The sequence below is a fragment of the Phyllostomus discolor genome, chromosome 6 (genome assembly GCF_004126475.2).
Source record: "Phyllostomus discolor isolate MPI-MPIP mPhyDis1 chromosome 6, mPhyDis1.pri.v3, whole genome shotgun sequence".
NCBI classification, from domain to species: domain Eukaryota; kingdom Metazoa; phylum Chordata; class Mammalia; order Chiroptera; family Phyllostomidae; genus Phyllostomus; species Phyllostomus discolor.
In genome coordinates this window covers 39,950,471-40,094,649 of record NC_040908.2, presented here as the reverse complement: position 1 = coordinate 40,094,649, position 144,179 = coordinate 39,950,471, and the positions used below count along the sequence as shown (strand labels likewise).

Genomic DNA, 144,179 nt, shown 5'->3' with positions numbered 1-144,179 from the left:
GTGGACCCTTTCCTGCCTTTCAGGCCTTGGGATGAATACATAGAGGCTTTCTTTCCCAGGTAGTGGAAACGATATGCAGAATTTCCAGGACTGCCCTCCTCCTGTGTTAGCATGATGTTTCTTGTGATTTTGGAACACCTGGCAATATTATTGGACCAGGCTCAGGACTGCTGAATTAGTGGGTGAGATATGTCTCCCTCCTCCTTCCTGCCTTGGTTTACTATCCATCCTACCTAACTGCTAAAAGGTGTTTCCTGACAACCAGGATACTAGACGCTGGCCAGCAACAGCAGTGCAGTCTCAGAGTTCTTCCTATGCTGTCTCCTGCCTCATTAGCACCAATGAAACAGTCTAGAATGGAAGAGAGGAAGGTCAGGACTGAATCTGGAGGAAGGCTCACACCTAAATGTGGTTTCAAGGATGAAGCCCCAGCTAAAGAAATGGAGAGGAGAGGCCAAAGAAAGGACAAGAAAGACCAGGAGAAGACCATGTGGTGCCACAGAGGCCAGTGGAAGAGCATTTTAAGTGGAGAATGATCAGCAGGGTAAAAGCTTCCTGAGGTAACAGAAAAACAAATAAAAACTGTTCCTTAGATTTAGCCACTTGGAAACTGATGGTGACCTTAATGAAGCGTGGGAAGGGGAACCAAGTTTTGGGGTAGTCACAGGAAGGTGTCTGGGGGAGGGTTTTTTAAGGGTGACAAAGCTTGTTTGAAAACTGATGGGGAAGGACAGCTGCATGCACTTGTAGAGGTTATGGTGGGTGCAAGCAGCCTGTACCCTACTCTCCTGGCCAGAGGCCTTGGTGCAGGGCCCTGTCTGTCTGCCCCACCTTTTACTAATTTGAACTTCCCTTAGATCTAGGCAAAAGGGACCCATGTGCTGAGTCCTACACTTTGGAAATCTGTTCCTGGCATGCTGCACTTCATGAGGTGAGGAGTCCTTAGGTTAGGGCCAAGGGGATATGAGCAGAGCTTGGAAGTGCAGAATGAGGTGATCACCTGCATCAGCTGGAGGCCCTGTGGTGTGGCATGGAGCCAGGCGAGAAGGGAGGCTGGCATGGGCTGGGGACCATGGGTGGGCCCTCCATGGGTGACCACTCTGGCAGAGAAGCCCAAAGAATCTGAGAATTCTGAATGTGAATCCAGCCTTCCAGGTTGTTTTCCGGGTAGGAGGGTGGGACATATTTGTCCATTGGCTTGACTGATAACTTTTAGGTATTTAGACATGTATTTTGTAGGTCTCTCTTTGTACTCTCACCCAGGCAAGCATAAGAGACTGGCTTGGATTGGATTATCTGCCTTCCACAGGACATCTGGCGCTTTGATAGGCAACCCGTAGAAACACAGTCCCTCAACCTGAAGAAGAACTGTCCTAGTCAGAGCAGAGCAAGTACTGTGGCAGGTTCAGTGGTGCAACAGTCTTTGGTGCCCCTCACATCATGCCAGTAGAGTGGCTGTCCCATCTGCCTTTGCCAGCTGCTCCTGTGGTTGGCCATTCTGATGTCATTGAGGTATGCCATTAAGGAAAGCAACCCCACCCCTCCCTATCAGGCACTGGGGCAGTCAGCAGCTCTCCCTGCCCCCCAGCCCCCACCTATAGTGGGAGAAGTGATATTTACACTGGCCGTAAATAGTTCTGTCTTCTGTCTTCACACATGCCATTGTAGGATACAAATTTTAAATGGGGAGGCTGTGATACAATCTAAAAGAAGCTTCATTAGTGATGCAAACAGCCAGAAGGATTCTTTGTTTAGGAAGAGTGATAAATCTAGAGAGGAGAGACACAGGCAGGAAGCCACTCTAGGACCAAGTTGAGGAAGAGAAGACCAAGGGCAAGTCCAGTTCCTGTGGGTCATGCATTCCAGGGAGCCCTCTACCCTTCATTTGTCTTCCTCTACTCTCTTCTCCCTTTCCTCACCCTTCCCTCAGGCTCCCACTCTCTATTCTTTTCTGTGTTCTCATTTTCATTAAGGTATATTAAAGCTTAGATAGGGACAGGCAATGGCTAGTTTTTGTTAAATAGAACTTTTTGAAATGAGGGAAAACCATAACTATTTTCCCCTTCAAATAACTTGTATTTCTTTCATGCCAACCAAATCGTGGGGATTTCTGCCAGGATCTCTTTCACCAAGGCTGTTTGTTTTGTTTTCCACTTGTGAGTAGGGACTAATTTCTTCATTAAGCCAATATTTACTGAGCTTGTATCATAAGCAAGTACCACTCCAGGTGCTGGAGAAATTGGAGTGAACTGAAATGACAAAAACTCTGCCCTTGAACCCTTTACACTCTACTGGGGAAACCAAGAATTAAACAAGACAAACAACAATAGTAATGTGTGTGTGTTGTGTTTGGTGGTGAGAAGTGCAAGGAAGAAAATAAAGAGGGGTACTACATAAAGTAGGGTGATCAGGGAAGTACTCACCCAATAGGTGACTCTTAAATTAAGACCTGTAGGAGGTGGAGAAGAGTCCCAAGCTATCTGAAGTAGGAGCATTCTTGGCATAAAGAGAAAATACAAAAGCCAGAGGCAGAAGCATGCCTGGCAAGTTTAGGGATCAACAAGCAGGCCAGTGTGATTGAATCAAGGACAGGATGAGCACACAAAGGAGTAGAATAAGGTGAGGTCAGAAAGGTGTGTGTGTGGGGGGGGGGGGGGTCGGGGGATCACAGACGGGGAGGGCCTTTAGAAGCACTTTGGTTCCTAACAAGATGGGAACCACTGTATGGTTTAAGCCTGGGAGTGACATGACCTGATTTTGCTGTGTTGAGAATAAGCTGTGAAGGACAGGGTGATGCCAGTTAGGAGGCTACTGAAATAGTGTAAGAAAAAGAAAAAAGTACCATAGACCATGATAGTAATAATAGAAATGGTGAGGAGTGGTGAGATTCTGGATATGTTTTGAAAATAGAGTAAAAATAATTGCTAATGGTTTGGTTGTGGAATATGAGAAAGAAAGCAGTCAAATAGAACAACAAGGTTTTGAGTTGGTTTTTTTTTTACTTTATTTGTATTGTTGACACTGTTACAGATGTCCCCATTTCCCCCCTTTGTCCACCTATACCCAGCTTCTAGCCCCCCCACCCCTCCCAGCCAGCATCATACTATTATGTGCCCATGTGTTATGCATATATGTTCATTGGCTAATCCCTTCACCTTCTTTCATCTAGTTCCCCCTCCCTTACATGAAGGTTTTTATACTTCACAACTAGGGAACTAGGAAAAGGGAGATTCTATGAACTGAGAGGGAAACCATCAGGGCTGTAGGCTGGGGAGAAGATCAGGAATTCCAGGAATTCAGTTGTGGGAATTCGCACTCCAGATTCCTGTTGGATGTCCAGGTAGGTAGTCAGATAAACAAGTCTGGAATCTAGAGCAAAGGTCAGGGCTGAAGATAAACTTTTGGGAAATCATCAATGAATACATGGCATTTAAAGCCAAGATATGATGAGATTTTTGAGGCGCTGACAGTAGAAGGAAAAGTGAAGTCCCCAACATGAGTCCTGGGACAGCCTAGTGTTTATAACTGGACAAAATGGGAAAACAGCAAAAAAAGACAAAGGGGCCAACCAAGGAGATGAAGGGAGATGGGAGGAGGGTAGTTCCTCTTCTAGGAGACAAGGAGATGTGTGAAGGCCATGGGAGAAATCGACTGTGCCCATAGTTGCTGATAGATCAAGTAAAGTGAGGTTGAGAATTTCTAAAATTAAAGTCATCAGTAACCTTTAAAAGAGTTGTGTCAGTGGAATGGCGGGGGTGAAAGTCTTGTTGGGAAGGTTCAAGGACAAATGAAGAGGGGGAATTGCAGTCAGTGAGTAAAAACAATGCTCTGAAGGCCATTTGTTTTTGTTGTTGTTTGCTAATCTTGTTTTTTTATCTTCTCAAATACAGTTTACATTCAATATTATTTTATTAATTAATATCATTATTTTGTCAATAGTATTATTAATTTCAGGTATACAGCATGGTGGTTACAATCATATACTTTACAAAGGGTTCCCCTTGATATTTTAATTACCTGCCTGGTACCATACATAGTTATTAAAATATTATCCACTGTTTTCACTATGCTATACTTTACATCCCCATGACTATATTATAACTACGATTTTGTACTTCTTAGTCTCTTCACCTTTTTCACCCAGCTCCCTCAGCCCCCCTCCCCTCTGGCAACCATCAGTCTGTCCTCTGTATCTATGAGTCTATTTCAATTTTACCTGTTCATTAATTTTGTTCATTATATTCCACATGTAAGTGAAATCATATGGTATATGTCTTTCTCTGACTAACTTATTTCACTGAGCATAATACCCTCTAGGTCCATCCATGTTGTCATAAATGGTAACACGATAAAAAAGAATGAAATCTTGTTTTTGGCCAAGTAATATTCTATTATGTATATGTACCACAGCTTTTTTATTCACTCATTTATAGATGGAAACTTGACTGTGAAGGCCATTAGTTTTAAATGGAAGCAAGAAATGGGGCTCAAGCAAGAGGAGGAAGTAAGGCTGAGAGAGTTTTTTAAAGAAAGGAGAAATAACCATCTTTGCATATTGGTGGAAAAGATCCAGTAGAGAGAGAAAAGTTGTAGATTCAGGGGCAATGGACTCTATCTGGTAATATTAAAAGTATCTACATCAGCCCAGGCTGATGTAGCTCAGTGGGTTGAGTTCTGGCCTGCAAACAAAGGGGTTGCTGGTTTGATTCCCAGTCAGGTCCCTATTTGCGTGTGTGTGAGAGTCAACCACATATTGATGTTTCTCTCCTTCCTTTCCCCTCTCTCTTAAAATAAATAAATAAAATCTAAAAAAAAAAAGGGTATCTACATCAGATTGAATGCTTATATGTATTAGGTTTTCATATATGTTATTCATTCTTTAAAACATGACTGTATACTATAGGTGTCTCTCACATTTGCAAAGTTTGCATCCTGCCATTTCACTTTTACAAAAGACCTACATCAGTACAGTAGCTGTTTTTGCTAACCAAAAGAAATTTGAAGAGGATTTTTGCTTTTACAAAAAGAAAGGTGTGTCTCAAGCAGGGACAGTGGCCCAATTAACCTCCATCTTCAGGAACTGCACTCTACATGTCAGCATCCAGTAGCTGTAGCTTCAGCCTGTGTCTGTGAGTGTCTGAGCTTTATCTTGATTTATTTTGTGCAGATATTTGCAAGATGTGTCCTATGGTATTGGAAAAGCCTAGCAGAGCTCAAATGGGTGTTATGCTCAGTGTAAAACTGGACATAGTTAAGCATTTTGATTGTGGTGAAGGAAATAAAGACACTGGGTGTGCATTGAATTTTGGGTCTGGGAATGCTCAAAAAGTTTCTATATAAGTTAATGGTAAATGTTTCTTCACTTTACACCATTTTGGTTTGTAAAATTTTTCATGGAAACACTGTATTTTAGAAATGCAAGGGGTAAAATGGGAACATTTTACCCCTGAGGAGATTGAAATTCAAAGACATTGAGTTCTGTTCAAGGTCATCCAGTGAGGATCAAGAAGAGCTGAGAGTCAGAGCCCAGTGTGTCTGAGGGATGCTCAGGCCATACTGCTCCAGGGGACACTGACCACTCTTCTAGTTGCAGAGCTTCCTGAAGGGGCACACTGCTATTTTACATCCATCTCTGCATGCAGGAAGAGTGTGTGTTCTTTACAACCATGACCATAGACCTCAGTGGTGGGCAAAGTCTGAGTCATTCTGCTGTTCTTTCTTCCTTAGATTCTGGGACAGGAGCAATAGAGAAAGGGCCTTGGCATCTGGTTTTCCCCAAACCTCTATACATTGGACATGTAATGTGTGTTGTATGTTGGGACACACAAAGGGGTAGATTTTAGTCCTGATTGTCACAATATGGTTCTGTTACTTCCACAAGTCAACATACTTTGAGTCCTAGTGTCCTAATTAGCAAAATGGGAATAAAAATATCTCTCCTGTCTGCTTCTTCAGTGGTTGTGAAAACATCACACTATATCCCCCAGACCCCCAGTGGTCTGAAACATCAATATGCTGCAACAATATGTGAGACCATATGCCATTTCCAAAGTCTATGGCATATGATGGCACCAGCGGTTTTCAACCATATGCTCAGCAGAGTTCCTACCCTGCAGTGAGCCTTTCAAATACTTCTTTCTTGCTAGGATGTCAAGCAACTAAAATTCACAAACATTGCTCGTGGTGCAACCACTTTGGAAAGCAGTTTGGCAGCATCTATTGAAGTTGAACCAACACCTCCCTGTGATCAAGCAATTTCACTCCTAGGTTTATATCTAAGAGAAATGTGTGCACATGTGCACCAAGAACCATGTAAAAGAATGTTTGCATTAGTATTATTTACAGTGGCTCAAACTACCAACAATTCAAATGCCCATCAGAAGTAGAATAGATTAAGAGGTCATGGTATTTTCATATAGCAAAGTGTCAAACAGCACTGAAAGTTTGCAAATTGTGGCTCCACCCACATGAATGAATTTCACAAATACAATGTCCAGTAAAAGGAAGCTGACATAGAAGATTTTCTTCCATGATATATCATAAAATTGGGAAAATCTTACATTTCTATGGTGTTAGAAGCCAGGACAAGACTGAACTTTGGATTGGAGGAAATGAGTAGATATAGCGAAGGCACAAGAAGATTTCTGGGTTGTTGGTAACATTTGTGTCTGGGTGTGTACATTTACTTCAATGATGGTAACACAAATAAAAAATACATATATATTTTTGATAGTTCACTGAGCTGCACACTTTTTTTTTTCATGCATTTTACTTCAGCTAAAAAAAACTGCTGAGGGTTATAGTAAAGATGGCAGCATAGATAACAGGGCATGTGGAACCTCCCACACCCATATCAAAATTACACATAAACTTCAGAACCGCCGTCTTTGACAACTGCCTGAAATGTAGTTGAACAGAAGTTTTATAATTAAGGATATAAAGAAGAAGCCAGAGGTAGATTCCTGGTCCCATACCTGTGTGTGTGGGTTAAAACTCCGGAGGGATATTTCAGCTGCAGAGGTATTTCCTGAGGAGCAAGGGGTCCCAGCCCCATACCATGCTCCTCAGCACAAGATTCCAGTGCCAGAAAAAGAAGTCCCCATAATTTCTGGGTGTAAAAACCAGCAGAGATTGTGGCTGAGTGAGGCAGAGGGCTTCTGGAGTCCCAGATGTTCCTCTTAAAGGGCCTGCTCACGGAGTAACTCAGACTCACTTACTGTAATCTCTAGTGCTGGGGCAGCAACTCAAAAGGCACTAAGGACATACAGGGAGGAAATGAATGGTCTAGCATCAGGGAAAGGACTGGAGAGGTAGCTTTCTCCTAGGCAGAAGTAGTGGCAGAGGCCATTGTTCCTTTTCTGGGCCCTTCCTTGACAGAACTCAAAGGTAGGAGGCATATCTGCGTCTCCATCAACCTGGCTAACACTACTGGCCCTGCCCTGGTGATTCCTTGAGACCCTGCTCCACCCACTGTGTGGATCCACTCAAGCCATTTCCAGTGGCTTTTCCATACAAAGAGCCTATCTTGGCTCATGCTGCAGACTTCCCTAAAATCTCTCAAAGCAGAATCTAGCCTCAGTGTGCCCTGTACCTCTTGCTAAGTATTCCCAGGCCCAGCACTAGTGGTAGCGAACCACGTTTTGCAGCTTGACCTCTCCTGGGAACCTCAAAGCCCAGTATAATTAGCAGCCATCTGTAGGTCACTTTGTAGCTCATGCCAGGTAGCCCTAGAAAAGGCACAGACAGCAGCTGATCTTGGTCTGTGCCTCCTTGGAGGCCCCAGAGCCAGTGTACTTGGTGGCCAGCTACAGACTACACTGGAGGGCCACTCAACCACCTCTACCAGTAATGCACTCAAGGGGTAGACGTATAGGTCACCAGAGCCCCACTGAAGCGCTCTGTGGGGTTGGCTATTGCACAGAAGCTCCTCCACTGTGGTCATAGCCAGTCCTCAAATCAGACAGCCTAGGGGGTAAATCCCTCCCATTGATGTGCCAACAGCAATCCAGGCTCAACTATAACAGGAAGGTGCACAGAGCCCACACAGGGTCATACCTAGAGCACCCGTATTGGGTGACCTGTGAGGCTGTGACACTGGGTCCTATAAGACACCTATTATATGAGAGCACTCTACCAAGACCAGAAGACATAGGAGGTCTATCAAATTCATTGAAACAAATGCAGAGACATGTCTCAAATGAAAGAACATAACAAACTCCAAAAAAAGAACTAAATAAAATGGAGACAAGCAATCTACCAAATTCAGAGTTCAAAACATGGGTTATAAATATGCTCAATGTTCTCACTGACAACTTCAACAAAGAAACAGGAAACATGAAAATGAATATAGACATCATAAAAAAGAACCAGTCAGAAATGAAGATACACTAATTGAAATGAGGACTACATTACTGGGAATCAACAGTAGAGTAGATGAAGCAGAGAATCAGATCAGAGATTTGGAACATAAGAAAGCAGAAAACATCTAATCAGAACAGTAAAAGAAAAAAGAATCCAAAAAAAATGAGGATAGTTGAAAGGGCCTCTGAGAGAACATCAAGCATAACAACATTCACATTATGGGGTGTCAGAAGGAGATGAGAGGGAGCAAGGAGTTGAAACCCATTTGAAAAAGAAATGACAAAATCTTCTCTAACCTGGTGAAGGAAATAGATGTATAAGTTCAGTAAGTGCAGAGAGTCCTAAACAAGATGAACCCAAAGAGGCCTACACCAAGACATATTATAATTAAAATGTCAAAGGTTAAAGACAAAGAATTGTAAAGCAGCAAGACAAAAGCAGTTAGTTAGTTACAAGGGAGCTCCCATAAGACTGTCAGCTGATTTCTCAGCAGAAATTTTACAGGTCAGAAGGGATTAGCAAGAAATATTCAAAGTGGTAAAAAGTAAGGACCTACGACCAAGATCACTCTATCCAGCAAAGCTATCATTTAGAATTGAAAGTCAAATAAAGAGATTCCCAGAAAAGGGAAAACTTAAAAAGTTTATCATCACCAAACCAGCGTTACAAAAGATGTTAAAGGTCTTCTTTAAGAAGAAGAAAAAAGATATGAATAATAAAATATGAATATGAATATGGCAATAAATACATACCAAGAATTACTTTAAATGCAATTGACTTAAATGCTCCAATCAAAAGATAATTTGGTATCTAAATGGGTAACAGAACAAGAACCCTATATATACTGTCTACAAGAGATTCACTTCATATCAAAAGATACACACAGACTGAAATTAAAGGAAAGAAAAAATGGTTCGTAAAAATGGAAACAAACAAACAAACAAACAAAAGATGGGGCAGTAATACTTATACCAGACAGAATAGACTTTAAAACAGAGGCCATAAAAAGAGATGAAGAAGGACCCAGAAATTTCACTTTGGGGTATTTATCTGAAGAAACCCTAAACACTAAATTAAAAAGACATATGTACCAGTATGTTAATTGCAGCATTATTTACAATAGCCCAGATATGGAAGCAACCTAAATGTCCATCAAGAGATGAATGGATAATGAAGTGGTTCACATTACAATGGAATATGACTCAGCATTCATTTTTATCAAAAAGAATGAAATCTTGCCATCAGCAACAACATGGATAGATGTAGAGGGCAGTATGCTAAGTGAAATAAATCAGACAGAGAAAAAAAAATACTAGATTATTTTACTTATATGCAGAATCTATAAAATAAATGAACAAGCAGAACAGAAACAGACTTATAGATACATAGCATTTTGACAGTTGCCAGATTGGTAGGCGGTGTGGAGGAATGGGTGAAGAGGTGAGGGGATTAAGAAGTACAAGTTGGTAGTTATAGAATAGCATAGGTATGTAAAGTACAGTACAGGAAATGGAGTAGCCAAAGAATTTACACACATGACCCATGGGCATGAACAATGGGGGGGGGGGTTGCCTGAGGGAGTGGGGGATGCTGAGTAGAGGGGGGCAAAGGGGAAAAATTAGGACAACTGTAATAGCATATTCAGTAAAATATAAATTAAAAAAGAAAAAGAAAAGCCAAAAACAAACAACCAAAACTTCTGCCTAGTTTCCATCTCAGACCAAGAACATGAGAATCCCTCGACTGAAGCTCTGACAGCAGCATTTTCAGGAGACAGCCAGGGCTGAGAACATTGCCATCTGCCTTTTCGTGTGTTCCTGCCTAGAGGAGAGACCTGTGGCTGTTAATCTGGGTGCTGACCGGGTGTGCCTCGTAATGGTGGGGAGGACAGGGCTGTCTGGTGAAGAGAAGGCTGGAGGACCTGTGCAGAGATGGCCAACAGCAAAAATGGCCCCTGAGGACACACCTCTGAGGATGAGGACGAGGCTCATCACCTGGGTCAGTGACTGAGGACCTTCCGCTGAAAACACCAGCCTTTAGGGACTGCCTGCAGCCACCCTCACTTAAGAACTGATTCCTGAATTTAATTTCATGTCTACTATTCAGAGCAGTTCCATCAGCTTTTCATTATTTTTATTTGCCTGTCCTATTGTGGAGATTTTTAAAAAAGATTTTATGAATTTATTTTTAGAGACAAGGGAAGGGAGGGAGAAAGAGAGGGAGAGAAACATCGATCAGTTGCCTCTTGCACACCCCAACCAGGGACCTGGGCCAAAACCCAGGCGTGTGCCCTGACTGGGAATGGAACTGGCAATCTTTCGCTTTGCGGGACATGCCCAACCCGGTGAGCCACACCAGTCAGGGCCCATTGTGGAGATTTTGCCTCTTCATTTGTATTTTTTATGTTTTACTGTAGTGACCTAAGTTGTTATTTTCATTATTTTCACTAAATAATCTCTTAGTCCACAAATGATACCACTACATCCAATGGCTGTGCCATCACCTGCCAGGAGGTCTGGGCTCATTTCTAACTCCTGTCCCACGTGTGGGGGACGAGCAAATTCTAAGTGTGCTCCACTCTTAGTGTTTGCTTTCCTCAACTTTACTCAATCAACTGAGAAAAGGCTTATAAACAGCGAAAGCCTTTGGTATCTCTTGATCATTAGTCTGAGGTTATAAACAGAAAACATTTATGGATCAAGCTCTGTAGCTTGATACAGATCCTACTTTTAATATTTCTTCAGAAGCTTTACCAAAATAATACCTCTAGAATTCAACCTAAACAGCATTTTAGCTGGGCTATAGCTTCTTTAATTTTCATTTCAACAGCTGGATATAGCTTTTCTAAAACTACTTTTATTAAAAAATCTTAAGGTATTATTAAAAGAAATAAACTTTGGCGTAGCTCTAAGCTGAAAGCAAAAAGGACATTAAAACACAACGCATAAATATCTTTTCTAGATGCAAAATGCTCTTTGTGTGACAGTCATAAGGTCTGAAGAAAGCCTGTACATGTACATATCTATTGTGTAGGAAAAAATAGCTGCTGTTTATTGTGGTTTATCATTAGATCATGAGTGATTTAAATGTTTTCATTTTTGTTTGCATGTTTGTGCATCAGTTAAAAAAAAGCCAAGACAAAATAGAAATATGAAATACAAGTATCCTTCTTTACGTGTAGTTAAGGTCTGAGTAGCAAAGCAGCCAAATTCTGGAACTGGTAGAATCAGCACAACTTGGGAATGAATTACAAATGCAAATTCTTGGGCTGACCCCAGACTTGCTGAATTAGAAACTGGGGTTGGGGACCAAAATCAGCTCTAACAAGCCCTCTAGGTGATTCTGAAGCATCCTGAAATTGGGAAACCACTGCTCAAAAGAAGAGCACAGAGACAATCTGGCCAATTTGGCAAACCCTCAAAAAATTCATTCTGAGAATAGGTGTTTTGTTTGATAAGTTTGGTTTTTGCTCCTCCTCACCCCTCTTCATCTTGCCCCAAATGAAAACTATACTAGTAGTCCTCAACCTTGTCTGGGAGTTTTTAAAAATATCTCCCTCCAGATGGGTCCCAGGCATCCAGGTGTTTCTGTTGTGCACCAGGGCTGATAAACGCAGTTCTATATTCAGGTACTTTTGTGGTTGAGACATGATTGTTAACACCTGCCCCCAAATTCTTTTGGTTGTTTCCTTCACAAGTCTTGTGAAGCAGAACTCAGTAGTTACTGCTTGTCCAGATCTAAAGGTGTTTCCTGAGGACCGACTTGGCCTTTCTTGCAGGTACTTCTGCAGACTACAGCAATGCACAGAGATGGGCCACTACCTCCCGGCATGCAAGCAGCCTGAGGGTCAGCTCCTCGGCCACACATCAAACACCGACTCTACTGCCCATGCCGGATGCCAAGTGAGAAAACGTGAGTTCAGCCCTTAGTTTGGTACACAGAGAGAATGTCAACAAATGCTTAACTATCCTTATCTTCATTATCTAAAGTATATAGACCTCTTTTCATTTAAGCTCACAAAATACCTGCTTGGAAGGCCCATCTCAGTAGTTTCATCCTAAATTCTCTACCCCTGTGCCCCAACTTTACCACAAAGTCCAGGAGAGACCCCTCACATTCATTAGAAATGTTCTAAGTGAATGGCTCTTAAAATATATGATGGTGGTGGTGATAGCAGGTGACCTCAGTGTATCGCCTGAAAACTTTTTAGAAATGCCAATGCCTATTAGCAAAATAAATTATAATAAATAAAGAGGGCACGAGGAAACTTTTAGAGGTGATGGCTATGTTTATGGCATAGATGGTTGTCATGAGTCCACAAATAATTACTTATCTCCAACTCATCAGGTTGTACATTTTAAATATCTACAGCTTTTTGTATGTCAATCATACCTCCATAAAGTGGTTTTAAAAAGCAAGAAATACCAAGTGTTGGAGCCCACCCCTTAGCTTCTATATCAGAACTCAGAAGGTGGGGCCTAGCCATCCGTGTGTGATGCTGATGACTGCTCACAGCTGAAAACTACTGCGGTGAGTTCCTGTCTCTCCACTGTTAGAAATGCTGAACGTCAGGCCCCAGTCCAGGCCAACTGAATGAGAATCCCCAGGCCGCTGGATGCACGGGAGAGTTTGAAAAGCATTGCTCTAGCCTCCCTCCCCACACTTAGAACACCAGAAAGGTGCTTCCTTAGATCTCAGCTTTTCAGCTCTCCACAGAAGTGCCTTCACAAGACAATCATTTCAGGTGCTTCTGTATCTGTGGAAAATAATTTCTACTGCCATTCACCACACCCTCAGTTAAAAATTCATCCTGTCAATTTCCTTAGAGTTTAGAGCAAGCACATGTGTTTTTGAAAAAGAAGTTGAAGATATGAAACTCATTATACCGAAGTTACCAGGACACTTAGATTTTTACTTCAATTCTAAGAAATACTCTTAGTCTAGATTCTCTCACACAGCTTTCCCTTCTCATCCTTCAAGTGATCTTTGTGTTTTAATTCTTGTTTTAACAATTTTTTGTGGCTGCATTTTTTAAAAAATTTAAGTGGCCTCGAATATTGTATGAGAAGATAAGGGGTGATAAGAAATAGGGGTCTGTGTGATGCTTCAGAACATCTCTGCCTGCATAAAGCAGAGTGATTTCAAGGGCTCGGCTGAAATCTCTCCTGCTCCTTGAAGCTTTCCTGACAGGGCTCCACCACAGCTGTAATTAATATGGCCTCAGGTAACATTCGTTATTTGTCATTCTAACATGTATCACGGATTGCCCAGTATTTTATGAGTTAATGTTTGTAAAGGTTTAAACAGTAAGGAACATAGTACACACTCAGATTATTATCCTTACCATTACCATTACTATTGTCATTTTTTATATATACCTATGTGTCATTCCTACTAGTCTGTAAGCTTCTTTGGGGTGAGGGGAGGCACTTATTTATTGTTGGATTCTCAAGTAAGACTGGTTTATATTGCACTTTCAAGAGGTTCTTTTTTAAAAATATATTTATTTATTTATTTTTAGAGAGAGGGGAATGGAGGGAGAAAGAGGGAGAGAAACCCCATCAGTTGCCTCTCACATGCACCCCAACAGGGGACCAAACCTGCACCCCAGGCATGTGCCCTGACTGGGATTTCGAACCATCGACTTTTCACTTTGTGGAACATAGCCCAACCCACTGAGCCAACACCAGTCAGGGCAAGAGCTTCTTCCATAAAACATTAATGAGAGTAAACATGAGAATGCTTTGAAAAGGAAAATATGGCTTATTGACATTATTGGAGCATCAGGTCTCAGCCCATCCTAACCAAAGAGAGAGGCTGCTGTGCCAGCAAGAGTAGCACATCCCTCAGCCTCAGTGCCAGAAGGCATCAGAAAGAAAAAAAAAGGAAGTGAAGGATAAATGTCACCAAAGTTGTGAGTGAAACTCAGTTCAGAAGAAACTCTGACCAAAACCAAAATGGAACCAACTGGAAATGTTAATGGTCATTTTTAGTAAGTCACAAGAATTTGAAAAAAGGCTATTTTAATAAGTAGACAATTTCATTTTCCATATAGCCTAGGAAATTAATATTTAGAAGGTTTCTTTTACATAGTCTCAGGGCAATTTTGCACCTTCTGTGGGGAGAAAGCAGTATGGTTTCACCTTCAATCACTTCTGGGAAAAAAAAAACAGAAGCAAATAGGATAGTTTCTTAAGTATATGTTTACAAGAGAAAAACATTGGATGTCATCTGTGGAGTCATCTGACATAGTATTCTGAAAAACAACTAGTTCACACAAGAGAAGAAAATTGAGCAAAGAATCAGGTTTGCATGGTATGTAGAAGCAGGTTCATGGTGAAACTAATGAAGCCTGAGATTCAAGCTCCCCGCCCCCACCCCTTAGCTCCAGCCTCTTCCAAAGCTCCAAGAGGGACCCTAGCAATTTTGTGTTTATACTTTTGTATCAGCATTCCTAAATGAGCTTCCCAAATTGTAGAAATTCTCAGGCTCTATAAAACAGGACCTGCTCATTATGAAATGCCTCTTTCTTTCTGTAGCTCTTGCTTTTCAGATTTACTTTTTGGTAATCCTTTAGCTCTGCTTTGCTACATAAGGTGATGCAACAGCTAGGGGATTTGATGGTGAGGAAGAAGGTCCCTGCAGAACTGTTAGGAGGGGAGAGAGATCATTGCAGCTCAGTTCAAAGTGATGAAATGTAGGTACTAGGATGCTTTATTTCAAGGATTGTTACTGTCCTACAGTAGTGATTTTCAGCCATAGGTAATCTCTTCCCACCCCTTCCCAGACATCAGGCAATGTCTGGAGATATTTTTGGTGTTGTAAGTGGGTGGGGAGAGCTGCTATTAGCATCTAATAGGCAGAGGCCAGGAATGTTGCTAAATATCCTGTAATATACTGGACAGGCCCCTCTCCGCTGGTAAAGAATGACCTGGTCTCAAATATCAAAAGTGCTAATGTTGAGAAATCCTGTTCTCGGCTTGTCAAAATGAGATGATGAGCAAACAGGATAAGGTAATTTCTCAAAGGCACATTGCAGTTTGGTCTCCCTCTCAAGCCTCTGTTCGGCACATTATTTGGCTCTTTCTTCCTCAGTTACTTCCACTCCCACCTCTCCACACATGCAAAGACAGTGGCTCTAATCAAAACAATGGTGAAAACCTGATTCTAGGGCTGATGTTTGAGAAACAGGGAGTCCCTCCTATAGTGGCAGAGAAGGATCTGGAAATGACCTCAATGCTTGTTGAGCAAAATCCTAGACAAAAGGCCAGCTTCTTTAAAACTAAATCAGCCACTTTTTCCAACAATTGGAATATCAATGCAATGTTGATTGAACTGTCCACAGCTTGAAAAAGTGGATCCTACTGTCAGGCTGCTGAGCCCCACTAGTACAAGTCCCAGAGTTACCAACAGACTGCCCCAATTCTGCCCTCTGACCTCAGCTTGTCCTTCACTGCCTCTTGGCCCTCCTTCTGGTCACCTTCTTATTGTGTATCTGTCTTATTCCTATGGTGGCTCACTTCCCCCAAGACCCCAAACCACTGTCTCCCTGTTTCCCTTCTGCAGATGCCCTTGCCTCCTGCTTTCCTGAGGCGAGTAACAAAACATCATAGCTCCTCTCAGTTATGCAGCAGCCACGAGCACTGAGCCAGTGCGACACACACACTCCATCTGCAAGGCAGGTATAAACAATCCTGTTCTGTAGATGATGAACCCAGAGTTTAGAGAGGCTTTTAACTTCTTCCAAGTCACAATGCAGGCATTTGGTCCCAGGACTGCCTGCCTCCAGTATGAACTCCCTATGATTCTCTCTTCCCTGAAAATCTGTGTCTGTCTTGATCCCCAGGTCTAGGGGGAAGAAAAATTCTTTCAAGTCAATTTCTCCTCCGTCCTGATCTTGTTTCTTCCAGCCTCCCACTGCACTTCACTCCATTAGCTATCCCTTCCCTCTCGCCCATAGCTCAGCTGCCCCTCCTTCACTGCCTCCTTCCCCTACAAATGCACTCCATCCTTTCTGCTTCACCAGCACACTCCTGATTCAGCTGCCTCCTTCGCCTCACTGTCAACTTGTCAAAAGGAAGAGTGTCTCAGTTTAGCCACCTCTTTGGCTGCCTCATGCATTCCTGACTCTCCAGCCACCTACTCCATGAGCAAAGCCTTGCTCCCTTCCTTGGCCACTATCCTTGAGTCTCCTCTGCTCCCTCCTGGATGGACACAATGTCTGCCTCCTACCCTTTTGTTTCTTGGTGCCTGGGACAGTGGCCTAAATAGCAAGGGATATGATAATGACTTCACATTCAGAACTGGGCAGAAACCAGACAGGCAGTTCCCAGGGACCAGAGAGACAGCTGAAGCAGGGCTCCCAGGGAAATTCCTTTGGGCTGGAGTTCTGTTCAGCAGAGTGACGACACACTATTGCCATTTTTAGAGCAGTGATTACCAAATGGAAATACCCTATTTCACCAGAGACTGAGAGGCGAAGTCACTAGCTTCATATCTAAATGTCACTCACATCTTCACTGTAACCAAGGCTCTGAGAAACAGAAACACATGACTACATGCTAGGGGATTCAATTCCTGTTTTTCCTTCCTGTTTGTCCTCTGTTAAAATAAAATAAAAAAACCTAAAAGAACTTCCTTGGCTTTGTTACCCTGATGGTATTTTACTATTACATATGTGAAGATAAAATTAAATGAAACAATAAATACTTGTTGAGCTGTTGGCATCGAATGTCATCAATTTTTAAAAGGCAAGTAAATAACAGGTGAGCACTAAATCTATCTTTATCTGTCTATCTATCTGTCTATCTATCTATCTATCACCTACCTATCTGTCTATCAGTTCATTCCTTAATTCCGCTGAGGAGGAAGAAATTTTCCTCTACCCTTTTAGGTTCTTCTGGCTGGTCTAGAAATTGCTGCTCTCACTTCCAACAGACCTGGTAGGCAGAGATCCAGGAGACTCACACGGTAAGAAGTTGACTGTCTGCTGGGGGTGGCCAGGAGTCCCAGGACACTGCCCCAGAGTGAGCAGTATCCCGCCTGTTAAGCTGGCCTCACATTGGGGCCACCTATTGGGTAGGAAGAAATTTTCTTCTCTCCTTCTAGGTTCCTGTGGCTGATCAAGAATTAAATTGATGTGGGACAAATTAACAGGAGAAAATAACCACATTTAATTATGTACATACATACGGGGAGGGGTTTCATGAGAATATGGGATCCTAGGCCAACATAGGCAATTGAGGCTTATATGCCATCTTGAGCTAAGGAGAAGGGGATAGTGGTTTGGGGTTTCCAAGGGGAGGAAGGCAATTCATATGAGAATGGAAATGCAGAGACAATGGGACACAAAACAGACACTGATCTACAGGCTCTGCTGGGTCTCCCCCACAACACCTACTTCATATTATACTATGGGTATCTATGCTGATAGCTCCCTTGCTGAAGCAGACCCTCTAAATTCTTTTAGTCAGTAAGGGGAAGGTCAAAGTTTCTTCCTGAGCCTTTTGTTTCTTAAAAGTAAAATAATCCTCATGCCAGACAGACACATTTTAGAGTGGCATATTTTGCTTCCCTACCATTCAACAAATATTTATCAAAACTGTGCTAAGTCCTTGGACAAGAGAGATGCAGTACCAGTCCTCAGGGAGTGTAGTCTAATCTGGCCCTTGAAATTCAGTGTGACAGGTGCCAGATAACAGAGATGTAGGGTGTGGTTGGTATATTTATGCAGACACTCACCCCAGACCTGGTCAAAGGCAGTTTCCAGGGGAAAGTAACGTCTAAGGTAAAACCTGGCTATGTTTGGTGAAGGTGGATGAGTGAAGTTGGGGGAAAGGGCTGTCCTGACTATAGAGAATAGCATTCTAGAAGGCTCATGTCAAGGCACAGAAATAGAGAGAAGAGAGTTTTAGAAAACTGAGAAATTCATTCTCACTGGATCAGAGGAGAGGGGAGGAACAGAGACCAATCATCATCATTGTCATAATTAATACCTTATGTACATAAAGTGGGTGCTATTTTTACCCCTATCTTGTAGATTTGGGAACTGAGGCACAGTGAGGTTAAAGTAACTTGCCCAGGGTTACCTAGCTAATATCTGGGCCCTTAACTGACACAGTACTGCCTCCCATCTGGCCTTTGAGATAGTTTTCCATGCTCCCTGCAAGCAAAGGTTTGGAGGCCCCAGGAGAAGAGAGTACATTAAGAGGCACTGATTTATATTAGTGGGAAGTTTGAGTGGAAATATTAACCAAAGAAAGCCTACCCTTCCCTTCCTGCTCCCCTCCATAAATCAGATTAAGGTAAAAGTACTGCTCTTATGAAGGGGGGAAGATAACAAGTTTTGAGCACACAAACCAGAATGGAGGGAGATGTTTTAGGGTAGAGGCCCAGCTGGGCCCCACTGCCCCAGGGGAATAAGTAGTCAGTATATAAGGGACTACCTAGTCATTTAATCAGAAACATCTTCTTGGACTAAAGAAGTCGCTATGAATCACTAAACTCTTTATTTTCTATCAGAGAGTGATTGAATCTCTTGAAAGTTACACATTAGAAGGTTTTCCCCCCTCCAGTTACTAATGACATAAATGAAAATCACACATGTAGACTCAAGGAATAAGCTGGCTTGTTCAGAGGTAGATGAGTTTTGTTTAATTCAGTGACTGATCTAGAACAAGGAACAGCTTTAGGTCTCCTAAGGGGGAAATCAAAAAGGGTTGAATGCCAAAACTTTGCAATCAAAGACTTTAAAGTAGTAAAGTGTATGGAAATTTCACCCAAGCATGGTGCATGATGATAACACTTTTCAAGACCAGATAAGCTCTCATGGACAATTACCTATGAGTTACATTAAACCTTGAACCAATGAGAAATCTAACATTTGTTCATGACTAATTCTTTCCAGATAAAAGTATTTCAGTTTGAAAAGCACTTTATATTGTCCTTCCTGAATTACATACTCACATTCCCTGTTTCATCCCAGTTGCCTACTTCCTTCTTAAGGTAGCAGATAGGGATAAGTGGTATTTTAGCTGCTGAGACTGGCTTTGATGAAATGCTTACCTCTACGACCTCCTGTAGTGAAATGAATAAGGACTGAGTTATTTTCTATGTTTATTTCCAACACTGGTGAAGTTGATGGTTTCTGTGTATATAATTGAATTTGTTTGGAGAAAGACCTTTGGAGAATCTTATAGCCAGCGATGGCCAATGTGAATGTAGAAAGAATGTGTGTGTTGCAAATCCTTGTTTATAAAGTAACTAGGGAACTCTGAGGCATATGGGAATTGGATATGGTTTATCAATTTGTCCTCTCTACTCAAACCGTTCCCCATCCCCCTCACCAAAAAAAAAAAAAAAAAAAAGGACAATAGATTTATTTGGCCTTCCCCTATTACTTAAAAATCCTTCTTCCAGTTGGCCAGATCTGATTTTGCTGTTCATCTCAGGTACAGGGATAGAGAGCTTGGTTAACAACTTCTGTTTGTTGAATTATTGCATAGGCAATTAGTTGATTCATCATCTTGAAAATTCAGAAATGTCATTTATATAATGACTAACACTTCTTTCTTTGGGACATAGCTTCCTTTGTTCTTAGGTACATATTGTGGTCAGAACACAGCCATTAGCTATGAGCCTTTATCTTTGTTTGCCTCGTTGTTGCCTTTGGGTCTACTTGTCACAGTTACTAGAACATGTATGATGAGGTGCTTCTGCCTTGGGGCCATTAAAGGGATGGTTGAGGGGAGGAGGAGAAGGGAAGTAGGTGACTAAACAAACTCAGCTCTAACCAAGCGAATGACTGAACGAACCCTACTCTGACCAAGCCCATGGCTTCCAGAGTGCTGAAAGAATGAGCATGCCATGGTGGTTCTCGTTCCACAAATATTTATTCATTCAAACAAATAGAGCTTTTCATGAGCCACACATTAAGGAGACACAGATCTGACTTTGAGAGCTCACATTTAGGACTCACCCCAAACTGGACCCAGCAAAGATGCCAAAAAGACCTGAGCCTCATTTACAATCAGCACCTGCTTCCTCTTTTTACATGACCCAGTGGATGGAGTTATCTTTCACACTTCTTAGGCCTCAATTTGCCTATATTGATAACTATAAAGGGATAGAATTAAAATAACATAGACAAAAGGCAGGGCTCATTGGAAGTCTCATATAACAGAAAGAAGGTTCAACAACTCAATCACAGGAAGGGCAGGGCATCAAATTTGAGGGAACCAGTGAATCTCTTTCTCCCTCTTCCTTCTCCCCATCCCACAATTCTTCTTTTGCTAATCTCTGCTTCCTTCTTTCCCAGCAGATTGGGGTCTGCCCCACAATGGTGGTGTCATAGCCTCACATTTCCCTTTCCATCCCTCCCTGTCTTTCTCTATCTCTCTGGTGGGCTCAGCCCCCCTAGTGACCATCAACTGCTGGCATTTCTTAAGGCTCTATCCTAGCATCTCTTACTCCCTTCCTCAGAGATCTCATTCATGCCCACAGCTTCAATCACCAGAGCATTCACAAATTTATTCTCCAACATGGGACTTTCTCCAAGCTCCAGGCCTGTGTATCCAAATGCCTCCTCAGTGTCTACTCTTGGGAAATCTCAAAAGCATCCCTCTGAGAAACATGTCCCTTCTTTCTGGCTAACTGAATCCCCATATTGGAAGTAGCAATGTACCCAGCTGAAAAGATGACATTTTCCAGCTTTCCTTGCAGCCAGGGGTGACAATGAGATGTTCAGAGAAGAACTCCTAGGGAAAGTCCTTTACAAAAGACTGAGCTGGAAGTTCTGCCATTTTTGCCATATGCCTTTCTTCTGCTGCTGCCTGGAATATGGATGTGATTGTGCTGCAGGGTTCACCTTGAGAGTATGAGGACAACTTGAAGATGGGGACCAGCACTGAAAATGGCAGAGGAATGGTGGAAAGAGCTTGGGATAAAGATGCCTACTTTCTACCTATGGACAACTTCTGGCTAAGAAATGATAAATTTCTATCTTGATGAAGCCACTCCTACTTCAGGTCTCTATAACTGCAACCAAACACAGGTCCTAACAGATATAATGGCTCCCTATGTCCCCATCCTCATCTGGCACCAGGCCCCAATCCACTCCTGTCTCTCCCTCTAGTCACACCAACCTCTCTCCCTTTACTCATCGTGCTTCTCCTGCCACTTATTTGTGTCACATGGCATTTCCAATGTCTGGATCTCAGCACAGCCATTACTTCTCAGGAAAGCAATGCTTGACTTGCTTCACCTGGGCAATTTCCCATCACAGGCTCTCAAAGTACCACCAGTTTCTCCTTTGTAGTAACTGTCCTTATTGGCATTTTATAGTCCAGTGTCCCTCCTACCAGGTTGTAAGCTCCATGGAAGCAGGGACTGTGTCCTTTCCTTTTATTATCATTGTATCTTTTATACCTAAGTACTCACCTGTAAGAAGAAAAGTGTTGACTAAATGAAGGAACCAGCCTTTCAGGGTCCAAGCAGAGCATGACTAGCTGGTGTGTCGGAGTAGGCTCCTTTCCACTTGCAAGAGTTGACCGTGCACATCTCTTCCCAGCTCCACATTCAGTGACATCACATTGGCAGCTTGAAATTAGTCATAGTGGGAGTGTTTAAACCAGAGAAATTGGCAAACAAATTACGGCTCTTTTTTTCTTTTTTCTTGGAGCATCACACAAACTCACAGCAGGAGGAGATAGTGTCAGAGTCCAGATATTCCCTGCCTTCCACTACACAGTGATTTAGGCTGTGGTGAAACCATTTTAAACATTTAGTAGCATGCCACTGAGCATAAACCAAACTCTCATTGCCCTAGAAAAGTTACTCAATTTCACAAAGAATCACAAGTTTTTTTGAAAATGTAAGTGACGTGGCGACCTTTGGATCCTGCCTGAGGTAGCTGGGAAAAGATACTGCTGATCTCCCTGAGATGCAGTGTGATTTGTGGTACTCATGAATGTTTCCTGGCAATTGACTTCCATGAAGCAGAATCTCATCAGTGATGTAATTTGAGGGTGATAGAGATGGTTGGATGCAGCCAGTCAGCACTTCTCACTGAGCCTGCCATGGTCAGAGACTATTACCAGGTGCTAGTGACAAATGGTAAAGATGCCCAAGACCTCCTCCCTCCCCTCTGAAAACTGAGCACCATAGGACAAATATAAATTATGTAGGTTAGCACCATAGGTCAAATACAAATTATGTATGTAATTCTGATCTCCTGCTTTCTACCACTCTAGTGGTGAGGGAGGGCTTAATTCAGATGACGAGTCTCCGAGGACATGGACCATCTTAGTCATCCTCTTATTTCTCACAGTCTCTGACCTGGTGCCTAACACACAGGCAATCTCTCACTTGATGCAGGCTTTTGAAGTAATGTGCCTCATGAAAGGGAACCTAGAAAGTTTACACAGTTAGAGCCCCTCCTCACCCCAGGCGTTTGTCAGTAATGACTTATTTTGCTGGCACTTTCTGTTTATTCTGCTAAACTCAGTTTGGGGGAACTCTGAAAAGCTGTCCCTAATCTCTGAATACTGGGGAAATGCCTGCATTGTGCAGCGGATCCAGCATCTGTCCTTCAGGTCATTTTACCCACCCTGTCTCTTGTGAGCATCTATATCTCATTTATCCCTCCAGCACCAGCCCCTGACACAATGTTTGGCCCCTAAAAGGTGCCCAATACATAGTCAATGTGTGAATGAGGGGCTGAAGCTAGTGCAAACAGAAATTTACATTTCAGGAAAGATTGGAGAAAGCCACACAGAAGCTCCTTCTGCATGCCAGACATATGAATGAAGCATAGCAAAATATGCCATCCCAAAATATGCCACATTGGTAAAAGGATTATTTTGAGCTGATAGCAGTTGAGAAGAAGCAGATAAAAGAAAAGCTCTCTGTCTCCCCCTATTTGCCTGAAAGCAGGGAAGAAATTCTTAAAGGTTTCCCTCTCCTCTCTCTACCAGGAAGGATGGACGTTAATTACTAGAGATAGTTCTAGACCCTTATCAACCTAGAGATGGTACCGTAGGAAACTACGTAAGGAACTTTACTAACAAGCCTTTGTCTTCCATTAGTTCCCTCATATATTTGCCTTCCCACAATTTGCTGCCCTAGAAACTCAAAGTCCTTTTCTTGTCACTTCTCTAAAAGCGTACTGTTCATTTGTTAAAGTGCTATATAAGTCCAAGTTTTAACCACCCCTTTGAGTTACTCATCACTGGGTGCTTCCATGTGTATGCCCAATGTTCTTCTCAATAAAATTTTGTTTTTCTCTTATTAATCTTCTTTTGTTAATCTAATTTATAGGGCCCCAGTTAATGAACCTAAGAGGGTAGAAGGAAAAATACTTTTTTCTTCACCTACCTATGGTACAATGTCTATACATGCTCTCTTTCCTTTGACCCTTAAGATAACCCCATGTAGTAAATTCTATTATTTCCATTTTACAAAGAAGGATCTGAAGATCAGACCTGTTAAGAAATTTACCCAAAGTCACGCAGCTCACAACAGGAGGGGATAGTATCAGGGTCCAAATAGGACTCTCCGCCTTCCACCACACAGTGATGTAGCCTGTGCTGGAAGCAGAGCACTCAGTTGCCACAATTAAAAGCTGCTACCAAAGTGTCCCAGGTTCGATTCCCAGCCAGGGTACATTCCTGGGTTGCAGGCCATAACCCCCAGCAACTGCACATTGATGTTTCTCTCTCTCTCTCTCTCTCTCTTTCTCTCCCCCCTCCCTTCCCTCTCTAAAAATAAATAAATAAAAAGCTGCTTAGTCTAAAGGTTCCTTGGTTTGCCTCTTTTCCTTGCCGCCAATATCACAGCCTTTATCCTGGGGCCAATTTTTCTGTGCATTGATTCAATTTAAGCTAATGGGACACCAGGGTTTTTATTTCTGTTGCATTTTTCACAGTTTTTCAGAAACATTTTGCTGGATGTTCCATCCAGTGCAAGATCCTCAGGTTTATGAAAGGGGAACGTGGACCTAGAAGCTAATGGAGCCAGTAAATACCTTCTGCTGAAACTCTTGACCAGTGTGTATTAGAGTGTAGTTCCAGGACAAACTGTGTCAGCATTACCTGACCAGAAGATTGTTTCTCAGCCCCACCCCATGGAGTAGGTCTCTGGGTAGGACCCTAAAATCTGTATCTTTACAGACAGCCATGGTTAAATGTTTTTTTATGAGCTTTCAAAGACCTTTTTAAAATTTAATATATAATTTACATAGAGTTAAGTGTATATATCTTAAGCATATAGCATATTTTGCTGTGTTTAATGTGCATTAACATTTTTGTGCATATTTTATGTGGGATTATTACACCCACCATTATACCCATGATATGTAATCATTATACCTGCTTATAATGAACATCTTTATTTTTCCCTCAAAAATTTGGGCAAAAATGTGCACATTATACATGGGAAAATACATTAGTTAGAATTTTTATATAATCACACACACTTTAACCTGCTGCATAACTATCACTCAGATCAGGATAGAGAAGAAAATTTCCCATAAGTCTTCCCAGAGGTAACTGCTACTCTGACCATCACCATGGACTAATTTTGCCTATTCTTGAAGTTCATAGACATGGAATCATACAGTAAATTCTCCTTCATGTCTGTTCCCTTTTACTCACATTATGTTTTTACAATTTATGTGTGTTGTTATGCGTAGCAGTGGTTTGTTCCTCTTTGCCATTGGTGATATTCCATTGTATGAATACAGCTGGATTTATTGATCTATTCCCTTTTGAAGATCACCCAAATTGTTTTCAGTTTGGGGCTATTATGAATGAAGCAGCCATGGACACTCTCGTCCCGGCCTTTTAGTAGGCATAAGCACTCCTTCCTCTTGGGTAATTACCTAGGGTATGAAATTGCTTCAGGCTTAAGGTTTAATTGCAAGAGGATGGGAGTTTATATACAACCACAAGCAAGAGTTGCAGTGTTGGGGGCAGGGTGTCAGCGACCACCACACAAAAGGGAGAAAGTACCAGGCTGGGGAACCCAGTCCCTGCTTCTAACTTATGTGTTCTCAACAGGTGATATTGGGCCCTGGCTGGTGTGGCTCAGTGGATTGAGTGCTGGCCTGTGAACTAAAGGGTCACAGGTTCAATTCTCAGTCAGGGCACATGCCTGAGTTATAGGCCAGCTCCCTAGTAGGGGGTGCATGAGAGGCAAATGCACATTGATGTTTATCTCCCTCTCTTTCTTTCTCCCTTCTCCTCTATCTAAACATAAATAAATAAAATCTTTTAAAAAAAAGAAATAATTAAGAAAAAACAGGTAATATTGGGTGTGTGAAAAATATCTTAGCTATTACAATGGTTTGTGGCCCTGAGACATGCTGCTACATAGTAATTTCAGGAGAAGGGTGATTGGGAAGAGCATCTGAGAAGTCTCCTTAGGGAGGGGTGATAATGAAAACAGCTTGAGAAACATTGGTCTAGCTAAACCTAGATGTTCTCATATCTCTAAAATTGGGAACCTGAGGTGATCAAGGAAGGCATCTTTGGAATAAGCAATATTACCCAGAGATGCCCACGGGAGAACACAGCTAAGTTCCTGGGTGTGTGTTGGAGGAACTGGGGCTTGTAGGTACAAGGACACAGTCATACTCTGAAAGGACAAGTAAATTACCAGTCTGTAGAGGTCTTGTTTTAATCAACCAGTAGCCAACTGGCCCATGAAAGGAAAAGTTTCTTTTATTAGCACCTTTTGTTGAGGGAGGAAGTGATGACGTCTCCATCGGCGGCAATCAGATCTTGCGTGGAGGAAGCTCAGGAACCACAATACAGCTACCACACTCAAGGCTTCCTCGGCACCCAGCACCCATTGTTCTCCTTTAACTCATGCGTGATGTTTCCGCCCCAGCAGGCCTTCCCTTGTGAGCAAATGGAAAGAAAGTAAAAATCTGGAAAGAATGAATGCATCAAAGCAGAAGCAGACACCATGAATCAAGCCAGGGGGAGATTCATGTGTCCCTTGGACACCAGACAGGAAGAAGAGGGGCTTTCAGAAAAGACCCTGTGATTCTTCTTAATCCGTGTTCTTTGTAACCCCGGTTTCTAGTGGGCAGTTCACCTCTGCTTACTCTTAAGAAGTTGGTATGCAGTCGGTGTATCCCAGTAAGCCCCAGACTCTGATTTCAGCCTTGAAACCTACATACCAACAGTGTAATACAGCAGCTAAAACCACTTATAACCTGTGTGGTCTTCATAAGTTTTATACTTTTTCTTAAGCTTTCTGTGCCTCAGTCTCTTCACCTGCAAAATGGGGGTGATATTAATGGTACCTATCTCATTCACTACTCAATATAAGTAAAAGTGCTCAGAACAGAGCTTGGCACGCAGTCTCCTATGAGCATTGGCCTTTACTATTACTTATAACTGATACCTGCCCTCTATTTTCCTATTCAACTAAAGGTTGACAGGCAAGCATACCTTGAATAATTTTTTCCTGCTCCTCTCTGGACTGTAGGTAGGGATATTGCTGCCCCCTTGGGGTTGTCATTTTTTGATTGGCTTGCTTTCCCCTTTCCTCTCTCTTTCCACTCAGCAGCCATGCTCCAGAAGGGGGAGGTGTTGATAACCACTGTGCTGGGGTGGAGGTGGGACACATAGCTAAGAGGAAACTTTAGTTGAGACAATGACTTCTGAGTCACAGTACATTTTGCTCAGCAGTGTGAGGTCACAGCACAGACTGGGAGCCCAAGCCCAAGTCTGCTTGGCCAAGAAATGGAGCTGCTTTTACATGAGGGATGCTCCAGAGCTGTGGAGGTGATCATGGGCCATGTATACCACCACATTCTTGTCCTTTCCATTCTGTTCAAAGGGATATGATGAGTCAGACTCATTCCAATTCCTGTTGGGTTGGTTCACCATGTTGTTGGTGTGGTTTTCAGAGGCCCAGCTTGTTCTGTGTCTAGTACCCAAAGATCCTTCGACCTTTCCAAAAAAACACTGGATAATTTATTCTGAATATCAGGTTGAATGCCCCAGGCAGCGGGCTCTGCAATAGAGATTTGTGTATACAAGTTGTTTGGGGAGTGCTCTCAAGGATCAACACCTGAAGAGGATGGAGAAGGAAGCAGGATAGACAGAGGGAAAAGTTGAATTTCAATACTGTCACAAAGGCTGCAGCCAGTGCTGCAAGGGGCTCTAGAACTAGAATGGCCCTTTAAAACTGGAGCCTGGACAGGCTTTATACCCGCAATGGACCTCTGGTTGCAGGCTACTCTGGAAGGGGCCATGGCCCTGAGTGAGGTGGCTCTCTTCAGGGCAGGGCAAGTCCTGCTGATGCAGCTGTCAGCCACTGGCCGCCAACATTCCCAGCAGTGGGTAGTGACTGCCCCATCCTTAGGGAGAGCTGGACAATGTACTTTAGCATCCACCACATTGAGCATGGCTCTAATGCCCATGCTTTCTACCTTTTCCACCTGTTCAAATCCTTCCTGTTCTCTAAGATCTGCAGAACATAATGATTAAGGGTATAGGTTCCAGAGTCTTAGAGACTCATATTCAAATCCCATTTCTGCCATCTGTTTAACAATATTCATAGAGTATACTTCAGGTGCCGTTCAATGCACTAAGGGCACAAAAGTGGTAACATCCCAGTTTCTGGTGTCTATACTCTATAGGGAGCAGAGGGACACTGACAATGATATTATATAATATCATATATAAGTTATATATATGCTATTATGATATATTTATATAAAATGATTAATGACATGGAAAAATTAAGTAGGGTGTGGGAGTAAGGGGGCGGTGGGAGTGTGGCTTTGAGTGGAGGTCAGGGAAGGCTTCTTGGAAAGATGGCATTTGACTAGAGACATGAAGAGGGATGGTGTGGCTTTGCAGAGATCTGGGGAGAGCAGGTTTCAGGTGGAGGGAACTGTAGTGCAAAGGCCCTGAGAAGAGAGTGTGCTGGGAGTGTCGGGAGCACCAGGAGGCCAAGGTGTGGGGTGGGGGCTGGGAGTCAGGGAGGAAGATGGAGGAGGGATTTTGAAGCATAGGAGATAAAATTGGAGAGGTTTATAGAAAATATCCACACCAAGCAAATCGATGGTGACGGGAAAGTCTATGGAGAACAGGTTGCCTAGGGCTGGGATGGGGGAAGATTGGGGAGTGGTGGTAGTACATGTAGGATTTCTTTCTGAGATGATGAAAGTGTTCTCGAATTTACTGAGATGATGGCAGCACAGTGCTGTGGATATGCTAAAAAGCCACACCATTGCACATTTTAGGTAAACTCTATAGTATGTGAATTTCATCTGAAAAAGCTCTTTTAAAAATCAGAGCAGTGACCAACAGGAGACTGAGTCTTGCAGGGCCTGGTTGGTCATTATTATCAGGATTTGTGTTTTTACTCTGAGGGGGGCACTTCTAGGAGGTTCTAGGCTGTAGAGTGAAATGATGGGGTTTACATTTGAGAAGACTCTCTCTAGTGCTCTGAGAATGGGCTGGAGAGGGCAGGGACAGATGTGGAAGCAGGAAGATGGTATCCAGGTAACAGGTGCTGGCGGCTGCCAGCAGGTGCTGGAAGCAGGAGAACAGGTGGTTGAATTTAGATACCCTCTGATGGTAGAGTTGTCAGGAGATGACAATAGGATTGTTGGGTTGGACGTATGAAATAGGGCAGTCAATGGTTTTTAGACCTACATGTAGAGTGGACTTGCCATTTACTCGGATAAATAAAGATAACTGTGGGAGCAACACATCTGGAGGAGGATTCAGGAGTTTGGTTTTGACTGTGTGAAGTTTGAGAGGTCTATTAGAGATGCTGCATAGGCAGGTGAGAGTTGTCTAGAGTTCAGCACGGGAAGAGTCTGGGCTGGAGATGAAATCTGGGAGTGATCTTCATATTCATAGAATTTAGTCTTGAGACCATAGGGAGGAGTAAAAACAAAAATCATGGCCAAGTGTCTGAACCCTTAGTTTTCTAAATGATGCAAGATCCACTTTGTACAGTGGTGAGTGTTGGCTCATGCATAATGGATGAAGTGCTCATCATAGCTCTTTCCCACTGCCTTTCATCTACGAGTTCCTCAGGAAACACACTTTTAGCTCAGCATCTTCAGTCTTCTTAGTTACCTACTTTATCCAGTTCTATGTAAAGCACTAACTAGCTACAAATCAGCCGTTCTGCTGGGAACACCAGGAACCTAAAGATCCTGGCTCATACTTTCTATTCTCTGAGGATGTATCTTCCAATGGAGAAAACCTAATGATAACATACAGCAAATGGCAGGGCTGTGACAAGTACACTCCTGGGCTGGGGGTGGGGAGACATTAATTCAGAATGGAGACATTTGTGAGGACCTCACTGAGGAAGTAGAACATCTGCTGGAGCTTGAGAGTTGAAAGGAATGTGTTGGAGAAAGATGGGGGTAGAAGGGAGGGCAACCCAGCAAGATGTGACAAGTACAGAACCATTGGAGTCTTTTGTGGCTGAAGCATGGTGTTATGGAGATGGGACAGAGGGAGCTCAGACTGGCTTGAGGCAGACTGCAGGAGCTAGCAGTGGGCACTCCATTTTAGAAAACCGCACCCTTGGGAATACCCTGAGTTGTCTGGTTACCCAGAACTGCTCCCCTCTGAACACAGGCCTGGGGCCTCTTGGTTCTTCTCACTCTTAAACCCAACGCATCAGCTCATTAGTTTCATGGAGAGTGTTGTGTTCTGCCCATCCAAACACGACTTTTTAATCACCTCTTCTTCCCTTCCTGTAGCCTCTCTCTTACTAGCATCTTCAACTGATTGGACTCTTTGGCTTTCTACTTCATTTTATAATATCCCAATCCTGGTCATTTCAATAACCTCTTTCTCTTCTATTTGAGGATGTTGAGGTGGTGGACAGCAGTTTCTGAAATGTGTATCTCAGTAGCTTCGACTTCGTTGTCACCAGTTACAGCTGGGCCCTTAAGAGTACTGGTCCATTTTTTTTTATACTTACCTGAAGGTATGATAATTGACCTTAAAGAGAGGTGAAGGGAGGGAGAGAGATGGGGAGAGAAACTTCTATTGGCTGCCTCCCTTACACACACCAACCAGGGATCTGTCATATGTGCCCCAACAGGGAATGAACCCACAACCCAGGCATGTGCCCTGAGCAGGAATCGAATCTGTGACCTTTTCATCTAGTGGTTGACACTCTAACCAAGTGAGCCACATTGGCCAGGTCTGGTTCATTCTTTCATGCATCCCTTAGCCAGCTAAATTTCCCATCTTCCACTTTGGCCATGTCAAACCTTTGTTCCTCTTTTCAACTTGTTTTCAACACAGAAAATGAAAGGCTTACAGACACATGCTTCCTCAAATGTTTGTTTTCCATGCGTGAAAACTTATTTACTTCTTATTACTTATCTATTGCTGCATTCAAGTTTTAATGGCTGTTTTAATTAATAAACATTTATTATGTTACAGTTTATGGACTCTGGCTGTGGTTTAGTTGAGTGCCTTTCCTTCAAGGTCTCTCATGAAATTGCAGTCAAGCTATCGGCTGGGGCAGCAGTGGTCTCAAGGCTTGACTGAGGCTGACGGATATTCTTCTAAGGTCATTCACGTGGCCTCTACAGAGGGCTATCTTACAACATGGCAGCTGATTTCCCCCTGGGGGAGTGAGCCAAGGGAGAGCAAAGAGGAGAGTGCCCAAGACGGAAGCCAGTCTTTTTATAACCAAGTATCAGAAGCATCCCATCACTTCTAGCACACTCTGTCAGAAGTCAGTCATTAAGCCCAGACCCTGTTGAAGGGGAGGGCACTGCACAAGGGTGTGAATAGCAGGAGGCAGAGATCGTTGGGGGCATCTTCAAAGCTGTTTTCCACTTCTCCCCTCCTTCCCACATTTCTACTCAGCCTGGGCTAGTTCCTCAACATGTACAAATGTTCCTGTCCTCTGGATCTAGGGCTGTGAAGTATCTATCATTGTTCCATTGGCTTCTTCCCTTCAACCTTCAGGCATGTTCAGAAATCACCTAAGTTAAAAATAAACCTTCCCAAAGTAAAATAAAATAAAATAAAATAAAATAAACCTTCCCTCCACTTTGATCTATGACCTCTGATCTTTCCCTCCTTCCCCTGCTACTCTTCTTGAGAATGTGACCTTTATTCCTTGCATTCACTTCCACCTCCACTGCTCTGCTAAGGTCATCCTAAATGTCAGCTCATATGGCTACCTTTTAATCCTTCTTAGTTGACCTCTGCAGTATGTAATACTGTTAACTCTCCTCTAGCATCTCTTGCCTTGCTGACTTCACTTTTTCAGCCCGCCCTTTCTTCATGTTCCCCTAAATCTTTGATTGTCTAGGCTTTGCTCACACTCCTCAGCTTCACTCCCTCTGAATTTCTATAGTCAGTACTCCTAACACATTTCTTGATTTTGTTGTTTATATCAACTTTAATCTAACAAAGAGGCCCTATTCTACAGAGTTGGCAGGAAATTAATCTCAGGAATTGTTGAATGTTCCCTCTTCCACCCAGGAATGTGCTAATGTTGGCTCCTCCTGAGAGGCCCCGCCACCCCCCCTGCCCCAGGCAAAGCCATTGGTCTTTGATTCTGGCTCATAATTGCTGAGATGTTCCCTGGTCTGGCCACACAATCCCTTCAGGTCCAATGGCCTTGCTGCTTGGAGCAAAGGACTCTTTGGCAAAGTTAGTGCTCCTGTGCCTGGGGTCCAGCCTTCCTAACTATCCTGATCAATTGCCCTCTTTGAGAACATGTCACCTCCCCAACAAGTTGACACAAAGCAGTATCCAGACCACAGTCCTTGGGGACCTGCTGATCTTTTCCTTCTTCTTATTCCCGGGGCCGTATCTCTTTCCTCTCCACTTGTAGCTCTCAAAGCTCCTGCCCCATGGACACCATGCACAGAAAACAGGTGACTGCTGTTTTCACTTTGCAAAATCATCTCAGGAAAGGCGCTACTAGAGGCCTGACCACCTGCTTGGAATGCAGAGGATGGAAAATTACAACAAACAAAATATACATTAGTATTTTGGAATTTTGACAGTGGTTTCAATAATTAACACTTTCTCCCTTCTGAGTTTGGAGGGCACAGACGGAGGTCAAAGCCCTTGCTTTATTACTGACAAAGCTGATTGGAGAACATAGCTTTGGATCTGCTCCAAGGGTTCACTCTACAGATCAACCCACTGCAGTCCTGGGAGCCACTCTGCCTCTGGAAGGACAGATCAAGATGGGGTAATTCCCCGCCTCCTGGGCTGTGCATGCTCAGTTCATTGCTCAAGCTGACCAATCAGATAATCTGCTCCCTCCCTCTTTCTCTAGCAGAACCCCTCTCATGAGGCTAGTTCCCCCTACCATAGATCTAAAAAAACAACCCAGCCAAAGCTTCTCTCGTGCTGAAGACCCATATTTCCCACTGTCTGCAGCACATCTCTACACAGGTGAATTTAAGGCAGCCCAAATAGGATACCACCAAATCTGAATCCTTGTCCTTTCACCCCAACCCTCCCCTGTATTTTCAGGATTAATGACAATACAATGCTTCACAGCCCTTAGGGAACTAGCCTCTACTCTTTCCCTAGCCCAGTTTGTCAGCAGATCCCACCCGTTCTACCTCAGAAAACTCTCAGCACATGACCCCTCCCTGCTTCCTTGGTTCCTCTCTCCCCATTTCTTAGCTGGACCATAGCAGGAGCCTCACTCTTCCTGCCTCTTCCTCTCCCATCTACAGGTAGTATGACTCTGCCTACCTTTCTAGCCTCTTCCTGTGTTTTCCCCAAATGCATCCATACTCCTTGCACATGCCCTTGCACCATGTAATTTCCAGACCCTTCATCCTTTGCACATGTGTTTTCCCCTGCATTGCTTTCCACCCTCCCACTTAGCCCAACTGTTTGCCTGGAAAATTCCTTATTGCCCTACAACATTTGACCCTGAGGTTATTCTTCCCTAACCCCATCCCTGACCAATGCAGACATAGCCAAGCTGTCAGCCCACTTCCCACTAGTCTGAGGGGTCCATCAGTACAGAGACAAGTTTGATTTGTGTTTGTGTCCTGGGTGCCTACCTTAATGCCTGGTGACTATTAGGGGCTTGACCACCATTTATGAGATGGATAGTTTGATGGCTACTATTTCACACTAGCCCTATTAACTTAGCCTTGTCAAATAGATCTCATCCTTTCTTCCATCCTTCCCTTCTTCCCCATCCCCTTCACCTGGTGACCTTGGTGCAGCTAACTGCCTCAGAGCTCACAGGGAATTTAATGGTGCTTTCCCTCTGGTGTGCTCAGCTGGAGGCAGGCAAAACAGGCGTCTCTGCGAGGCAGTGAGTGGGCCTTGCTGGAGGAGTGGCTGCTTTGTGCAACCTCAGGGCCTCCTGTGCAAATCAGGCTCAGTCGCCATTTCCTGTGCTTGGGGAGATTAGATACTGCCTAATCAACGCCGATTTCTTTTTCTTTTCTTAATATTTGAAACTATCAAGTACCAGTTGCCATCCTAGTGGGTGGCTTTCAGAAATCCCCTCTTTTCTGGTGTTTGGCGTCTTGTGAGTTTCAAGAAACCAATCTATTTGGAAAGAACCTGTACTTAGAAGTTCTTTGAATTGCTGTGAAACCCTGACAGGAAGTGACTTGGGATCTGGGTTAGACAGTCTTGTCTCACTCGCAGGAAAGGTGGGAGTAATGAGGTACAGGTACATCTGGGAATGGGTGTGGCTTTAGGTCATTCCTGTGGCCATTTCTCCACGTGTGGAGTTTTACAGATGTAGTCTGATTTGAAATCAGAGGATGTACCTATTGCATGTTGGTGGTGTACCTGCTCTACTAGATGCTCCAGGCGTCCCAGGCTGGTAGGGGCAGCCTTGATAGGCTTCTCATGTCAGTCTAACCTGTTTTAACCTTTAAAAAAAAAATCCTCACCTGAGGATATGTTTATTCACGAGAGAGAGAGAGAGAGAAAGAGAGAAAGAGAGAAAAAGAAACATTGAATGGTTTCGTACATGCCCCGATTGGGGATCAAACCTGTAAACTAGCATGTGCCCTGACTAGGATTCGAACCCACAACATTTTGGTGTTACAGGACAACACTCCAGTGAACTGAGTTTCTTGGCCAGGGCACCTTTAAGTAGATTGAAGAACAGGCCAGTGAAACCCTGTAAGAATTAAACAAGTCTCACACACTTTCTTCAACTAGAACAACTGTTCTGAGAAGTATGGAGAGGGTCTGATGGCAGGGCAAGAAACTGTCTCCACATCATTGTATTGAAGGTAGGGATCTATTACTTCAGTCTCACTGGGGAGGCAGACGCTGGTATTCTTCCTTGATTTTTCCTGTCCCCGCCCTGTGTTTTTAGAAGGGGGCGCCCATCATGGGTCAAATGCCATGCATAGTGCATGACGTGCTTTTGTGGAAACTATAATGCCTCCAAGTTACTTATTGAACTCCACTAAACATCAGGAGCTTCTGGATTCCTTTAATCCAGTTAGCAACTCTTTGAGGGAGGTTCTGTTATTATAAGCACTACTTTTTGGCAGAGAAAAATTGAGGCACAGAGAAATTAAGTACTTCCCAGTTTCTCACAGTCTGTCAGTAAGAGCTGGAATCTGAGCCTACAAGTGGTATGAGATGTACCGGAGGGCTATCTGCTCCACAGTCTACCATGTTCTCTAACTGTATACTGGTTCCTGGATACACTAGTTTGAAAGTCAAAATGTCTTACAAGTCTTTTAAAAAAGAAGTCATCGCCTCCTTTCCTTCCCCATTCCCAATTTCTGCTCCCTAAAGGCAATTATTTTTGTTTTAAGACTTTCTTCCTATTAGTTACTCCTAGTTTTCTATTAACTTTCCTCCTATTATTTCTAAATCATTCATACACTCTTCTAGACTTTACAGTCTCAGATATTTTCTACCTACTACCACTGAAGATGAAGATTTCACTTTTACCGTCTCCCTCTCTCCACTCCCACAATCACAATACAGTTAGAATTTGGGGCTGGTTCAATATTCTCTACTTACATTATTAGAACTATATGAATATTGACAGCTGAGGCATGTGACACTCTATATAGTTCCTTTTTATTTAGCTTTTTGATTTCCCTAAAATTAATGTGTTGCTTTAAAACATTTACTTGGTTATTCTCAAATCCTGACAAAAATGTTAATTTCCTTTCACTATGATTGAACTTATCAGATAAACTTTCATTTTCACTTTTCTCTTGGCATCATTTCTCTTGAATCCCTTTTCTTGCTACTCCAACTTAGACTGATGGCCAAAGAATGTTACATAGCTGTTATTCTGGGAGATTAACTGTCCATCTTGTATGTAGAACTCTGCTAATCTTTTGGGATATTTTCATGTCACAGCTTCTCTGTGAGATGTGAAGGGCAAGTGTTTCAGACAGGAGAAAACAAAGCTCAGTGGGGGCTGAATGTCAGTCACCCAGATTTTGGTGGCAGTGCTTGGCTAGAACTGGGCTTCCCTGACTCAGCCTGGGGCTCTCTGCAGGAAGCCACAGTGCCCCCTGCAGCCCAGCACAAATGACCACTGATGCTGCTGAGCAGGTTTACGAGTCAAGCTCCAGATTCCATGGAAAAATACAGGGTGGCAGGGTTGTGATCCACACATCTGACTTCTTTCATAAATGGGAGATATGGCTGAGCACTAGGCTTTGAATCATACTTCCCGAGTCTGCCAATTAATAGTTGTGCAGTTTTGAGCTGGTCACATAATCTCTAAGCCTCAATTTTCTCATTTGTATAGTAACTGCTGCTTCATAGGACCATTTCAGGGATTAAGTACCATAATGTTCTAAAAGGCACATCTAAATGCTTAGTAAATGTTAAACACTTTTATAATTATGGTCTTGAATTTCTCAGGAGATAAGTTATACTTTTACTCTCGGACCTCAGTCTTCTTGTGTCCTTGAATTCTCAGACCAGGCTGAGATATTTTATGAGACCTTTTCTAATAATCTGTGCATCTCATGTGAGTGACTCTTGGTTAGTAAGATAAGTCTGCCCTTCTTCAGTTTGCCTCCAGTCCACCCTCCAGGGATTGATGACATCTCTCGGCCAGCCAAGGTCAACTGACCAATACCAAAGTAAATACCATCCAAATGTCCCATTTCTTGCTCTGAATTTTGGCTTTTATATTTAAAAAAAAATTATCAATTGATGCATAGATGTCAAGTTTCCTGGGTAACATTTTTCCTTGGGAGAAAGGAGTATCTCTATATACTCCATCAACTTCTTTCACATGCTTCACTGTACTTTCTGGTACTATTTCCTGTACCAGTTCGCATTCTAAGACAGACTCAATAAGGAAAGATGGTCCAAGTTTGAGATGAACCTTAGGGAAAGTTCAAATTCAATGTATTTCAACTGTAGGTTCATGACTCAGGACAGGTTGTGAAATCACCTTAGTTAAATAACAACTAGCACTTAGAGAAATAAAGTACCAACCTGTATTACACATATTACAAATATAAAATACATATACACGTTCATTTGTATGTGTATACATGTGCTGACTTGCAATGTAAATATATTTCTTACTGAGCTTTAGAGTTGAAGTTTGAAAAACATGTCTTAAATGATTTCCACTAAGTTCTGTTTGTCTCTGCACTGTAGGTCCTTCATCAGGCCTCTCTGCTAGATAATCCTATTCAAATTATTAAAAAAAAAAATTAAAACCACCAACCAAACAGGACCATGTATTTTCTTCTTCCGCATCTTCTGGCATATACTACGTAGATTCTAGGATAAAGGCTACTACTCTCAAACCTACAGCCTCATCAGAGCAAATAAGTAGGTAAACTGAACATTACACAAGTTAAGAATAATTAAAATGTTGAAAGGTACAAGTACCAATTTAGGGAATGTATGATGATTCTCTATGGCCAAGTTATCAGGGAAGGCTTTATGCAACCTTTAGGACCCAAATGTCAACAATCAGATTGTTAAGGAAGGATTCAGAAGTATGTCTTTTTAAGGACTAATAGGTTAAGTTTGGCTGGATCATATGGTTTGAATGAGTTTTAGAACATGTACTTTAAAATAAGTTCTATTTTGCCCTTAATACTTTAATGTATTTAGATGCACAAAGAACCTGTTATGATGTTCACTCACTTTAAAACATTTCAGCACAGTGGGACAACTGTTATATCCTTGGAGCAGTAAGCTGCCCTAATCAAAGTCACACTCCACGGATGGTGAGCTGGTAATCCAACCAGGAAGACCGTGCTTCACAAGTGAGGACCAGGGGCCCTTCTGTTATCCATTGCTTAATTAGTACAGGAGGCCCTGCTAATGAGCTTAGTAAATATCAAATGTGTTTTTATTGGTGCTATGAGTGGCTTACAACTAATCTTATATGAGGAAGACACAGGTTCTCATTTGTGAATTCAGTAGTAGTATTCAAGACATGTGGAGTGGCTAAAAATAAGTCACTCTTCATTGCAAGAATATAGCAAGCTGGTAAGGTGTACTTCTGTAGACAGTACCAAAAGCATGACTGCTAAATGTACCTCTGCCCAGCCATTAGTAGAGGACTCTGGTCACCCAATATTCACAAGACTGACAGAATTCTGCCCTTAATACATGAGGCAGATGTTATTGTGTAATTGCTTGCTAACAAATGTTTAATAAGCGGCTCTTGTGAGACAAACTGAGCATGAGTTTCACTTTCAGATTAACCTGTCCAAAACACACTGAGTGGTAAAAACTAGATTAGCTGTAAGTTTGAAAAATAAGATGTCTTACTTGAAAATTAAGATGTACCCTTAAGTTACTTCCAAATAATATCAATCATCAACACCTAGTTATCAAAGCAAGTTTATTTGATTACTTATTCCAGACAAATAATGAGGCTCATGTGTACAACTAAGAAATAACACAATCCAAATAAAAGGCAGGGAAAATTGGTAAGAACTACACAAATAGCTACCTAGAAAGATAAAGCAGCTGCATTCATTTGACATAACACTGTGGAGTGAGGGACGTAGCACCATTTACCTCAAAGATATCCTAAGTACTTTATAAGGTAATTATGTGGGTCTTTGCTAAAATGTAGCAATAGCTTAAGAATTATACTAATTTAAATATAAAATTGTATCAGAAAAATTATTTCAGAAAAAATAGGGAATTTGGGAAGGATCTGACCTTGTACAATTCTTTTGAAAAAATCCTAAGGAAATACGTAGTTACCAGTATTGAAGCTGGTTTTCTTCCATCCTTTGCACTATTTATCATTATCATTATGACCTAAATTCTAAGCTTTGGAAGATTTAATAGGTAGTTATTTATTTAAATGCACGCACTTTTATTTATAAAAAATATTTTTTAAACTAAAGTTCTATTTACTGGTCTGTTCAATATGTTCTAGTCTGAACCACAAATGTGGAGGAACAAGAAAACTTGAATGATATGGAAATCAAACATTTAGGATTTTTAATGATTAACTGTACTTTTTACCATTTCTAATGTTTATTCTAAGCTATTCCACTCTGATCAATCTTAGGTTGAAATTTGCTGCACTGAAGTCTGACCTTGTAGATGAATCTAAATTAACATGAGGACATTTATAAATCCAATAGGAACCATTCTTCTAAATACTGAAGACACTTCACCTGAAATATATAAAGAAACTCGGGAGAGAAATTTGGTGTTCCAGCATCCTCTGTCAGCCCACTTTACTAGTTAAGAGCAACAGGACATTTTCGGAACTATACCACAGAAAAATGTTATGGAAAACAATTCCCAAGGGTCTGGGATTATTCAATTCTGTACAGCTGTGGTTCCTAACCATCAGCCCCAGCCCCCCTTTTTAGGTCAGGAACCACTTTGAGAAGGTGATGAAAGTGATGAATTTCTCCCCCCACCTAGAAAAATGAATATAAATAAAAACTCTTCATTTGCAAAGGACTCCCCAGGGTCCATGACACCAAAGTTAGGAATTCTGAGTTCAAAGCTGTGAGACAGTGGAAAACAAGATTAGCCCATTTCAACATTGCCCATCTTCACCTATAACTACTTCCATAGTAAGGATTTTAATGTTACTAAAATTGCTGCCTTAAGACAAAGTTATTCTTATTCTAAGCACCAACTAGGCTTTTAAAATTCATTCTCTTGCCCTGATTTTATAAAGTTTAAGCCACAAACTCTCTCTCAAATTGTCCCTAAAGGTACTAGCAGATAATTGTTTTCCTTTGACATAAACTATTTTTCAAAGCCAGTCTCTGAAAAATAAGCAGATTAAAATTTAATACCCTTGTGAAAATGAACATGTGTCTACATAATGAAGAACAGATTATTTGACTTTAAAAAATGTATTTCTAGGTAGAGTTTCACACTTGATATCAAACACATCTACTTAGTCCCTCATAACGTAACACCCCCTACCAACCTCCTATCATACTCTCCTTTACTTACTTGGAATTAGTACAATGGAGGTCTCCTACAATAGTAGCAAATCTAGTGAACATTCTACCTGCTGTTTAGAATTTAAAAAAACTTCATTTCTGACCAAATGCACCATCTTAAAAACATCTCATCAACTCCCCAGTTACCAAACAGGCTGAAGAATGCTATCTTTGGGAGGTCCAACTTGAACCGCTGACTATGTCTTAACCCCATGTTGAATGGACTCTTAAAAAACAAGAGAAATGACTATATTATGGTACAAAGGTTAGGCCTGTTGCTTTCTTACTGAAGAAAAGCTCCACTATTCACTCCAAAGAATCTGTTTATATAATACAGGTAAGCATGGATATATAGGGGAGTCTTAAAGAGACTCTGAAGACTGATAATAGAGGGGGTAATGGGTAGACGTTAAATACAGAAATGCAAACACCTTGCATAAAAATTAATCAAATCCCTTACTACAGAATTTTCAAAGTTTGAAGTCAATTGACAATTATTTTGTCCTTTCAAAATGATTCACTTTTGCTCAAATAGAGTATTTGTGGAACAAATCTCAAAATGTTTGAATAAAGGAAAAGGTTCAGCTATGAGAACAGATTTGCCAAGGAAGCTACAACTTGGTTGTGGGATTTCATTCTTGTCTTTTGCTATATAAAAAGTGAATAATGGGACCATCATTACTTTTTCCTTGCTCTTCTGTACTTCTAAGAAATTTTTCTTTGTACAAGTTAAATACTCTAATTTTCATTTGAGACCTACAGATCAGGGGAACAGGAGTAGGAGGAGAAGGATACTGTTTTCTCACAGTCAGAATTCAAGTATTTCAATCAATGGTAAAGGGCTCACAAGAGAAAATGGACTGCTATTACTTCACTGGCTAAAAGGTATCCCATAAGTCCTATAAAATACACAACCAAGTGTTTTCCCTGCACTATTCAAATGTACCATTTTGTGTTTTTCCTACCAGATCTACTAAATGCTGAGTGAAAGCTGAAGAAGATAATATACACCAGCATTCCTGACTGTGTAATCTATACATTTTCATTTTAAGAATAATTCAAGCATAATCCATATTTAAAAAATTAGACTAAAGAGAGACATAAAGGTTTTAAAGTTTTCTCTTTGAAAAGATGGTATCTTACAGTACATACAAAAATACTCTGAAAATACATAAGACTTCATTTACAAAACACTGAATCAACATATTACAAGAATTACATGGTTATGATCTTAATAAACTGAGCATGCATTCATGAAACTTAAAAAATATTACGAAATGCATTGAAAAAAGCAGTGTAAAAAAAGACAACTCATATAGTTAAATAAAAATTACAAAGGTCCTGAGCCAATTACTGGTTGGTAACAATGTCATTCAAAAATGCCTTTAGGTTTCAACAAATTCCACTGCTTATTTCTGCATGCCTAGTCCATGAAGAAAATGTCTGAAGTTGTGGGGTAAAGTAATGGTCAGGAATTACCATGCCAATTTAATTTTACACCTCAAAAATACAAGTTTGCCATTGTTAAAGGTATCTTATTGTTGAGGCTGGAATGAGTTGCTTCTTGGTAAAAAATACCTGTCAGCTAACAAGAATGGCATGAGATAGGATATGTAACAATTTCACCACTCATATACTGACTTGTAGTATCCTGATTCTATTTTGATTCTTAATCAAGATGTATTTTGAAGGCCTCCATGGGAGGCAAAAGATAAAGAGAATTTATGGTGCCCAACTCTGATGTAATCACTAGACTAATCCTCCCTGGTAACTATGGAACATTTGGACAGAAAGGCACAAAAAAGATTTAAATATTCCATGTGCCAATCTGGAAAAAATAATTTAAATCAACAGAACAGACAATAAGTACATCTACACAAATGAGGAAAGCAGAAAAGATACCTCACATTCATTTATCTCAGGTTTCACAAAGTGGCTTCAATGCTAAAGTAATGTGTTAACATTTGTAAAATTACAAGACAATTTTTTTTTTGTTTTCAACCTTTTCAATTCTATACAATGATTACAACATAAGACCAAAAAAAAAAAAAAAAAAAAAGAAAAAAAAAAAAGGGAGTTCAGGACTTGTTTTATCAATGTCCAAAGAGCCAAGAACTGGTTCCCATTATTGAGAAACAAGCATCAAAAGTTAAGGCAGTGAAACCTCCAACACAAAGCCATAATATTGTAGATGACAATTTGACAGCAGGTGATCCTCAGAGAAGTGTATGTAGCAATCAATGAGAGGATGCTACAGCATCTGCAGGTCAAAGTGTGAGAGTTCAAAAACCACTTCAAGGTTGCTAGGCCGATGACTGTAACTTTCACCTTATTTTATGTATGACAGCCACTTCTATTTTTAAAACAGTGGCTGCATCTTGTCACTAATGATTGCATATTCACCTAAGTAAGGAGGCACTGCTTTTACCGATTAAGGGTCAGTCGAATGGAATTTTTGATGACACGAATGTTATTTGCTGGAACTGGAGATGATGAATCTGGTAGTTCTTTACTGGGCAGTCTCTATTAGAAAGAAATAAAAACAAAGGAAAAGCAAAAATAAGGCCCAAATAGTAAGTCATAAAACTGAGTTTTTCATTTTTCCAAATCCCTTAAGCTCCTAATACTCAAGTTGTGTGAATATTTTCTCCCAATGTTCATAGGTATTTTTCGATTTGGAGGACTTTACAATCAGAGGTGAAAAGCAGTGGGATAGGAAAAGGGTGGAAATGTGAGGAGTGTGATGTATAGGAAAGAGGACTTTGTTAAATCAATCACTACTTCTGGACTGAGAAATACACACAGACCACAGTCCTCCTCAAAGTCAGGCAATGGTGAACATAAATAGGAAGAGCTTGGTCACTAAACAGGAAACTACTGGAGTGTGAGGTGTAAAATGAGCGTGTTACAGAGGAAACTTTGATATGTAATTACATCCCTCAATTAGTTTTCTGTAATATCTTCATGAAGGACACTGTGAGATGCTTAAGTTTTCAGGAAAACTGACTTTGTGGTCAGGAAAGGTAATTTCAGTGATGGTGAAATTCAGGGGCATCTATATGAGAGCTTTACAATAATATTCTCAAGATTATTGTATCATGAAGGCAAAGTCTAAAAAACTGAGAAACAAAGACACCTAAAACATAGACACTTGTGTGATGGAAAGAGTGGGTTAGCTTCTTGTCAAGAGATGAATGCAAGAGTTAATTCTTCTTGTATGTTATCTTGGCTAAACAAGTATCTATATGATATCCACATCCACTCAAAATTACATAAAAAAATGTCAGCCCTGGCTGGTGTGGCTCACTGCACTGAGTGCCAGCCTATGAACCAAAGGGTCGCCCCGTTTGATTCCCAGTCAGGGGACATGCCTGGGTTGTGGGCCAGGGCCCCAGTTGAGGGTATGCTAGAGGCAACCACACACTGATGTTTCTCTCCCTCTCTTCCCCCCTCTCTAAAAATAAATAAATGAAATCTTTTAAAAAATAACATAAAAAATTTCAAACATATAAAAATAGAAAATAGTAAAATGAAGACATCACAATCAAGACTCAGACATTTAGATTTTGCCACATTTGTGTGGTTTATACTACCCTTACTCTTTACACATGTAATATTTTAAGCAAAACCCAGACATCCCATTTCATGCTTTCATCCTTTAATATCCATTTTAAAGCTTTTTTGTCCATTACCATGCCCATATTTTAATTATATATAATCCTATTTTTTATGTCTTATGTTAAAAGAAATTTTACATATTTAACAACTAATAGAAAATATGAGGACACTTTCTATTTTGCTTTAGAATGAACAATATATTCTGGGGAATCTGCCAGGGTGACAGTTGATGGTGATGAGAAGCACTTTATTCTTTAAGGGGGGAGGGCCTAAAATAAGCCATTTTGTTCTTTGTTCACTATAAACTCTCAGAGAAGGGCTTTCTCTGATTTATACAAAACTGACTTTTGAGGACCTGCTTATCAGTTTACTGTGCTTAATAATACATTATTAGATTCAATGGTAATTCTTTGAAAAATAAATTTTTAAATTGAAGTTTAGAGGCTCTTTAGTTTACGTTTTAAGGTACTTAGTATGTACACTGGTACATTTGGTTCCTTCAAAAATATTAATGAATATGGTTCCTAACTATCGAACCTAAATTTTGATAGTAAGCAGGAGTACACAACAAAAGATATATTATCGAGTGTTGGCAAGAAATTACACTAATGGGCACCAAACTGCTTCTTTAAAGATGAATATAAAACAAAAGTTGAACACAATCTGAATAAAACATGAAGTCTTAAACTATTCCGTCTTTTCTAGACTTTTGAGGCACACAGTATCATACTCTTTGTACCTTGTTTGCTATTTCCATTTCTAATTCTCAACTACACTGCTGGTCTTTGGGGACAGATACAAAATCTTACTACCCTGTTCCTTCACCCAATGATAGGCTCTTAATAAGCTTTTTGTCTCTGTACATTAGTTATGCATTTTAACCTATGTGTATTACCTATGGATAAGACCGTTACCTTTTTGCGTGATGTATCAATAGTTGGAATAGGCATACATTCTCCCCCAATGGCATCCTGAAAACAGAAGAGTTATATATAAGGGTAAAAAGTTTCTCTCCTATATGCAAATGCTTATTTCTAAAGGAAATAAAACTTGACAGATCTGATCTGATCCACTTTCAAACATATTACTTTTCCTGATACATGATTCATTAAAATTAGTATTTTGAAGCACACTATTAATATATTTACCACTGATTTTCTTTTTCTGTTTTCAGCAGCACGCGATTCCTTAAACTTTGATTCAAGTCGAATAAACTAAAATATAAACATTAAAATGATTGCTATTATTACCTACAAAAAAACCACGAAATCTATATAAACTGAGAAACTAGTTAGTGATTAGGCTATCATCAAATCTACTTACAGAGGGAGGGGGTGGGGGGTACTAGAAGAGATTAGCCAAAGAATATACAGGCATATATACATAGCCTATGGACACAGACAACAATGTAGTAAAGGCAGGGGTGGGGACATGGGGGGGAATGAGGGACACCTGTAATGGTATAAAAAAAAATAGAAAAAGAAAAAACTATTTACAAACATGGGTTGATTACAGAAGAGAATTTATATTAGATTGATTAGATATTAGATTTATATTAGTCAAATGACTACCCTTAATTTCTACAGTTTGAGTGTCTTTTGGTTAAGACAACTCAGTTTATAATAAAATAGTTTTACCACCCTCTACTGGAGGAAGAGGAGATAAACATAACACAATAAATATGATTGTTTGGTTACCAATAATGACTTCTGTGTAAGTGAAGGAGAAACTTGTATTTCATTCACGTTTTCAGACACATTAATAATTTGAATTTAGGATGAACAATTAGAATTGTTCCTTTAGGGTGAGGGTAAATATTCTTTTTAAACAATCAAATCCTAATTGAACACTAAGATAGCTATGGAGAATTGTGAGTTTCGTTAGTACTTTTTAAAAGTTAACTTTTAAAAACTCAACTACTGAATCACAACAAAAGTTGTAACTTTACCTTTTCTATATCTTTCAACCTCTTTGAAGACCCATCTATAGGTGGGGAATGGGATCTCTTGGGTGCAACACTCTTAGCTATATTTGACATTCCATTTAAATGTGGTTGTCCCTGGACAGGGTTGTGGGGTGTTGTGATCCTAGGAATAACATTTCGTCCTACTACGGTAGGAATGGTGCACACAGTGGGTGGTGATACAGCTTTTACTACAGAGTCAACTTCTGAAAAGGAAAAAGGAAAGACTTTAGTAATTAAATGTATATGTAGTAGAATCAGTACTAACAAAAAAGGGGATACCTACTTGCACCAATGACTGGAATAGATAGTCCTTGAGCTGGCGGAACACTCAGTGGCTTTTCCACAGTTACAGCAGCAGGCTCGGCGTTATTCCTACTAAAAGTGTTAATTTATAATTATTACATGACTATAATTTTACTTATTTAAAACACTTTTAACAGTTAGGATTGCTTCTTTCAAGCATTCCTACTTTACTATTTCATTGAAAAAAGAGAAAAGGGGAGAAAAGGGCAGAGGACCCAGTGAGATTTAAGAGAAAAAATTAAATAGAAAACGTGCATTTCTGTGCACTAATCTAATTCTACATATTCATAAACCTATACCATGTCCTGAAGGATTACCAAAAATAGTTCAGTATTTCTAAACTGACTAGCAACTGGTAAAATAAAATAATTTAACAATTACAAAAGGTATTTAGCAAGGTACAGAAAAGTGTATAGTATCCTTAAATAAAGAAGACTGAAAGGAGAATTTTGAATCACAGACCTTTCTGTTTCTCCTGAAGGAGAAATATCAGGCTTAGAAGGTTTGTTTGTAGATACTGGGGAATTGAAAGGTGTTCCATTATCAGTGTCTCTAGAGCTATCCAAACAGTTGCCATCCAGAGATGATCTTTTGGACTGAGGTCCACTTGAACTTCGACTGACATCAGAAAGACTCTGATGAAAAGGGGAAAGCTTTTAGGATTTCAAAAAGCAAATGAGAACAATGACTTTTCAATTCTGAAGTACATATAAAGTAAATTATCTTTTGTGATTAATGAAGGTGAGCTTATGGTCTTAAATTGTCTGCACTGCCCCTCTTTCTTCTCAATAAGTTTGGGAGCTGGAAGAATGTAAATTTGGTCACAAGAACCATATTGGAAAGTTAAGATTATATACTCACCTTTTTCTTTTTTTGAAGAATCTCTGCTGGAAGATAGTGATGAAGTTGTTTTTTTTTAACATGAGTTGCTTCAATTTTCATTCCCTCCTTTAGCATGTTTATATTGTTTGCCTGTCTGTACACTGTAACAATGTCAATATGTTAAATGGAAACTTCTTTCTGAATCAAGGGCTCCATTTTCTTTTTCTGAAATGCATACTCCCCATCACTACACAAACACATACATCCCTCTTACAGAACAAATTATTTCTAAAACATTTTCACCAGGTCACAGTACTATGTTCAATTTCCAATTTGCATGCATCATGTCACAGTACTATTTTCAATTTCTCATGTCCAATTTCTAACACTTTCCTATAATATCATGAACGATATAAATGTGTAAAAAAAAGTTTTATCCAAATCTTGTTTTCTGCTATTTCCCAAAAGAAAATCTCTTCTCATAATGATCTGCCCACATCTAAGCTTATCTTTATACCAAATATCCCAAGATGCAATTCAAATTCTCTCCCTCCATGAACTTCTTTTACTGCACCAGTCACAGAATGTCAGATATTGGAAACCATCTAGAAGGACAACCTTATTGTACAAGAGGGGAAAGGAGGCTCAACAGCCCTGGACACCTTTGCCAGGACTGGAATATACATATACAGCTCTGGATTTCCACCCTAGTCCTTTTCATACCTTGTAAGAAAATCAGTTATATTAACTACCATACATATTATTTATTGTATGTTAATTGTGAATATCCAATTAAATTATAAGCTTACTGAAGACTGGGGTGGAAGGTTTAGTAACTACTGTGAAATGTAAATTACTTAATCTCTTGGGGTCTCAATATCTTTACCTGGAGAACATTTAATAAATTTATAATAAACAATTTCCCAACCTCCTCTTTTTTGAAAATTGAGGTCAAATTATAATGGAAAAACTTCATGTTTTCATTCCAGATTGCTGATAAAAGAATCAGCAGGAGTGCTTATTCAACTTAAGATTCTCTGGCTCCACTCCTAGAGTGTGATTCAGTAGTACTAAGGTGATACACAGGAATCTGCACTTTCATGAGAAACGTGAGGGCTAGTTCAAAAGAATCTAGAAATCTCAGATGAGTCAAACCAAAAATATTAAGAGTATGAATGCACACTATTCTAGATTAAGTCAACTCCAGATTAAGATAAATATATTAAGATACCCCAAAAAGGTGTTTTTAGGGAGCTAAATATGAAAGACATTCTTTTCACTGATTTTAAACATTCAGCAAGCCTGTATTGACTGATATTTATTTCATGTTAAAAAGAAAAGTAAAAATCAGCCCTGGCTGGTGTAGCTCAGTGGACTAAGCACAGGCCTGTGAACCAGGGGGTCACTGGTTCCCAGTCAAGGCACATGCCTGGGTTGCAGGCCAGGTCCCCAGCCAGGGACACATGAGAGGCAACCACCCACTGATGTTTCTTTCCTTCTTTTTCTCCCTCCCTTCCCTTTCTCTCTAAAAATAAATAAATAAAATCTTAAAAACAAACAAAAAAAAAAGTAAAAATCAAGTCATTTTTATGACTGTGATTACACCTGGCTGTACACACTAAGAATTACCTGTACAGTTTCTCTAGTCTTTCTGTTTTAGCACAGACAATACACTCACACAGTGCAAAACTCAAAGGGTTCAAAAGTATTCAGCAGTCTCTTTGAATACACCTGGTTTCTTGATCCAGAAGCAACCAATTCTGCCAGTTTCTTTTTTTTTTAAACTATTCATCCTTTCAGAAACACATGAGGTATGTCTGGAAAAAGTCCAGCCATTGTTAATATAACAAGAACAGTTTGTGTGACAAGGATATAACCTGGCAGTCAACAAGAGTGGACTGGAATGTGCATGCATGAACAATGAATGATGACTTCACTGTACCAGTCAGTGGGGGTGGTAGACACCATTGAGTAAAGATATGTACTGTGTGGCTGTTGCATTCAAAATGAGAAATAGCCCAATGAATCTGCATCACATTTTTCATTAACCTTAAACATTCCTCAGTGGAAACTATTCAAATGATTCAGAAGGGTGCAGCTATGGGTAACTGGTGATTGGCAGCTTCATCACAACTCATGCATCATGTCTTGTGCAGAGTTTTTGGTGAAACATAAAATCACTCAACTGAACTCAACTGATTCAGTTCCCCTACAGCCCAGATTTGGTACCCTATAACTTGTTTTTTCCAAAAACTAAAATCACCTTTGAAAGGGATGGGATTTCAGACCATCAATAAGATTTGGGAAAATATTATGGGACAGCTAATGGCGACCAGGAGAACTGTGTGATAGCCTATGGTTCATACTTTAAAGGGGATTGAGGTATCACTGTCCTATGTACAATGTTTCCTGTATCTTGTGTCTTCTTTAATAATGTCTCTATTTTTCATCTTACATGGCTGGATACCTTCTGTACAGACCTCGTATTCTATTTATAAGCAAACATGCATATATTTTTTATTTATGTAAATAGGAGAGCACTATATGCACTGCTCTGCAATTTTTCCCCTAAATATGTTATAGAAATTGTTTCATCATGCTTTTAATAGCAGCATAGATTTTCATAATATGGATGTACCATATTCACTTAACCAATTGTAGAACTTTAAAAATACAGCCAGACAGATCGTAGGCAGATAATACTGCATTACAGCCAAGGTTGGGGACCATAGCTCTATGATGACAAGGTCTTACCTGTATCAGTAAATGACTGTATGTCATATGTCAAGTCTATGTTAACACTTTCTGCATTTTCTACTCTTCGAAAAATTATTCCGAGGAACCACATCGATACGTAATTATTGCTATAAAATAAAATTTAAGAATTTCCATTAATTTTTTACAATTTTACAGATGTTATTTGGTAATTAAAATTTGGTCTTTATGGAAGCATAAATACAAATTTCAATGGTTTGGCCAAATTCTTAAAACTGACACCAAGAACACTGGTAAGTTATACTGTGTTGTTATAAAGAGAATTAAATGGTTTTGAAAATGACTTACTGAATATATACTTAAAGATGCTCCAAATACCCTAATGGAGTTTTTGCTGGGGTCTGTGGGCTACCAACATAGCATGTACTTTGTTTTAATGCGTGACTACTCAAATACATAATGTATCACTCCCCATCAATGCCTGTTAAACAAGTCTCACAACTGATCTTGAACAATGCATATGTCAAATAACATTATTTAAAAAATATAATATTAGAAAGTAATTAACTCACTCTTTATAATGTTCCTTATTTCCTGGGAATGACTGGGGATTTACATGGGCAAGAGTAATAAATTCATTTCGTTCCAAGTTTCCAACAAGTACACGGATTTTAGATTCTACCAATCCAACCCTAAAATAAAATAGACAAGACTTTTCTATATTAAATTTGGAAGCTATATCCAAGTAAAACAAACAGCATATCAGGTATGATGCTTTACATATTCATTAAAAAAATCCAGTCCAATATATTTAGTAACTCTTTAAAATACCATTCCAGTAAATAACTAGTTAGTGAATCTCCCCTTTTTGAAAAAGAACTGGCCTATTTAATGCATCCCTGATCTAAAATAGTTGCATGTAAAGACCATAAAATAGTCATAATTTGAACATGGTTCATCTGTCTCTAAATCTTCCACCTTCAAATTTTATGTTTAAACCTTAAGGCTAAGATATGTTTAAATAATGTGACTCCAAAACCTAATAACTGGCATTCAATTTATGAAATACACATGCTCTTATTTTCACAAAATGATAAAAGATACTGCATTTAAAAAGTCACTAAAATCAGATCATATACTACTAAAATATCAAAAATTTCATCAGACTTCTGCAACTTTTCCATCTGACTTAAGAAATGTGACTGTCAGCTATCATACTAATGATTTTATGAATTAGAATAACTACAAGAACATTTTTACATTTTTTAAACACTAGTAAAAGCTTATACATTTTAACTGTGTGTGCTTCAACAGCAGATATACAAAACACTGAATTATTCCTCAGAGGAATCTAAATGAGAGACTGGCAAACTTGCTGGTTAAGGGCCAGATAATAAATGTTTTAGGCTCTGTGGGCCATTGTTTCTGTTGCAACTGTATGATCCTGCCTTGGAGCAGGAAAGCAGCCATAGACAATATATAAATCAGTGGGTGTGACTATGTTTCAATAAAACTGTATTTATAAAAAGAGATAGCAGGCTGGATTTGGCCCAGACTATAGTTTCCTGACCCCTGATCCAGACAAATAAAAAACTCTGTTTTAATGAAAGGTTTCTTTTCAGGGTCCCTTTAATTATCAATGAAATAAGCATTAAACCCTTGAAACAAAAGACAATATTGTTCTGTTCTCCTTTTCCAGCAGTCAGACTTGAGGAAAGCACAATCTTCTCTGGTGGCCTAACAGCCTCTGCCTGATGGAGCTATGGATGTCAATACACTAGAGGGAACAGAAATATATTTACATGCACTAGAAAGAATGCACTGCTCCTTGACCAAAATATCTCCTCTGTTGACAGAAACTTAAAATTCTGAAAACTTTCATGCCATTATGTCCTAAATTAAAAGAATACATAAGCCCTGGCTGGTATGGCTCTGTGATTAAGCATCAGCCTGAGAACCAAAAAGTTGCCTGTTCAATTATCTGCCAGGGCACATGCCTGAGTTGTGGGTCAGGTCCCCAATTGGGGGAGTGTGCAAAAGGCAACCAATCAACTGATGATTCTCCATCACAGTGATGTATCTTCTCTCCCCTCTAAAAATGAATAAATAGGATGACAAAAAGGCATCATTAAGAAAATAGATTGCTGGAAAAAACAACTGACTTTGAGAAGTGACAAAAGGCTAAGATCTGTTCACATATTATCTTGTGTCACTTTTGATTCTGAAACATTGATGGCATTTCTTGATGCTCCATGGTCATGTACAACAGTCATCAATAAGACATATTAACTTTGAAAATAGAGAAAATGTTTTATAAATGAAAGGTAAAGCACCATATAAATGTTATTACCATATAGTAGGTCGAGAACTTGAAATATAAGTCTTACCACTCCAGATGGTTTTCTTCTGTTGATGCACTGGCAGTCAATACTATATAATGTCTATGAAGAATTTTCGGAAACAATCAGGGAAAAAAAGCCATCAATATTGTTTGTATCTGCTTTTCTATCATTAATTTTTCCTTTTCTCTCTCAATGAACAAAAGCACTAATGAAGCCACATAGTTTATAAAAATCAAAACATTCTCTGATTTTTACAAAATTAATTCCAGATCCCACAATTAAAAAATTATTCACTAAAAAACCCCCCAAAAACCATTACTAACAGTGGGGCATTTACTACTATAATATAGACACTATCTCATCACATAGGATTTCTGTTAACCTATTCTCTACCTTATTAGAAATATAAGTGACAACTCTCACCTATCATATAGTAACTTTCTAAGTTTAATATTCTTTACACACACACACACACACACACACACACACACAAAATGAAAAATTTGAAATACCTGTACTTTTGAAAAAAATTTGGTGGCTCAAGTAGTTTGGACCAATCTGATTTCCCTTGAAGAATTTCACCTGTGACTGCGAGACCTAAGTTTAAAATGGGAGACAGACAGACAGACTGATTTTGAACACTGATCATATTATTAGCTCCTGTATTACTGTATTATCCTACCCCCAAACCTTTTACCCCACCAAATTCTTGGGTAAAAGAAATATACATTTATTATGTTCTTTTTAAGAACACAAATACCAATTTCAACCAGCTTGGGCTGGCTCCATTTTTGGCCTTAATATTATCATATATTCTGGAAAACCAACTACTGAAAAAATACACACACATTTGAAAGAATTTTAAGAAATAACAGGCATAACTGCAATATAGAATTACACTGCTGTCAACCAAAAAGAGGGGAATATGTAAAGGGCAACAGAACCAACAGGTTTACCTTGTTTAAATTCTTCTACCATTACTGTTCGAGTTGATGTGGACACATTATATGTAGAATTCTGTTGTGGGTAGGCAGGGGTGATTATGGGCATGAGATGATACCTATCTGATGGATTTACCTGTGAAATTAGAAACAAAATAACTGATCTATTCTCCTGCTTCATTTCCCCAAAAGTCCGAAGAATATGACATATAAATTTGATACTACCTTTCCCCATTTCTAAGAAGTATATTTCCATTCCCCAACTACATTTATTTCTGAAGTCAGATGTGACTGACAGTCAAAGAAAACTGCAGAAGTTAATTTTTCCCCTGAAAAGCTGTTGAACTGATGGTACATCTTATAAACAATGGTCTTTTAGAACAAGGATATAGTATCATAGCTGCAAAAAGGTCCAATGGTTCTCAATACTCTTTCTGCATCTACTGAATGGACAACTTCCCCTATGTTACTCAGAGAAATGAGCACTTACTCTAAAAGCAAATTAAAATGCAAGGCAAGTGAGAGTTATGCTAGCTAGGAATAATGAAATCTGCTTTAAATTGCAATGCAAAGTAAATCTTTTATAAACTTTAGTACTTTATTATTAGAAACTATTTGTAAGACAGTTTTGAACAATGGATTATGACATTTTGGTTGCGACACCCACTCATCTAGTTTTATATGGGTGATTTTTAATGACATAACATTTGGATTATCATTGGAGAAACACATCATCTGCACCAAAAAAAAACAAAGCACAGGCAGGAAAGGACTACAGTTAGATAGAAGATGAGCACACAAGAGGAATTATCATTAGACTATAATTTAGAGAATCATCCTTTTCATAAAAGATTTAATGAAACTTTATAATGCGTCACATACCCGAGGATCCCAAACAGGCAAATTCAAATTGCTTTCTTCTGGTTGCTTTAGCAGCACAGGATTTGGCCATTCCCTAACATGAATAAGAAAATTAACTCACATAGGACCTCACTTCAGCAACTACACAAAATGTTAAAATCATTAGGCTTTGTTCCAAATTTCAAACAGCAAATGTCTGAGGTATTTGCTATTTAAAAAAATGGGAAAGGGAAGAAAGTAACAAAGATAAAGGCTGCTTATTTTAAAGCAGTATTCTTTCTCTCAAAGGGCAAATATTGCTTTGCCAATTAGCTGCATCTAATTCAAGTCTGAATTTTTCCCATCCTTTTCATTTACTTTCATGGATTTACTCTGATAATAACAGCAACAACTAAGATTTACTGAAAATACTCCTAAAAAATCCATGCAGTAGATATGATTATCATCTCCATTTTACGTATGAGATCTTAAACCACCTCAGCATAGCTACTAATTGGCTAGTATTGTGACCATTTATAGACTGCCAGAAAGTGCCATCTGGTGTCATCATTGCCTCAAATTTGATACTTAGAATTTTTTTAAAGATTGATTATTTATTTATTTATTTATTTATTTTATTTTTAGAGAGAAGGGAAGGGAGGGAGAGAGAGCAGGCAACATCTATCAGTTGCCTCTTGCATGCCTCCAAATGGGGACCTGGCCCTCAACCCAGGCATGTGCTCTGACTGGGAATTGAATTTGTGACCTTTTGGTTTGCAGGTTAACACTCAATCCACTGAACTACACCAACCAGGGCTTAAACTTCTAATTTAAAAAAAGAGTAAGACAACAGAAAAAGTCTATGCATAGCTTTTAAATTTCCAAACAAATTTACATGTAGGCAGAGGTTAGTAAATAGTGAAAGTATGCATATGAATACTTACCACTTAGAAAAAACTAAAAAGAACTTATGAACTAAAGTAGAAGCTGCTGCATTTGGATATAATTGGCAAGTTCTTGCAACCAGCATTGCCCAAGAGACACCACCAAGGAATCCAAGCATGTTGGAATAAATACCACGTCCTAAAAAATTAATATATGTGTTAACTATTGTTAAGATCCACTCTCCATGCCATTCAATCATAAAGAACAAGATTACTTCCTTCTTAAGACTACTGATTAGATATCCTTTCTCCTATACAAACAATACAGTCAACAAGCAGACCTTCAGGCTAGGCCCACAGTCTTATTAGAAAACCAGAAGCTGCTCACCTTACCACCCCCTCCCCTGCCACCACTCTTTTCTCCAATACAACTCCCGGTTCCCTGCCTCAGTTCTGACTGCCCAACTGGGCTCCTCCAACATAACATTGGAATCTCCCACACTTCAGTATTTATGGTTGAGAAAGAAATGAAAAGGAGGAGGCAAGATAACTGGAGGGTATAAGCAGGGAAGAATAAACATTTCATTAGTAGTCATATTCATGGGCATTTTAAAATCAAATATAAAGTTGGGGGCTATAGTATTTTGTATAATTTGGATCTTCTCCATAAAGTACAGCACACTATTGATACTACTCATTTCTTGTATAATTGTTTCTTACACCAGTCTATAAAAATGCATTACCATGTTTTATAAAATCTAAGATCCTTTCAATTACAAAATATAGCATGATTTTATATCCCATTAACCAAAAGAAAAATACAAACTATCAATTTCAGATGTTAAATGTGAAAAATACGCATCCAAGAATGAACAAAACGTGGTATTTAATTTAATCTGTAGCAAAAGACAAATTGTGATATCTTTTCAATGCAAATAACTTTACCCCGACTATACAACTGAGCCAAAGGACAAATTCTGCTCACTTAAGGTCTTCTTAGATGTGCACTATCTAGTGCAATGGTAGGCACGAGTTACATATGGCTATTTTTTTTTCTTTTTTGTAACAGCTTTTACTGAGAAATCATTTACACACCATAAGATTCATCTATTTGAAGTATAAAATTCAATGGCTTTTAATTGTGCAACCATCACTACAATCAATTCTGGAACATTTTCATCATCCCTAAAAGAAACCTTTAACAGTCAGAGCCCTCTTATAACTCCCCCCAACCCCCCAAATCCTCGGCAACCTGTAATCTACTTTCTGTCTCTATAGATTTGCCTATTTTGGACATTTCATGTAACTGAAATTGTACAAATTGTGTTTTTTATGAATGGCTTCTTTCATTCGACATAATGGTTTCAATGTTCATGTATGGTGTAACATATATCAATACTTCATTCCTTTTTTATTGCCTAATAATACTTCATATTATGAATATACCACTTTTGGTTCATCTGTTTATCCATTTATGAACATAGGGTTATTCCTTTTTGACTATTATGAATAATGCTGCTATGAACACTTGTGTTTAAGTTTTTGTGTGAACATATCTTTTCGTTTCTCTTAGTGTTACTTAATTCTGAATTTAAATTAATTAAAATTAAATAAAATTTAAAAATTTCATTCCTCACTTGTATGTTTCAAGGGTAGCCATATGGTTACTGCACTGGACAGCACAGATAGGAAACATTTCCATCATCACAGGAAGTTTTATTAGAGAGCACCATTTAAGAGTATATAAAACCTGGTGCCAGAAGTACAGTACTACTGAAATAATACAAATAAGTAGTTACAAATAATACAAGTGTGCTGTGCCAGCTCAGAACTGGGCTATCAACTATGTCCTATACATACAAACTAGTGTAGTTCCTTCCAGATTTTATTAGAAGAGTATTATAATGTAAAAACAAGTTGAAACTATCACTGTGCACTCTTCATTTAATAAATTTACTAAATACCTACTATAAACTTTGCTGGTGATGGGGAGACAAAGATAAGTAAGATGGTCCTGCCCATAGACAGCTCAGACCAGAGAGGGTTGCACTCTTCAAGTCCTACCTCACTCTGACTGCCTCGCTGAAATCTAAGATGAAAGTCAGGGGCTTTTCAGTTTTTACCCAAAGGACAAGGAGGTAAAGCCACACATTATAGCACCATAACCACTGCACCTGAAAAAGAAACAGCTTCTCCAAATCTTATTGGATCTCAATCCCTCAGTATCAATATACTCTGGGGTTTTCATGTATGCTTCTATCATTAGCAACTGAAAATTATGATTTTATCATTCAAACATAAAAGAGTGGGGATACTTACGTTTTGCCCATAATTTGACTGCTCGTAGGGTGAGTCTAAAAGTTTCTTTATTTGGCACTAAATGCAAAATTTCATCAGTAACTCTACAGCCTGAAAAAGATAAAGCATTTATTTTTTATTATGCAACAAAAACAGTTAGTTAAATGTCTTTCTAACCTCCAGACCCTCAAGTGCTAAAAATATCAAAGATAATAAAATGTCAGGATTTGTTTTCTGTCTTCAAAATTTAGCAATTATATATGAAAAATCGCTTTGCTTTTAAAGAATTCAAAAGCACATCCAACACTAAAATAAGAGATGGGTCTATCTTTCAGCTTTCTTCCATAAGTTTTCACTGTTAATCAAATGACCCCAAGTTATAAAAGTGTTATTGCTTTAATGAAAATCTTATCCACAAACACTGTGGCTTACTGTTGCACTCTGGAAGTACAGCAAAACACAATGATTCACTTAAACAATAGGTACTAGAAACCACTAATTCTCAAAGTACAGTCAGTGGACCCCTGGGAATCTGTTATGTCAAACCTACTGGGTTGGCCAAAAGGTTCATTCAGTTTTTTTTTCCATAAAATAAAAGACACATTTTTCATTTTCACCAATAACTTTTTTGCTTTGGACATCTTGAGTATGTCAGCTATCTCCCTCATGGTAGAATGTTGACTGTTCTCAATTAATGTTGAGATTTGATCGCCATCAACTTCAACTTATCTACCCAACCATGGAGCATCATCCAGCAAGAAATGTCCAGCACAAAACTTTGTAAACCACTTCTGACATGTTCAATTAGTCACAGCACCTTCTCCATACAGCGCACAAATCTTTATTTGCATTCTAGCTGTGTTTTAACCTTTCTTGAAATAAAGCATAATGCCAAAAATGTTGAATATATTTTCTTCCATCTTCAATACTAAAATGAATATCCACCAATTTTGATAATTTTTTTCCTTAAATGCACACTGATATGACAGTTGTCACAATACAATTTAACAAAATTGTTTCAAATAAAGTTAAAGACAACTAAATGCTACAAGAGCAATCTTACAGAAAAAAACAACAAATGAACTTTTTGGCCAGCACAATATTTTTATAATTACACTAAGGCTTTCTTTGCTTGTTTCACTGTGTTAACATTTGCACTGATAGTGCAAACGCAGTGGTGAGTAAAACTGCTGGTACCAGAACAGTGGTACCAAAGCTGTGGCAACATTGTACTAAGCAGACAATAATATTTGCAGTTAGAAGATAGGAAAAGAAACTTGTGCAGATATACGAACATGTCTGAGGTAACTTCAACTACCCGCTTTCTTCAAGAAATACTAGTTTTACTTGAAATGATGATTGACAGACAAACTATGGTTATTCATACTTACATATTTAGCAGATATTTTCTAAAAACAAAACAAAGTCAGTCTTGCACTGAGGAAAACAAATGACAAAGCTTTGCTGACTATAATAAATTTGAGCTTCCAAGTAAATTTTGGACAATTAGTATCTGCTCCTGTAATCTTGTCATTCTAATACTTAAAGACTTTTCTAAATTCATCAATACAGGAATAAAAAAACTTTTCTAATAAAAATCGGTGATGATATTAATGAATGTGATTTTTTTGATATTTTATAATGAAATGTGAATTAATATTTAGAAGAGCCAAATAACTTTGCAAACCAGTATTTGCTAAATGATCAAGGCATGACAGTACAAAATCATGCATGGCTGTAATAGATTCAGTCAAAAAATCAGACAGACCAATGGATTTTTAGTGTAATAGAATATAAAAAGTTAACTGATATGATAGGATATGAATTTAGGTTCAATATTCTAACTAACCATTAAAAAAAGATCACTTTTACTCAGCAATAAAAAGGAACAAGCTACTGATATATGCTACAAACATAGATGAACTTCACAAACATTATGCTAAGTGAAAAAGGCCAGACACGAAAGACCACATATTGTATGATATCATTTATATGAAATGTCCAGAAAAGACAAATCTATAGAAATAGAAAGTATTTTAGTGGTTGTCTGGGACTGGGGTTTGAAAAGGGGAGTGACTGCAAATAGGTATGAAGGATCTTTTGAGAATGATGAAAATGTTCTAAAATTGAACTGTCGTGCAAAATTCTGAATATACTAAAGACTACTAAATCACAGGTGGAAAATGCAAGGCCTGTGGGCCAAATCTGGCCCTCCACCTTGTTTTATCCAGCCTGGCACCTTGTTTCTACCCAGTGGCAGCGCCAAGCTCCTTGCCCCTAGTTAAGGAGTAGTTACATTTACACAGTCCTAAAATTATATTCAGCCCTTTGAAGGCAACTACGAGGCTGATGTGGCCCCTGGTGAAAATGAGTTTAACACCCCTGTTAAGTTGTACATCTAATAATGATAAATTTTACAGTACACAATTAGACCACAATAAAGCTATGGAAAAGAAAAAAAAAACTGTCACTGGTCAAGTTTTAGTGTAATATCAAAGAATATTCACAGTTATCTGAAAAGTCTATTAAAATACTCCTCCCTATTCCAATTATATATCTTTGAGAGGCCAGGTTCTCTTCCTGTGCTTCAATCAAAACAAAATACCTTAAGAGACTGACTGTAAAGGCAGATATGAAAATCTAGCTGTCTTCTATTAAGTCAAATATCAAAAAATTTGCAAAAATGCAAAAAAAGCCAATGCTCCTACAAAAACATATTTATATTCATTTATAATAGATTTACTACTGTTATTTTAAAATGAACTAATACTAATAAACATTTTTAAATTTTCTCAGTTGCTTCTGATACAGTAAATACTGAGCATGTTAAATGGTCAATATTAGATATAACCCATGTAAAAAGATCTTTGGGGATCCTCAATAAAATTTTAGAGTATAAAAAGGTCCTGAGACCAACACATTTGAGAATCACTACTACAAACACAAACAATATTCAAACAAATTTCTTTTAAAGATGCTTAAATGTGATCAGATTACTTGTATAAAGAAAATGACAATTTTTAAACTGAGTTAGTTCAATCTCTTAAAAAGTTCATTAAAACTCTGCTAAAAGATCTCTATTTGTTAAACTTCTTCAGGGAGGTAGCTCAGATGTCTTTAGAAGCTTACCATTTAGGCTGCGAATACACCTTATATCAAGGCTTCTCAGTCGAGAGTCGTCTCTTAGATCTAAATTATCTGATATGGTTTGTATTGCCAGTCTTGCAAAGACTAGATCGATCTTTGGAAAGATGCAAAAAGAAGAGAAAAATATTATTTTTTTCTCCTTCTAGTCCATTTTCCCTCCCCACTTCAAAAATGTAAAAAGCTGTAATTACTAGTTTCAGAGTTTCTACCAAAACTCCAAAAGGCTATGTAGGAATCTCACATGGGAAATCAAAAAGTTTTGTGAAGGCAATTAAATCTCCAAATTAAGAGAAAACATTTTAATTTGAACATATATGCTAAGCATTAACAAAAAAATTTAAAAACCTAATGAGTGAATTTCATCAGGGGTGTCAAACTCATTTTGACCGGGGGCCACATTAGCCTCATGGTTGCCTTCAAAGGGCCAAAATAATTTTAGACTGTATAAAGGTAACTACTACTCTTTAACTGCTGAAGAGCTGAAATTACATTTGGCCCTTTGAAGGCAACCTCGAGGCTAATGTGGCCCCCCAGTGAACATGAGTTTGATATCCCTGTTCTAGATAAAGATGGCAGATCCAACACACATTTACATTCACCCCCTCTTGGCCCCTCTAAAATACCAGCAAAATTTTTTTGTTTTTGTTTAGTTTTATTTTGTTTCTAAAGACATAATCCACTAGGACAAAGAAAAATACAAGACAAAAGCAAATATTATGAAAGCTGGAAAGTAGATGGGCAAGCGGTAACAGACTCAGTAGATCTAAAAAAGCAAAGGTAAAAAAATATTGTAACCAGGAAATAAGGACAGAAAGCTGTAAATAAATACATATATAAATAAAAATATTTAGAGAATAAAAAAATATTCTTAGAAATGAAAAACATGATAGCAGAAATGGAAAACAAAATAGAAAGTTTAGAAGATGAGAAAATCACAAAAAGCAGATGTGGCCAGTAAATGGAAGAGAAAAGATGAATAAAAAGGGGGGGGGGGGGTGGCCATTCTGGAGGTCCAACATACAAATATTAGCTCCAGAAAGGAAAGAGGAACAAAGGCAGGAAATCCAAAAGAAGTCAATACAATTTCCAAGAACGGAAGAAAAGGAGTTCCTAGGTTGAAAGAGGACTACTGAATACCTAGCATATTTGACTGAAAAGACACAGACTAATATATATTACCATGAACTTTACAACTGTGAAGACTAGAAAAAAAATCATATTAGTGTCCAAAAAGACAAAACAGATCACGTACAAAGGAGGAGGAATCAAAATGGCATCACACTTCTCAACACAGCATGGGAGCTAGAAGACAACAAAGCAAGACCTTCAAAATTCCAAGAACTATCATTTTCCATGTGGGACACCATACTCAGCCAAACTACCAGTTTGGCTTGAGGAAGGGATGAAGACATTTTTAAACAAACATGCAAGATCTCAAAAACATGTGCTCTTTCTCAGGAAGCTAGTGGATGAGTGCCACTAAAATGAGAGTCAATAAAGTAAACCCTAGAAAGAGGCTAAAGGAACTCCCAGGATGATAGTAAAAAAAGTAAATAAAAATAAAAAGATGTCAGGATGACAGCTGTATAATAGCATGTTAGTCATGGAGAATATTAAGTGTGGATTGAAGTAGGTAAGAAGACAAGTATTTTTTCAGGATGATTACAGAATACCTGAAAAATCTAAATCTCTCTAAAGGAGATTTAGATAACTAAGGACAAGGTGGTTTTGAATTAGTCTTAAGTTTAAAGCCCAAGCAAACAAATCACAGAGCAATTACCTCCCCCCCCACCCCAAAAAATGCCACACAGAAAAAAATGGTAAACTAGACACTTGGTGCTCAGTTTCAAACATTATTTATAAGATCATAATAATGTAAACACTAAATACTGTTCCAAGCAAAATTTTAGCTACGTTAGGAAATTATGGGAATGAGAAGAATGGGGTAGGAATGGAAGTCGGTTCATTTTCCATGAGAAGTCAGCAGATACAGGGGAAAGGAAGGTAAGGGATTATTTAAAAGCTATTTGATTCTTTAAAATAATTAACTCTGATTAAAAAAAACAAACTAAAAAAATCACTTATGGGTTAAGTAGTTCAACTGTAAAGCCAGAAAAAATATTAAGAACACTTACTTCAATTCCATCAAATTCAAATTTTATAACAGGTACAAAGGCATCTTCTACAGCCTAAAAAAGAAGAAAACAATTATCTATACATAAGGTATAATTCCTTCTACATTCTTCCTAATTGCCAATAATATGAATACCTTTGCACCCAAACTGTATTTTAACAGAAAAAGTGAAAATGTTCTTAGTCTCACATTCTACCTAAGTACTTCTACGTTTGTGACTGTTGTTTAAGATACACAAAATGTCTGACAGTTGTTATCTAACTTATTCTCCTAAAAATATACATTGTAAACTGGCAAGCAGAACTGCTATCACCTGAATACTTACTATTTGTTGAGATTAAATTGAAAACTGACAATTTACAAAGAGCACTACTGTCAGAAATTAAAATACAATAAGAACTCATAATGACCTATAAAAAAATAAGTCAATATAGTTTGGATTTAGTAGAAATGTCTGTGTTTTCCTTAATCCCTCAACCTAGCAAATTTTTAATCTCTTTCTCCATTCCCAGACACCCAAATAAGGAAGATCCTTTGAACTTCATCTGATTCTAGCACCTCAGATTGTATCAAAAGTATTCATTCAGTTAGTTCTCCAGTCTCTCCCTCCCATAAACTGTCCTGGTCACCATTGTATCTGTGGGACTAAGGCCAATATATGATGAATCACTGGTACTGAAATTTTATTTGCTGAATGAATGGCTAGATATATGCATAAAAAGAGTTACTATTCAATACTAACTGAACTTTATTTATGTGTAAATTATCTCATCAATCATCAAAAGACCTTATAAAAATGTTATTATCTCATCTCCATTTTGCAAATAAGCAAATAGGCTCAGATATAATAGGTAACTTGACCAAAAATCTAAAGGCTAATATGCGGTAGATTTCTAGTTCAAATCCAGATATGTAATACTATAAAGCCCCTGTTCTCAATCATTCTACATTATTTTGAAATACCTCAACAATCTTAAGCCCTAGCTTTTAGAGCTATTTGTTAACAAGCTCAAAATATTAACTACCAGAGGATACTTACTCTTAAATTTCTAATGCCATCTTGATGCTTCAATTTTTCAAAAAAAGACTGAAAAAAATCAGATCTCTCCACATGTCTTGGAGCTACACAAAGTGCATCAATGTCAGCTCCTGCAAATGAAAGTATTTCTTATCAAGAAGAGTATATTATATTTTTGTTAAGTACATACAAACATATGTACAATAAAGTATATAATGAATGCAGAAAAATGTTAACAATAATTAGCTCTCAGTAGTGGAATAAGGGGAATTTTTCTTCTGTAATTTTAAATTATGAACAAATAAAAGTTTGTTATTGAAAGTTCTAATCAGTAGAACACAGAAAAGCAATTACCTTTGGTGTGTACTCCAAGCCTGTAGGAACCAAATGTGAAAATTTTACCACCAACAGTAGCCACAACAGAAGGCGGGAGATTCTAAAATAAAATTAAACAAAAGCCATTCAATTGTTCAAATTACTTAGCAAAAAACTGGCTAAGTGCTACAGATATATGTTATATTTGTCAACTTTGTTGAGATTTGTAAAAATTCAGAGCTCTTTTGGTTACAGCCTAAAGTACTGAAGATATCCATAGAGGGAAGACAAAACAAATTCATGTCCATTACACATTCACTCATCTCTATCTTAAGAAAATGCTTTTTATCACTAGACCCTAGTTGTCCCCTCTAGTAGCCTGTCTTTGGCTCCAGCACTATCAAGAGTCACAAGACCTTTCCCAAACACAAGTGCTTTTGGCTCTCTACATCATCATACTCTTGACTAATCCCACCTGCCCTTTTGGTTTTTGTGACAGATATGCTTAATTTCTCAATTCTAGCTCAGCAACCTTTCTGCAAAAAAAAGGTCATCTTGACATATTTCCTTATGAGAGCTAATATAACAACTTTAACATACTTTTGATTGTACTGGAATATAATGCTACTTTTCACCTCTCTCTAGAGCCCATTCTAACTGTCCATCAGGTATTTTCACTTGAATATTCTTGATCCAATTCAATATCCATGCCTAAAACAAGCAAAAAATTCTATGATAAACCAGGTATCCCTCCTGATTTCTTTCTGTTCCTCATTTCCCTTTCTGCCCATACCTATAGTCATTCTTCTTCTTGGCTTACAATTCTTAGTTTGTATCTTTGTCATCTCCTTTCTATTCAACTATCGAACCAATTCTAGGCTATCTAATAGTATCATAAAACTATCCTCCTAAGGGCACTTAGTCTTTACTTTCTCTTACTCTATTTTGTATAAAATTCACTGACTGATGTTCTTAAATTACTCTGTAATAACACTTCTACTCAAAACTTGCCAATGCCAATGCAGTCTTCCCTGACTACTGAGGTAAGCATCCTTGTATCCTAAGGATTTCCACACTGTACTCCTAAGAATCTTTCTTGCCTTGTCTCCAATTCTTCCCTTCTGAAGCTCCAACCATTAACACATCACATAATCTGGTCATCTTCCCATTGCATTTGCTATTTTCCCTGTCTTGAATGCTTGCCCATCCTTTCTGGGTCTCTCAATACCATTTATTTTTCAAAGTTCTCTTTAAGTTCCACCTCTTTCATGAAGCCTTCTCTATCTCCCTCTCCATAATGAGCTCTTTATTTCCTCTCAGTGCTCCTCTACTGTTATCTTTAACCTATTTTATACCATACTTAGTGACCTTTCTTTTCCTGTGTGTAAGTACTATCTCCTCAACTATATTTAAATTCCTTGGAAGATGAAGACTATGATTCCAACTTCTTTTATTCCTCACAATGGCCTATGCAAGTTGTGAAGAATAATATTTGTCAATTAACTTGAATAAAAAAAAATATATAATAGGATAGTGTTTGTTATTTCCTCTTCTTAATGAATATTAATGTTTCAAGAGTATCACAAATAATTTTCTAGCCAGAAAAGAGGTGGTAAGTTCATTGATGATTAAGGTGAATCAAAAGGATAGAGAAGCCAGGACCTTTTAGTTTACCTACTTCCTTCATATCTTCCTACTTTGAATATGATTCTTATATGATTTATGAGAAAGTAACACACCGAATTAGAGAATAAAATATTTTTGCCACAAACATATTAACCAAAATGATTTGTGAAACATGGAACAGACTGACAGCTGTCAGGGAAGAAGGGGGGAGGACCAGATAATGAAAGATGAAGGCATTAGCCAAAAAACACAGATGCATAACTCACAGACATAGACAAGTGTGGTGATAGCCAGAGGAAAAGGGAGGATAGCGGGTGGGTGAAGGTGGGCAAAGGAGCAGGGGAAATGAGGACATCTGTAATAATGTCAACAACAACAACAAAATACTACTCAGTCATAGAAAAGAAAATTTTACTCTTTGTGGCAGCATGGATGGACCTGAAGAACATTATGCTAAGTGAAATAAGCCAGTCAAAGACAAATACCATATGATTCTACTCATGTATGGAATCTAATGAACAAACTAAAAAAGCAAAACAGAGACAGACCCACAGATATAGAGCAGGATGACAGCTCTGGGTGGGGAGAGGAGCAAGGGGTGGAGGGATCGAGCTAAAAACAAAAAGAACTCATAGACATGGACAACAGTCTGGTCATTGCAGGGGGTGGGAGAAGAGGGATATAAAGGGGATAAATGGTAATAGAAAAAAATACAAAAAAAAAGGTAAAAAAAGCAAGCAAGCAAGCTTGTAGATGGTTGAATACACCTGCATGAGTTCTGGGAAGCGATCAGGTTTAAAGATACTGTTTTGGGCCCTGGCTGCTGTTGGCTCAGTGGACTGAGTGCTGGCCTGTGAACCAAAGGGTCATTGGTTGATTCCCAGTAAAGGCACATGCTTGGGTTGCAGGCCAGGTCCTCAGTTGGGGGCACACAAGAAGCAACCACACACTGATGTTTCTTTCCCTCCCTTTCCCTCTCTTTGGAAATAAATAAAATTAAAAAAAAAAAAAAAGATACTGTTTTCGAAACCATCAACACTGAAATAGTAAGAGGTGATATACACAAGAAAGAAGACAGCCAAGGATAAAAGCCATGGGAGTAGGGTCGCTTAAAATATGGGAAAAGGGAGAACAGCTCATGAAGGAGATCGAGTAGAAACATCAAGGAATAAGACGGAAAACCAGGAGAATGCAATATGCAATAGAAGCCAATGGGAGAGAAGGCAGCATCGTTAGAATCAAATACAGAGCTAGTCAGAAAAAGATGAACAAGCGACATTACACAAACAAAAGACTACAGGTCATTGGAAATCTCTTCTGTGGACTTGTTACAATCATTAAATGAAATGAAATGTAATGGTTAAGCATATTGTTTAAAATACAGGTTTACTCCTCATTTCCCTACATATTTCCTTCCTTTTTAAAGTGATTTAACCTCTTTGAGCTTCAGTTTCTTTATTAAACTGGGATGAGTATTGGCACCAAATTTAGCTCTTAATTATACTATATTATGTAGGATCAACCTTAAAAATATTGTGAGACAGGAAAAGTAGGAAGTAGGTCTTTACAACTTCAGTCTTCTCAAAGGGTTCTTGTTTCAAATGAGACAATGTAAATAAATATACTTTACACACACAAAAAATAAAAACATTTAAAAAACAGATTAAAAAGAAAATGATTTGATTTGTAGTCCTGTTTAAAGTTTAAATATCTCAATTGTGTGTAGAATATTCAAATGATCTTTCATCTAACTCAAGTCCTTCAGATTACAAACTAAAACATGCCTAACTGAAAGGGAATTATAACTGATACAGAAAATGACCAATCACCTTATCCATGCAATGGAAGATGTTAATACCAATTTAAGCCCTGGCTGGCGTAGCTCAGTGGATTGAGCTCGGGCTGCGAACCAAAGCATTGCAGGTTTGATTCCCAGCCAGGGCACATGCCAGGGTTGCAAGCCACGGCCCCCAGCAACCACACAGTCATGTTTCTCTCTCTCTCTCTCTCTTTCTCCTTCCTTTCCCTCTCTAAAAATAAATAAATAAATCTTTTAAAAAATTTGAACTTTTTTAAAAATTAGATATTTTATTTACTTTGCTTTAGAAAAAAGCTAAAAAAAAAAGAGAAAAAAGCCATATTGTGGCAAAGTTTCAAGTTTTTAACAATGGTTTTATGTCTAGAAATGAAATAAAAACCAGCTACTGGTTCTTGCAGATTAAAGCACTAGAGTAATTAAAATGTAATAAAAAGCAATTTTTAAATTTTATTTATTAAAAAAAAAACAACCTTTGACTTTGGAACAGAATTCTACTGGATATTTCCTTAAAGTGCAAAGAAACCCTACAGTAAGAAAATCAGGTCACCTCTCAACATATTAATCTAATTCTTTGCAAACAATCACATTACTTATCTTGAACATATCCTTGAATGGGGATGGGAGCAAAGACTGCTGCATAGTCACAAAAATTGACATAAAAACCATATGCAAGAAGTTAGAAACCTTGTTACTCTGACTTAACAAAATTATTCTAGCAAGTTGGGTATTTGGTTTGCACATCCATTGTAATTATGACTGATTAGAGGGGGACAACAGGTTTCCCTAATATTTTATTTATTCAATACCTAAGCCCTGTCCTGGGATTCTGCAGGTGAATGAGACATGTCTTTTTTTTAAGGAGGTGATCACCTAGTAGCAGAGAAACTAACATGAGTTTAATTACTCGTAACTAGCACTTAACCTGATCAGAATTAACTTATCTGAAAACTTCAACTATTGCTAACTCTGCTGAGAGCTCAGAAATAAGCCAATATTTATATGGTAGCAAAAGTAAACAGTATAAAGACCATTTATTTAAACTCAGTGACTAGAGACTTAAGCAGTCTTCACAACCTTATTCATGGTGTTGTTTAAAAGAACCAATTTTAAATATGTATCATAGGTTTAGAAAGAATAAAAGTTGTAAAGAAAAGAAGACTAACAGGTATTTATGTAATTTCTAAACCTGTGCAGATTAAAGACTAGAAAGGGAGTTTGCAGAGAGATGCACTGACTGCTATGAGACATTAACTCACAGCTGATGTCTGTTAAGGGCAAGATGGGAAAACTATAAAAAACAAACAAAAAATTAAAATACAACCGTTTGGGCCTCTTAGGGGGTAAATAGTATCACCCAGTTGAACATGTCCTACCTCATTTTAGTGCAGCAAGTAAAATAATCATAGTGATGATTCTCAAATAAAAATTCAATTACATTAAAAATACTCTAAGAAAGCAAGAAAAATGTAATCAATTTCAGAAGAAAAATAGCTAAGCTACCAAAGGAGAAAAAGATGTACAATTATAAATAAGGGTTTGTAAACTCCTGTCTCAGGGACCAGGCAGGTATGCAAATTAGTAGCCATAACAAACATAGAATCTGATATATAAATGACAGTTGCTGCTTCAGAGAAGGCAGGGAATGCTAGAAATTGCCAGGCATTCCTGGAGGGCAGGAGCCCAATTCCATTTAAGCCTCTTCCTGCCTTCTACAAAGGCAGGCCTAGTATTGCCAAACCTGGAATTTCACAAGAAGTCTGAAATCTGGCTTTTTAAGTAAAATCTCTTGATATTTAAGTCATGACCCACTACTATGAGTCTTGCAAAACATTGGTGTGAAATTTTAGCTATACGATGGCTACCTCTGGGGTAAATTCTCATTTTTTAAAGAGACTTAACTGTCTAGACTCTAGACCAATTTATTAACAAGTATAACAAAGAGCCAGTTTATTATTCTCAACTCCTGCATCTTATTACAGAGACTAAAGACCAGGATGTAATGAAACTAGGAATTCATTGTAGTTTGAAGTCTTACCTTACTCTCACTAACATCGGAAATCCATTCTTTTACTAAATTGTTCAATTTACCAAGAACAACCAGCCTATAATAAAAAATACCATGCTTTAGATTAAAACAAACAAACAGACAGACAGACAGACAGACAGACAATACTTTAAAAAGTAATTAAACATATAGGCAGTACCTTTGTGTTGTTGTTAGGGTAAAAGCATATTATACACATGTTAATGCGATCACATCTGTTGATACATGGCACATCTCTTTGGCATTCTTAGGTCCCTAAGAGTTCCAAAGAGACGATAAATGTGATAATAGTATTTTGGTCTTTGAGCTATTTTCAAAATTCAAAAAGCCTAGTAAAATCAAAGCTACCTTCAATAAGGTGGCAAAAGCCAACTTTTTGGGCCTTACTATGGAATAAAATCAATTCAATGTGGTAATAAAAAATTTGCGCTCTCTCACTGAAAGCCATACATCTTTGGATAATTAAAATGAGTAAATTAATTACTGACTGATTTTTATGAAATAATGTTCTTAATAAAAGCAATTTGATATTAAAATAAATTTGCACTCAATGGCATATCCAAATCCACATTAAAAAAGTAGAATTAGGTATCTCAAAGATAACACAAAAATCTGAATTCCTGGCTCTGTCTAAACTTGCTTTTCCCTCAGCTTTCCCCAGGTAATGAAATTCCATCCCTTGAAGTGCTGAGACCAAAAACCTTGGCATCATCCTTGATCATCATGCCCCCCCACCCCTCCCTCTTGCTCACGCGTGCATATTTCACAATCATCACACAACCCTATCTTTAAAACATATCCAAAATTCTACTACTTCTTCTCATCACGGCCACTGCCATCCCCCTAGTTCCGACCACCATCATCTCCTCCCTGGATTATTAGAATATCCTTCTACCTAGTTTCCTCAGTTAAGACTTGATCCCTCTTCAGACTATTCTCAATATAGGAGCCAGAGAGACTGTTAAAGCATGAGTAAATCATGTCAATTTTCTCGTCAAAACCCTAACAGCTTTCCATTTCATTCAGAGTAAAAGCCAAAACTTCTTCAATGGCTTACAATGTCCTAAGTTACCTTCCCCTCCAAACACCTTTCCACCTCACTTTCTTTAAGTCCATATTCCCCTGCTTACTTATTTACTCTGCTTCAGACACCCAAGCTGCCTTGCTACATATTCCTTAAACAAAACAGGTATACTCCCCTCAAGCCTTCTGCCTAGAATGCTCTTCCCTCAACTATCCAGATAGTTCCATCCCTTACCTTCAGATTTTTCCTGAGTTGTCAATGAAGCCTTCACTGACAACCTCTATTTCCAGCTTTATTCTACTCAGCACTACTTTTTTCTCAGCAGCATTCATCACATGTATTTATTTTACTTATTTGTCTAATTGTTTGTCTCCTTCCCTAACCACCTAAAATGTAAGCTCCAGGAGGGCCAATATTTCTTTTCATTTCTTCCTTCTTTTAAATTTCTAGGCAGGGACACAGTAGGTACCTGATACATGTTTGTAGAATTAATGATTAAGTACCATACTATAAAACATTTTACATTTTTAAGTGACATACCTGTGGTTCAATTCTTCCTCATCTTCAAACACTCCAAATGGTTTCATGGCATCAATTAATTTCTGTGTGTAAATGTGATCAATTTCTTTAGGACATGCCAAACTAATTGGAGAGGTGATTCCATAATGTTTTTGTTGACGCTGGCTGTCCAGCACAGTGTTTCTGTTCAAGACAATGAAATGGCAGGAAAAAATTAAACCATCATATCATACTGATACACTGAATCTCAATCCACTCATTAATTTAGCTACCTTAAAAGTTTACTTATCAGTCCTAACAGAGCAGGCGCTTTTTTTTTTTTAAAGAAAAAAGGGTTATTTTGTGTTTATATTGATGAAAGGCTATTCATACTGTCTTCATCTTTAATGGTTAGGGTGTCTTTTCAAGCCAAAAGCAGCATGTGTTGGCATTGGGGCAACTGTGCCTACACCACTCAGCCAAATGCAAAGAGCCTGAATGGGAACTGGGCCAGGGCCACCTCCACTATACCCTACAGACTTAAGTACCATCTAGATTCAATCTCTGAAAAACAGTCAGCCACTTGGAAGAAAACTCTAATAAAAACAATGCCCCCCCCCTCTTTCAGGAAATAAAAACATCCCACATGAAGGTCCTTGTGAAATATTCTTTAAAAAAGAAATCACAACTAGATTTTTCTTTGAGATACCTAAATTAACATCCTTTGCTTGACTCAGAGTTTATAGTCCTAACGTTTTGTTGATTGTAATTGTTCCTTCATTTAGACTGGTAGCTAAACCATTTTCACACTGAATAACTATCAAATTCTTTACGCTAAATGACAACCCTTTACAAGATATAAGCTACCCTTGAAAAGATCCAAGCCATCAGGAAATTATAGTCTTGAATACAGCACAATCGAGTATCTGAGATTTTGGATTTACACAGACTAATAATTTCAAAATAAAATTTGGGACCAACATGGGTTGGTAAAACTTTTAATTATGCTAAAAAAGGAGAGTAAAAACAACCACCACAATCATCAACTAACCCTATCACCTATCTTAGCCATCCTTTCATGAAGGACCATTAACACCTACAGTAAGAATGTAACCTCAAAGAATAGTCTTTTAAATGAAAAAAATTAGCCCTGCAAACAATAACACACAAAAACACGACAATAGTGACTGGTCAAAACATTGGCTTATTACATGCTTTTTACTTAAAATTTTCTTTAGATAGGGAGAATCAAGTGAAAGATAAAATAGTCTATATACCTTCAGAAATGGCTCAAACAAAAGGGAAACAATAATACTAGTGACTTTAATTTCTTTCTGGTATTTATTTTGCTGTAGAATAAATAAAATTTCAATTAGTTATTTCATGCTGTAATTTCTTTTTAAAAGATTTAGCTCTTTTACCTCTAAGACAGCTAGAGAGGTGTTTTGGTATAGTTTGTGTGTGTTTATATGTGTATGGTAAATGGATGAAAGAGACTAATTATATATGATCACTCAATTACCCTTAATAACCCTGCCACTTTACAGGTAAGCACCCTAGATGGAGAAAGACAGGAGTCAAAATCTGAACTCCAAAACCCGAGATCTTTCCACCATTCCATTCTCCCTTCTAGAACTACTTCAGTTCTGACACTAATCACGATCGCGGGTCCCGGTTTTTTATATGTATGCTGAAAAAGTTAGCTATTTAAGTTCCTACTAGCACTAAAATTCCCAGTCTATATTTCTGAACCTCCATCCTCTGGACAGGAAGGGAAATAGCAAGCAACAGAATTCCACATTCCCTTCAATCCATAAATTTCACTTACAGGATAACATGCTAGAGAAATTCCAGTACAAGTGTACAAAAAGACATGTAGAATGTTCACTGCCACACTGTAACATTAAAAACTAGAAACAACTTAAAATAGTCACTAACAGGAAAATAACTATATTAGGGTGTATCCCTACAATGGAATGCAATACAGTAATTAACATGATTTAATAACTCGAGTTAAAAATACTAACATGGACAAAGCTCAGAGATACTATACTGCACTAAAGAAGCTGCAGAATGACAAGTGTGATACTGATTATATAAAGCTCAAAAACAATGCCAGTTATTATGGGCATATACACAGTATGTAGTAACAGCACTAAAACAACATGCAGCAATAACCATCAGATTCAGGACCGTGGGGAACTCTGGGGAGAGAGGCGAATGTGACAAGATTAGAAAGTAGGAGAATCCTTCAGATGTTATTTGGACTGATTTCTTTTAAATAAAGATACGTGTCTACACATACACAATGTTATGCTTTAGGGAGATGAATGTTGTTTACACGAGTGATGCTTATGTTTTTCTTTGCATTTTCCCTATTATTTCCTAATACACCAAAATGTAATGAGGTACAACAAAATCTTCCGCCAAGCACTGAAACCGTTTGTGACTTATCGAAGTGTGAGCAGGCGGTATAGACCCACAGGTATGTTATGGGCAGGTGGGGAGGACTGCGGAGGGCGAAAAGACCACAGCCTTTATAACAGAGAAACGGGCTGGGATAGGTCATTCACTCCTGAAGACCTGGAGACAGCGGTCCGGAAGGGAGGAGGGGGAAGTAGGGGGATGGTATTTGCGCCAATGCAGGCAGAAGAGACCGGTTCAGACAGTACTTGGGGGGCAGGAGAGTGACCGACAGTTTCTCCCCACCGACACACTCGCCTCCCTCCCGCCGCACCCTTGTCTAGGGGCGTCCTCGGATGCGGGACAGCTGAAAGCAGATGGCGACTCCTGGAGTCCCCGACTGTGGAGGGGGTAGCCAGGTGAGCCGCTGGGTGTAGGGGAGGTATCCTTGCCGACCGGACCGGAGCAGGGGAGAAGACCACTCGGGCGAGCTTGGGACAGAGCACGGAAACGAAGTCCCGGGCCGACCACCTCAGCCCACCCCTCACCACCTCACCCTCAACCGCCGCCCCCCACCACTTACGCAGACGTTTCTTTCATCGCTTCCTGCGTCTCCCTCACCGGCGAGTGTCTCCCGCTGTGGAGTCCCGTTGTTGCTCTTCCCTTCTCTCCCTCTCCACTTTCCTCCGGTCGCTTGTAACTCGCTTGCTCGCTCACTTTCTCACTCACTACGGCCGAGGCATCCAACCGAGTGGTGAAAACACCACATAACCGGCTCTATTTATGACAATACAGCGCGGCCGACGCCAATATGGCGCCGCTTCCCAGCCTGCCCCTCGCCTTCGCGGCCCCGCCCCTGGAGGCCTGGGCCCGCCCCTGATCCCGCCCCCTCCCTTCGCGGGAGACTCACGGCCCCGCCCACAAGGGCTAGAACTCGGGCTGCAAACGCTAATCGGATAGAGTGTCTGGTCTGTTTGTCTGTGGGACTCAATCCAGGCAAACTGCTTGGAAGGTAATTTGGAATATGTTTTTCTTGTTCCTCTAATGAGAGTCTCTGCATCATATATTTTTTAAAAAAGCAGAACTTTGCCCAGCAAATACTGTTTTAAGTGTTTTGTTATTTCATATATTTAATCATAGTCATCCGTCATCAATCCACTCGTTGAGGAGATTCTGCCAGGAAAGGTTCACGTCCAGGAACTTGTAACTTTGCAATTACCCCAGGGAAAAGCAAGTTTGTAAATGGAGGCTAATTGTTTACCTCTAAGTACCTCCCTCCCCCCTCCATTCAGGACTTTCAGGACTTTCAGGACTTCGGCAGTTAAGTGAGGAAGGTTGACAGGAATCGCTAGCAGTTTGCAATAGGCGGATAAATGTAAGGCAGAATCAGAATCTCACTCCCAAATACTGGAGGTCATGTTCCATGTGAGTGTAAGGACAAAAACGGGAAAATAATGATGAATTTTAAAGTGTTGAAGTGTAGAAATAATGTGAAATACTAAATCATTACAAGAAAAAGTATGTCAAGAAGTTGCTTTTTCTTGGAATGTGACTTAGAGTCACAGTAAATAGAGAAGATTACTTATAGAATTATTTATTTATTTAAAAATATTTATTTTTTTGAAAGCCTAACTGTGCCAAGCATGTGTTAGGCTCCAGTGATTTAATGGTGCATAAAACCAGATGTAGTCTTTAATCTTATGAAGTTCAGAGGAACTTCATAAGAAGTTTTGAACTAAAGCACCTACTATGTGCCAGGCACGGGTGGTACTGAATTGCTGCTCTCAAGAGTTCACAGTCCAGTGGAGGAGAAAAACCATATACAGAGATCATCAGACTGCATTATGGTCTGTGATACATATGGAGTCAGGGGATTTAGGGAGACCTAAAGAGAGCTGCCTAAACTTGGGGGAAGAGATGCTTTCCAAATTAGCAAGATTTGGGAGTAGTGATTGGGTGCAGGTGATAGGGAGAAGGCAAAACCTATTCCAGGCAGCACAGAGGAGTAGCTAGCACTGGCTTCAGGATGAGGGAGACCCAAATTTGAGTTCTAGTTTTGCTACCTTACTAGTTTTGTGACCTCGGGAAAATTAACCTTAATAAGCTCTTTCCTCGTCTGAAAAATGAAGATAGTAGGGTTGCATGAGAATAAGATGAGAAGAGTATGTATAAACATATGAATCTGAAGAAATATCATTTTATTTTCTAACACTTAGTTTTTTACAATGAGTCACTCATTCTTCTGAGCTGGCAGATAAAGACAATTTGGATGTCCTGTGTCTCTTCCTCCCCAATATTTAAGATGGTGTCAAAGTATTGTTTTTAGTTGTTTTCTTCCCAATTTTCTTCTTTTTATTAATCTACCTGGGGTGGACCGCCAGTCCCCAACCCCTATTTCAGTAAGGACACTTTGTTTCAAGGAACAACATGTTTTCCTTTTTCTGCTGGGGGTGTTAACATTGTAGCTGTACTTTTTTTTAGCTAAAATTTTCCAATTACTAAATTAACCCATGCTTGTAAAAAAAAAAGTGGAAATCTGTACGGACCTTTCATCATTTTATTCCTCAGGAAACCATTATTGAGAGTTGGGTATCTATTCTTCCAGGATGTTTTCAATATACCCTAAACTGTATGTAAGCCCATACCAGAGGGTTTGTTTTCATTGTTTTTAAAAAATTTTTTTTTAAAAAGAGGATCACACTGTACATATTGTTCTGCTCCCTGTTTTTTTTTTTAACCTAAAAATCATAAATGCCTTTCCATGGCAATAAATGTTATGGACTGAATTGTGTCCTCCTAAATTAGACATATTGAAATCCTAACTTTCAGTACCTGAAAATGTGACTGTATTTGGAAACAGGGTCTTTAAAGAGGTAATTTAGTTTAAATGAAGTCATTAGTGTGTCTCCTATTCCAGTAAGACTAGTGTCCTTATAAGGAAACATGGACACAAATGGGTAGAGAGGGACAATCATGTGAAGGCATAGGGAGAGGATGGCTATCTATAAGCCAAGGAGAGAGGCCTCAGAAGAAACCAGCCCTGCTGACACCTTGTTTTAATTCTAGCCTCCAGAACTGTGAGAAAATAAATTTCTGTTGTTTAAGCTACCCGCCTACTCTGTGGCAGACTACTTTGTTATTTTTAACAGTGACATGTTGTTCTTTGTCATATAATATGTAACATACAAGCTCTGTCCGGAAAAAGTCCAGCCATTGTTAATATACAGTTTGTGCAACATCAATGTGACCTGGCAGCCAAGAAGAGTGGACCGAAATTCACATATGCAAACAATGACAACTTCACTGTACTAGATAGTGGGGGTGGTAGACACCATTGAGTGAGCATGTGTACTGTGTGGCCATCACATTCAAAGTGACTGAGGAAGTAGAGCAACAAATCTGCATCAAATTTTGTATTAAGTTTGAACATTTTTCCTCAAAAACTATTTGGATGATTCAGAAGGCTTTTCGGGATGATACAATGAGTACAGTGCAAGTAAAAGTGTGGCACAAACACATCAAAGATGATCAAGAATCTGTTGAAAGTGACCCACATTCTGGAAGGCCTGCAACAAGCAGAACACCTGAGAGAATGTTGAACGTGTACAGACTCAATCATCAAAGATCGGTAACTAACAGGGTGAGAACTAGAAGCCGATCTGTGGATTCCAAAAACTGTGTCCAGGATTCTGACAAAGGATCTGGGCATGAAACATGTAGTGGCAAAATTTGTTCTGCAGCTTCTGCTACCTAAGCAGAAGGAATATTGTGCTGCAGTTGCTAATGACTTGATTCAAACTGCTACTAATGAACCAGATTTCCTCCAGAAGATCATAACTAGAGATTAATCATGGGTTTATGGGTATGATCCTGAAAGGAAGGCCCAGTCATCCCAATGGAAGTTGCCTGGTTCGCCATGCCCAAACAAGGCATGGCAAAGTCACAGAAAGATCAAGACCATGGTAACTGTGTTTTTTGATTGGGATGGTATTGTCCATCATGAGTACACCACCTCCACACCGGGCCAAACAGTTAATAAGGAGTACTACCTCAATATTCATCAGTTGAGAGATTCAGATGACAAAAACAGCCACAGCTACAGGCAACTGGTGATTGGCAGATTCATCATGACAACATGCCCACTCATGCATCACATCTCATGCAATTTTCTGGTGAAACATCAGATCACTCAGGTGACTCAGCCCCTCTATTGCCCTGTGACTTCTGGCTATTCCCAAAACTAAAATCACCTTTGAAAGGGAAGAGATTTCAGACTGTCAGTGGGATTCAGGAAAATAAAACTAAGCAGCTGATGGCGATTGGAACTGTGTGAAGTCCCAAGGTGCCTTCTTTGAAAGGGAGTGAGTCATTGTCCTATGTACAATGTTTCTTGTATCTTATATTTTCAATAAATGTGTGTTTCATATTACAATGCTGGATACTTTCCAACTGACCTGGTACTGTCAAAATATATTTAACCATTTCCCTGTTATCTCAGATTTGTTTATATTATAAATAATGCTATAATAAACATCTTAATGGATACATCCTCTACACTTGGTATCACTAGTCATTGAATAGATTCTTAATGATGGGACTTTTATGTCAAAGGGTATATATGTTTTAAAACACAATTTAGCCCTGACTAGTGTGGCTCTGTGTTGGGTGATGTCCTACAAAGCCGAAGTTCACCGGTTTGATTCCCGTTCAGGGCACATGCCTGGGTTGCGATTTCAGCCCCTGGTTGGGGTGTGTAAGAGAGGCAATGATAGATGTTCTCTCCCTCTCTTTTTCCCTCCCTTCTCTTCTCTCTAAAAATAAATAAATAAAATATTTTAAAAAATAAAAACCTAAACAAAGTTTATATATTCCAAATTGTCCTCTGTGAAGACTATACCAATGTACAATTCAACCAACAATATGAATGGAATGGCCTGTTTCCTCAAACCCTCACAAACGCTAGGTGTTAAAGATACTTTTTATAATTACTGTGAAAATTATAAATGTACAGAAAAGTAGAGAGAATAGTATAATAAACACCCTATACTTATCACTTAGATTTAATGATTGTCATTTTTGCATGTTTTACCTATATTTTGTTAAAGTCTTTTAAAGTAAGTACAGATATCATGACATTTTACTCCTAAATATTTTGATATGCATATCTAAATAAGAACACTTTCTTACATAACCCTAATAATATCAACACACCCAAGTTACCCTTGCTTGTCCCCAAAATGTCTTTTGAAGCAAGTTTTGTTCAGTATTAGGATACAATCAAGAAGCATGACTCTGTTTGGTTGTTGGGTCTCTGAAGTGTATTTTACTTTAGAACAGACATTTGCTTTCATGTTCCCCCTAATCTCCCTCTCACACCCACCCCAGCTTTTTATTTTTCCTATGACATTGACTTTCAAAGATCAGGACAATTGTTCCCTAGAATGCCCCAGTTTCTGGATTTTTGTGATTGCTTACTTTTGGTGTCATCCAACAATAAACCCCATATTTTTTGTTATTGGACATTGAATCTAAAGGCTTGTTTAGATTCAGCGAAACAGTACATCACACCACAAGTTACATAATGAAGCTCTGGTAATCCCATTATTGCTGATATTAAGATTGACCACTGGGTTATGTGGTGACAGTCATCTTGGAACTGTTACAGGGTGCAGCCAAGGGGGGGGGGGGCAAATGAGCATTTGAAATGCGGTCCAGAACTTAAGGTGTCTAGGAGATTTTAAGATGTCTCCATCCCCCACCCCAGGGTGTGGGTTGGGGGAAGGGACAAATGGAGCAGGGCCATTGAGAGCTGTTTAGCATAGCAACAGTCTTGCAGCTAAGCTCTGGCATGGTCGTTTGGCATATCTATAACCTTTGACTGATTGCATAGATATGTTAAGTAGCTGTGATCAGCTCTAAGCCAGGGGAATGGAAGTAACTTCCCCACCCAGATGTAACTGGGGGTGGGGCGGGTCCCCTGAGTTACAGCGCCTGCGTGGGAGCTCAGAGAGGATTGGCTCCAGGACATGGGGCCACGCTTGCCCAGACTCATGATGGCAGCCCAGTAAAGCTGGAAGGATACGAGTTCTGGCATGTGAAGCTGAGTGTGGGAGGAGTCGGAAATGAGGCTGCAGAGGAAGATTGGCCATGGGGATTTAAAACCCAGACTTGGCAGCCATTGAGAGGAGGTGAGCCATGCGCAGCCCTGAGGAGGAGAGCCATGCGCTGCCCTGAGAAGAAGAACCACATGCAGCCATTGGGGGAGAACCATGCTGCTTTAGAAGGGAGAACCATGCGGCAGCCCTGAGGGAGAGAACCACGCGTCTTTAGCAGAGTGGAGACTCCCGCATCCCAGAGAGAGGGAACCACGCGGCCTGGCAGAGTGGGGACCCCCACAACTTTAGAAGGGGGAACCACCACCTGGTTTTAGCAGAAATCCTGGCGACTCAGCTGAGGGTGCCGGGAACCCAGGGAGCTCTCCCAGTCGAGATGGAGTTCTAACTGGGAAGAACCAGAGGACTGCCTGAGCCATGGACTTCTATTTCCTTTCCTGAGATACGGTACTCTGGACTGGGCAAAGGGGGAAGGAAGGAAGGACTGTGTCTGTTTGTGGGTGTTTTTAGGGACTTTGGGATTTTTGGTGAAGACATTAGGTCACTACTTTAAGTTAGTATAGCATTAAATAAACATTTCCTTTCCTTTTCACAAGTCTCTGGTATTGAGAGACGTCTTTCCTCTGGCAGCGGACATAACGGACCCGGGGCCGCCTTTCAATAATAGTATATTGTCCCAGGCCCCCCTTGTTGTGTTCTGTAACAGAACTAGCTAGTAACCTGCAGTCTGATAACTTTGGCACCAGGTGAGTATCCAGCCCTCCATCAGCCTTTCACCTAAGGGTTTCAGCATTCATTGATAATTCTTGGCTTAATTATTTCCTTAAGGATGGCAAATTGTGATTTCCTACTTTTAGGTTACTCTGTGATGCATTTCCTACTATAAAGGAAAAGTGCTTGTTTCCTTTTCAGAATTGCAACTTGGGAGAGTTAAAATGTTAGAGCAAGTAATTCAGGAAAAAATCATCTTTAAAATTATTATTTTAGCTTTATAAGATTTCCTGGGCTGTTTACTTGTCTGTGGGACAAGGAGGGACCATTTCTGTCTTGCTCACCAGTTCATGCTCAGAACTTAGCTCAGGTATTCAATAAATGTTGGTTGAATGAATTTACTTCATATATTAGTCCCTCATATATTTCTTCATCTCATTATCTCTTCCTCCTTTTCCTTAATTGGTTGGCTATCTCCATTTTGCCTTTTCCCTCTGACTTACTATTTGGATGTGTGTGAATGTTGTACAACTACTCCACTGAAACTCTTTTTTTTTTAAAGATTTTGTTTTATTTTTAGACAGAGGGAAAAGTAGGAAAAGAAAGCAACAACAATGTGTTGGAGGACAAGAGGGCAACAACAATGTGTTGCTGCCTCTCATGCGTGCCCGCTACTGGGCACCTGGCCATAACCCAGTCATGTGCCCTGACTGGGAATTGAACCCATCACCTTTTGGTTTGCAGGCCAGCGCTCAATCCACTAAGCCATACCAGCTAGGGCTGAAATTCTTTCATCTCTGAACAACCTTTCATCTACTCAAAACTTTTGCTTTGCCAGGCTGGTTGTTGTAGCATGGTATGATTCTCATTGGTCATTAGCTAATTATGACTAACACTTATTAAAGAATGATTAGATGAGTATGATGCTTTGGGTAGGATTGTCCAAAAATGACCTTGGGAGCTAACCCTGGGGTTGCCAACACATAGTGCCAGGAGAGGCTAGCGTCTCTGCTTCTGCCAGCAGAAGAGGTTGTGCTCAAACTCAGCTTCCCAGAATGGCCCCTAGCAAAACGGGCTGCAACTTCCTAAGGGCCCCTGGGACCCTACGTGTTTGGCAGCTGGTACCTAAACTCAGTCACCCTGGCTCTAAATAGTCTCTTTGTTCGCATTCTGACAAGGGTGCTTTCTCAAAATTTTACTTTAAAAAGGTGTCTTTTCAGGGGACATCTCCTTCCACTGGAAACATAGCACCTAGCCATAGCATCACTCTCTCAGGGATGATGGGAAAATCTGAGGCCAAGCCATCTTCCCCTTGTAAATTTCCCCATTGAAGCCTGTTCCTTAATTGAAGCAGAATAACGGAATGGAATTCATCCCAAGCCCTGTTGCATGATTGGTAGCAACTGTGCAGGGACTCCCTACCTGCTTTGAACAACATTTAGAATGGTTGAATTTGCTATCAATGATTCATGTCCAGTTGTCAGAAATCAATATGGGTTCTATTATGGACTGCTTGTTTGTATGTACCCCCACCCCCAACCCCAAACCATAAATTGGAATTCTAATCTGGAGGCCGGGCTTTGGAGAGGTAATTAGTTCATGAAGGTGGAGTCCTCATGATGGGATTAGTACTTTTGTAAGATTAGACAGGAGAGAGCTTTCTTTTCTCTTTGTTTTCTGCCTTGCTGTGGAGACAAGTAGAAAACAGCGATTACAAACCAAGATAAGGGCTCTCAGCTGACAACTAATCGGCTGGCACTCTGATCTTGGATTTTCTAGCCTCCAGAACTGTGAGAAATAAATTTCTGTGGCTTAAGCCACCCAGTCTTTGATATCTTGTTATAGATGCCCAATCTGACTAAGACAGGTTCCCAGCCAAATTTTTAATAGTAGGACATCAAATCCAGATGAAATAAAGAGAGATAAAAAGCTGGCAGTAATGATATTTCGGAAATGTAGTAATATTTTGTTACAGAATTGTGGGGGAGGAGAAGACTGGAATGGGGGAGGTTGTCATAGTGAAGCCACTTGTCTAACAATGTGGAGGGTCTCTGGGAGAAGGAGCTTACTGTTTACAGCTTTATGCTCGGATGGCTAGCTTGTGCCGCACTGGGGTCTCATCCTGTCTCTGAGGTGTGGAAGAGGAAAGGGCACCCAAGTGTTACAATTCCAAACAGGCCTCTCAACTTGCATTTCTTTCAGCCCTCTGCAATGGAGTGGCCTCTGCCACTCCATGTTAGGGTGTCAGAGGACTGCTTCTAGCATCTCCTGCTTATTTTCATAAATTGTCTTCCCTTAGAAGAAGGATTGCCCTCTGTAGTTTGGTTTTATTTTGCTCCCCAGTTCATTCAGCATGGAATTTTAGGGCAAATTGTCAATGTTTCTAATGTGAAATTTCTATTGCTGATGCAGATATTTCATTTGTACGTTTTATTGCTTTTTAAAAATACATGAAATTGGTGCAAAGTAGGGACAAGGCACATGTCTATTCATTTTTCTGTATCTAGAATAATATGTAAAGTCCTGGACAAGTTTTAAGCAATTCAAGAGCCCATTGATTAGATGAGTTTGCCCCTGAGAGCAACTCCAATTCCAAGTACATGGGTTTTTATGGTTCATGTTTGTGGGTAAGGCCCCTGCATCTCCAAGTGTTTTCTTGCATTAAAAAACCTGCCGGTTTCATTGGAAGACCCTTTGCCTTGTGCGCTGAGATGCATCAAATGAAGTAAGGTGGCAATCAGCAGTTTTCCTGGGAGGCATCTTGTCTTAACTGCCTAAAGTTAGGGAACCCAGCAACCCCTCCCAACTATTTCTTCTCTATACATTTAGAAGGGCAGAAAAAGTCTTTATGCCAATTTAACAACTTTTTCTCAGAGCTCAGAGGATTAACATATAAACTCGGCAGACAGGGCAGGTAGCTTCCCTGCTTCCCTCCAAATTGAAGCCAAGATTAATTACGGTGTTCACCTGTTCCTGACACAGGCTGGGTAATGGATCCTGGCTGTGTGCTCCCTGAAGCAGCACTAATCCCACAGTTCTCTGCGGACTCACTGGCTTTGATCAACTCATTCCCTCTCAGCAGGCCAACCTGGTAGCCACAGGACACAAGTGCTTAGTTTACAATCATGTTAATTTTGCTTTTTGTTTGTCTTTAGCAGTTGGAGATTAATGAGTAAAAAGGGTGTTTAAATTTTCAACCACCCTTCTTCTAATCACTTGGCTGCACTGTTGCTGACAGTTTTATTACTTTGATTTCCTGAATCAGATATACAGTTTCCTTGTCCAATATCGCTTATGGTGCAAGAAGAGACAATCCTGCCGGGAATTGTTGCTACCACTCTGAATTCCATAAAAAGCTAGTGTGAAAATACTTAGCATCTTTGTGATGACTTTACAGGAGTTCATTGCTGCATGTATCCATGGCATTTTTAATAAATCAAAGACATTTCTGAAGTATTTTACAAAGGATGTTGCTATGCCCATTTTTCATTGCTTGGGAATGAAATTAGCCCATAGACAGGGTGGTGAAGAATAATCCAGAATTTGGAGTAAATTCATTAGAAGTTGAGGTCATTGCTATTCCAACTCCTAATTCTGTCTTCTGCAAATTCCATTCCATTGCATGTTTTCTTTAGTTTGTGTTTCCTGGCGTGTACACAAAAAAGCAAGGCCTTGATTCCCTCTCAAAGACACTTCATATCAAAGAAATCCCCCTCAGGTTTATACATTGTAGTGGAGATTTTGTATATACAGTGCCACTGAATGCATTTTTCCTGGCAGTGAGGGACAGAGAAAGCTTTGCTTTAATATAGCAATGATTTTTTAAGGTGCAAACCTGATCATGATCCTTCTTGGCTTAACAACCTTTAAATGTTCCCCATATCCTGCGGATCATGCTCTGACAAGGTTACAGATGCACCTTTCCACTGCGAGTTCCTTCCTTCTTTATGATTATGCTATCAGTTCCTAACACAGCAGGAGGTCCTCACTAAGAAGTTGTATCAAGCATTAGGGAAAGAATTTCATTCTTGGCTTATTGTCATGAAGATGCATTCAGAGGTTTGTCCAGTTGTCCCAAGTGCACAGCGGCATTTCTCAGGACCTCTAACCTGGGAGACGTGTCATACCTATTTCTCCAGCCCACTGGACTTTTTCCTCATGCTCCAAAACTCCAGGGATGATATCTGAGAGACTGGCCTTAAGAGTGAGTTTGTGGGACTCCAGTGTGTGTCTGTGCATGAAGGACAATGAGTGAAGATGAGCTATGCTACTGGGGGTAAAGATAAGAAAGGAGGTCTGGGACCTACTGTAGACAGGCTGGAGCTGGGTATCATGGCAGACGTGAATGATTGTGTAAGCTGGCTGTGGGACTTCTGGGATGCTGCTGTGGCAGGATGCATTTTCTAAACGTGGCCTCGCCAATATACATCTGATTCATATGTTCTCTTTACAATGTGACTTCACACTCCTCCATTGAGAGATGGGTGGAGACTTGACTGGGGGTAGTGAACTCACAATACAGTCAGTGTACAGATGATTTATTGTAGAATTATGCATCTGAAACTATATAATTTTGTTAGCCAGTTTCATCCCAATAAATTCAATTAAAAAAGGAGAGATGGGGTTCTATTCCCAGCCCTTGAAACTGAGTGGGCTTGTGTAACTGCTTCAACCAATAATATGGTGAAATGATTCTGTGTAACTTGTAAGGCTAGGTCATAAAAGTCAACACAGCTTACCCCAGCCTCTCTCTCAGGACATATGCCTTTGGAACTCTGAGCTGCTATAGAAGAAGTCCTGCTATCCTGAAGGTGCCATGCTGGAGAGACCACACAGAGTTAGGGGGCTATGTTTGTGGAACATCCACAAGGTGTTCCAATAACAAGCTGGTGGAGTCTCTTCAGCCTAGGCCCCCGAGTTGTGAGTAAGAAAGCCTTTGAAATAACTATAACTACAACCAACCTGACTTGCAAACTCACAAGAGACCTTGAGCAGAAGTGCTCAGCTGAGTTTCTTTGGAATTCTTGACAGATAGATAACATAACAGATAAAAATATTGTTGTTCTAAGTCATTAAGTTTTGGTGATTCATTACATAACCAGTGTCTGGAAAAAGGAACCTGAATGTTTGGGTTTTTAAGAAAAAAATTGAGGTAACTACAATTTGTTTTAAAAATAAGTACCTAGCAAAGACCATAGTATGACTAGCTTGGGTTTAAAAAATTAATCAATGTAATTAGCTATATTTACAGAATAAAGGGAAAATATTATCAATTTAATAGAGAAAAAGGTATTTGGCAAAATACTACATATATTTATGATTGAAAAAAATTCTGGTTCCAATAGCTAGAAAGGATCTTCCCTAACCTGAGCTATAGCAAATATGTTAAATAATGAAATATAAAAACCTTTCCCCTGAAGTTGGGAACAAGACAAAGAGCTCCATTATCACCATTTTTATTTAATATTGTTCTAGCCAGTACCAAGGGCAAAAAACAAAATAAAATGTGTAAGGCTTAGGACAAAATGAAAAAAATGGTCATTATATGCAACTGACATATTTGTATATATAAAAACTCATAAATAATCTGTTGATAATTTATTAGAATGAAAAGAATTTTTTAAAGGGTTAAAGCATTAAAAATTATAAAGTTAGAATCTAGCAAGATTTCTGGATACAAGGTAACAATATACTTGTTTATAATCAACTGAATTTCTATGTACCATCAACAGTCAGAAAATGACATTTTAAAAATACTATTAAAATAGCATCAAAAACTCCCAAACACATCAAATGGGAAAAATAGGTAACTTTATAGTTGATAAACCTGGCAGATACTGCCTTAACCAAGTGAGCAAAGTTAACATTAACAGCAAAGGAAACAACAGACATTATATGCTTCAATATAGTGCACCAAGAAAGAGACAATGTCACTTTGCCAGTTTTTTTCTGTTCAAAATGCATAACCTAATATAATCATGAAGAAATATCAGACAAACTTAAACCAAGGAATACAGACTATATACTAAATGCAAGCACAAGCTATTTAAAAATGGGCAAAAGATATGAAGAAATTTTATGACTACTAACGTATGAAAAAATATTCAAACTCATTAGTAATCAAGGAAATTGAAATGAAAACAACAATAAAATTCACTGTGTACTCCTACCAGAATGACTAAAATTACCAAGACTGACAATACCAATTACTGGTGAGGATATGGAGCTAGCGTGAATTCTCATACATTGATGGTAGGGATGTAAACTGTTATGACTACATTGAAAAAAAAATATGCCCTGCAGAAATGTATACACATATATACCAAAACACGTGCAGAAATATTATTTATATTAGCCCCAAACTAGATATAACCCAAAAGTAGAATGGATAAATCAGCTGTGGCATATTCATACAACTGAACACTATTGGCAATAAAAATGAGTGAACTGCAACTACGGTATATTCAACCACATGAATGAATTTCTCAAACACAGTGCTGAGCAAGATACAAAAGAACATGTGATATAATTCCACTTATATACAGTTCAAAAACAGGAAAAAGCAATCCTTTAAGAAATTTTGTTTTTTACTGAATTATAACAAGTAGAGAAAATGCACAGATATTAAAAGTACAAGATGATATTTAAATATGTAAATTATCATGATAAACCATCATTGAGATCAAGATGTGGAACATTTTGAATACCCCAGCAGATGTGTCCCATCCCAGATGATAACTCACAATGTTAACCATTACTCTGACCTATTTTTACCCTGAATTAGTTTTTTTTCATGGATTATTATTTCTTGACCTGATTGTTGGCTACATGGCTGCAGTCACTTTTTATCCATCTGTACACTTAGGGCTTGTGTACTTTTCTGTGTGTTATACTTCAATATTTTTTTTTAAATAAAATGATTCTATGACCTATGGCTCCTGAAACCCTACCCAGGGACTGTAGAATTTTTCTCAGGCAGGTTCTAAGCATTAGCTTCTTCCATATCTGATACTATAGGCATAGTTCATGATTTTATAGATATTATTTTATGAGTCTGTCTGTTTAAAGACTCACATTAAAATAGAAAGGGGGAATACGATTAAAAAATTACCGTACTATAAAAGTAATTGTTTCTCTGTGAGGGGAGGTGATGAATAATACATGATCTATTTTCTTCTCCTTCAGTTTCCCTCAAGAACAATATAAAAGACACTCTGGCCCTAGCTGGTATAGCTCAGTGGATTGAGTGGCAGCATATGAACTGAAGGGTCGCTGGTTCAATTCCCAGTCAGGGCATGTGCCTGGGTTGCAGGCTGGGTCCCCACTGGGGCTGTGTGGGAGGCAACCACACACTGATGTTTCTTTCCTTCCCTTCTCCTCTCTTTAAAAATAAATAAATAAAATCTAAAAAGAAATTAAAACTAAAAACAAAAAGACACTCTGAAGTGATGGGGTAAGGGAGGTTTATAACAATGAGCAAACAAAAGTATCTTATTTGTAACTAGTGTCTGCCTGAATGCTCTACCTCCCTGTTAGCCCCCATTTAAAATAAGGTATCACCCCTGGCTGGTGTAGCTCAGTGGATTGAGCGCGGGCTGTGAACCAAAGTGTCGCAGGTTCGATTCCCAGTCAGGGCACATGCCTGGGTTGCAGGCCACGGCTCCCAGCAACCACACATTGATGTTTCCCTCTCTCTCTCTCTCTCTTTCTCCCTCCCTTCCCTCTCTAAAAATAAATAAATAAAATCTTTAAAAAAATAAAGTAAGGTATGGCCCCAAGGCCGGTCTTCAACATTAAAGTCTGACACTAACACCCCATTGTAGAATCTTTTATTATGTCCAGGGTATTACTGTTATAAGTCCATTAATTTCATTCTGGGGCTATGTATATTTCTGTCTGCTGCTTTCTGAGAAAATTTACAGGAGAAGTGGATACCAATAATTATTGAAACCATGGAGTGTTATGTAGAAATTCACTTTTTGTTGTTTTACTTCCTCCTCCACCCTGCTCATGTTGTACAATGTTCCTATTGAGATAATGCCGAGCTGTTATTATGGCTAATGTTAAAGAATCATGTTTTTAGCTAAGTTAGTTAATTTAATCTCTATTTCATAAAGCTACCTCAAAATGAATTGATGGCTTTAAAAAATAATCACTTAGGAAACAATTAGTTTGAGACACTGTGTTTGTACTATTAGGTGAACATCAGTAGAATTTTATGTTTGAAAAATTAGAAGCAGTTAATTGCATTCAAATTATGGCTCTCTCTTGAGGAAAGTACTTTGCAGACTAGAATTATTAGTCCCACTTTGAAAATGAAAAAGCAAGCATTGAAGAAATTAAGTGCTCTGTGTAAAATTAGACCTAGGAATGAGACTCAGGATTTCTGGTTTTTATTTTTGTACCAAACCATTTGACCACACACAACTTTTAGAATGTAGCCAAGAATAAGGAGTTGTCAAGATAACCTTAATAAATTAATGTGCAATAATAAAAGGAAATCTTTAATCTATACAGTCCTCTTTCACATTAAGTTTATGACATCATACTTAAGAAGGATACTGTAAGAAGGCTATGAAACCTTACCTGGAAACCTTACCTGGATATTGTGGTCCTTGAAATAGGAGTAAAATTTTGAAGTGGCAAAGTTGACATTATGCTGTGATTTATTGTTTGCAAGATGTAACGAACACCCAAGTAAGTATGTTTTCTTGAAAGTCTCATGGCCAAAATGGAATTAAATAATTAAAACTTTAGCACATGGGAGAACATATTTGCCAATGATAGATTGGACAAGGGTTTAATCTTTAAATATATAAAGAACTCATATAACTCAACATCAGGAAGACAAATAACCCAATTAAAAATGGGTAAAGGACCTGAACAGATACTTCTTCAAGGAGGACATATAGATGGCCCGTAGACTTATGAAAAAATGCTCAGTGTCACTAGTCATCAGAAAGATGTAAATTAAAATCACGATGAGATATCACCTCATACCTGTCAAAACAGCTATCATCAATAAGTCAGCAAACAACAAGTGCTGGCAAGAATGTGGAGAAAAGGGAACCCTAGTGCACTGTTGGTGGGAATGCAGACTGGTGCAACCACTGTGGAAAACAGTATGGAATTTCCTCAGAAAACTAAAAATGAATCTGCCTTTTGACCCAGCAATTCCACTGCTGGGAATATGCCCTAAGAATCCCAAAACATAAGTTCAAAAGAATATATGCACCCACATGTTCATAGCAGTGCTATTTACAATAGCCAAGATTTGGAAAAAGCCTAAGTATCCATCAGTAGATCAGTGGAGAAAAAAACTGTGGTACATCTACACAATGAAATACACAGCAGAAAGAAGGAATTCCTACCTTTTGTGACAGCATGGATGGAAATGGAGACTGTTAAGCTAAGTGAAATAAGCCAGTCAGAGAAAGACAAATATCATATGATCTAACTTATAAGAGGAATCTAATGAACAAAATAAACCAATGAGCAAAATAGAATCAGAGACACAGAAACATGGAACAGATTGACAGCTGTAAGGGGGTGGTGAGGTGGGGACTGATTGAAAGAAGGTGAAGGAATTAGTCAAAGAACATATGTGAAGGGCCCATGGACATGGATAATGGTGAAGGGACTGATTAAGGAAGTGGGTGGCAAAGGGGGAAAAAGTGGGACAACTGTAATGGCATAAACAATAAAAACAAACTTAAATACAGTTCTTATCGATTACCATGTGTTATAAATACAAGACAGTACACCAAATACTTCTGCAAATATGAGAATTATTATATAATAGAATGCTTTTTATTTTGCATTATATTATTCAATAAATTTTACAAATGTTGGCTCAAAAAGAATATAAAATTCTTCATGAATTTATGCAGCTTCTGCACTCTTTCTAAATCTTCATATTAGTACAAATTTATTTTTCTGTTTATTTAACAATTTAAAAGTTTTAAAATGATTTTACATATAAAATTGTTAGCTTCACAGTTATCATTGATTATTATAGCATTCTACTCTTGCAATAATGAATATACATTTATACATCTTTCATCCAATGGGTAGAATTTTCAGTAATAAAACACATAAGGAAAATTTAAAATTACATCTAGAATGTTCACTCATTTTATTTTATTATTTTTACTTTTATTAGCATTTATTTTATGCTAATAACTTTTTGTTCAGTTTTTTCCCCTGGAATATCTTTTTCTTCTGTGCAACCTCCTCTTCTGTTTTACAAACAATCTGCTCTTTTCCTGTTGGATCCTCTCCATGTGTCAGGCAGAGCTCATGGTATGGGTTAATGCACCCATGAGCTCTGTAAGTTCTGTGCCACATCTTAGGAGCTTTGTTCACCTGGGTGTGCTCAATGACCAGACAATCTACATCTAAACTCATAAGTTCTACATTACTCTCTGCATTTTTAAGCACATGCAGCAAAAATTCAGCACTCTTTTTGGGCCATCAACCCTGTGTCCAGCTCCACTGGCCTGGGTACGCCTGCTAATGCCACCTTTGTGATAACAGAATGGCACACATTGTTTCTATAAAGTGACATCCTTTATGTACTTGGTGGCTTTTTGGATATGCATGCTGTTGATGGCCTGGGCAGTTTCACAAGTGTTCTTAAGTAAACTCAAAGATTTGAAGCTCTTGATTTGTGGGGTTTTCTGGGTCAAGTGATTAGCAAACCATTGTCAGAGGTAACCTCTGACTGCTTATGGGAAGAGAATGCTCACTCATTTTAGACATTATATTCTGATACTAACAGTGAAACCAAATCTGTGGCTTGCTTATATAATTGTTGCTGTTACAGTGACTAGATAGGATGGTGATTTATGCTTTTATGAGATCACTGATTACATGGGTTCAGGGACGTCATCAATGATATGAAAATGGGCACTTGGTCAGAGCCAAAGTTAATTGGCAGATTCTGATTGAATTCTGAGGTTGAACTGAAATTTCAGGGTATGCATAATACTTTTGTTTATTACATAACATGTCCTATGACACCAACATAGTGTGTACATTATAAGCCACACACAAAAATAAAATAATTAAATAAGATAAAAGTTCTAACATTTTCTTCCTGTATTCTAGTGAATGTTCTCCTGTACATCTTGGGGTGTGTGGACCTCCCTGGTGGGGACCACTGACCTAGAATGTGATGTAATAGAGCTCTTCAAGAGCTGGTCCCTGATTTTATTTTGTTTTGTTTTTCAGCATCCAAAAGGCAGGATATGAGGATAGTTTTTGTAGCCATGAGTGGCCCCTTGGTTTCTTGCATGCTGGAACTTCTGCCCTTGGATTGTACATGGGGTTTGATGTGGCTGTGAGGGGTTCCCGAGGCCTTCCCACATGCCTGTACACCTCAGCCTTTCGAGGATTGGAAAGCAAGATGGTGCCACAGCCCTTGGAGGCCCAGGGCCAGCTGGTCAAAGGCGAGGATCTTACCCTGGACCTTGAGGATGCGGCTCCCAGTGGGGCTCCTCACTCGAAGTGCACACACCTTCAGTTTGGACACTTCCTGCACACGCATGTCATCAGCTGTAGTCCCTATAGCCACAGTGGTTTAACCCTCTTGGCCAGGAAGCTTCATCTGCTGGGTCATCTGGGGCAGGGACAGAGGCAACCGGTTGTTGGAACTCATGAAAAACCTCTTCAGCACCACTTGTTTGAAGGTTGGTTCTTCTGGTCAGAAACCTGTACAGCATGACCCACAGCCTTAGGTAGACATCCTGGCTCTCAGGCTCCTTGGGCAAGCTTTCATCTTTGTTGTGGCGGATGGTGACTCTCACGACGGTACCTCTGGTCACTGTTTTACCCGTCTGCTCTCCCTGTCTTCAACTTTGTGCTCCAGCAGCATTGAATGGCTTGTAGTCTCCTACACATCCTGCTATTTCTTCCCTTTGCTGAGACTGTACCAGCTGCCTGGCATGCTCTTTTCTTTCTTTGCTTGGCTACCTCCATTCATCCTTTTGTTTCATCTCACACATCACATTCTCCAGGCTGTTCCTGAAAGTCCTTTTTTCCTCCTTTGAGGCTGTTAGGTATCCTCTTCCTGGCTGCCAGATTCCTAATGTGTAGTTCTATTCTTATACTTATTAATTGTCAGGGGTGACCTTGAACTGATTTAGCTTATGTTTCTGCCACCTTGGAGGATTGGGGCTGAAACAGAAATTAAGTTGGGATATGGAAAAGTAGAAGAAGTTGTATTTTCTGTACACTTGAGAATTTTCAGACTGACGTTTGCACTTACTACCCTTACTGACCCTGGCCCTTGGTATAAGGAATTATACTTTACCAAGGGGTTAGGTTCAAAGGTAAAAAACAAATTTGTCAGATACAATGCTAAGAACTCGAAGGCACTGTTCAATGAACATATTTCAAGAGCTTTTACTAAGGGAATGTCTAGGAAAAACTCACTGTGTTTTCCTTCACTCTCACACATAATCAGTTTGTGGGCTGCTTCTCCACTCTGACCAAATTCTCTGATCCAGCTGGATGTCCTACAGTCCAATCCAGTTTTGAAACTAACTGGAGTTAGCACAGGCACCACAGGTTAAGGACTCAGATTCATAGGACCCCCACTTCAGATGCCAGTCAAAAGGAGTTATTGTATTTTTCAGACTATAAGACGCACTCCCCCCCAGCCCCCACAAATATGGGAGGAATAATGGTTGTTAATGCTGCAGTCGAGTTCTGTTTACATTTACATTGGTGAAATAGTATGTTATTTATGTTATTAAATAAATACTTTACCACATTTTTTGCTTCAAAATTTTTTTTCCTATTTTCCTCCTCTAAAACCTAGGTGCATCTTATGGTCTGAAAAATATGGTAGTTCCTAGGATACCCACAACTTTTGTCTGACGTGGCTACAAATTGGATGTTTCCACATCCCCATACGCAGGATCAATAATTTGCTAGAGCAGCTCCCAGAACCCAGGGAAGCAGTTTACTTGCTCTTGAAGATTTATTACAAAGGATATATTAAAGGCTACAAGTGAATAGACAGATGAAGTAATACCCAGTGAGAGGTCTGGAATAGTCCTGGGCACAGGAACTTCTGCCCCTAAGGAGCTGGGAGGCATCACCTCCTGCCATGTGGCTGTGTTCACCAGCCCCGAACCCCATACTTCAGGGATTTTTATGGAGGCTTCATCACATAGCCACAGTGGATTATTAATTCCACCTCTACCCCTTTCCTTTCTCCAGAGAATGGGAGTGGGGCTGAAATTTCCAAGCTTCTAATCAAGGCTTGGTCTTTCTGGTGACCAGCCTCCATCTAGGAGTCCCCAAGAATTGCTTCCTTAGAGCAAAAGACATTCTGATCCCCTAGGAAATTCCAAGGAGTTTAGGAGCTCTGTGTCAGACACTCACCATGCAGAGAATTAGAAAGGTCTTAGGAGTTCTGGAACGGGTGGTGGGTAGGTGGGGGGCAGGTCAAAGACTAAATATTAGAACAAAAGATTTTCCTAGCAGCCCTATTTATAAGGGATTTAAGAGGTCTATGTCAGGAACTAAGGATAGAGACCTATATATATATATATTTTTATTTTTATTTTTATTTTTATTTTTATTTTTTTTATTTTACAGAGATGACTTACAAAGGTGTCTACTGTGTATAGGTAAACCATGAGGGACTGTGCAGTATCCAGGGCTTGTAATAGCAGGTTCTGTTTCTACTTCTGGGCTTGCAGTGGCCATGGGAGGGAGTGGTTACAGGAATCCAGGGACAGAAAAAGCTGTACAGACTAGGTCACTGACCAAAGCAGAGACCTTTGAGCTGACTCCACTGGGAAATAAACACCCTGACTTTTCTCTCCTGCCCCTTGGCTGAACCCAGCTGGAAGCCAGCAAGCAAAGCAGCCTGTCGATGTAGTCTCTGGCATAGCACATGGTGGGGAGAGTAGAGAAAAGATAAGAAGGGAGAACAGAAGACATCCAGCACAGCAGAATAACCCAAAGTATCTTTGAAATTCCCTAAAACCCGCCTCTGCCCTGTCTCCACTTAGTTTTGAGGTTGCACATGTGAGACTTTTAAATAAGTGGCTTATCATAAGGTGATGGCAAATGCTAAAATCTTTCTTTTATTTCTTTTTCTCTGGGACTCTTTCTCAGCCAATCAACCATGGCTATTTGGTTAAAGTGATGGGGGATTCTATAATGTAGAAGATTAGTAAAATATCAGTTGCCTCAGGGGGCCAGGCAGGTCCTGAAAATCAAACCAAAAAAAGCAACCCCCCCCCCCCCCAAACCATCAGTGGATGCAGTTGCAGGCAGTAAGTGGGTGATCTCTGGCGTACTCTCCAAATGGCTCTCCTTTGCATCAGCCTTTAGTTAATAGTGATGAGCAACCACAGTGTGGGCTAATCATTTCTGGATACAGAGTGGCATTTATAGAAAGCAGTCTTTTCCATGTCCTTCAGAAAGACTGATCCTCCCATAACCATGGGCAGAAGCATGGAGCACTTCTGGAGGCCTACTCTGTGCACTCTTCTAAGCGCTCCATTTGAATTAGTACCTTTAATCCTTTCCAAGTCCCTACAAGATAAGGCATCCTTACGCTCACTACTTTGAAGGTGAGGAAACAGGCTCAGAGACTTGCTACTTCTATTTAGTCATGCATTGCAGGCAGGACTATGTCGCTGGCAAGAGCCAAGGGGATTCTTTAGTTAATTTTTTGGAAAATTAATTTGAGTCTAACTTGGTTTAAAAATGATTTGAGGTGTCTGGGACATTTTAACCTTTGAAATATAAATTATAACCTTAAGGAAATGGAAAATCTGGGGAAAAAATAAAGTTTACCTTCACAGGGGTGGTATTTTGAGTGGCCGCAATCATGGCTGCAGTAACTTGCTCAGGCAGGAAATCATGGCAGCCTTCCCCTCACTTGTCTGGACACTTGCCTCAGTGTCTTGGAGCCTGTAGGTTTCCTGGTGCTATGTGCTCACCCTGCATTCTAGGCATATACCATTGGAATAAACAGGGGGGACGGGTGAGTTTTGTGGAAAGTTTTCCCTCCTGGGTTTCCTTAACACACCACCTGCCAGCATCTCTGTATTGGACAATTTACAAGTGTTCAAGCTCAAGAATGGATATTTGATCGTGTTCAAGATACGTTGACATAAGACAAAACATTATTTGAAGACTTCTAACATTATGCTGAATAAGAGTGGTAAGAAAGGATATCTTGCCTTCTTTCTAGTGGGAAAACATTCATTTTTTTTTTTTTTCATCATGAACAGTAATGTTGGCTGTATGGTTTTTGTAGATATTCTTCATAAAGTTGAGGAAACTCCCTTCCATCCCTATTTTTATTATAAATGGGTGTTGAATTTTGTCAAATGGTTTTCTGCATCAGTTAATATGATCATGTAATTTTATTTTCTAGCTTGTTGATAATAATAGATTCCAATGAGTGTTTAAAAAATGAATAAGCCTTGCATACCTGGAATAAGTTCCGCTTGGTCATGGTGTACAGTTCTTTTTGTACATTGCTGGCTTGGATTTGTTTATATTTTGTTAAGGATTTTTGCTTCTAAGTTCATGAGAGATATTGGTCTGTGGTTTTGTTTTTTGTACTAGCTTTGGTTTTGGTATCGGGGTCACACTAACCCAATAAAGTGAATTAGGAAATGTTCTCGTCCATTTTCTGGAAGAGACTGTGCAGAGTTGATGTTAACTCTTCTTTGTTTGGCAGAATTCTTTGGTAAAACCATCTGGGCCTGGAGATTTGTTTTTTGTGAGTTATAAGATTATGAATTCAATTCTCTTCATCATTATAAGGCTATTCAAATGATCTATTTCATATTGAGTGGGTTGTGGTGGCTTGTGTTTTTAAGACTTCATTTTTTTATATATATATTTAGGTGCATAGAGTTTAAAATAATTATCCTTTAGATGTCTGTAAGGGTCTGTAGTGATATTTTATTTCATTGTTTATTTTTTAATTAACAGCTTTATTGAGGTGTAATTTATATACAAAACTGCACATATTTAATATATATAATTTGATAAGTTTAGATTTATGCAATCATGAAATATAAACATACCTATCACTTTTAAAAGTTTATCCATGCCCTCACCCTTCTTTATTGGTGATAAGAACACTACATATGAGATCTACCCTCTTAACCAATTTTTAAAGTGTACAATATGGTATTGTTAACTATGAGTGCTAGGTTATACAGCAGATCTCTAGAGCTTATTCATCTTGCATAACAAACTTTTTACCCACTAAACAATTCCTCATTTTCCTTTCCACTTAGCCCCTGGCAACCAATGTTACACCCTCTGCTTCTATGAGTTTGACTATTTCAAATACCTTATATCAGTGGATTAGTGCAGTACTCGTATCTGTCCTTCTGTAACTGGTTTATTTTACTTAGCACAGTGTCCTCCAGATTCATCCATCTTGTTGCATATGACAAAGTTTCCTTTTTTAAAGCTGAATAATATTCCATTATATGTATACACAACATTTTCTTTATCTGTTCATCTTTCAATAGACAGGTTGTTTCCATTCTTTGGCTATTGTAAAAAGTGCTGCAGGAACATGGAAATGCAGGTAGCCCTTGGAGATTCTGATTTCAGTTCTTTTGGATATATACCCAGAAGTGTTATTGCTAGATCATATGGTAGTTCTATTTTTCTTTTTACCAGGAATCTCCATACTGTTTTCCATAGCAGCTGCACCATTTTATACTCCCACCAACAGTGTACAAGTGTTCCAATTTCTCTATATCCTTGTCAAAACTTTTTATTTTTCATTTTTAATGATGGCCATCCAAATGGATATGAGGTGATATTTCATCGAGCCTTTCATTTGCATTTCCCTGATGATTGGTGATGTTGAGCACATTTTCATGGGCCTGTTGGCCATTTGTGTAACTTTGGAGAAAACGTCTCTTCAAGTCCTTTGCCTAATTTTTTAATTGAGTCCTTTGGGTATCGAGTTGTAGGATTTCTTATGCATTTTGGATATTAATCTTTTATCAGAGATATATGGCTTAAAAATAATTTCCATCATTCCATAGGTTGCCTTTTCATTCTCTTGACTGCATCCTTTCCTGTGAAGAAGCTTTTAACTTTGAGGTAGTTCTGTTACAGAACACAACAGGGGGGCCTGGGACAATATACTATTATTGAAAGAAGGCCCCGGGTCCATTATGTCCGCCACCAGAGGAAAGATGTCTCTCAATGCCAGAGATTTGTGAAAAGGAAAGGAAATGTTTATTTAATGCTATACTAACTTAAAGTAGTGACCTAATGTCTTCACCAAAATCCCAAAGTCCCTTAAAACACCCACAAACAGACACAGTCCTTCCTTCCTTCCCCCTTTGCCCAGTCCAGAGTACCGTATCTCAGGAAAGGAAATAGAAGTCCATGGCTTAGGCACTCCTCTGGTTCTTCCCAGTTAGTACTCCCTCTCGACTGGGAGACCTCCCTGGGTTCCCGGGACCCTCCGCTGAGTCACTGGGATCTCTGCTAAAACCAGGTGGTGGTTCCCCCTTCTAAAGCTGCGGCGGGGGGGGGGTCCCCACTCTGTCAAGGCCGCGTGGTTCTCCCTTTCTCAGAGCTGCGGGAGTCTTCACTCTGCTAAAGCTGTGTGGCTCTCTCTCCAACGGCTGTGATCCTCTCTCTCAGGGCTGCAGGAGCCTCCACTCCATCAAGTCCGCATGGTTCTCCTTCCTAAAGCAGCATGGTTCTCCTTCTCAGGGCTGCGCTTGGCTCTCCTCCTAAAGCAGCATAGTTCTCCCTTCTAAAGCAGCATGGTTCTCCTCCTAAAGCAGCATGGTTCTCCTCTCCTCTCAATGGCCGCCAAGTCTGGGTTTTTAAATCCCCGCGGCCAATCTTCTTCTGCAGCCTCATTTCCGACTCCTCCCACACTCAGCTTCACATGCCAGAACTCGTATCCTTCCAGCTTTACTGGGCTGCCATCATGAGTCTGGGCAGGCGTGGCCCCATGTCCTGGAGCCAATCCTCTCTGAGCTCCCACGCAGGCGCTGTAACTCAGGGGACCCGCCCCACCCCCAGTTACATCTGGGTGGGGAAGTTACTTCCATTCCCCTGGCTTAGAGCTGATCACAGTTACTTAACTTATCTATGCAACCAGTCAAAGGTTATAGATATGCCAAACGACCATGCCGGAGCTTAGCTGCAAGGCTGCTGCTATGCTAAACAGCTCTCAATGGCCCTGCTCCATTTGTCCCTTCCCCCAACCCACACCCTGGGGTGGGGGATGGAGACATCTTAAAATCTCCTAGACACCTTAAGTTCTGGACCGCATTTCAAATGCCCATTTGGGGTCCCCCCTCTTGGCTACACCCTGTAACAGTTCCGCTTGTCTATTTTTACTTTTATTGTCTAAGTTTTTGGTATCATATCCAAGAAATCATTTTCAAGATCAACATCAAGAATCTTTTCCCCTATGTGTTCTTGTAGGAATTTTATAGATTCAAGTTTTGCATTTAATCAGTTTCATTCTTGATATTTGTAATATGTGTCTTCTTTCTTATTTTTGTCATTCTTGCTAGAATATGATTTTTATTGATATTTTCAAAGAACCAACTCTTTGTTTCATTGGTTTTCTCTATTGTTTTTCTGTTTTCAAATTCACTGATTTCTGCTCTTATCTATATTGTTTCATTTCTTCTGCTTGCCTTGGGTTTATTTTGCTTTTGTTTTTTCAGGTTCTTGAGGTGGGAGCTTAGATCATTGATGTGAGATTTTTCTCTTTTCTAATATATGTATTTAGTGCTACAAAGTTCCCTTTCAGCACTGCTATAACTGTGTTCCACAAACTTTGATATGTTGTATTTTCATTTTCACTCAGTTCAGTGTATTTAAAATTTTTTTCCTGGATATAAACTTATGAAAATAGCTGAGCTGGAAGTTAAATCCAGGTCTGTTGGACTCCAAAGTCTGTGTTCTTTCCTCTACAGAAGATAAGATCGCCTTATAAAACAGCAAGAATTTCTTGAAGGCAACTTTTATAGATAAATAAAATAATTCCTTATCCTCCCAGATCTCAGTCGGTAGGTGTATTAGTCAGGGTTCTCTGGAGAAACAGAAACAATAGGAGATACATAGATATAGAAGATGACAGATAGATGATAGAGAGTTTGTGTGTTGGAATTAGCTTATTTATTATGAAGGCTGAGAAATTCATGATCTGCTTTCTGCAATCTGGAGAACCAGGAGAGATGGTGGTGTAATTCAGTCCTAGTCTAAAGGCTTGAGAACCAAGGAAGTCTTCTGTTCATATTTTTTATTATCTAGCTACCTACGCATTCTTCTGTGAAAACAGAAAATATCCTATTGTCTTGTGTCCACACAGTAAACCTCTACTTTCTGAGGTAGTTTTGCCAAAGTCTCAACAGTTCAGTAGTATTTCAATGTCTTCTCTGATCTTAGTGCTGCCAATTATTTTCCAGAGTCTTCAAATAGCTATTGCATACATTCTGTCTGCATAGATGTTATGACTATATGCAGTGGGAGAGACAGGATAAATTGTGCTTACTCTGTATCCCTCAGACTCACTTCCTCTGAGTTCCAGTGCCTGGGGCAGCAGCTTGAAAGGCACCAGGGACATATAGGGAGGAACTATATTGTCTGATGTCAGGGTGAGAGCCGGGGTTGGGGGGACAGCTTTCTGCCAGACAAAAGTGCTGGCAGAGGCCATTGTTCCTTTTCTGAGGTCCCCCAAACCCCCATCACAGGCCAGGAGACAGACACCATCCAGGTCAATGCATTTATTTGTTGCACGTGGGTCACCGGCCAGCAGTGACCACGGAACGCTGTGGATGGCTCGCCGAAAAACACTCGAGAGAAAAAAAAAAAACATGCACAGAGACAAACTAGTTTCTGTGGGGAAGTAGGGACGAAATGGCCACACCCCCTAGTGGGGAGCGCCCTGATTTACCATCCATACCTGCTTTTATTGGGCTCATTTTGCATAATAATTCAGGTAAAGTACAGTACTCATTAGGGGGAAGTAAGGAACCATAGAAGACAAGGAACTCTGCTGGTCTATTTTGAGTCGGGGTCAAAGAGCTGTAAGACTTTGAGGAACATAACTTCCTCCTTGGACCCCTCTCATTCAACTGAGAGCATTCTAAACAAAGAAGGTTTCACAGTAATTTACATGTTCTTTCTTAGGCCTGATCACCCGGGGAATCCGCTCTTTTCAGCACAGAGCTGCACCACCCTGTCATTGTTTCAGGCTTAGCTGAAGCAAGGGAACTAAGGCAATAAGGAGATTTTCTCCCAGATGATGAGAACTCAGGCTATGTCAAAGCTGAGGAGCGAGGGTCCATCACCCCCTTTTGCTGCAGCCCCCCAAATCCTTCTTTTGGGGGGCCTCCCAAAGTGATCATGCCTGGCTTAGGTCGTTCCCCCCGTGGGGAATCTTACCTGTCTTTGGCTAACTGACCAAGCTTTTTGGGGTTCAGCAGCAGAAGCAGCATTCCTGCCAGGGAGACAAGCCCTTGTCTCCTTGCTGGCTTACGGTTCCAAGGGCGTTCCCTTAGCCTTAGCCTAGGTGGGGGTTTCAGCTTCTGATACCAGTCAGGGCGGTTCCCAACATTTATTTCCCTTGAGACTTTCTCTTCGACCCCTGGATTAATTTAGAATTGTGTTATTTACTTCCCATGTGTTTGGAGATTTTTCTGTTATCTTTCTGTTATTGATTTTTAGCTTGATTCCTTTGTGGTCAGATAAGACACTCAGTGTGATTTCAGTTATTTTATGATTGTTGACGTTTGTTTTATGGCTTAGGATATGGATGATCTTTGTTCTGTGGGCATTTGAATAGAATGTGTATTCTGTTGTTGGGTGAAGTGTTCTATGCATATTGATTAGATCCTTGGTTGGTTGATGATGATGTTGAATTTTCTATATCCTTATTTTCTGTCTAGTTATATCTACTGTTGATATGCCATTTTACTTTATGTTTGTTCTTTGTGTTTGTTTCTCTGTTTATTTTCCCCTGCCTTCCATGGGTTACTTGAACATATTTTTAAGATTCCATTCTGACTTATATATAGTAATTTTTAGTATATCTCTTTGTATAGTTTTTTTTAAAAATGGTTGTTCTAGGCATTATATAATATACACATATCACAGTATACTGATGTTATTTTACCAGTTTTGGTGAAGTACAGAAACAGTACCTATCCTTATGTTGTGTTACCCTCCTCCATGTATAATATAGTTGTCTTAAATATTTTCTCTACGTACTTTTAAAATCACATCAGCATTTTAATTTTTGCTTCAACCATAAAACATAATTTAGAAAACTCAAAAGAAGGAAGTCCAATTGTATTTGTCCACATATTTGTGCATTGTGTTCTTTCTTCCTTGTGAATACTCCATGCTTTCATTTTTATCATTTCCTTTCTGCTTGGAAACTTCATTTACCCATTCTTTTAGTCTGCTGCCAACAAATCTGTTAGTTTTCCTTTCTCTGAGAATGTCTTGATTTCCCCATCATTCCTGAAGGATATTTTCACTGGGTATAGAATTTTGGGTTGCCAGTACTCTTTTTTCAGCACTTGAAAAATACCACATCATTGTCTTCTGTCTTCTGTTGGTACTAATGATAAGTCCACTGTCATTCTGGTTGTTTTCCCTCTATTGGTAAGTGTCTTTTTTCTCTGGCTGCTCCAAGATATTTTTGCCATTAATTTTCAGAACTTTAATTATGACGTGTCTAAGCAGGGATTGTCTTGGGTTTATCTTATTTGGGGGTTGCTCAGCTTCTTTTCAAAGAATCAACTTCTGGGTTTATTGATTCTTTATGTCATTTCTTCCCCCGTATTTCTTCAATTTCTTTTTTTTTTACCCATATTGTCTATGCTCTTTGGGCTAGGTCTGTTGCTCTTTTCAACTTGTTGAGTATTGAGGTAATTCATTTTTAGTCTTATTTTCCAATATAAGCATTTAAGACTACAAATTTCCTATAAGTGTCACTTTTGCTGCATCTCAATTTTGTTATGTTGTAGTTTTATTATCATTCCACTTCTAAGTATGTTTTTCATTTCTGTTATAATTTCTCCTTTGACCAATGGGTTGTTTACAAATGTTCTAAAATTCCCAAATGTTTGGAAACATGTTTTTTTTTTTTTTTTGTAATTGAGATTTAATTTAACTACACTGCGGGCAGAGACTGTGGTCTGCATTATTATTACCTATTCTTTTGAATTTGTTGAGACTTGATTTATAGCCTAATTTGCAGTTCTCAAAAATTGTGGTCTTCAGGTCCCTGGGGATTCTCAAGGGCTTTTTAGGAGATCTCTGAAGTTGAAACTATTTTCATAATGACAATGGGACATTATTTGCCTTTTCACTGTGTTGCTATTTGCAGTGGCGACGGGTAAAACTTCTGGTGTCCTTGTATGAGTCCAGGCAGTGCAATCAAACTGTATTATCTGTGTAAAGGTGGAGGGAGGGAACAGTGGACCAGTGAGTCAAAGGAGAGAAAACACAGGGACTTTCCATCTGCAGCAATGGCCAAGGATGAGAAGGGTGTGAGGCATGCTGGGATTGGCTAGCTGTAAATTTCCAAATAACATTCTAAATAATGAAGCTCAGAGTGGGGCCTGAGACAGTCAGTCTCTTAATAATTTAGGCAAGGAGAAGGACAAGGAGAAGCAATTACATATACATCAATAAGAAAGAGAACTTTCTCAAGAAGAGTGGCACCCAGCCATAGAATAGTCTGTCCCATGGGGTAGTGAATTTTCCATTGTAATTTTTGATTTGTTTAAAAATAAATTGGATGACATTTTTTCAGGGAAACTGAGGGGAGGATTGAGCTGCCAGGCTTCTAAAATTCTAACAGAAAAATCTTAGAATGTGGGAGTATAGTATTTGGCTATGTCTCCCTCTAGTGGTCATTATGCAGAATTAACAAAAATGAATAAAAACTTTCATACCCCTAAAGCTAGGGTTTGTGACATTCAGAGTATCTAAATTCCATTTTACAGTAAATTATACATGACATCCATATAGGCATATAGACATTTATTGTTTGAATTACACTGATGATATTTCTAAGTCTGAAGTGACTGCATTAGAAAGACACTATTGGGTAGTAGACTTCTGTGCCACGCACATAAGGTCTTGGGTGGAGCATAAGACAAATTAGATTCCTGCTCTCATGGGGCTTATATTCTAGTGTAGGGAAACAGACCATGAATAATAAAAAAATAAGGAAGTTGTGGCCTTTAATTAAAGCTATGCAGGAGATAAACAGAGTGTTGTGACAGAGATTAAGGAGGATGAACTACTTTGGATAGGGTGGTCAGGGAAGATAATTTGAAGATGTGATAGTTAAGATGGGAAGAGGCAGAGAAATATTCTGAGCAGGGAAAACAACAAGTGAGAAGGCCTGGTTATGGGAAAGATTTTGGCCTGCTGTAGTCGCTAACAGAAGACCGACACAACTAGAACAAAATTAGCAAGTGGCATAAAGCATGAGTGGTGGTGAAGGAAATGTCAGGGGCGTGTCACACCAGCCCTGGCAGGCTGTGGGTGACCTCAAAAGCCATGGAAAGTTCACTAATGACAACTTTCATTCTCTCTCAACAACTTGCAGTTACTTTAAAAATTAGCTTTGGTGAAATTATCTATACCTATACTTTGCTTCTAAATAAATGGAAGAAATATTTTAAAATGAGAATTTGATTTCATAATAACTGATTTGACCTGTTGGCTTATCAGAGCATAGATATTCTTGGCACTAAACATTCTTTTTCTATGGGCATTTGGTAGGGAATTAAAACAGGATATTGAATTGGAACAATAGGTTCTTTGTTGAAAAACATTTTCACTTATATGGGATATTGTTCTCTTGAAGGAAGTGAACTTCATGTCTTCCTCCTGGGGAGAAATTAGAGAAAGCTCTCTCTTTTCAGGAATATGACTTCCATATTTGACCTGCCTCATCCAAAAAGAAGGCTTAACTAAAATTGGTGAAGCCCTAAAATGTACTTGTTTTTCTGCAGTGTGAAAATGTGAAAAACTTAACATCACTTATACTTTGTCAAAAAGTTTCAGAAACGAGTTTCAAATTTAAAGCTCAGTGCAGAATAGTCATTTTTGTTCTAAATATTTCTTACTCTAGAAGAAGCATTGTGAGAAATGAGGGAGATGAATGCTACACAAAAGCAGTGCTTTAAAGTTTATAAAAGGAAAATGTTCGGTGTGACTGTATGGTTGGAAGACAGTTTGTATACAGTCAGTGAGCCCACTGTGCTTTGCTATGTTAGACCAAGGAGAGTGCCTTGCCTACCTGTACATCAGCACCCTGAGCACTAGGGTAATAACAGTCTAGCAGGATGATGGTAAACCTCACTTCATGAGATAATGCAACATATGTGCGCATTAGTTTTCCAGTCAGAAAATACAATATTATACTATAATACTACAATACTATACCCTGGTCCAAAATAGGCAACTTTAAGAATGCACTTGGCTAGAAGGAGGGAGTAAAGAGGGAGAAAAGGGGCATAAATGGATTGACTGTGTCATTAGAGGTGGTGCGGCACAAGGAAAAGAACTCAAGGGTTGTCTACTACCACTACCCTTCAAAATACTTTCCCTGCCTATAGGGAGTGGGAGCAATAGTTAACTAGGACCTTCAAATTTAACAAGATTAAGTATTTTTATTGCAAGTTAAATCATAAGTTGCAATAAAAATTAGCATAAGCATAGCTTGGAGTATCTGAATCCTCTCTATTATATCTTTGTGAGTACTGCCACATGATTTTTAATGCCCAAGTATGCATTTTTATATATAATCAAGATGTGATGAGTGGTGAAATATAACTACTCTGTTAATATCTACAAGATTATTTTATTGTTTTTCATAAAGAACATGATTAATACCAAAAATAAAATTTGCATTTTGTCACTGACTACTAACAACGTGCAGTCTGTTACTCATCAGCTCATGCCCACAGTTATTCCTGGGATATGTTATGGCTGAACTGACCTGGGGTGTAAGGTGTCTGCATGCCACTTACTCTGTATGTGTACTTCTGTATTACTTCTGCATGTGCACTTACTCAGTGACGCCAAGACTCATTCAGCCACTCAGAAGTTCTGTGCATCATGTCGTTCACATCCTAAATTTAGGTAATGAGTTGATGGATACCACATCAAAAGCTTCTATATTTAGTCAGCAGGTTGAGCTGTAATCAGCTGCGCCTATAAAATAGGTCAAATTGAAAATAAATGCTGACTAAGGAGCCGACAGAGTTTCAAGGAAAAATTACAATGTTCAGTTCCCAAAGGACTCTTTCTGCCTAGAGTGCTCTACACATGCCACTTTACCTGGTTTTTACTTTCATCTCCTCAAAATATCATCTCCTCAAAAAGATAAATTAAGGAGCAATATCCACTTAAAAGACAAGCAGAGCCCTGTTCAGGTAGCTTAGGTGGTTAGACTGTTGCCCTGACATTCCAAGGTTGCTACAGGCTTGATCTCTGGTCAGGGCACATATAAGAAGCAACCAATGGATGCATAAATAAGTGGAACAACGAATTAATGTTTGTCTGTCTCTCTCCCTTCATCTGTCACTCTAAAATCAATAAATAAAATAAAAAACAAGCAGAAATGAAAACATTTTTTATAAAGAGAAATCAATAGCTGGACAAACTCTAGTTGAGAAAGAATAGAAAAATAGTAAATGGGGAAATAATGGTGGGAAATTCACTCAGCACCCAAAGTAAAGAAAAATATAGACAATTAGTTAAAGATGTGAAGGATACATTTTGGAAGCTTTAGGTATATTTAATAAGAGTTCTATAGAAAAGAAAGGAAATTATGAACAAGCAATATTTGATGAGATAATTTAAAAATTTCTAAAAGTAAAGAGAGATGTATATGATTAAAGCTCATTCCAAATACCAAGCAGTGTATATGTGAATAAATCCACACAGTAGGCACATTGCATCATAGATAATGAGAAAATCTTAAAGCAGCCAGAGAAAAAAGGCATCTTATCTACAAAGGAATTACAATTATTGGACAGCTGTCTTCTCATCAACAATAAAAATGTCAGAAGACAAAAGAGTAATATTACAAAAATATTGAGGAAAAATGACCATCAACCTACACTTTCATACCCAGTTAAACTATCATTTACCCAAAAAAGAACAGTAAAACTTGACAGGCTCTTATTGAAGAAACTTAATCTTTTTTTTTTAAATCAAGAGGAGAACTGAACCTAGAGTGAAAGCATGTGGCACAAAAACAAATGGACTGAAAACAGTGAGGACTGGCACAGATAAAAATACAGGGTCTGGCACAAATAACACCCCATTTTTATTACAAAATCTTTTATTAAAAAATCATAAGCATGCAATTCTGTAACATAACAATATCGAGCACACCATGTGACATTTTAGGTGAAATGTTCAAATTGCTGTCCATCTCATGCAAGACATTCACACACCCTACCAACCACATTCAATCAAGCCTTACTTCTCTTGGACCCTGTATATCTGGAAATGTGTTTATGTGATTGAAAAGTCCCCCATAAAATGAAATTTAGCATGTTTTAATTAAAAAGATAAAAACTGAAACTATCCTCAATAACATTGTGGTCATTTGTATGTATAAACATGTGTGTGTTCAATGGGTAGGTAAATATGGTAAGTCCTTTAAAACAGTTTACCATCACCCAGCTTTAATAGTAATTAATACTTTGCCAATTTTGTGTCATGTATCACTAAAGTCCTTAACAGTTTACAAATGTGGAATAACTTTCGAGTTTATTAAAACTTTATGGTTAAAATACATGTTAAATTTAAGACAGCCTAAACAAATAGATATGCAATCTATAGATTCTAACAATGCAGGACATTTATAAAAATTTATCAACCCATCAGTGGATTGAACACGGGCCTGCAAACCAAAGGGTTGCTGGTTAGATTCCCAGTCAGGGCACATGCCTGGGTTGTGGGCCAGGTGCCCAGTAGGGGATGTGTGAGACACAACCACACATCGATGGTTCTCTTCCTCTCTCCTTTCCTTCCTCTCTCTATAAAAATAAATAAAATTTAAAAAAATTATGAACCCAATAGAAGACAGGAAAGGAAGGGAAAAGAGCTGATAGGAAGAACTGCAAGTAGTAAATTAAAATATAAAATAGTAGAAATAGGTCTGAATGTATCATTGATAGCAACAAATATACACAAATTAGATACATGTTAAAAGACAAAAAGTTATAAGATTTGATTAAGCATGTTTCTGCTGGTATTCTTGTGACATAGAAATTAAAGGAAGGTAAAAAGCTTAAAAAAAGCATAACCTAAAATGAAAAGATAAACAGAGCAAATTATATTAAAATTAGAAACTTGTTTTCATCAAGTAATAACATAAAGAAAATAAAAAGGGTAAGTACAAATTAGGTGAAGCTACTTGTCACATGTATCCAGAATATATAAAGAAAACCTATGAATCAATAGGAAAGAGACAACCCAATTAAAGATAGGCAAAATGCAGATACAAGCATTTTAAAGAAGAGGAACCAAGAATAGAAAAAACACATATGAAAAGATGTTCAACCTCATTACCAGGGAAATACAAAGTAAAAAACAAGGAGATTTTATTTCACACTTACCATACTGGCAAAAATTTAAAAGTCTGATCATTTCAAATGGAGCAAAAGGACATATATATTCTGATGGTAGGATAAAAATTGGTGCAACCTCTATGGTAAACAATTTGATATAACCTAGAAAAGTTTTCTCTTTAGAAAAATGGACTTAACTATATCAACCTCATAGAGTTGTTTTGTGGATTAAGTGACTTAACTTTTTTTTAGGAAGGTATTATTATGCTTTTTTTTTGGGGGGGGGTAAGGAAATGCATACAAGTGACAAAGCATGAGTATCCAGAATGTGCAAATGTATCTTATACGTAAGAAAAAGGCAAATAACTTAGTAAAAAAGGGCAGATACACATGAGGAAATGTAAATGATCAATAAACATATGAAAATATACTCAACCATTTTAATAACCAGGGAAGGACAAAGCAAACAAACAAAACAATGCCAATGAAAAATCAGAATATATGTTGAAGTACTACTGCTGGGGTGTATGAACTGATTCAACTGCTTTAGCAGCGATTGTCAATATCTAGTCAAGTTGAAAATATGTACAGCTTGTGACTCTGTAATTCCTGTGTTAACATATACTCTGGAGCAGTGGTCTTCAAACTAAGGTGTGTATATATCCTTGTGATTATATAAAGAATTTGCCAGGGTTCTGGGGGACCAATAGTGAAGGGAATCTTCAACTTGCGTGTGTACTTTTCCCAAGTGACTCCTGAGGCTTCTATCTCTTCTTTCATAACTACCCTTCTTCCAAAGCATACTCCTTCTTTAATGAACTTTTCCTTAATTTAACTCTTCAACCCCTAATAATGGTCAAAGAATGAATTGACTAAGTGAGAAACTAGTGAGAATAAAGCAAAGAGAATGCTGAGAGAAAATGAATACTAAAAATGGTTTTCATCTGCAACTTTTCAGTTATTCTTAATATTCATCTCAAGACAGAAAGGAAAACGTCATCATGGAAAATGCAAGGACCTCATGGCACTGTGTATACTATTAAAAGTAAGTTGCCCCAGCAGCTAGCATCTTATAGTATTCTTTTGATAACAGGAAGTAGAACTTATTAAAACATTTTATACAGTATAATAAAATAAAGAATGTATTCAGAATGTTTCTAAATAATTTTGTATAATACTTTTAAAAAGTTTATTGAATGACACAATTTAAAAGAAGTCATATAAAACTCATTTGCAGGTGTTATTTAGTGTAACTTGAAAAATGTGGTAATCCCAGGATGCATTGCAATGGCCAGGGTCAGTGTTGTCAACCTGAACTGCTATGGTTGCTCAAAGAGTTTGTTTTCCTACTAAATACACTGTGTCTTATCATTATATATATGGAATTATTTTTTAATTTTGTAATTTTAAAAGCATTTATTTCTGAAAGCCAGCATTACAGTACATATACATGCACACATTTACTGAAAGAATATCCTGGTCCTGATTTTAGAAAGCTCCATTATTTTAGCTGCATTTTACATTTCATTTTTATAAATTAAGAAATGAGAAACAGCATATAGATTTACTAATGTTTTCAATAATTTGTTAAAAATAATTATATTAGATCTACATAGTTTTGATCTTGACTACTTTCATTAATTTATCATAGAGATGTGTTAAATAATTTATTTCTGACAATAATTTATTTTCTGATATTCTTTGAAATGCATATAAACACATTTATTTTCATGAAAACAGTTAAATTCCTTTTAGCTCCACCTCCTGCCTCATGGGCTGTTGTTTCTATACATTTCAAACCACATCAAATATTTGATACAACTAATCGTTACATAAATTTATCCACATACTTACCTTTTCTAGGGCACTTGATTTCTTCCTGCATTTTTGTGCATCCATCAGGGATTATTATTGTTATTATTTAATATATTTTATTGATTATGCTATTACAGTTGTCCCATTCCCCCCTTCACGCCCCTCCACCCTGCATACCCCCTTCCACCCATATCCCCCCCCCTTAGTTCATGTCTATGTGTCATACTTATAAGTTCTTTCTTTAGCTTCTACATTTCTCATACTATTCTTATCCCCCCCATCTATTTTCTACCTACCATCTATGCTACTTATTCTCTGTACCTTTTTCCCCCCTCTCCTCCTCCCACTCCCCTGTTGCTAACTCTCCATGTGATCTCCATTTCTGTGGTTATGTTCCTGTTCTAGTTGTTTGCTTAGTTTGTTTTTGTTTTTGTTTTTGTCTTTGGTGTGGTTGTTAACAATTGTGAGTTTGCTGTCATTTTACTGTACATGTTTTTTATCTTCTTTTTCTTAGATAAGTCCCTTTAACATTTAACATAATAAGGGTTTGGTGATGATGAACTCCTTTAACTTGACCTTATCTGAGAAGCACTTTATCTGCCCTTCTATTCTAAATGAAAGCTTTGCTGGATAGAGCAATCATGGTTGTAGGCCCTTGCCTTTCCTGACATGGAATACTTCTTTCCAGCCTCTTCTTGCCTATAAGGTCTCTTTTGAGAAATCAGCTGACAGTCTTATAGGAACTCCTTTGTAGGTAACTCTCTCCTTTTAAGATTCTTTCCTTATCTTTAATCTTGGCTAAGGTAATTATGATGCATCTTGGTGTGTTCCTCCTTGGGTCCAACTATTTTGGGACTCTAAGCTTCCTGGAAGTCTATTTCCTTTGCCAGAATGGGAAAGTTCTCCTTTATTATTTATTCAAATAACTTTTCCACTTGTTGCTCTTCCTCTTCTCCTTCTGGTACCCCTATAATTTGGATGTTGGAACGTTTAAAGATGTCCTGGAGGTTCCTAAGCCTCTCCTCATTTTTTTGAATTCCTCTTTCTTCATTCTTTTCTGATTGAATGTTTCTTTCTTGCTTCTGGTCCACTCCATTGATTTGAGTCCCAGTTTCCTTCCCATCACTATTGGTTCCCTGTGCATTTTCCTTTATTTCACTTAGCGTAGCCTTTATTTTTTCATCTAATTTGTGTCCCGATTCAAACCAATTCTGTGAGCATCCTGATTACCACCAGTGTTTTGAACTGCGCATCTGATAGGTTGGCTATCTCTTCGTTGATTAGTTGTATTTTTTTATGGACCTTTGATCTGTTCTTTCGTTTGGGCCATTTTTTTTTTGTCTTGTCTCATGTGTTACATAGTGAGGGGCAGGGCGTGGCAACCCAGTTGCTGGGTTGTGACACTGTATGTTGGGGAGGGTTCCGAGAGGCAACAATGGTGCCTGCTCCACTCTCTGAGGGATTTCAGTCACTTCCCCTGCTTCCCACAAGCAAAGTGGGCCATTCTGGTGCTAATTTCCACGTGGGTGGGCTTGTGTATGTTCTAGGACCCTGTGGGTCTCTCCAACTAACTCTCCTGTGAGGCTGGGAGTTTCGCCTGCTGCTTCAACCCCCACAGGTGTTTTCAGTCAGTGTTTTGAGGCTTTATTTCCCCACGCTTGGACCCTGGGTTGCATGGTCTGTCTTGCTCCCCAGTTTTACCTGGTTTATCTGCGCGTGAATGTGGGACCACCCAGTCCGTCAGCCACCTTTGTACTGCGCCTCGCTCCACAATCTGCCGCCTTGCTGGGTCCGCCAGCTGCTGCCTTGATGCCTGGAGTCCATCAGCCACTACTTTGCCGTGACTCCTCTCTGTCCCAGCTGCTGGACTCTGCCCCTCCTACCAGTCTGGATGAATGTGTCTACTTTAACTCCTTGGTTGTCAGACTTACATACAGTTCAATTTTCTGTCAGTACTGGTTGTTTTTTGTTTCTTAATTGTTGTTGTCTTTATTTTGGTTGTGCGAGGAGGCACAGTGTGTCTACCTATGCCTCCATCTTGGCCAGAAATCCTCCAGTGATTATTTTTCTTTTTTAAGAAAGCAAGGCTTTCCAAAGATAATACATTTAGAGGTGAGAAGAAGGGAGAAGAGTCTATAGAAACAGCGGTAGGAGTAGAGAAGTGGCACAGGAAACTGCAGAAGTCTGACAACTTCTGTGCCAACCTTAAGTCCCTATGATATGCCTTAGAAAGAGTCAACACATTCCCAGGACCAAAAACAAACAAACAAACAAACAAACACCCAAAAAACCGCATTCAGGATCACAAAAGATATTCACAGCTATTCACAGAAGAATTTACTAATCTGTAGCAAAGACAAGGCCAAACAAGAATGAATTCTTGTACAGTTTGGGGCAAAAGTAGGTTTACAGTTGTGAGTATACAAAACAGACTTTATTCTTGTATTATTATTTATTTATTATTGTATTATTTTCCATATCAACTACTGTAAACCTACTTTTGCCCCACGCTGTATACATATTATAATCAGCTGAGGCTAAGTAAACCAGAATGTGATATATAGCATCAGCCATTCTTATTTTGATTTCCACTATGTGGCCTTGGTAAATCACATCCCCTCTGGGTCCTTAGTTTTAGTAAAAAGGAGTTAATAATAACTCATTCTACCTTCCTCACAGGGCTACAGTGACAGGCAGACAGTACTGGGAACCAGTGAAGAGCAGGGGCTCTGGAGTCAGGTGGGTCTGGGTTTAAATCTCAACTGTAATACTTACTTGGGTATATGGGGTAAGTTTCAATGTCTTTAAGTTTTTTTTTTAATTTACCCTTTATTTGTTTGTTTTTTTAATATTTTATTTATTTATTTTTTAGAGAGAGAAGGGAGGGAGAAAGAGAGAGAGAAACATCAATGTGCGGTTGCTGGGGGTCACGGCCTGCAACCCAGGCATGTACCCTGACTGGGAATCGAACCTGCGACACTTTGGTTCGCAGTCCGCGCTCAATCCACTGAGCTACACCAGCCAGGGCCAATGTCTTTAAGTCTTAATGTCTTCATTTATAAAATGAAGTTAACGATGGTAACCTCAGGATTCACCAGAGTATGCTGAGGTTTTTGCACAATTTCTGATACGTGAAAAATAATATTTTCTATTATTATATAATTGAGAAATGAGTAATGTATATAGAAACACTGAAAATTATCAAGTTATATAATTATTAACAATTATCATTATCATAAATCATATTTTGGTTCTTTAAACCGATTCTCTCTATTCTTTCCAAAGTCCTGAGGATAAAACCCCCTACAGGAACTGTGATTGTAAGCAGCATGGTTGATCAGAGGACACTGAACAAACCATTCAAATGTGAGCTGCTTTTGACAGAGTGTGCTTCCTGCTGGTCACACAGCTGATTATCTGTGCTGATCACATGTAGGTCTTAAGAGGAACTGGTTCTCCTAGGGCATTCTAAGTGCCTTATAGTTAAAGTGCTAGAAGTCTTAGGTGGCCCCAGAAATGGGATCCTTTGATGGAGGATGTTAGAAATAGCAAGAGACAAAGGGTGCATGAGAACCAGTATACTAGCTTTGTTTATGCTAGCTTTGTGCACTTTTGCACAAAGGGCTGATTCTAGAGAGAGAACCCATATAAATTCCCTGTTCCCCGTAACTTTAAGTATTCTGTGATATGCAAAACTTTATAAATGTAGAAAACAAATCATACCCTATTTAAAGAAATAGAAACAAAGAGTATATATTTTTGTATCTGTACATGCAAAATCAAGGAAGATAGTTTCAGGAATTTTTTAACATTTCAAATGTTTATTTTTTAAAACAGTCATATGGTACAACACTTAAAAGCATAAATGATATGCCTTCTTTCCCCTTTCCTAGTTACCCTACGTCTAGTCTTCTCTGGACTCAACTACCATGATGAATTTTTTATGTGTCCTAGACATTGCACATGAGTATGAGTGTGCATATATGTGTATATACATGCACACAGACTCGTATACACACTATGTGTATATATGTGTGCACGTGGATTTGTTGTAGAGGCTTAATCTCATGCAATTGAAGAAGTTGGCTAAACAGTCCTTGTTAGGTTATTGTTTTCATGTGTGGTTCTAGAGCTTAAAATCTGCAGGACAGATAGCTGAGGGAAGATGAATGTAAAATAGGAGAGAGCAAGCTGGAACCCATGAGCATGAGCTGGAATCTACAGAATTAAATTGGAACATCTATCAATTCTCATTGCACAGTTGGTGTGGTGCTCTGCAGAAGAAGCAGGTATGCTCCACAGAACTAAACAAGCACTCACCTGGGCCCAGAGTTGGAGAAACTGCAGGGGAATCCAGGGCAGAGTGAAGCAGGTGCAGGCCTGGCTGCTGCCCTATGCCATAGAGATTAGCCACCAGACAAACAGCAATGTGTGTTAATCACAGAAGTACCTGTTTCTACCTTACAAGCATAAAAATGAACATGGATACTGCTCTACTTCAGCCTTTCAGATCTTGTGCAAAAATCCCTCTTGAGGCTCACTCTAACTGAAAACATACATGGAAAGGAATTCTGGGAAGTGTACTTCAGGCTAGTCAAATCTACTCCCTGCTGTGGTCCCCCCTTATCCATGGCTTCTCTTTCTGAGGTTTCAGTTACCCACAGTCAACACGGTCCAAAAATATTACATGGAAAATTTCTGAAACAAGCAAAGTTTTAAATTGCACGCCATTGTGAATACCATGATGAAATCTTGTGCTGTCTCACCCAGGACGCGAATCATGTCTTTGTTCTTCTTCAAGCTGTCTGCGTTATCAGGTCCATTGTCCCAGTATCCCACTGGTTGTGTTCAAGTAACCCTTATGTTACTTAATAATGGCCCCAAAGTGTAACATTAGTGATGCTAGAATTAGGATATGCCAAAGAGAAGCCATAAAGTGCTTCCTTTAAGTGAAGAAGTGAAAGTTCTCAATTTATAAGAAAAGAAAAATAATCATAAGCCATGGTTAAGATCTACAGTAAGAACAAAACTCGCACTTTATCCGTGAAACTGTGAAGAAGGAAAAAGAAATTTTGCTGTCTCACCTCAAACTGCAAAAGTTATAGACCCAGTGCATGATATGTGCTTGATTAAAATGGAAAAGGCATTAAATTTGTGGATGGGAAATATGAATATGTATATATAAAGAATGTATATATACAGAAAACATATAAAAAGGGTTTGATAGTATCTGAGGTTTTAGGCTTCCACTGGGGGATCTTGGAATGTTTCTCCCACAGATAAAGTGAGGACTACTGTCTATAGGCATTATACAGGGCTGGGCAAAAGTAAGTTAATAATAATAATAAATAATACACTAGTTAATAATTAAAAATACAAGAATAAACTCTGTGTTTCTTATATTCACAACTGTAAACCGATGTCTGCCTATCTCTGTATAAAGGTACCATTTAAAAGTTCTCAAAAAAATGATACCATACTATGTATACTTCTTTGCACATTGCTTTGAGGTCATACCATATTATATATAGATTTGTGCCTTTCCTTTTTATTGGCGGTACAATACTGCATTGTGTTTGGTTGTTCCAATCCTTTGCTATTTCAAACAATGCTTCAGTGAATAGCCTTGTGCACATGGCACATGGCATGTTGCAAGTATGATAAGTTCCTGGAAGCCAAAGGGTTTTCACATTTAAAATTCTGAGATGTTGCCTAATTGCTCTGTGTAGATATTGTTATCAGTTTACTCTTGAATTAAGCAGAATATGATGATGCTTATTTTAATGTACTCTGGTAACACAGTGTCTTTTCAAATCTGTTTATCTTTGTAAATATTATAGGTAAAAAATGTATTTCAGCATGGCAGTATGATTATAATTTGAGCTTTTATTAGTGTGAATAGGTTTGATCCATTGGGGGATGTTTCTGAAAAAGGAAAGAAGAAAAATTAAGAAATTGCAATTTGGATTGAATTCAATGTCCATTTTAAAAGTTATCTTTTAAAATACCGGCCTGATGAAGACCCCCCACCCATGTTGTGGCTGCTATAAACAAATTCACACAGACTAAAGAAGTCCTGTGGAGAAAAAGGGATGGCATGGCCACTCTCTGAGGAGAGAGGGCCTCGCCCCTGCCTGGATAAGCTTTTATTGCTTTTCTGAGCTCATTACATTGAGGACAGTCCTCATTTACTATGCACAGGTTTGCTTTAGATGGTTACCTTTTACAGATAACAAAGGAGAGGATGTTGCTAATTACATTACAGAAGAAAGATATTTGCAAATGCAAAGGGAAAAGTGGTTGAACTGGTTATACTCATCCTTGGGAGGTTTATCATAGATTTTAGGAAGTTATTTTAAAGATATGCAGTAAATATTTGCTGCCTCAATTCAGGGTAAGGGAGTTTTAGCAAAAGCATGCCTCATAGCAGCCTAGGTACAATGCAGGCCTGATTACCCATGGGAGAACCTATCCATGGGTGTGGGTCCTATGTGCTGGACCTTACTCCCCACTGGCCTTTCCAAGTGGGTGCTGGGCTACATTTCCCATGCCATGAGGATAGGTTCTATACTGGCCCATCTTCTTCCAAAACACATTGGACATGAAAGAACCTCTCACTGGTAACAAATGACAATACTGATAAGAAATAGTGTACAACTGTACTTTAGGGCTCCATCATTTTAGTGGAAAGCAAGAGAGTAAAGTACAAACTAGAAGTTGCTAAACCTGCTTTTTTCATAGTTTGTAGCAAATACATAATGGATTTCAGATTAAGCAAGAACAATGTCTTAAAAATATGTGATTTAACATGATTATACATCTTTTAGAATAATCTAGAGTTGTATTGGCTTGAAAAACAAGACATAGGCACTGAAAACAAATTTCCTAAAATATTCCTGGATGGTTATTATTCTTTTTTTGAAAAAAATTTTTAAAGATTTTATTTATTTATTTTTAGAGAGTGAGAAAGAGAGGGAGAGAAACATCATTGTGTGGTTGCCTCTCACATTCCCACTACTGGGGACCTGGCCTGCAACCTATGTGTCCTGATTGGGAATTGAACCGGTGACCCTTTGGTTCACAGACTGGCACTCAATCCACTGAGCCACACCAGCCAGGGCCCTGGATGGTTATTAATAGCAAAATATTAACTATATCTACATTCTAGGTGACCTGTGTAGATCAAAGTTATCTAACACAAGGTTGTGAGTCAGTATAAAAATTCAGTTACTTTTGAAGGTGGTTGCATTCTATCATAATTTATTTTCTTAGTTTTTTTCATTCTTAGAAAAACATGAACACTTTACATAGACAGTAATTGATTTTTTTAAAAATTACAGAATGTCCTTAGGTGTGACTGACATGATATTAATGGTCCATTTTATAACTCGGATATCTGCATGTGGCTTTTAGGTATTTTATTGTTTCCTAACTGAAGGTTATTTGATTTAGTAGTTTTTCACCATTCCCTCTCTTTCTTTTAAAAATAATACTAGGAACATTTTATGCATAGATTTTGTGATATCTCTCTTGGTTGATTACAGTTTAAATTTTTCTTGTTTTTTAATTTTACTTTTCATTTTTATTGTTTGACCCCTTTACCAATATTCCTTACACACCAGTCTGGCAACCACCAATCTGGTCTCTATATCTGTGGGCTTGTTAATTGTTTTTTTTGTTATTTTTTGTTTTTTGTTTTTAGATTCCATATATAAGATAGGACTATATCTTTTTCTGTTTGAATTTACTTCACTTAGAATGATTCCCTCAAGGTCCATCTATATTGTTGTACATGGCAAGATTTCATTATTTTTTATGGCTGAATAACATTTTATTGTGTATATATACCACAATTTCTTTATCCAACAATCCATCAATGGACACTGAACAACAATCCATCAAACAACACTGCAAGACAGTGGTTGAATTTCATTCATAAGAAAAGAAGTACCATTTTTTTTCTTGGACAAACTCTAATCTATTTGATGAGAATAAGACCAGCTCCCTCCATGGAAATCTCCTTTCAAAAGTAAGTGTGTACCCATTGCTGGTATTTATAGTGGAATTACATTTGTTAAAGATACTTAGGGAGCACTATTAATATGTCTGTGTGGAGTTGACATTAATTATGTTTTTTGGTAAGTGCAGGGAATGTTTCATTATAGCAAGTCACTAGAGATAAGTACATAAGAGTGGAAGGCACACATTAGTACTTTGCCATCATACATACCTATTTGTTTTGCCTGTGAAATTCAAATTCCCTTCTACTGTGGGTAAGGAGAATCCTCATCCTAACTGTGGGCTACCTCCTGTTGGAAGAGTCAAGAATGGGGAAGGGTTTCATATTTTATCCTTTCAGGCTAACAAGATAGTCTTCCAGTTTCCTGGAAGCTGGAACAAGACAGGAGGCTTCTGGGTCAAAAACAAAGGACTTTGCTACCTATGGCACAGTAGGCAACATGATCTTCGTATTTTGACCTATTCCCCTTGGTCCCATAGGGGATGCTGAACATACAGTGGATTTACATAACAGCTGAGGGACCGAGAGCTTAGGAAACAACCAATTCTTAACAAGTGGGTTGCTTGCAATCCTGTTTAAACTTAGCCCTGGAGAGAAACATTATTTTTATTATCCTGGACAGCAACCAAATTTTCTCTCTGTCCTTGCAGGAGACACTATCTCTATCTTCTAAGACTGTGCACTTGAACAGATAATCTGAAATAAAAGCTGTCACAAGTTGAGCAGAAACACAAGGGACTCACAGAGAATTGTCTTCCAACAAGAAGTAGGGACATTTTCCTGACCCACTGTCATGTGTGAATTCCTATCTTCTGCATCATGTTTTTTATCACCAAGCCAGGGTTATTCATCCTAAGCATCATCTGCTAGTGGGTAACTTTTATATGTGTAAAGGATTTGTTGGAAATAAATACTGGATTATGAACACAGGATGTGGAGAACTATAATAATTCTCTGCATATGTCTCAGCTCAAAATACCAGAATAAATGATGGAGAGAGCCCCGAATGCCTGGCTTGGACTCTTGGGGAAGCCTCAAACACCCCTAAGTGTTCTTGGATGTTAAGTAACATCTAAGTAGGTGAGATGAGGACTCCCAAGCACTAATATGGCCACAAAAACAAATGTTTTAATAAATGTAGGCAATTATGGGCTTGAATTCAAGTGACATGTTTTGTTACTCACTGATGAGCTTAAGAATCTCAAGGATGTTTAGGCAGTTTGAATGACCTTGTAGACAAAAAGCGATTTTCAGGGACAGAATTATATTGTCCATAGGAAAACATATCACATACACCAACCCCCTGAAATGGCTAACCTTTGCCTAAGGATGCAAAGCAGACTTTCTTGGAGTTCTCAGTAAATCCCTGAGGTGAGAGGGAACACTGAACACAGTGAATATTTAAAAGAAGGATCGCTTTGGAGCCTCTGCAAATAAAATATTCTCTAAGTCAAAGAGTATCTTCACCTCTCAGCTTCTTAATAATGAAAAGCTGGTCAGGGTAGTAGGCTTTGGGTATCCTCAGTGTTCAGAAAAACCTAACCAGTGTGTGTATATCCTCTAGGAAAGTGTTCTTTTGTCAGTCTTTAAAAAATTAATTTTCATCCATCCTTATCAGGAAACTATAATTTTTAAAAGCCCTTCACCTCACTTTGGAACTATTCAGTTTGCCAAACTAGATAGAAATGGTGACTGTTTCTTACTGAAGAATGGAAGACTTGTTATGGTTGAATTAAGGACAGGAAAGGATTCTTCCTTTTTTTTTGCAATAAATTATAAAAAACAGAAATATTAGAGAAAAGTTTGAAAAGTTAAATAAATCACCTATAATCACATTGTCTGAACATCATAGTTACTCTTTTCAATTTTGAATATTGTCTGTTGGTCCTTATTTAAATATGTACTTTTGGCATAGTTGCAAGAGGTGTATTTATAGCAATTACCAACCAAATTTATGAATATATCATGCTAGATTTTTAAGGAATAGTATTTTTCTTTAAAAGTCACCTTACACTGCTAAAGTGTTTTAAAAGCTACACTTTAATTTATCTTACAGCTTAACTAGTATCTTACTCCACTACAGGGAATAAATATATTTTTGTTTGATAATAGACATGCAGACTATTTGCTTTCTGAGATCATTCCTAGCTTTGATAGAGAGACCACAGTACCATCCCCTTTTTATCTGGTATGACATAGAAACACACATTCAGTTAACCTATAACTCATATCAGTGTATTAAAGTATAAATTAAACACAGAGGGGCTAAGATTATAACTGTTTCCTCCTGGTTGAGATTGTGATCTTATTTGTTGGAAGACAATATTTGCTTACAATGGTGTTGAGTACAAACTTCACGAAAGTGTTCATAGCTGGGGCCTTTGTGTTTGGTTATATTATCAGACCTTAGCTGATACTTGTCTGTGGGAGCAATCAGTGGAAGCTTCAAACTGTCTTGTGGATTTAAAATCTGTAAGGTTAAAAAAGGCATAAGGGTAGGTAATAATAGATGTAGTATAGAGGAGGACTGGGGAAAGTCTTCACTTTCTGGTTTGATCCTTCCTATTTGCTTGTGACACTTTGCAGTCACTTAAATCTCTCGCTCAGGAGAGCTATAAAAACACTGAAAATGAAAATGCATTGTGGGAAAGCTTAGGGCAGAGACTGCCATGTGTTCACCCAAAACTCATTTTCTTGTTTTCCCTGGCACACAGCTGGTGGACATTTCCCAGCCTTCTTTGCTGTTAGGTGTGGCCATGTGACTGAGTTGTAGCCAATGGCCCATGTATGTGTGCCACGTCCAGGCCTGGCCCCTAAGATCCTCTAACAGATGAGCACTGCCCCCCTCCCACTTCCACTCCTTCTCTTTCCTCTTAGTCTAGAAGAGCATGGCTATTCCTCTTCTCAGAAGCCATGAGTTTCCAAGATGGTGGAGCCATAAGATGGAAATCTTTTTGCAAGAGTCATCATCTGACTAGGAATGGCTGTTTTGCACTCTACTTGAGCAAGAATTAAATTTATTTGTGTTAGACAAATAAGACTCGGGTGTTGTAGGCATAATAGCCGCTGTTACCCTAATTAATATAATTATGAAATAGAAAGTTATTTGACTTGTATAATCACACACAGAGATGCACATTATTTTTGTTCCTTTGTAAACAACCCATGGTGATGGCAGAAGGAATACTAATTAAAAATATTTTGAAGTTAAAGCATGATTGAGGACTGAGATACTACCAAGAGTAAACAGTTATCTATGGGACCTAAGAGGCAGCATAAAGTTGGGGTTAAGTATGAGGGATCTGGGGCCAGAGGGTCTGGGTTCTGATTTTGACTCTGCTTCTTTTTATTTGTGTGACCGTGGACAAATTATTCAAACTTTTCTTTGCCCCAGTTTTCTTATCTGAAAAGTGGATATAATAATATGTATGTACCTGACAGGAATATAGTAAGACTTAAATGAGCTAGTATATGTAAAGTGCTTCTGGCAGTGCCTGGCAAAGTAAGAACTTGATGAATGTTAGCTTATTATTATTAGCAAGTAAAAACCATGTGTCAAGCAGGGACCCAGAACCCAGAGGAGAGGAGGAGAGAGCATGTGAGCACAGATACTCAGGGTGTGATAATGGCTCAGTCTTTTTGCTGACACTGCCCCTCACTGACATGCTTCCCAAATGGGCAGATAAAATATTGTGGCAAGACACCCCCAAATGGAGGAATGGCTCCAACTTCTGTGAAAAATATCTCTCGCCCTGGCTAGTGTGGCTCAGTTGATTGGATCAAGGTTGATTCCCGGTCAGGGCACATACCTAGGTTCGATCCTTGGTCTGGGAGTGTATGAGAGACAAACAATAGATGCTTCTCTCTTGCATTGATGTTTCTCTATCTCACTTCTCTCCTTTTCTCTCCCTCTAAAAAGGAATGAAAAATGTCCTAGGGTGAGAATTAAAAAGCAAAAATCAAAACAAAACAAAACAATAAAAACCAAGAAGGATATCTCTCCTTGCTCATCTGCCATGGGCATGTCCTGCCTCCAGAAAGGGCTCCTTTCTTTATCACCACCAAGTGGCAAATTGTACATCTTTCCTTCTTTTAATATACTATCTGTCCTCCAAGTGTTCAAGGTGGAGAAACAAAACAGTATTTAGGGACCCACAATCCTCTGTCTTTGCTTATTATAGATTCTATCTCTAGTTAGTCTCAGGGTAAAAATGAGCTACCTTAAAGGCACATTGACTGGCTTTCCAACAGAAGGGGGGCCACTCAACTATAGATAAAGATAAATAATAATTAAAATTGGGAGGTTTAGCAATAATTATGCAGAACAGAACTATAATTCTATTTAAAGTCAGTAGCATATTGAATCTTTAAATAAAATACAGAATTGAGAGATCCAGACTTGCAATTTGTTAAGTAAAAATAGGCACACAAGCAACGTTATTTACAATAGTCAAATGCTGGAAACAGCCTCACTGCCTATTGGTAAATGAGTGGATAAAAAAACTATGGTACATTTATACAATGGAATACTATGCAACAAAGAAAGAAGGAATTCCTGCCTTCCTTGACAGTGTGAATGGATTAGAGAGTGTTATGCTAAGTGAAATAAACCAGGCAGCAAAAGACAAATACCATATGTCTTACCTATACAAGGAACCTGATGAACAAAACAAACAAGCAAAATAGAACCAGAAGCATGGAAACAAGAAACAGACTGACAGTGACCAGAGGGGAAGAGGGAGGGGCATATGGGTGGAAAGAAGGGAAAGGGTCTAGTTAAAGAACAAGTATAAACAACCAATGGATATGGGCAACAGGGTGAGGATTAACTGTGGGACCAAGGTGGGTATGGGCGGGGCAGGGGAGAACAATGGGGGAAAATTGGAACAACTGTAATAGAACAACCATAAAGAATAAAGATATGAAAAATAGGCATACACTTTTTAATTCATAATTTTATTGTGGTGTTATATATATCATAATATTTAACACTTGAGCCATTTTTTAAAAAGATTTTATACAGAGGGGAAGGGAGGGAGAAAGAGAGGGAGAGAAACATCAGTGTGTGGTTGCCTCTCACATGCTCCCTACTGGGGACCTGGCGTGCAACCCTGGCATGTGCCCTGACTGGGAAGTGAACCACTGACCCTTTGGTTCACAGGCTGGTACTCAGTCCACTGAGCCATACCAGCCAGGGCTAACCATTTTTAAGTGGACAGTTCAGTGGCATTGAGTACATTCACAATATTGTGCAAAGATTATCCATCTCCAGAACTTGTTTATCATCCCCAGTACAAACTCTGAACCTATTAAACAGCTCCTCATTTTCCCTCAACCCCAACCCCTGGTAATTTCTGCTCTGTTTTCTGTCTCTATGCATTTACCTATGCTAGGTACCTCATACAATATTGTCCTTTTGTGTTTGGCTTATTTCACTTAGCAGAATGTTTTCAAGATTCATCCCTACTGTTACATGCATCAGAATTCATTCATTTTATGGCCGAATAGTATTTCATTGTGTGTATACGCCATGTTTTGTTGCTCTACTCATTTTTTAATGGAAACTTGAATCGTTTCCACCCCTTGGCTATCGTGAATAATGCTGCTATGAACATGGGTATACAAGTATCTGTTTGAGTCCCTGCTTTCAATTCATTTGGGCATATACCTAAGGGTGGAAATACTGAGAATTCATGTTTTAAATAGGAGATTTCTATATATGTCTCTTTGGCCCAAACTGTATCATGGTGTCTCCTCATGGCAAGCAGATAAGACAGGGCCAAGAACACAAGGTTTTATTTTTTTCCATAGCCTCTGTAGCAAAGGCAAGAAAAAGGGGTGAGTGAATCCACTTCTAGTATCTGCCAAAATACTCATCCTAGGCGATGAATCTAGAATTAAGATTCCATACTCCCACAGTAGTCAACATGGGTAAGAGTTGATTCCCTATGGTAACTATGGTGTTGTTGGTTCTATAAATTCAATGCTGTCCTTTTTCCCTGGATCTAATTTTGAGTGATTTTATGACTTAAAGGAACTGCCTCATCTTGTTTCAGTGGGAATTTAGATAAATCTGCTTTTGATAGGTAATTACCCATGGTTTGGTTTATGTAAAATAAGCTTTCCAACAGAAGGGGGAGCATTCAACTGTAGATAAAGATAATTAAATGATAATTAAAATAGGGAGGTTTAGCAATAACAATACAAATGGGGTAGGGGCAAGATGACATCTTGAAAAGGAAATCATTTCTATTAGAATGCTCAGAACTAAACACAGCTATTTAAAGGTTACTATTAAAAAATTACTGTTCAGTTACTCCAGCATTTGCCATTTGACTTACCTAAAGACATTCATTTATCACCAGAAATTTGGGGACAGGATCTAGCCATTGCATCTGTAGACATAAGACATTCGGAAAGAAGACTTGTCCTTAGATATAATTTAAAAATTTCTACTAGTAAGGAGAAAATCACCAAAGTGACAATTTCATCAATGATAGATTCAAGAATGGAATGAAGGATGGGAAAATCAGACCATGAATTAGGATTTTGTATGTGTTTGACACATACATGGCTAAAGAAAGAGAAGGATGAGGCTGTTAGGATGCCATTTCAGATACATGTATCAGAGCCCCCAAGTAACAGTGGGTTGAACAAGAGAGAAGTTTACTTCTCCCTTGCAAGGATGGTGCAGGGCAGATATAGTGGCTCTGCTCCACAGGGTCATCAGGGACCTTGCACCTTCTATCCTGTTTCTTTCCATTCCAAGCAGCAGGATAGAAGCAGGGAAAAGGGTGAAGGACTGGCACATCTTTTACCTTTAAGAGTGTCACCAAAATTCACTTCCCATTGTTCTCAGAGTTTAGACATATGACCACACCTTACTGCAAGAGAGTCTGGGAAATGTAGTTTTTATTGTTGTGGTCACCTGTCCAGCTAAAATTTAGAGGTACTATTATTAAAAAAAGAGAGAGAGAATAGATTTTGAGATACAATGAATAGTCTTTGCTAAAATAAAGGTGTTGGTATTATAGAAAATAATTACTTTAAAGCAGATTTAAAAAATTTGGAGCCAGAGGAGATTGTGAGTTTGTGCTGAAACAAATACCTCCCAACCTCTTGACAGATTAGTAACCCATTCTTCCTTACAAATTTGGGGCTCTTAATTACATGGCCAGAGCCAGCTATGGCTCTACATTAGCCATCCTCCCAAGCAAGACAGGCTCCCAAATAATTATGCTGTCATAAGAGATGCACACAGAACAAGGTGCTCTCTCTGACTGCATGTGCTGTTACCGACTGAATTAGTTCTATACTATTGCCAATTATTTCCTGTGAAGAGGATGGCAGCCACATCCTTTCCCTATAAACTTTACCTGTACCTACTCATTATTCTAATTTGATGCACAGAAAAGTATTCAACAGAAAAACTAGGACACAACTGTAGTGCAGGAGGCACCATAGGGAAAGGAGTCAGTGGGTTGGTTGGAGAGAAAAAAGTTTCTACTGGGCCTCAGGTGGCCCATGGAGGGAGAGGTGGATGTAAGGGAGGAAGGTAACCAAGAGAGGGGAAGAAAAATGATCATGAACAGAAGGAAGTAGGTCTCTCTCTGCCCAGTGAAAGTGAGGTAGGTCTGGGCAGCTATGAATCTCATCTGCAGAGGAATTGAGGCAGGCATACCTCTCAGGTGGCAGAAACTACTAACCTAACTTCAGTTTGACCTAACAGCAAGGTAGGAAATGAAGCAATGCTAAGGATCACAGCAAGAATAGTGGGAACATGTGTGTTACAGTGTGAAGGAAATCTATGGGAACCCCCCGTGTATTGTCTTTATGAGGCTCAGCATTCTTCAGCCTCACTGGGACTTCTGCTCCACCAACCTCACCTCACTTTCCCACTTCCCTACATCCCTCCTCATGTCCTTACTTCCCACGTTGCTCACTTCACCCCTAAAATGACACTCTTACAGAATATTCAATGTACCTATCCTTCTCTCCCTCCACATTTCCCTAGCAAAACCTCAGCTCTGGTTAAACTCATTATTTCCTCCACTCCCTGCCTGCCCCTGAACAGCTGGATGTGACTGAAGAAAAGCCCACAATTGATTCAACTCTGCTCAATCTCGAGAGCCTACAGCCTTGCCCTGCTGCCAGCACATTGCCAGGGTTAAGCTAGTCTCGTCTTCCAAAATGACTATTCCATATCTTTTCCTCTGTTGTCATCTGATATGATCTCCACTTCTCATTCTTAGCTATTGGTCTGGCTCCTTTTTATTTTTTCACTGAATAAATAAAAACAATCTGCAGGAAATGACCTCAAAACCTTCAAATATACCTGCACTGGTGGCCACACACACTCTGCTTCCTGGCTGGCACGATGAATATTCCACCTTGCAACAGGTGCCACTTATGCACTGGTCCCTCACTTCTTGCCTCCCCACGATCTTGCTCCCACGATGATTTTTTTTCTGTATCATTACTGTCTCCTCTCTACTAGGCCATTTCCCTCAGCATACATGCATATTCACTGGCAATATTTCCCAGTTAAGAAAATACCTTCTGATCCCACATTCTTCTCCAGCAGTGCCTGCATTTCCCTTCTCTTGTGAACAGTGATATTCCAGGAGAGGTTTATCTCTGAAGTACCCTATTGACGGGGACTTTTCCTGTGCTCCTGGAACTGATGATTAGGGCCAAGGATGGGGACAAAGGAGAATGTATTAAGAGATGGTTTAACTGTCTCATTGTCCCAATTATAATTTTACTTTCCCTGTCAATTCTTAGCCTATTAAAAAAAGAGAGAAGACAGGATCACACAAGTTGAGTTATGACCTCCTAGTGAGGAGGTCTACCCACCACTGTCTTCCAAATATATATTTTCAGCTCCAGTCTCTGCCACACCCTGGAACTCCATACTTTCGTAAGTCCATCTGTCTATCTGACATTTCCAATTGGAAGCCCAAGAGGCATCTCAAATTAGACTTCTTCAATATAGAACTTCATTTTCCCCCTCAAATCTGCTCCTACTACCATCTTCTCCATCTTATTTTATTTGTCTAGATGTTGCTCAGGCTGAACAACCAGGAGTCATCACTGATTATTCTATTTTCCTTATACCCACATGGGTCTAACCACGAGCTATAGCTGTTCCATCTTCAAAACACATCTTGGTGGAATAATGTCTCATCACTTCTGCCTGCGAGTCCAGGTCACCCCTATATCTCCTATGGGCCCCTGTAATACCCTCCTATCTTCTGGTCTTTCTGCCACAATTCCTGCTTTCCTCCCACACCAACAGTCTGCTTTCCACACAGCTGCGAGGGTGCTCTACACAGAGAGCAAGTCAGCAATGTCACCCTCTACTCACAACCATCCAATGGCATTTATCACACTTTGAACAAAGTCCCCTCCTTGACAAACCTCATGAGACTGACATGAAGTGGTCTCCCCCTCCTTCTTGACCTTATTGTCACTCTGCTCTGGCCACATTGGCTTTCTCTGGCTATCTCATTTAAGGGACACCCTCGTCCCCCATCACTCTCCATCCCCTGAGAAAGCCACCTACTTCCTGAGGTGTCCATGCTCCTGGAGGCACCTTTTCTCAGTGATGACCACTGTTGGGCTTGCCATGGGGGAGGGAGTAACTGTAACACCTGGTGTGAAATATCCCACCAGATGGAAGGGAGAGTAGCTAAAAAAAGTCAATGTGGTATTTCTTACATCCTGAGTTTACAGAGCAAAACTCACGTCTGTTGATTAATGGAACACTGCGGTGAAAGTCTACATCCTTCCTGTATTTAAAGCAATTTTTTTAAAACATTGTATGATGTTGACTGACCAGAGGGAGACAAGACAGAAGCAGGGTCACCTGCCTGCGCTGTGGGTCTAGGGACCTAGGCAATGCAGAAGGCCAGTCTGGAGGAAGGGATGTTGCAGGGTGGGAAGGGTATACCTGCCAATCAGGAAATGTCCCAGAAAACTGACTTTAAATTTTTTTGTTTAAGAACAGAACTTAGTGACTTCACCTTCTGGCAGTGGTAATTCTATTTTATGTTTCATAGTGGAGTGGAGATTAAGTATTGGTTCGCTAGTCGATTTTAATCAGCACTGAAGAATTTGGACCCTTGTTGAGTTCAATCAATGAACCCAGCTGCAAGAAGGAGGAATTTCTGCCATACTCTTGTTTAGGGATCCTTATCTGTGCCTGAGAAATAGCAAGGATTTCTCTAGGATCTTGCCTTGAGGGAGGGCTCTTAGCAACCCCAGATCCCTATTCATTTCTTGGCCTGTGAAGGCTTTGGGGATCCTGCAGGATTCAATCTGCCACCCTCTCAGCCACAAGGAAATGTAAGGAGATTGAATGCAGACTATGTGTTCGGTGCTGGGCAACATGCTTTACTGTATTATCTTAGAATTCCCAGCACTCGTCTTGGGAGGGTCTATCTTGCACTATTACCTCAGTCATTTATTCATTGTTGTAACAAAAATTTATTGTGCATACCTTATATCTCAGGCATTGTTTTAGAAACTATGGTTACAGGGGTGAAGAAGACCAAGTGGTTGCTTTCACGGAGTTTACATGCAGGTGGAGGAGACCAAAGAACCAAATGAACAAGATAATAGTCATTCGATAGGTCAATGATTGTCTAAGTGTGAACCATGGACCTCTGCGGGTTTCTGAGACACTTACAGGAGGTCTGGGAGGTCAAAACTCTGTTCACATAAATATTAAGACGCTATTCGCCTTTGTCAGTCTCTCACAAGTGTGCAGTGGCATTTTCCAGAGGCTACTTGACATGTGAAGATGTTGGTCTGCTGGGTGATGGAATGTGTGTGGTATGGTAAATCTTGATTGGTGTAACCCACATGAACTCAAGCTCTTTGGGTCCTCAGTAATTTTTAAGTGTAAAGGGATCCTGAGACTAAATTGAGAACCACTGTGATAAACAGACTGGGGTAGTGGGGGAATTTATAAATTATGGGATCTGTCTAAAAATTAATCAATGCTATTATACTGGTGTGATGGTGGCTCTCTGGGCAGGGGTCATGATTGTCACTCCAGGAGGTTTAAACCCTGAGCTTGAGAAGAGTCCTAGAGACTTTGGAAATCTGGCCCTGGGGCATCTCCCTTATAAGAGAGCTACAAGCTGATGCCAAGGCTCCAAGGGGCTGTGTTGGCCATTGCCACTCATCAGCAGTAGGTGTTTTTCTATTCTCTGAGCCCAGGAAGACTCTTCTTGGGGTTCCACCTCTCACTCTCACTTTTGCAAACATAAGACTCATTTGGAGTCTGGGAAGTTAGAGCTGGGAGCATTTGTGACAGCGGCTATGAGAAGCAGAAAACCCCAAGGCCTCACTGTTCAGCCCAGGCTCCACGTGCCAGTGTCTGGGTGCTGAATGGTTAGGCTTGGCTCATCCTGGCGCAGTCTTGGGAGGCACAGGGCAAGGAGCCCAGGAAGCTGGGTCATGCCCCAAGCAGGTTGCTGAGGCTCTGTGTGACACGATGACTTCTGTCTGGCCACTCAGCAAATTGTTCCCTAGTGTAGGTGCCTTAGCTCGATAGTCTGTCAGCTGCATTTATCAGGAACCTGCTAGCAATGTGAATCGGTAGGTGATCCAGGCATTGAAGTAGCAGTTCCCAAGAGTTGAGGGCTAAGTTATCTATCTGTCATATCCTGGCTCTCTGCTGACATCTGGAAAAACTAGGTGACACCCACACACCTGAGGCCTTGGCAGCAGCCCAATTAAAGGTTGCAGTTTTTCTTTTGTTACCTTCTGACCTTGAAGTCTGAGAGCGTGGGTATTGGGCTTTGCTTCTGATTAAACTGCATACATGTTCCAAGGTCTAAGCATTTGGAAATTAATGTAGGTGAGTGTGCATGCATGTGTGCTGCACGTTTTGTTGGGTCACTTTCAGTGTGACCTAAGATGGGTCCCTAGACAGTGACAGATCACTGAACACTCACTTATTTCCACAGGTAGAAGCAACCTGTCCAGAAAAAACCCAAACTTGCCACTGGATAAAGGTTTCAATGGGCTTTCTGCCAGTGAACTGCATTTGATAGTTGAGTGGGTGCAGCCCATGGCAGGAATCCACACAGCTCACAAGAGATCTGTGGGGCCCTGGGGTGTTGCAATGTCATTCTGTCTGGGTAAGTGACAGCCAGGATGTGGGATTTGGTGATTATTTTTGGTTTGGGTTGTTTCTAGCTCAGAAGAAAGACTATATATAACATTGAGAGAGGCATAACTTCTAGATTGTCAAGATTGGTGCTAATAGTGAATGATATACTAATATATGTTACATGGAACCACAAGCTTGCAAGAGCAATGCTCACATACCAGATGAAAGGATAAATCTTCTGTTGTGTAATGGGAAAGAAAAGCTGGCAATGTAAATGCAGTCTTAATATTTTTTTTCCAGCATTGGATGTGTAATTAGGCATTCAGTGACTTCCTCATCTAAGGAAATTTGACTTTAATGGGCGCTATGTGGCTAACTATGGAAGGAGTCTTTTGAAAATGCAGGGGTGAGGGTGGGAAGGTATTAACTGTGAAGATAGATTATTTCCTTGGCCTTGAAGCAAACAAAATGAACAAACAACCCGCTCCCACCAAATGACCAGCATATAAGGTACGTGGATCTATGTTAGACTTATTCTAAGCCTTTGGAATTAGGCCAGGAACAGAATTGTCAGATAATTTTTACCTAAAGCTTATGTCATGTTTTGTCATTTACGGTCCCCTCCAAAAGGGCTTCTGATTAATAAACACAACTTTACTGTCTGGAAATTGCACAGTTTATGATGCAGTCTCATGATGTCTTGGGAAATTCAAGCATGACTTTGGGTAAATCCAAATTCTCCATTAGAAAGAGAAAGTTTAAACTCTGGTTTAACGAAAGCCAGTACAACAGAGGCCCTCCCCATTCACTCCCCCACGATCTAACTCTCAGAGAGTCATTGGGACCCGCTGGGAGCAGTAATGGCCTGACCAGTACGAGGGCCTGATTGGATAGCACTAAAAATGTGTGCTGGGCGTCAAGGAGGGAAGGGTTAAGAAAGAAAGGCAGGAACTGAGTTTAAAGAGTGGAGACATGGAGAGTGCGTAAAGGCAGCCACTCACTTCCCGAGCCCCAGCTCCCCTGTACAGTGGTTCATTCTGGGGGCAATCTTTCAGAGGGCACCCTCTCAGACAGCAGCGCCGGGGCACTGCCCCCACCCCCATATCTTCAGCTTAAATGTCCAGAATCCCTACATGGTTTCAATACACAGGAATTAATAGTCTATTAGGGGAATTCTTTGTAACCCATATAACTCAAAATAATTGTTTCAGAAGAAAATACACCTATTGTTCCTCTCCTGACATTTTACAGGAAGTATTTTGAGCTGTCAAAAGGGGGCATCCTTGCTTTTCCAGACGAATGAAATAAGAATTTGAGTTTGCTTTTTGGAGACACCTCAGTGGAAGTGGTAGGTAGCAGCAGACCTGGCAGTGATTCTAAAAAGAATAGGTGTGCTGTTAAGGGCACATGGTGGGGGGGGGCATGGATCCTGAGCATCTACAACCTCACTCCTCAAAGTGTGGCTACTGACCAGCAGCACCAGCATCATTGGGGAGCCTGTTACAAGTGTGGCGTCTCAGACCCCAGCCCAGACCTTCTGGATCAGAATCTGCAGTTAACAAGGTCCTAGGTGGTCAGAGAGCTCCTTCAAGTTTGAGAAGCTCTGCTCCGTAGCCACAGCTCTCAAATTGCTGAGGAAACAAGAATCACCTAGGGTGCTGTTTAAAACAGATTCCTGAGCTCTCACCTCTAACTACGGACCCAGCATTTTCAGTAGAGAGGTTTGGTAATCTGTATATTTAGCAAACATCCCAGGTGATATCAATCCTGAGTGAAGTGTGAGGAATACAAAATACTGCTGTTTTTGTAGGACATACATAGTGATCTTAAACACCTACACACACACACACACACACACACACAACAAACCCTGCATTCTCCAGAGTACAGCTTCCTTTTCAAAAGGTGAAATCTCCCTTTTTCCTCCTACTCCTACTCTTAAAACCAGAATGCTAAGGATGGGGAAGTGGGAGGCAGAGAAGACGCACCAAGACAGCTGGTGTAGCAGGAAGAGTCCAGAGAAGTCAGAGCCTGCCAACTTCGCAGGAACTGGGATGTTGCCAGCAGAGGGCAGCAAAGCACGCTCTGCTGCAGGCCCTTGCTTGCATTTGCAGCGTGGTGGATCAGAGGCAGAGACTGTGGTCTCTCTGGGAAGTGGCCTGCTACTTGCTCTGGGACTTTCTGGAACTTTTGGAGGACCTCAGGGCTGGCTGGACAGACATCATGCTGGGGAAGTCATTGGGCTGGCCATTCGACTGGCTGGTCAGAATGGGAGCCAGGTAAGGCCTGAGTCACTGCTGTCCTGTAGAAACAGAACGTGATACACACAGATTATTTTAACTTTGCTAGAAGCTGCATTTAAAGAAAAGAAGAAGAAATGGGTGACATCAACTTTAATAGTATATTTCATTTAATGAAATATATAAAAAATATGACCATTTCAACATGTAATCAATATAAAAATTACCAATGAGATAGTCCACATTCTTTTTCTGTACTCTTCGAAATCCAGCATGTGTTTGACACTTGCAGCACATTCCAATTTGGACCAGCCACATTTCAAGTGCTCGGTGGCCACATGTGACAATGGCTATCATATTGGACAGTGTGAATCTGAGCACAGGAAGAGCAAGGGGCAGGAAATGGTAAGTCCAGGGTCTGGGGGAAATTAGGACCATAACAGGGAAGGATAAAGATGTGGCCTTGAAGCAGATGCTGGTGTTTTCGTACATGAACAAATATTTACCAGGTGCTGCATTTCTGTTTATTATTGAGCACCTAGTACATGCTAGGAGCTGGGCGGGAGGCTGGTAATTCATAAATTCTCAAGCACAGTCTCTGATGCCGAGGCCCTGGGCCCAGACTAGTGGGGGAGACAGCTGGAAACAGAATCTTTCAGATCTGCGTGGCAGCAGGTTTATGAGCAGGCACTGGGTGGACCCTCAGACAGATTGTTCCACCCACCCTGTGGGAGAGGCTCTGCATGACAGCTAAGTAAGAGTTGGGTTGGTTTGTTTTTTCCTTCCTCCTAACTGTTTCCAGGTTTACTCAGAAGTTGTTGGAAACACACATTTGTTTGGTCTGAGGGAGAAAGTCTGGCTGAGGTGAGAATCCCTGAGCTGGCTCTAAGGCTTCCCGGAAGGAAAGGCAAGTGCATTATCAGCTACCTGCTGCACAGGAATTTCGTCTGGGGCATCCCCTTGACCTTCTCCCAAAGGTGGAACCTACCATATCCAAGGTCTCTCTTCCCCCAGCATTGCTCTTCTAGTTTAGTGTTATTTTGGGAGTGTGGTTCTTCACTTCAGTGTAAATTTCCTCATCTTCTGCACAAACGGCGTGAAATCTTTAGTGCATTTTTTTTTTTGAGTACGGATGGAAGCTAAAAGAGAATGGAAGGCCTCCAGCTGTTTGAGGCTCTGTCCTCAGCGACAATCAAAATTCTCCATCTTTTCTTGTTCTTGGCACTTTCTGATTGAAATAAGATTCCAGCATTTATCTGCACCTGCAATTTTGACAAGAAAGGAAAATTTAAAAGACAAGTGAAAGAATTCTCTGAGGGAAGTCAATGAGTCTACAGTAGTCAACTGCCTGCGAATCTCTTTGCATTCCTCCATCAATTAAGCTGCAGTCACATACTGGAGAGCAGAACGTAAGTCTCTGTGTAGAAATGCAAAAATGTGCATCGATCAGTAGCAGGAACCTTCCTTTGGAGCGAATATTACTTGGAGAGCAGCTGATGATCCATTTGGCATTGAAATGGAAAGGATTTTGAGTCAAAGAGGCCAGTTTAAATTATAGATTTGAGTTTAGTTGAAGGTCAAACTTACCTTGCATGAATAAAATCTTCAGAGATTTTGGAATATACTCAGAAAATGCAGGCTGTCTTGAGCACATAAGCATTTCCTTCAGGGGATAAAAGTGGTTTAATATTATTGCCCTCTGCATAATTATTGATCACATTAGCATAGGAGATACTGAGAAGGAAAGTAGAATAACAATCTGACCACCACTCTGATTTTCAGCAGCTACAACCATGAGCTGGGACAGAAACTTGCCTGAAAACCTGGGAAGATTGTTAAGGTAATTTGGAAGTGGCTGGTAATTTCATTTGGAGAGGGCAAGAGGTGAAAGATTATGTAGCGAATCCATGTGACCTAGATAATCTCCCATCTTCAGGAATCTGGGAACCATCTGTGGGATCATAATGTTTATTTGGTTACCTGGATGTATATGTTGCCTGGTTCAAAGCTTCTTGGCAGCCAAGAAGTAGAGGGAAATATAGTGAGTTATGGACTTATCATTTAGGAAGGAGTAATGCACTTAGCTCTCTGAGGAAACTGGGACATCCACGAGGAAGCATTCTAAACATTACAACTGTTGGATTCATGGCTGGAAGATTCTTTTCAAAGCTACCTTTTCACCTCGCAATTAATGATTAGGATTTAGGAAAAGTGTAAATGCACTTTATTTTCCAACCTGTTAATATGAATTAACTTCTTTTTCTAACTCCTCCCCACCCACCCCCAATGCTAATCTAAAGCCTATGTTTTCCTCAGGGCCTGCTGGGTTAATTGGATTACAGAGATAATCCCCTCCCAATAAAAAGTAATCTCTGTCTGTTTTGAAATCTACTTTCTGTTACATTTTGAGGATTATCTCTCAAAGGCAGAAGATTAGAAGCACTGGTTGGTGCAAATGAACTGAAGTCCATGCTGTAGTCCATTCCAGTGAAGGTGGGACCTGGGGAGGCCGCAGGGTTACAGTGAGGAAAAGAAGGCTGGATTGGCAGCCTGAACACCTAAGTCCTAATCTCAGTACTGCTGCTAATTCATAGTGTAATTTATGGCAGCCTGCTTTTTGAGAGTCAGTTTTCTGTGCAAAATGAGGAGATAGTACTAAACCAACATTTCTCAAAAGGTGGTCCAAAGAAAACTGGTTCTTCAAAATGTTAATAAATATTCCACGAATAAAGAATTGGAGATCAAGTACGTTTGGGGAAATCTGTATACCATCATCTCCCTCTAAAGCATCACAATGTCCATTAGCATATAATTTGTGTTCTTAAGTAAAGAAACATATGTAAATATGCATATATATAATGTACTTTGCATATATACATGCACTGTTGTTGTTTTTTCACCTAACCTGAGGACATTTTTTTCACTGCTTTTTAGAGAGAGAGGAATGGAAAGAAAGAGGAACATTGAAGTGAAAGAGAAAGGTGTGTATGGTGGTCTTCCATACACACCTGGACCAGGGATCTGACCCACAGCCTGGGTATGTGTCCTGAACAGGAACCAAACCCGCAACCCTTTAGTCATGGGCCTACCCTCCAACCAACTGAGCCACGCCAGCCAGGGCCATATACAGGGTCCCGCACAATGTCCCTTTTTTATTACAGACTCTTTAATTACAAAATCATAAGTGTGTAACTCTGTTAATATAACAATATTACACTCAAGCACACCATATGACATTTTAGGTGAAATCTTCAAATTAAAACTATAAATTATCACACCCATATTATTACCCTACCAAGCACACTCAAGCGGGTGTTACTTCTGCCGGACCTTGTATATTTTTTTTTTAAATGCAGGAGTTTTTAAACTTATTTTGGCTATATAACTTTTGTTTTTTATAAAGAAAAAACTTCTGGAATATGGTTGGTAAGTGTTGAAGTAGATCAGAGGGTCTCAAACTTTTGGTTTTCAGGACTCTTAAAAATTGTTGAAAATTCTAAGGAACATTTACTTATGTGAGCTATTCTGTCATTATTTATCATATTAAATATTAAAAGGTATACATTTAAAATATTTATTAGTTCTGTAAAAATAATAATAAATTGCATATTAATGTAAACAACCTTTTTTTTTTTTCAAAAAAGTAACTAATATTCAAAACTAAAAAGTATTGAGAGGAATCACATTGTTTTACATGTTTGCAAGTATCTTTAATGTCTGCTTAGGTGGAAGAGATCCAGATTCCTAATATCCACTCTGCATTCAATCTGTTGTGATATGTTGCTTTGCTAAAGTGTATGAAGAGAATCCAACTTTAGAGAGATGTGTAATTGGAAAAGTGAGGAGAAGTCTAATAAATGTGGGATATGAAATGATATCAATGAACTTTTCAGGCTGTTTCATTAAAATTCATCAGTCTATCTTGTATTTTGGATGGGTTTTATAGCATCATATATTCACGAATTAGACAATTTTGTTTTACTGAGATGTTCTGATTGTTGACACATCCCATTACACAATACCAAATATGCAATATGAAAAAATCACACTTGTTAACATCACTACAGATCTACCAGAAAAGCCTTTAAGTATTAGGAAGCTGTCAAGCTCACTATGGTGCAGGTTTTCCAAACTCTTCAGTGTTGTATTTGAAAGCCTGAATTTATCATTTGCAACAAATATGCCAGTTATTTTCCATGAAGGCTCACTCAGTTATTTCTGAGAAGATGTTGGCCTCACACCTGAGTCTGAAGAACCACAGCTTGTCAGGTGTTCTCTCGAATAAAGATGATGTTGCATGGTAAAACCAGCTGGTCCAGCTTACAGCTCAACCATCGTCCAAGTGCTTTAGCCCAGGATCATTGTTCTAGGAATCCAGCAGATGTGCCTTCTGTACTTCCCATTTCGTCCCATAGCGTGTTAACTCCATGGTCAAGATTTGATAAAATTAATAATTTTTACTGTTTTATCAAAAACTTTAAAAAATTTTTATTCATTTATTTTTAGACAGAGGGTAAGGGAGAGAGAAAGAAGTATCAATGTGTGGTTGCCTCTCACGCAACCCCTATTGGGGACCTGGCCTGCAACTCAGGTGTGTGCCCTGATTGGGAATTGAACCAGTGACCCTGTGGTTCACAGGCTGGCACTCAGCCCACTGAGCCACACCAGCCAGGGCACATCAGGGACATTTTTAAGGGATCCTGGCTCTTTGCTTTTAAACTGCTGCTCTATAGCGGTGAGGAATACAATGACCATTACTGCAGTTAGGTGCCACTACTTTGATTCATACTGAGGCACCAGCAGCCTTATTCACCGTTGCTTTTGTATCATTAGTGCAAATGTCATCACAGTGAAAAAGACAAATAGTGTCTAGTATTATTATGAAATAACTTCTGACCTCTCAGATGCCCCCCAAATGGTTTTGGGGACTCACAGAGGTCTGTGGACTTCCTTGTGAGAACCACTGGACTAGGTCATCTCAAAGGTCTTGCTCAGCTTTAAGAATCTAAGATAAGGAAAAATGTAGATTCATTTGCAGTTTACACCTCATCCCTCTGTGTGTGCAGTTTGTCTGGAATGTGAGGTTCGGTCTGTGACCCTGGATCAAAGGAAAACAAAGCCCCAGGGGTTAAAAGCATGGTCTCTGGAACTAAAGTGCTTTGGTTTGGATCCTGGCTCCACCACTTCCAACTGTGTGACTCTGGACAAGTTATCTCTCAGTTTTTTGGTTTTCTTATCTCTGAAAGGGACATAATAAAAGCCTGTGTTTCAGATTGTTGTGAGGATTAAATGAGCTAATGTGAAATGATTGGAACAGTGTCTGACACATAGCCAGCCCTCAGTAAATGTTCCCTTTATTATGATTACCGATCCTCATCCCTATACCCTGTACCCCTAACTTCATAAGAGCATGAGGTGGAGGTTGGTGGCCCCTGCCCTGAGGTCTGCCAAGGTTCTACGAGTGCTCGAGGTCAGTTGGTTGGGCAGCATCTCTGTATGATGGCCATCCCACTGTTCTGTATCCTAGCCAGCTTGGGGATGGGAGTGTCTATTCTTAACACCCAGGAGAGCCTTAACAAGATGAGAGCCCATTTTCTTTAGTAAAAACAGCTCTTTACTGTGCTTGGCAGATCTGCCATTTTAGTTTATAAAGAATCCCTTCTATCCTCTTCCAGTGTGCAGAAGGTTGTTGAAATAAAGCCTAGAGCCTCTACTTCATGTAAGCACCTTGTGGTTTGATTTCTGGTTGATGAGGACTAGAGCAGCCGCTGATCTCTGGTGAAGACTTGGTAGTCAGGAGGCTAATTAGGGGCTTCCTTGTGCCTGACAAAGAAAAGCATTTTGATTTTTTCTATATTAAGAAATATTTACAAAAACATTTCCCACACTCCCCTCCCAGGAGTTCCTAGTCTACATCTGAAGATGGTGTTTTCCTCTTCCGGTTTTTTTCTTCCCACTGGTCCTTCCTTCTTCTGTCTACAAAACCATAACTACCCAGTGGTAACCTTGAGATGCCCTTTGACAAGTTATCCTGGACTGTAAGATACACCATCGCTTTAACTCCAGCTTTTGGGGATGGAGGGAAAGGAAACACATACACACGTTGTCAACAAAAGTATTTCAGTGCCAGAAATATTAAAGTAGAATTAAAAATTTTGAGTTTTAAAGACAAGGAAACATTGTAAATGGGAAGGAGATCGAGTGCTTTAATGTTTTAGTCACTACCATTTGTATATGTACAATTTGCATAAAAATGGATGCATATCTGATAAGTGGTCTTTGTCTAGAACATAGAAAGAACTCTTACAATCAATAATAATAAGACAAATAACCCAATTAAAATTATTTGAATAGGTATTTCTCCAAAGAAGATACACTAATGGCCAATAAGTGCATGAAAACGGTATCAGGGAAATGCTCCTCATGAGATATCCACTTCATCATCAACAAGATGGCTGTAACTAGAAGTCAGATAATAACAAGTGCTGGCAAAGATGTGGAGAAATGGGAAGTCTCACACACTACTGGTGGGAATGTAAAATGGTACAGCAGCTTTGGAAAACAGGGTCACAGTTTTGAGACTGGCAGTTTCTCAAGAAGTTAAAAATAAAGTTATGATTTGCCCCAGCTCTGCTTCTATCTCACCAAACAACCTTCAGGTTATTCATTCAGAATGACACAGAGAAAGGGCGGAACTTGGGTTAGGGAACTGGAATTTTCTGGCTTCTAGAAATGATCCGTGTACAAAGAAAAAGTTAGTGTTCTGATTTCTATTTTAGTCTCTTGTGAGTTTAATTAGCTGGAGTTTAGTACTGGAAGTCTGATCATCTTGGATTGTTGATCAAGTCCATTTTCCAAGTACTTAAAGTTGCAAGTATGATGTTGGACAGTGAGATATTCATCAGGAGCATCCAAACCACAAGGTCTCTGGAAGGCTTGGCAGCTGACGTTCCCTAGATGACACCATGACCTTTCTGCTCACACATCTTCTTAACTATAACCAGTCTGGCATCATGATACATATGCTGACATTGATCTTCAGTAGCCCGAACAAGAGTCCTGCCAGTTCTGTGGGCCAACCAGCCAGTTTTTAAACAAGACCTTTAATTGCTATTGACTGATCTGACATTGTGAGTGTGGACGTGTGGTCATTTGTTTGGCTGCTTTGACTTGGGAGGGTGAAAAATGCTCTCAGAAGTGAAACACTGTTTGACCCTGCTGGGAGACTCAATGGCCCAGGACTTGTTACTAAGGCATTTTTGTGCATGTCTCTTCTGCTCTCTGACCTGCTGTTTTGGCTGGTGAGAGCATGGAGCAGTAGGCCCAGGAGGCACATTCTCCAGGCCAGCAATGGAGAGGGAGATGGGTGGATGGTCTGGGAAGCAGGGTGAATTGTGTGAGCATGGATGATGAAAGGCACATTTTGAGGTCATACTATCTCATTGGGTTTTCATTTATACAACAAAATATTTACTTAGTTTTAGTAGACAGCCAAACCTCCCCCCTCCCCCACCCCACCACACAAACACACAAATGAACAAAAAACTAGCTGTTTCCCTCAAGGAGTTTCTGGGTATTTCAGGACAAGGAGTCCTGAAATATGGGTAAGGTGACCATATTAACTAATCTGCTAATGGGAACACCTAACTGGTTGCATTGTTGGACATGCAGTCATTGGTGTTAGATAATTAAATCAGGTGCTGCCAGAAGGTTCAGAAGGTATGGGTCTATGGATGGTGGAAAGGACACAGGTAATGCTAAAATTGGGGTGCTTCAACACTGAGGATGGGCACCCAGAGCAAGCTTGAGCCAGGGGACCTGGGGGTGAGCATTGCACACTGACTTGAATATGCAGTTGAAATGCACATGAGTGCACATACTGCATGTGGGCTCTACCTCTCTGTTTCCTTATCTAGCACCTATCCTGAACATCCCATGTTTTGGGCACCTGGTCGTTATCACTGACTTAAGGAAGTATTTACCCATTGCTGTCTGCTGCTAGAGTGCATAATGATCACCGCATTGAGGAAACAAGCTTGATTTTGGTGGAAAGACAGGGCCTGGAGCAGTAACTTTAGGCTTACCTGAGGCAAAGTAAAAAGAGTTAGAAGACAAGTAAATTAGCAGAACATTTGGGGACAGAAGGTAAGAGGGCAAGAAAGCTGGAGAGTTGAGAAGCTGGTTAGAGGCTGGGCATCAAGGGCAGAGAGGGCCTGCGGGGCTCTCCGGCAGCACGAGGCCCTGATGGGTGGGGTCTATGCAGCGTTCTCCCGTTTCCAGTTCACCAGACTCTGTTGTTGTTTATACTTTAAAATATTATGAGGTGCAGCAGAGAGAGAGGAATGGTATGAAATGGAGCAGAAGTTTGACAGTAACAAATATAACTAGGTGGCAAAATGAAAACAAGATGATAAGAATAGATTAGGATATTAAGAAAAACAAGGTATTTCTTTTAAAAAAGAGGAAGAGAAACTAAAGTCAAAAGAGGAATTTAAAGAAGATGGGTTTTACTGAAGTGCTGGGAATTGGAAGCTGGCACAAGAAAACAATCACTATTCACAGGGGACAGATCTAGGTTTGGGGAACAGAAGCTTAAACAGTTTTGGGAGGGGGCTTTCTAAGAGAAAGACTACGAAATGGTGAAGACAAAATTAGAAACAGGCCGTGGAAGGGGGCTCTGCTGAGGCTGGGCCCTGAAGCTGACACTTCAATAGCTTCACAGTATATCCTCCTGCCACTAGGTAGAGGGGGCTCACTGTTGCGCCCAGCACCGTCTCAGCCCTCCAGTTCACATTCCAAGACCACCTGGCGATGGCCTTCACCAGAGTCTGTAGAAGGTCTCTGTTCACCATCCTCCCTGAGCTGCCATTGTCTCCTGGGCATGGGTGAAGCTCCCCAGTGGTCTCCCCGTTTCCCCTTTGCACATTACAGGTCACCAACTCCATTTGTCACTTCCCTAATACTCCGTCAATGCTGAATACTCATTCTGTTGCCTCCACTTGGATTCGCCCCTCACTTACTCTCTCCACCTCCTATTTCTGTTTATCCTTCATGAAATGCCAACTCCCACTATCCTGGGCTGGGTTATCTGCCCAGCCTCGGTGCTCTCACTGCAGTCTGCATACTTTTATCTCAGGACTTTCCATACGCTATTGTATTTACCTACTTCTGTCTGCTGCCTGTCCCCAGATTTTGTACTCTAGCTGGCAGTTAGGAGCAGACTGCCTGGCTTTAAATTCTGGTTGTGCAACCTTGAGCAAGTAGCATCACCTCTCTGATACTTCCTCACGTACACAAGGGAATAATGACAGTGCTTACCTCCTCCTCAGAGTCGTGAGGCTCATAGGTGCCAGACTCTGCAGCTTGGAGAACTAGGAATGAACCTCTTCTTGGCTCCCCCGTGCCTTCCTTGCACAGTGCCTAGTGTTTAGGGAGTATCGCTGAATTGAGCCAAAACACATACAAGCACTTCAAATTAACCCAGGGATAGTCAGTTTAAATGACTGAGAAATTAACATAATAAAATGTTTTTCTCCCAAAATGAAAGTAGCTATTTCCTGGATGGTAAGAAGAGAGCCATGCTAAAATGCAAAAATATAAGAATTAGGTATTGATAAAACTACAATAGCTAGTGTGAGCACATAATTTATCATATAAATAGGAGTACTTTTGAGAGTAAATGGGGGTGCTCTTATAACTAGACTGTCACAGGCAAACCAGAAAATTTGGTCGCCCCACCTATAAGCTCCATTTCCCAAAGATGGCTATGGTTAGCATTTTTCATTATATAGCCTTTTTGTTTGTCTTATATTGTAAATTCTGTTTTCTGACATGCTTTTCTTTTACTCAACAGTATCATATTCATGATACTGTCAATAAATATAGATCTTCATGTCAATAAATATAGATCTTCACCATTATTTTTGATGACTGCATACTACTCCATTCAGATATATTCATAATTTATTTAACTCATCCTATATCAATGGATATTTAAATTGTTTCCAATTTTTGAGAGTTATAAAATATTTATAAAGAAATTTCAACTTGCTTAGTACTGCACTGTGGATTTGAGTTTTGCAGGGATAATATCCAGGTGGCCAATTATTTTTCCCAAAGATCCTTTGCCTTCCATGGTGGAAGTGTCTGTCACCTCAAGGGTCTTAGTTATGATTTTATGGGATGGCTAGCTATTCTCCCGATGGGCATAAATGGAGAAAGGTTAGCATATCTTCCCATTCTATTCTAAATTAAATGGGATTTTGAAAAAGAGTCATTTTTATTGAAACAAGTGAGCAAAATTAATATTACTGACAATTGTATTCAAATGGATGACACAGTTTAGTCAAAAGGTAAAGAACTGTGAATGCTGATGCTTAATTAGGTACCATTCTTACTGGCCCTTAATTCCACTGCTGCTTGAGTAAAATGTTTCATTCATTCACTCATTTGTTTATTCAGACATTCATTCATTTACAACCTTAATCACACTCTTGTGGCAGTCATAGAGAAGCTTTCTGCAATCTGAATCAAACATAGTAAAACCTCATTTATGCAGATGCCACTGGTTCATTAGAGGATATTTACTGTATTTATGTTTGGTGTCATTCATTCAAATGACTCCCATTCCAAACCCTCCTTACAATGCTGAAGACTTCACTTTAATTGAGAAGATCGGTTACAATCTTTACCAATTATATCCCATGTGGGACTCCAAGGCACACTAGCCCCAGGATATCCTCAAGGGATACAGCCGAGAGAACGTCACAATCTCCAAGGTTGGGAACTCCATTGTAGCGCTTCTTGGGGAGTGTTGTGGAGATGAAGACAAGCAGAGAAAAACAAACTCGTGCTGAGATACAGATGTCGGCGCTGGGCTGCCAGAGAACCCGGCCAGTCACAGTGCTGTGGGACTCTGAGGGTTTCCGGGTGGACTGAGCAATTCACAGGTGTTTCAAAGCAGGATGATGAGGCAAGACTTGAGAGCATATTGGTAAAATGACAAAGAGAGCTCAAAGGCAAAAATGGAGAGATGTGTGAGAAGTATGTGAGGAAAAAGCTAAAGATGACCAAGCTGAACAGGAACAGGCTTCCGTCAGGCCCTACATGAAAACTGGTGTGGCACGAAGAAGCCCCAGGGTGAATGCATCAGTGTTCTATTGCTGTGTAACAGCTTACCCCCACCTTTGTGACTGAAAATAACACCTGTTTATTATCCCAAGGTTTCTGTAGGTTAGAACTGTGGGCACAGGATAACTGGATTCCCTGCTCAGGGTCCCACAATACTGAAATCAAGGTGTTGGCAGGGCCACGTTCTCACCTGGAGCTCAGGGGCCCTTCACACTCGTTCAGGTTTTGGGAAGAATTCAGCTCCTTGTGGTTGTAGGACTGAATCCTGTCTTTCTTGCTTTCAGTTCCTAGGGCTGCTCTCAGGTCCACATGGGCTGATCCTGGGCAGTTTACAACACGGTGGTTTGCTCTTGGCGACAACAAAAGGATAATGCCTGTTGCTGCTTCTTGTCCCTTTTCAGGGCTGTTGAGTCAGGCCTATCCAAGATAGCCTCCTTTTTGATTGACTGAAAGCAAAGCTGGCTGATTAGGACCTTCATTAAATCAGCCACATATATCACATAACATATTTGCAGGGATGCGTAGCCACCATATTCATTTATATTCATAGGTCCCAACTACCCTGATGGGGAGGGTGTTGTAATATGCAGGACATGTACCCCAGGGGCAGAAGTCTTGGGGCACATCTCAGAATTCTGTTCAGCACACAATGAGCCAAACCAAATGACTAGAAAAGCATTGCTTCTGTGGGCCTCCAAGTCAGCGGGGCTCCCACACAGGAGTTCAGTACACACAGTGCGTGCTGAGGCAACGTGCTGGGGAGAGCAGTCACAAGCCTTTGAGCAGCGGAATGAGAATCCCCTGGAACCATATCATTGGCCATCCCCTCGGTTAAAGTCCCAGGTAGAGGGGGCAGGAGAGGAGGGTGAGTGTGGCAGGGTTTGAGTGGGGACAGCATTCCAGATCTTTCTCCTGGGGCCCAGTGAGCCCATTATATAAGACTACCAGTTCAGTCCCGAGGAACCATTCAGATTAAAGGCCACTGGCAACACCCGGGGCCCTAAGAGAAGTTTGTCAGCAAGTAAGGTCCCAGCAGAGGAGTGTCAGGATGGTGGGTGGTTTCTGGAGTCACATAGGTGTGTAGGGGAGTGGGGGTGACGGGGAGATGTGGAGAATTCAATTTAACCTTTAATGCTGAAGATAGGAGTGTCCATCCTTAACCTCCACACTCACTCTCAATTCAAGTTGTTACATTTGAAAAGGCAACTTGCGGGAGCCAGCTCTGTCTCAGGCCTGCTCCCCTCTTCCTGCCAGAGGTTCTCACAGTAAAGCACCCCTGTGGAAGCTTTGGGAGTACTGGCCACCATGTTACACAGGGCTGCATTTGATCTCACAAATCTGAAGCTGCTGAGTGTTCCATCATCACAAACTTCAATATTCCTTCAGTGGTCAGAATCACAGGGGAGGGGGAAGGAAGCAGGGGGTTGCTGGGGCCCTTCAGGTTCTAAATAGATGCCCTGTTCAGCCAGACTTGAGCAGCGGAGAATGGTAGGAAGTGGATCTGGAATCCTCATAATCATTGGAACCAATTAGATAAATCCAGATATAAAGACTTGGGCTTTGAGTTACTCAGGTTTGAGGCTTGACCTCTGAGACTGCCCCTGGCAGCCACCCTCCTGGGCTATGGGTTGAACCAGTTCAACTGATGTTTGCAAAGCTGATGGACAGAATTCCATAACATCAGAAAAAGGTCTAGGTGAAACCAACAAGCAATACAACTGTGAAGCACCCGAGTCTGAGGAACCGCCTGCACTTGGGAGTTTATGAAATGGGGGAGCAGTGGAGGTGCCTGCTGGGGGTAGAGCCTCTGAGCTTGTGGGCAGCCTAATGCTGGGCAGGTGGCTAAGCTCACTCAGTGGTGATACGAAGCACCCTCCTTGCAGTGCACAGACTTAAATAGATGCCTCAGT

The 144,179-nt window shown here is 39.5% G+C and overlaps 1 protein-coding gene, 1 long non-coding RNA gene and 1 pseudogene across 8 annotated transcripts; all 3 read right to left on the bottom strand.

Annotated features, from left to right (window-relative positions):
* Positions 1-38,161: 38,161 nt before the first annotated feature.
* On the bottom strand, positions 38,162-73,360 carry PAPOLG (poly(A) polymerase gamma). 7 transcript variants are annotated; one of them, XM_028514276.2, is made up of 22 exons: positions 73,101-73,360; positions 70,157-70,318; positions 68,584-68,650; positions 63,143-63,224; positions 62,810-62,919; positions 61,772-61,825; positions 59,619-59,730; positions 56,511-56,600; positions 54,252-54,390; positions 53,350-53,422; positions 52,483-52,603; positions 52,039-52,123; positions 51,572-51,625; positions 49,757-49,876; positions 49,224-49,333; positions 46,509-46,630; positions 46,110-46,285; positions 45,628-45,719; positions 45,327-45,547; positions 44,527-44,592; positions 44,293-44,349; positions 38,162-42,283 (listed from the first exon to the last, which is right to left on the bottom strand). In XM_028514276.2, the coding sequence occupies exons 1-22, from the start codon at positions 73,115-73,117 to the stop codon at positions 42,185-42,187; spliced, it is 2,229 nt and encodes a 742-aa protein (XP_028370077.1). In that variant the 5' UTR covers positions 73,118-73,360; the 3' UTR covers positions 38,162-42,184. The 7 variants fall into 7 exon arrangements, with proteins under 7 accessions (XP_028370077.1, XP_035883896.1, XP_028370078.1 ...); XM_036028003.1 differs by having other exon boundaries at positions 45,628-45,716; XM_028514277.2 differs by having other exon boundaries at positions 46,110-46,282.
* Positions 73,361-90,550: 17,190 nt separating this feature from the next.
* LOC114498700 lies at positions 90,551-91,079 on the bottom strand (annotated as a pseudogene).
* A 74-nt stretch (positions 91,080-91,153) lies between these two features.
* On the bottom strand, positions 91,154-113,504 carry LOC118501508. Its single transcript, XR_004904132.1, has 3 exons — positions 113,427-113,504; positions 104,690-104,694; positions 91,154-91,165 (listed from the first exon to the last, which is right to left on the bottom strand). It is a non-coding gene; the product is annotated as an uncharacterized LOC118501508 (long non-coding RNA).
* Between the last annotated feature and the right edge of the window lie 30,675 nt (positions 113,505-144,179).

What these genes read in the sequence shown, in the direction of transcription:
- PAPOLG (XM_028514276.2), bottom strand. An exon ending in GTGTATTCGCAGCCTAAATG is followed by an intron (nt 56,601 to 59,618) that starts GTAAGCTTCTAA and finishes TATCTTTTTCAG; the next exon opens with GCTGTAGAGTTACTGATGAA. An exon ending in AATAAGGAACATTATAAAGA is followed by an intron (nt 49,334 to 49,756) that starts GTGAGTTAATTA and finishes TTTATTTTATAG; the next exon opens with CAATAATTACGTATCGATGT.